The following is a 144,179-nucleotide window of genomic DNA, read 5'->3' as shown; positions in this document are numbered from 1 at the left end:
AACTATTGTAAGTCAAAGTACTAAAATTATTGTAGGCAACAAGAAAAAGAAAAGATTCTTCGATAAGTGTGCCTATCAACAATTATTGTAAATCAAAGTACAAAAAATTATCATTTTTAATTGAAACCACATTACAAGGTATGGTGCAAAACTATTCTCAACCTCAATGGCATGTACATCTAGTTAAAGCTTCAAATTATGAAAGAAAGAGGTTATGGGAGAAAATTGAGCTAAACTTGATAATTGTTGTACCTTAATAAATTATCCCCATCACTACCATCAACATCCCATTTTTTCTACATACTTGTGCGGTTAACTTTTTTTTGTTGAGAGAAAGCAATTACTTACTTTAAGAAGTGTGTCACATAACAATTATTATAATTCAAAGTGCTAAAAATTATTGTAGTAGGCAACAAGAAAAAGAAAAGATTCTAAGGTAGGTGTGTGGATCAACAATTATTGTAAATCAAAGTACTAAAAATTATCGTTTTTAATTGAAACCACATTACAAGGTATGGTGCGAAAGTATTCTCAACCTCAATGGCATGTACATTTAGTTAAAGCTAGAAAGAGGTTATGGGAGAAGATGTTAACAAAAATTGAGCTAAACTTAATAATTGTTATACCTTAACAAACTATCCCCATCACCAAGAAGTATGTGACCACCTTGTTTTGATGATAGTAAAGATTCAATTACATCAGAAGACCATACTTATTAGAAACCATATGAAAATCCATGCTTAACTAGCACCATATTAGCCCATTGCAACTTGTTTAAAATCAAGAAAGACTCAAAGTGTGTCTAGGGATATGAGCATAAGCTATCTTTTGTGTAAGAGACAAAATCTCCATGTGAAGAATGGTAATTTTATATGTGTGTGCACATTGGAATGATATATATGCTGAATAACACTCAAAAGTAGGTTTAAGTCTAGCATCAAATAAAGGAGTTACAACTCCGAGACCAAATTTGTATAAGGTGGGACTTTATCTTCATATGCAAGTGCTAATTATTGGGAAAGCGAAGAAGAAAGCCATTCTTAGTAAAATATGGTACCCCCTTGTGTAACTTACACACCAAGGGTGGTAACCCCTTGTGGTGCAAGTGGTGTGCATGGTGTTGGGGTTTTGGACACCATCACTGTGTCATTTAGTTCAAATCGACAAACTTGAAACATGCAAGATGCCAATTAATAGATCCCCATATGGTGTTATAAGGTGGGACTTTATCTTCATGTGCAAGTGCTAATTGTTGGGAAAGCAAAGAAGAAAGCACACCAAGGGTGGCGTGGTATGCATGGGGGTAGGAGGAAACGCCTTAGATTGGACTTAAAGTCGCCCACTTTTGGACACGAGCATCATGTGATACAGTTCATATGTTTGAAAAATGTCAGAAAGGGTGAATCATATGTTTGAAAAATGTCACAAAGGGTGAATGGACAACTGGAAAGGTGCAAGATATTGATTAATAGATAGAAATATGTCCAAATGTGATGTTTGCAATCCAGTTGTCCCTTGCAACATAGATGCTGAGTTGAGCTCAAATGTTGGGCGGTTACTTTCATTCCACAAACCTCCTTGGTGGCGGGCATCATTTTGAAATGTGAAACGGAGCGAGGGTGCATTACACGAATAATAATAATAATGCGAAGAGGCCCTCCTTCCAATGCACAAAAAAAGGAAAAGTATTATTTGAGAGGGAGGTAGCGCGAGAGGGAGAGAGAGAATGCGCGATTTGTGTGAGAGAGAGAGGGCGGTCTCTGTCTCTGTCTGTGTGTGTGTGTGTGTGAGAGAGAGGGAGAGAGAGAGAGAGAGAGAGAGAGAGTGATTAAATCACCGGACGATAAGAAGCTTGCCATCCACGCATTTCTGCGGGCATCGATCTCGCCAAAAAGCGAAGCATGCACTACCTGCATGTGCTGATGAGGAGTGTCCTCATCCATTCTTATCCTCATAGGTTTCCGCTAGGGTTTTGTTTATATGGGCGCCTGCCTCTATTCCCACCTTACCGCTTCTCCGGCTCTCTTTCAGGTTAGCTCTTTGCTCTCACATACATTGTTTCCTTCAAATTTGTGTGTGTGCGTGCGCGCGCGCGCGCGTGCGTGTGTGTGTTTTTTCTCGGGGGGCTACCAACAAAAAAGCACCGGTCTTTTACCTTCTCATTTTCTCCTATGTTTTTGGATTGCCATCTCAAATTGTGTTTCTGTATAGCCTTCTGTTTTGCCTGTGTTATTCTAAAAATGTTTATTTTTAATTTAGGGTGCCTTTGGTTTTTGTTGTTTAGTTGATTTAAATGAATTTATGGTTACCTTTGTCTTTATCATGAATGTCTCTTTGTAATTTTTGTCGAAATTTTCTGTAGATGTGTTGAACTAAACATTTAATGTGTGTGGGATCATATTTTTGCACCTCCAATGGAAAGCTTTTTGGTGGCATCATCTTGTGTTAATTTAACTTTTCCTTGAGGCTTTTTTAAAAACTGATTGATGCTTCTTCTTTTTTTTTTTGAAACATAAACTCAAGAGAAATTTGACCACCTGAGTTATCCCATATGGTTTCCTTGGAGCATGATCTGAAGCTTACCTGAAGTGGTTCTCTACTTATTTTGCTTTGGCAGTATGGCCAAAGAAGAAGAGAGCCAAGATGCAGGGCGAGTCACCATTTATGTGATCTTATCCAGCATTGTGGCTGCGAGTGCCGGCCTTATGTTTGGTTACTGCATTGGCATTTCCGGTCAGTCCTTTCTCCCATGGACAGTAGCCTAGAGCTCTACCATTGGGCTATTGTTCCCACCCCTTCTCGCCCCTCATTACTGGCTCCAAGATGTTGATTTTGCAACATTTTAATGTTTTTTTACGATCTTATCAACCAGGTGGAGTAGCATCAATGGACAGTTTTCTCTTGTACTTCTTCCCAACTGTATATGAAAAGCAACAAGTGGCTATTGAGAGTAACTATTGCAAATTTAGTGATCCACTTCTGGAAAGTTTTACATCTTCCATGTACATAGCTGGATTGTTTGCAACATTTTTAGCATCCCGGACAACACAGAAGCTTGGGCGCCGGCCAACCATGCTTATTGCTGGTTGCTTGTATATGATGGGTGTTGCGCTTACGACCATTGCTCAGAATGTTGTCATGCTCATCCTGGGTCGCGTTGTAGTGGGATGCAGTGTGGGATTTGGCAACCAGGTATATTTTTGTTATCCCCTTGTTCATCTTTTATTTTTGTGTTGCTCTTTGATAGGTTCTTGTGAAGCATGCCTTACTTACAATATGAGACTTGTATTTTACTGACTTGATACAGTGTGCCAATCCTTGATGCCACCACGTTCTGGTAGAGGCACAATAATCTCTACTAGAAATGGCATAATGCACGCTTGACTCCAGGTTCAGCCAAGATAATGAACGTGAAAAAGTTCTCTAGCCACTGGAAATCCGACTTAACCCTAGAATGTGGTGGTGTACTTGGTAAGTAGCCTGGCATCCAAGGAAGGGACACAGTGATTACTTTTCTGAAGTGCCAGCTCATATTAACGTTGATGCCAGCTCCAATCCTTGGGCATGTGTACAGGCTATAAGGAGGCGGATGTGGCCTATGACATCAAAAAGTAGCACATGCATATGGAGTGCTGTAGCTTGTAGATGCCTGGAACGCACCCCCTCCCCCGCTCCCCCTCCCCCTCCCCCACACCCTCCCCCCCTGCCCCCCTGCACGGCTCCACATGCATCCACACATAGGAAATATATTGCAATGAATTTTTGTTCCATCTTCATATCTAGCCTTGTGGTTACTTGGATAGTATAACTGATATGATCCACCATTTCCAAACTAATAATGCTGCCGAATGTTTAATTCAAATGTGCATTGCTGGTGGGTCCTTCATTTTCCATGAAAGAAAACCTTCTTTCCTTTTTTTTGCAACGTAATCGGCTGTTTTTGTGCTTGAACTTTGTAGTTGGGACTCGGGAGAGCTTGGGAAATGTTTTGGTTGAAATTCTTCAAATTCCTCTTGCAGGCTGCACCTATCTATCTCTCCGAGATGGCACCAGCAAAGCTAAGAGGCGGCTTAAATATTATGTTCCAACTGTACATAACAGGGGGCGCTCTTGTGGCAAACCTTGTAAACTATGGGACACAAAACTTGGGTTCATGGGGATGGCGCCTTTCTTTCGGTATAGGTGCTATACCAGCTCTTCTCTCAACTATGGGTTGCTTAATGCTGTGTGAAACTCCTAATAGCCTTATTGAGCGTGGTCTCTTGGATCAAGGGAAAAACATTCTTATGAAGGTGAGGGGTACTAATAATGTTGATGCTGAGTTCCAAGATCTGGTGAAGGCAAGTGAGATCGCAGCAGAAGTGAAACATCCTTTCAGAAACATGTTGAAAAGGAACAATGTGCCGCCATTTGTAATGGCCATCATGTTTCAAGTTTTTCAACAAGTGGGTGGGATCAATGCCATCATGTTCTATTCCCCCGTACTGTTTCAGACTTTGGGGTTTGGGAGTAATGCTGCATTGTACTCAGCCGTGCTGACGGGAGCAATGAATTTCATCTCGACGATTGTGTCAATTTTTGTTGTGGACAGATTTGGACGGAAATTCATCTTACTTTCAGCAGGAGGGGTATTGTTTTTTGCCCAGGTATATGTGCAACCCACTTCTCAAAGCTTACTTGGTGCATCATGCGGTGACCTGACAATGATTTCTATTGCAGACAATGATTGGAACTCTTCTTGGAGTAGGTCTCAAAGACACTGGAAGTCTCCCTCACACCGAAGCAATCATCACTGTGCTTATGATTTGCTTGTTTGTTCTGGCCTTTGCATGGTCATGGGGTCCCATGGGTTGGTTAGTACCTAGTGAAATATTTCCTCTTGAGATTCGATCAGCCGGCCAAAGTATAGTTGTGTGCACCAACTTGCTGTTTTCCTTTCTCATGGCACAAGCTTTTCTTTCACTACTATGTGCACTCAAGTATGGGATTTTCCTTGTGTTTGGCATGCTATACATTGTTATGTCGGCCTTTGTCTACTACCTAGTCCCTGAAACCAAGGGCATTCCAATCGATGCCACGGCCCATCTGTGGAGGGAACATTGGTTTTGGAAGAAAGTTGTTTGTGAAGATGCAGACCACAATCAAGAAACTTCAACTCCTCTTCTAGCAAGTGATGCATGAGGGGGGTGTGCCACTAGCAAAACAGTTTTGCCATGCACAATAAATTTGGTTCGAGTGGAGCCTTGTCCATTATGTAGCATTGCCTCAAAATTTTATCAATTATGATTTACTTATTTTGATTTTTGGGATTACTTTGTATTCTAAAAGGTAAATGATCCAATTCATCTCATAAGTTTCAATAGCAGTCTATGTCTGGTTCTTTTTACCCATAGACATTAAGGTGGGTTGATTAAGAACGAAAATAATGTGAACTTATCAAAACATGTATACATATTACAAATAGTTAATGTAATAATATATTGAAAGATTGATGTCATATTGTGTTTATGATTAATATAATCATTATTATGATAATTATTATAATAATATTTAAAGAATCATTTATTCTCTCTCTCTCTCTCTCTCTCTCTCTCTCTCTCTCTCTCTAATAGAAGATATATTACGAAAAAATACTTTATCGGCTACAATGTGATGTAGTTTTTCCTTATTACTAATAACTCCGAACCATAGATGTAGCACGGAGTACTCTCATCCAATATATAGCTTCTCTACCAAATGAGCTAATTCAAGGAAGATACTTGCCCTAATAGTCTTTTTATACGACCTATGTGAGTTGTAATATCCACTTTTGCATTAAATATGAAGGCATTCTTAGTTAATCAGATATGCCACAAACTTGTCCACTTGAAAAAATGACAAAAAGTTGAATGTTTTGGGCTATTTGGCTTATTCGAAATTTTGTTAAAAATCTAGTTTTTAATCTTTACGGACCTATATGTCAACAAAATCTATACGTGAGAGAAAATACATCTTTTTTACCATCGGACATGAAATGAAAAGATGCAAGCATGTTTTCAAGCATGCAGTACAAAACACAATTACAAGAAGCATGGTATCCGTCACTTTTGTAATTGGTCTCCCAATGGTAGGCCTCCATCTATTATACACCATAGGAACACTTTATTCTCTCTCTCTCTCTCTCTCTCTCTCTCTCTCTTACACACACACCTCTCTCCCATTCTTGCTACTTTTTTTGCATCATTCATAGATGTCATATGGACAACACATAATTCGTAATGGGGTTCCAATGTTCATCTTTACACTACCTAAATATCACCAACATTACACTCCGAATGGAATGATGTTATTAAGCAACATAACCACTTGATTTATGGTAACTAAAATGCTATAGTGTCCTAGACTCAAAGAAGCAATTCCTATTAGCTTTTCACATTTTTGGAGAAAGTTGCTTGGTGGTATACCCCGCTTAAAGAGATCTGCTTGGTGGTATACCATATCCCATTTATTAGGGTTGTTTATCTAATCTATCCCATTTATTAGGGTTGTTTATCAAGATTAGATAAACAACCCTCATAAATGACAATGGAAGACCATGTATTCTTGTATGTCTAACCATGTATCTGTTTAAACTTGTATACTGACTTATTTTGTATTAGGATAAAGGGGCCAATAAGGAGGCCGGTTACAAAACCCCTTTCATTCCTGTCCCAGTAGAAGAGCACTTTTTTGAGTTCATATTCCCCATGTGTCAAAATTTGATTTTTTTGATAATGGGTATAATAAGTTTAAGCGTTTTGGCTCACTCCAACCCTTAGTCTTAAAAATCACTTCAAATACTTATAAAGTGTGTGATTATTTACTTTAAAAATGACTTCATAATACTTATCAACCGTTAAAAAGTTTCTCATAACTAGAGCCATCTTCTGATAAAACATAAGTAGGCTTCACAAAGGTCTTTTTGAAACGATGGTCAATTCGGACGATTAATTTAAGTAAGGTTATCGCAAGCCTAGCTTAGCACACGTACGCCTCGTTCTCTCCTCCTCCTGCACATCTTGCCATCGATGTGTGTGTGTGTTAGAGAGAGAGAGAGAGAGAGAGAGGAGTAAATACAAAAGCTAAATCATTTAATGATTATATGTTTTTAAATTAAACTATATGACAATTATACAAGATTAATCTGTATGCATGATGCTACTTGAAATTGATTTAAAAAAAAAGATTATTCGATATGCATGCATCTGGTCGAATTTTGGCACCTGTGGAGCTATATATATACATACATACATACACATGTATGCATGTGGATGATTGACGAGAATGATTGCATGATTGACGAGAACCATTAGCTATTTTTAAGTGTATTTTGTATAGAGTAAGCCCTTTTTTTTAGCCATGACCCCAAATAGATCCCAACTCCTACATTTGTACAATCTTATTGTTTACACACACCCCTCTTGAATCCCTTAGGAATTTCTCCAAGTCCTTACAATGGAAGTTGGAAAAATGAACCCAACATTGCGCCACATCTTTGTGACATCAATATGTCGCTCACCTGTGTGTAAAATGTGTCCATGTGTGTCACATCTACTTGTCCCCTCTTGAGCCCCTTAGAAAAGTTTCCAAGTCTTTACAATGAAAATGGGGGGTAGATTCAAACCCAAGACCTCTTGGACCTCTTGGAGATTAGGTACCTTACACCTACTCTTATAGCCATCTAGTCATTGTAATTTCCCTTTTCATTGACCACATAAGTTTCTATGGCAACATGTGGTTGTGGTGCGCCCTCTTGCATGCCACTAAAGTGAGGTTTATCTTGATATAAAACATATGTTTTTACACAATCGCTTTTTGATAGGGAAGGTTGATGTGGTTTATATGTGACTAGGGTTTCTTAGAAGTCAACCCTAGGCTCTCATATATATCATTGACCTAGGATATATATCTACACACACATACATATAAATGTATGTTTGTGTGTGTGTGTGTGTGTGTGTGTGTGTGTGTTCATGTAGTGATCAAGAAAACTTTAAACTTGAATGTGTGGAACTTACTCATGTTTCATTTATGGTCTTGGGATATTATATGTTTCATTTATGGTCTTGGGATATTATATGTATGAAATCTCCTTTCCCCTCCTTATTTTACATTACTCGATGATCAAACATAAACATAACAAAGTATGAAATTTTAGATGACATTAGGATTGAATTTTAGATAATACCCATATTAACCATCTCATCATAAGCTTATTCCATCATTAAAATGGACATTATATGCCCAAAATCTCATTTTTCTTGTGATTAAACGTAATAAAATATGGAGTTTTAGGTGGGGTTAGCAAATATTATGAGCTATAGTTATGATGTTGAATCAATCAATGTTATTTTGACTGATTAAGTGGAATTAATTTGACTAATATTACCTTAGATCTATAAAGGTGTGCATAATAATTAGAAGCTTATGAAATGGCTATATCAACATGTGATTCATGAATGAAAATCTTATAAGTTTGTATAAACATGAGAGTTGAATACGAGTCACAAAAAGAGTCTTCAAGAATAGTGTTCGACAATGTCTTCTAAGATTCACAACTATAAATTTGATTCATGAATGAAAAATACTTATAGGTTTGTATAAACATGAGAGTCGAGTACGAGTCACAAAAAGAGTTTTCAAGAATAGTGTGTGCTAAGAATTAAAACTAAGAATTGGAGAGACAGATTGAGATTTATGAGAACGTTAAATGCGTCTTTTTTGGTCGTACAAAAGTAAATTTTTTTGGTTAATATTATCTATTTTTGGTATACTTTTAATGTCTTTTAATTTTCTTTTCTTGTTGTAGAAGCTTGTTTTGCTCTATTTCCTATTTGTTTTTGTTTTGATATGCTTGTAATAGTCTTATGAATTCCTTGTTGTGGCTCCCTTTAATGGTTAGCTCCACCTTATTAATTTTTATTAGATTTGATTGGTTAAACCAACTAATAATTAGTTTGCTAAATTTATTTCTTTTTATCTATAAAGTAGGGGTCACGAGATGAAGAAGTCCTCTAAGAGGCCCACCATTGAGGCTCTAGGATTTGATTAACCTCCTCAAATACAAGTTATAAAGACGAAAAGAAAGGAACGTTTTAAAAAAACTGCAAAGGAAGCCCAAGCTGCTACTTTACCCGACCGAGAGAAAAGATCCCTCTTCTAACAAGTGGAGGCTTCACAACAACATGAGCAGAGAGATAGTGTTGCACAACGCTGGATGCTACTATAAAGTAAGAAGTACAAACTCAAACCCGACTAGGTTTTGGGACCATTGCCACTTTTCCTCCCTGGGTACTGCGGGCAACAATTGAAGCCTTCAACCATAAGGGATTTATAGCTTCATCACCATCCTCTATTGATGAAGATGAAGAAGAGAATGCCTCTAATCAAAAGGAGGATGAACCTATGTCCGTTCTTGTGAGAGCTAGGATAGACTTCTTATTATGTACCCATAGGGATAACTTCTCACGGTTTTATAAATACGCCATCAGATAGACCTCAACTCTCGGCAAGTACATCAATTAAAACTCTTGCTTATCTTTAACATTAGTGGAGTCTTTTTGGATCAATGGTGGTCATTTTTCATCATTTTTAGGCATTCTGGCGGCGGCAAGGGAATCTTCTTATAGGTCAAAAGTCTTGTGGCAAAGTGTTAAAGGTGGATTATATAGGGAAAGAGAGAGATGATGTTGTTTCTTTTATTATTGATGATACGAATAATATTAAATAGTTTCTAGTGAGCCAAAACAATCTTCAAGTGGGTCTTTATTGTCCTGTGCAACTCACTTGTGCCTTGAAAAAATATGACAATCTGTTATAGTGAGCTTAGGACCTTTCTTGACTTCGAATAGTGTAGCCACTAATGTTGCTAGCCTAGAGGCCACCCTCCAAGAGGCTCCAAGGTCTTATGCTTATGACTCTCATGGGAAAGGAGGGCAACAGAGAGAAGTTAAAAGGACTTCTATGTCTACAAGCTCTCGAGGTGAGATGGCATCTTATAAAACACCAATTTGTCAAGTGAGGAGGATTCATATTCTCCAGATGACAATAAGGAGCCTGACATCATCACTCGTGGTGGTGAGCTTGGCATAGGTGCACTCCTAACTCAGCGAAATAAAATGAGGGAGATAATTAAACAACAGAAACTTGTGCTTACATATCTCAAAGAGTAGACTCCTAATCTATAATCTTTGACAAATTTTGCTTTGATTGCCAAAAATTAACCATCATCCCATTAAAAAAAGAGCTAACATGGCATTTCTTAGAGGGCCCTTTTTGAGTCCAAATTTTGTCTAATGGTGGGAGAATAAAGCTTTGAAAGGGTATCTCTAAAAGGTTAAATAAATCTAGTGGCTTGTCTAAAAGTCATGCGATGAGAAGGTGGATACATCAATTGAAGACCTTGTGGAAGACATAAAGCTTAATCCATGATGGCAAGAAGTTAAAGGAGTGAAAGGTCATACACACTACTAGTTTCTATCTTATCATGTATTATTTCAAAGGAGTTATCACTTGATGAAATTTATTTGGAGCTACAAAAATAAGTAAAGTCTTTAGTTGTATATTTTTTATCTTCTTGATGTAAATGTCAGCCACCCATAAAGTTTATATGAAGATACAAGAGGTCAAAAAAAAAAAAACTAAACTGCACCACTTGGGACGACGTACGTGCACAGTATCCCTAGTCTAGCTCTCATGAAACTTTGGAAAAAAATTTCTTGTCCTTTAGAGATTGGGTAATATTCTTTTGTTTTTGTATTAAAGATTTAAATGTGATGGTATATTAGTATTGGTGTTATGCTTTAAGAAACTAGCCACTCAATATTGTGTTCTTGTGTTTTAATTTTCTAACAACAGAATCCTCCAACTAAAAAAAGCAAAAAATCACTCTTTCAAGAGAAATCTGAGTGCCCACAAAACTTTCTTGTGCACCTTGAAAGAGATCAACAAGAGAAAGCAAGACGCCTTCTAAGAAATGATGCTCCAACTAAAGGAGATGAACTAGAGTAAGTTTTACTTCTTGGACAAGAAAGTAAGCAACATTCTATAAAGTGATTTATAGGGATGTTATCTAGTGAAGCAAGTAAGGAAATCTCTTTGTCAATTTCAATTAACTCAAGATAGTGAGCACATAATAACAAAACGTGTAGATCTCGAGCTCGAGCCTACTAGCTCGGTGACCTCTTGCAAAGACCAACACGCTAATCTTTGAGGAGTGACCATAGAAACATAACAAATAGATGCTTTTCCAACATCATCTTCCCTGTAGCACAAATTGCATCTATAAGAGAGTTTGCATGCAATTGAAGAATCATACAGATCTACGAATTAGATTATTCACACGTGCAATTGAAGAATCCTATCTGTGTATTGAATTATGTAGAGATGCAATTGGAGAATCTTGTCTGCATATTTAATTATTCACACATGTAATTGAAGAATCATGTGTATATCGAATTATTCACACTTCCAATCCAATATCTTTGTAATGCCTTCATCTATAAATGGCACTTCCGATATATGCATTTCTTACATGTTAATCATAGTGTGTCGCCGCAGTAATAACTTGCAACATTTTACTCTTCATTAACAAAACACATTACCACCAACAAAAGCTTAATCAAATGACCAAAATGTTTATGATCACAATTTGATAATATGCTCTTGATCAAATATTTGGTCATCTTAGATTTGGCCACCATCCCCCATCAACACAAAGGGATAGTTTTGCTTGGGCTCTAAGTGCTCAAATTGTTTTCTTACACATCCCTCCTAATAGCGTCAAGGCTAATTGGTTTGAAGATGAATCCCAAGGTTTGAAATCGGATTGTGTAAGATGCCAACACCAAGGGGGAGTACAATAGGCCCCCTTGTTCTTAAGGATTGAATGGTACATGTGCTCAAATTTGAGCATAATAGGAACAATTATGTACAAGCACTAGTAACCTTACACGTGTAGCACGTGTTTGTTTTTAGAACCTTCTCCAATTTGACATTGAAAGGGAGAATTGAAATTTGAAGAAAATAATAATGCCATATTATATGGTTGTTCATCTAGAGCTTAGAATTATTATGATTGTAAATGGATGAATAAAAAATTGAAGATTCTAAATGATGTCATAGATGAGGTGCAATAAATAAGGTCATGGTCCCCATGGTTAGCCACTCATGGTGTGACTATGATGGATAAGTTTTGGAGAAAATGAGTTTCAAGGAGGTAGATAAGACCTAGAGAGTTTCATTACATACTATAAAATGGTGTGCATGCCTCTTGTAATTATCCTTGTTTATGTTTATTATTTAGTAATTTCTAATTTCAATTAGTTATGCTATTATCTAACCTCATGAGTCCTGGATTTTTTTGTCTAGTTATGATTCTCCTTAGCTTCAAAATTAAGGTGTACTTGTCTCAATGGTAGAGAAATCTCATATTCAGCCCTTCCCCTATGTAACTTGGATAAGAATATGCTCACGGATACATGGTTCATGTGGGAGAAGAAAGATGAGAGAAAAATAGGTTAGGCTTGGGTCCCAGAGAAATAGCTTGGGTGAATATCTTGTGACATCTCATTTTTACTTCACTTCCATAAATTGCCACATTATTACTTCACTTCCACACATTACTTCACTTCCATAAATTGCCACATTATTACTTCCCTTCCACACATTACTTCACTTCCATAAATTGCCACATCACTTTGCTTCAATAAATTACCACTTGATTTATTTCCATTAACTACCATGTCACTCCACCTTCATTAACTGCCATATCATACCACTTATATAAAACTTTAATGTCACTTCACTTCTAAGTATCACATCACATCACATCACATCCCACTATCCATATGCCATATTCCACTACCCATATGCATATTCCACTTCCCACTTCTCATCCACCATTGCTTCTTCTTAATATTTACTTATGTTACTAGGCATGGATAAGCTTGACTAGCTCAGATCTTGGATTCACCCAAGGACATTGAGCACTTGAGCTAAAAGACTTTGAGAAAATAGATTAGCCATTTGTTAGAGTGGATAGGAGAAGAAGAAAGGAAAGAGAGCGTGAGTAGGAGAATAGGAGGAGGTAAACCATGACATGTGGTCACCACCCTTGTTAGTTTGGTACTAGGTATCTTAGGTTGTAAATATAAGAGGGGAGAACATGCACATCTAGTGGGTCACTTTTAACCTTGTTCATCCCCACGATAATAGTGTAGTTTCCCATGTGGCTAGTGACAACAAAACTCTGGCAAGGACATTTGTGCTCTCTTAACAATCGGTTTAACAAACTCTACATACATATGTTGCTACTTGTTTAACAAACTCTACATACATATGTTGCTACTTGTTTGTTAAACCAACATTTGTGCTCTCGTAACAATCGGTTTAACAAAATCTACCTATGTTGCTACATACATATGTTGTTTCTTGTTTGTTAAATCGACATTTGTGCTCTTGTAACAATCGGCTTAACAAAACCCTGGCAAGGACATTTGTGCTCTCGTAACAATCGGTTTAACAAACTCTACATACATATGTTGCTACTTGTATGGGTCTATTGTTATAGATTGTTTATCTTTGGAGATCATTCATGTGCTTTTTTTAAGTGATCGCAGAGCAAGTTTTGAAAGATCACTATAGGGCAGCAAGAACATGTGTACTTAGGAGTATCCCCCCCCCATTTGCGTAGACTTTAATAAGAGGTTTGTGCCCTTAAGAAAGGGTTCATGCGCTATAGTCTTTTGCTCATACGGTGAGCAAACGATCTCCGAATTGAGATCCGACTGAAGCATTTCGACCGCGACAGCGAGCCCTACAAGATGACGTCCAAGATGGCCCCATCTCGGAAATATCAGAATATTACCTCGAGAGGAGCACGCAACAACGAGATTAGGGAAGATGCTCCCGATGCGGCTCCAACCCTCCCTTTTCAAGCTCCTCAAGGAAATGGTGGCCAGGTTAGCTTGGTTATATTTTAAAGAAGAGTTTTTTTTTAGTGCTAGTAAATGTGTATCTTTTCCTTTTAAAATAATGATATAAAATTGTATGAAGTTACGAATTGTGTGATGCTGTATTCAATAAATTACATTGAAATTGTTATCTTAAAGAGTGTAAATTTTTCCTGGCTTCAACGCTAACTCCATTCCGTGCTTGTGTAGCCGGGCAGCGTCGTTAGCAAAGCCCAGGAATGGCCCAAGGTATCCCTCATACCATTGGGAGAATAAGGTTCGCCGATTGAGGCGAGAGGTTATGATGCTGCCTAGTTCTGAGGGCCCAGGCTAGTGCAGTAAATAAGCCCACCCTAGTGTGCAGACATCCCTCTAAGGGGCGGGAGGATCGAGCGATGGACCTTGAGAGGGAGACAGCCTGGCTTGAGTCCTCGCCAAGCGGCCGTGCGACGATGAGGTGTATGGTCCCGTAGGGTTTTGCCCAGCATGTAGAGGGTAGAAGACCGAATTCTAGATCATCGGTAGAATAAAGGAATGGCCCAAGGTATCCCTCATACCATTGGGAGAATAAGGTTCGCCGATTGAGGCGAGAGGTTATGATGCTGCCTAGTTCTGAGGGCCCAGGCTAGTGCAGTAAATAAGCCCACCCTAGTGTGCAGACATCCCTCTAAGGGGCGAGAGGATCGAGCGATGGACCTTGAGAGGGAGACAGCCTGGCTTGAGTCCTTGCCACCAGCGGCCGTGCGACGATGAGGTGTATGGTCCCGTAGGGTTTTGCCCAGCATGTAGAGGCTGGAAGACCGAATTCTAGATCATCGAAGGAAAAGAATAAGAGAGCCGTTTTGGCTTGTATGGAATTGATTCATGTATAAACTTTATATATATATATCTTGTCTTTGGCATGATTGTATTGTGTAAAAAGGCTGTTTTAACCAACCTTGTGAAAAGGGCCTTAATTAAGGAACATGTTTATTTATGTCAAACAATGTGGTAGGATTAATTAGAAAACAAGTTGACGCGTGAGTAGGGTGGAAAGTGGGAGGATGGAATGCCCCGATGGCACCATTCTACAGACGGGTGGACCCGATTAGTCGCGTAGCTTTCCAACAGGTTGTGTCTTGCATGGATGAGGAAAAAAGCGTTGCCCCTCTAGAAATCAAGTCTAGTAGTTGCCCAATTTATGATAAATTACCCTATGGGTGATTTGACTTTTAGAAGATTACGCTTCCCCTGCGGGATAGGACTAGGTCTTACCTATGAATCGTATCCTTGAATCTCTACATGGTCAAGGTGTCGATAAATAGGAAATTTTTTCCAAGTTAAGACTTAGTGGACTATCTTAAGTGTTTCTCCTATTTTAGAAGGGGGAAACCTTACAATCTTAAATCTCCAAATGTTTCTCTTCTCAACCCCTCTCAAGCTTGAGAAGTGTGGATTATTGTCTTCTTTTTCTTAAATCTCCAAATGTTTCTCTTCTCAACCCCTCTCAAGCTTGAGAAGCATTAATTTGAATGGCTTTTGAATACTATTGAGGTTCTTTAATGTATTGTAATGAAGAAACACATAAATTTCCATTTATGCTTAATTTATGATGGTTTTTAAGCATTTCTCTCTCTCCCCCAAAGAATGGTCATTCCTCTGACCTATTCTCAATTCAAATGAAGCTTCTCATGAAGCATTTCTCTAATCTAAAAGTAATTTCTATGCTTGTCTAATTGGAGGCCAAAATAATAGCTTTTTAATACTTTTATGCTATTAAATTTATAGTAAAATTAAGAATCAATCCATTGTTGGATAAGGATCCAATTAGTGGTTATTCTAATCACATGAATAATACTAAACTTTATTCTTTCAAATTTATTGAGAATTACCAGTAATAGCAGCGGAGCTATGGTAAAATTTTTATAAAATTAACACATAAATCATTTTCCTTCATAATATGAAAAGAGGACTTCCTACCATATTCTAGGATTAATCATCCTAGATTAATTGAATGATTCTCATTACAATCATGGAAAATTAATTTTTATGTTTATGCATAAATAGTTAATTACGAAAAAGAGGAATTTCTAGTAATCCATTTTTATGTTAAAAGAGTAATCCCCACCATGACAATGGAAATCCATGTACTCCAATGAAGCAAGAGAAAAATTGTGATGCTAAAATAATGCATATTTTATTTAAAAATTAAAGAAAGATTTTAGTTAAATTTATCTTTTTGCATAGATAAATTTTAAATGATGAAAGAGGAATTTCCACTATATTGGAATCCAAATATTTAAATGAGGAAAGTGTGATTCCTAATGTAAAGGAATTAATGGAGATTTTTATTTAAATTTTAAGAGAAAATTTAGTTAAATTTATCTTTTTGTATAGATAAGATTAAATGATGAAAGAGGAATTCCCACCATATTGGAATTCAAATGTTTAAATGAGAAAAGTGGAATTTTTAGCAATGGAATTAATGGATATTTTATGTAATTTTTAAGAAGAATTTTAAGTAGATTTAATTTATGGTAAAAGAGGAATTCCCATGATAATTGGATTGCACTCATTGAAATGAGAAAAAGAAGGATTTAAAGTTTATTCAAAAAAATAGGTATTGATATTTTAGTTAAAAGAAGAATTTTTATGATATTTAAGAAAAGATGGATTTGAATTAAATTTTAGTATCAAAAAATGAATTTCCACCATAATTCTACCTAATGAATTAAGGTTGAGAAATTATGTGATAGAAGGAAATTCTTTGGATATTTAATTAGTGAAATCACTAAATTGATATTTACCCAAAATCTAGATGTTTAGTTGAAGGGAATCATTGTAGAACTAAACCGAATGAATTTGGTTAGACTACGTGAGGGGTGGATAGTAAACCTAATTGTCCTTCTCTCAATCTGAATCAGACAAAAACTTCGTGACCAATTCCAGTTACTAAATCCAAAGAATAGACTACTGAAACTAATCTAGTTTTTCCTTGACCAAACTCACCAAGAATCTAGTCGGCGGACAAATGGACAAAATGATGGGTAGATTACCCTCATGAGAGAGGATCCTCATTATGAAACTGGGAATTATGGAAAAAGGGTTGTCGGAACCGATCTCAAACTGGAATTTTACTTGTATTGGAACCTCTGTTTTTTCATTCAAAGGATTGTTTTACGCCAGAATGCTAGAGGAAGCAATTGGCTTATGTTTTTCTAAGAGGAGGTTCGTTGGAACAGCTGGTAGGGAGTCCTCAAGGGACGTTGCTCACGACGACAAAGCCTGTTGAGGTCTTGACCAGTCTCGGTACGATTAAAATGGTATGCTTTTGGTACGATGGACGAGGACCGACGAAGCGGTCCCTGAGAGTGAAGTGCTAGGACACCTAAGGAGGATCCTAGAGGGTTCTAACTAGGCGATGCACGGGCTCGCGGTTGCTAGGACACCCATGTGTACGTCGAGGAAGATTTCGGTTGGACAAAAAGGAAAGATTTTTGGGAACCAAATTTTGATACTGGACCTCGTTGGTTGGCCAAGCTGGTCTTCAACGGAGAGTTCAGAGGATACATTTTTGTAATACAATGGACTCGGAATTTTGGATAATAATGATCAGAAATATTATGATTTCTACTGAACGATTGTTTTTAAAGCCAGTCAAATCTGTTATAAATGGCAAGTTTATATTGGGTGTGTACGTGGTATGCCTACCTTGATTTTTGCATGAATCGCTGGCTAGGGGGCCTGGGAACTCTTTTCCTCGGTACCCGGGCAAAAACCCAACCAAATTTTTATAAAGGAATCCCACCAATTCAATGGTCGGTGGTGGTTGGCTAACCCATGGGCCGGATGGGGTTAGGCTGGATCAGAGGATTCCTGAGAAACAACTAGATACGATTAGTTACGTTATTTAGTTTTAAATCCTGAGAAGACCTTGTTCTATGGGAGGGGATCATCGGCTGTGCCTCGTAAATGAGGAAAAAAGCGATGATTCCATGGACCAAGTGCAAGTCTCTTCTTGATCTGACCATGTGACTTCAGGTTTGGTCAGATCAGTTTATCTAGTTAAGACGACTCATTAGAGTAATTTCCCGTTAGAAGATTTTTCCCAATTAGCGAAATCGCCCGTGCCTTCCGGGCAAGGGGAGTCTTCTGGGCCTGGTCTCGGAGGGGTCGCCCGGGCTAGCCTCTCGTCTCGGACATCCACGAGCAAGGCCCCGAGTGTGTGGACTCCACCCCGCGTGGGAGGCCGATGCCGCTTCTGCCTGCCACAGCCCGGAGAGCGGGCGGGGGACCTCACACTCCAAGTCATGGACGGCATAATTTCTCTCATGTGTTCTGAGTTTTCTAGATTCATAGGCCACTGCATGACTTTCCTGCATAAGAGCACCGCCTAAGGCAAACCCACTGGCATCAGTAACTACCTCAAAGGGTTTGGTAAAATCTGGCAACTTAAGGATAGGGTTGGTTACTAAGGCTGTCTTCAATTTATCAAAGGCACTCTGACACATTGCAGTCCACTGAAAAAGTGTACTCTTCTTGAGAAGGTTAGTTAAAGGGGATGCTATCTGAGCATACCTAGGTATAAAGATCCTATACCGTCTGGTTAATCCTAGGAATCCTCTGACTTCCTTTACTGTCTTGGGTTTCGGCCATTCTAAGATGCTTGGATCTTTGCGGGGTCAAGAGAAATCGCATCCTTTGATACTATGAATCCCAAGTATTCCACCTGGTCAATAGAGAAAGAACACTTGCTCTTTTTTGCAAAGAGTTGGTGTTTCCTTAGGATTTCCAGGACCTTGCGCACATGATCTTCATGATCTGCAGCATTCTTTGAGTATACCAAGATATCATCAAAGAAGAAAAGAACAAAATCATCCAAGTATTCTCTGAGAATATCCTACATGAGACGATTAAATGTCACTGGGGCATTAGTCAATCCAAACGGCATGACTGTGAACTCATAATGCCCATAGCGAGTATTGAATGCTGTCTTCGAGATGTCTTGTTCCTTGATTCTGATCTGGTAGTACCCAGATTTGAGATCTATCTTTGTGAACATTTAGGTTCTACTTAACCGATCCAGAAGTTCATCAATCCTAGGAATAGGATACTTATTTTTAATTGTTAATTGATTCAGTCCTCTGTAGTCAATACAGAGTCTTAACATTCCATCTTTCTTCTTTTGAAAGAGAACGGGTGCACCCCAAGGTGAGACACTAGGTCTAACGAATCCTTGCTCTAACAGTTATCTTAATTGCTCCTTAAGTTCTATGGCTTCAGGGATTGGCATTTTGTATGCACACTGGGCCACTGGCTGAGCTCTGGTGGGGGTTAACTCGATCTCATGATCTACTTTGCGAGACCGAGGCATCTCAGTCAGCTCTTCGGGGAACACATCTGCATACTCACTTAACCACTCTGGTTCTTTAGCCTTGCATTTCATGTCTACCGGATTCATCTTAACGACATAAACAGCTTGCCTCTTTCTGAGCCCTTTTAATAATTTAGAAGTCTTGACTAATTGTAGCATTGGGGATCCGGAAATTCCAATTCCTTGAACTTTATTCCCGTGAAGGTCAAGGAAAGAGATGGTTCCTTTATGACAATGAATATCAGCTTGATTCTTATGGAGCCAATCCATTCCAAGGATTCCATAATAGACTCCCAAGGGTAGGACTCTGAGAACTGGCACACTGTTACATTCCCAATTAGACTAAACTGAATAAGGTCTATCTCAAGGTGTGTGAAAAGAATCTTTCCACTGGCCAATTCCACTTGCATATGTTTCCTTGATTTTTGATTCAGGACTAATTTACGCAGACATCCTGGGGAAATACAAGAATGAGTGTTGCCTGAATCAATCAAAAGCTTGAATTACTTAACCTGGTACTCTGCTGGAGTCTGGAGGATTGAAAATTGACGATTATTCCCCTGATGCTCTATTGCTGCATAGATCTGTCCTTTTTCTTCCTCCACTTCATTAGCTATAGTGACAGCTCTAGCTGGTGCAGTCTGAGGTGGAACTCTCTCTCTTTGGTTACCCCAATTTTGGGAGGGATTTCGGAGACAGCTTTGCATGGAGGCTGCAGAGGCTGAACTGGTGCTCTTCTGGGGTTACCCTGATTTTGGCGCGGGGGACGTGATTGGACTGATATGAAGGAGTTTGTCTCTAAATTCTGGGACCCTGGCTTCCTTGGCCCACGGAAGGAGATGGGCAATCCTTGAGCTGGTGCCCAACCCCTAACATCCGAAGCATCTGTTCTCGCTTCGAAGCTCTTCCCTTTGCCTTCTTAAGAGAGCCGGAGTTCCTGAGAAAGTACTTCGAGGAAAAGGTCTTCATTCCTGAAATTCCCCGACTCCAGATTCTGGTTGGGACGTTGGTGTCTCTTTGGAGGCGGAAAGTTGGAAGAACTTCTCGGTGTCTGAAATCTCTTGAAGGATGAGGAAGCTGGCTTTGGCGGGACTTTCACGATGAAGGCTTTGGCAAAGTCCTTCGCCATTCTAACAGCTTCTGCCATGGATACTAGCTTGGCATTCTTGACCAGTGTGTCTGAGGGTTCGTTCATTCCCCGAATGAACCTGGCCATAAGTTGCTCTTCGTCTAGAGGTGGTGAATACTTGAGTAGAAGAGCAAATGCCTGGTGATATTCTTCGATGGTTTTTCTCCCCTGGTTTAGCTCTAAAAATTTATTCATTTTGGTTTCTAAGAATCTGGGGAGACAAAATGTCTTCCTCAAATAGGTTTTAAGGTCATTCCAGGATTGGGTATTTCTGTCCAGATGGTTGGTGTCACAATGGTTTCTCCATGCCACCCTGGCTTTTTGCACAATTTTCAGCCTGGCAAGAGCCATTTTGCTCCGCTCATTGTAGCCTGTGACATCAAAATACTCTTCCATAGCTTCCACCCATTTGTCCACAGCCTCGCCCAGGTTCTCCCCTTCTCCTTTGAAGGGTCCTAGTGGCTGAGTTCTGTGAAGAGCCTTGTGAACGTCGGGGTCAAGCTCTTCTTCTTCTTCTTTAGAGAGACAGGGTGACGGCCACGGTTCCCTCGCCTCATGATTCTACCAAAAATGATATATTATTAAATTTTTATTTTGATATCGTCCACGAGATCCTCAGACTTAAGAGGTTCGAAAATAAATTTCTTAAACAAGATAAATGATCTTATTGGAGATCTATGACATATGTCCGGTAATAACAGATTTTTCTTTATCAGTTCGTCCATAAACAATCACTTATACAACAAGGATTTTTTCTCCACAACATTTCTTTATTTATATAAAAGTTACAATATGTACATAGAGCAGCTCGGCTCCAGAAGTCAAAATCTCCTCGGGAGACGCATAAGACGGCGATACTAGGGGCTATAGACATGCCCTGATACAAATGTTCCCTTACTGCCAAGGGAGCTACTATCTTCTCCTTTTTTAGGAATAAAGCGACTAAGGAGTCTGTAAATTTGGCAGGAAAGTCTGAAATTTTGAGGCCTTGAGTGATATAAAATAACACCATGTATCACTTTCAGCTTCATCAGAATCATGGTCAATGAGATATTATGCCTCAGCATCGCACGCTGGTCGCAAGAGGCATGAACATACTGCCCTCCAAACCACTTGTGCTGCCGTCTCTCCGTTGTTGGGTTAGAAAAATATAGTTCCTCGAAATGGCCTGCGAATCTGGTGGCTCGGCTCATTCGAGTTGTAGCGAAAGAGATGAGATGCTCAAAGGGCGAACGCAGTCATGTCTTGTGACTGAGTGAGGTCGGGAACACCAGATAAGTGTGGAACTTCCATCTATAAAATCAAATTCTTTGATTAAAAATCTTCATTAATGAAGGTTAAGGAATGAAAATACAATATTTAAATGCTCTTTCTGAGTTTTTTATTACAATTTTTTGATAAGAATCCATTTCTACTTATTAGCTTTCAACAAAGCTCTAATACTAGCTGTGAGACCCCCTGAGGGCGCTGGCGGGCAGAAGCAGCGTCAGCCTCCCACGCGGGGCGGGGATCGACACTTGGGGCCTCGCCCGCGGATGTCCAGACAAGATACTAGCCCGGCGGTTCCTCCGAAACCGAGCCCAAAAAAACTTCCCTTGCCCGGAAGGCACGAGCTATTCCGCCATGGGAAAATCTTCTAACGGGGGAATTAATCTAATGAGTCAAAGTCTTAACTAATTGAACTGATCCAACCGAACCTGAAGTCACATGGTCAGATCAAAGAAGAGACTTACACTTGGTCCATAGAATCATCGCTTTTTTCCTCCTTTAACGAGGCACATTTGATTCTCCCTCCCACACAACAAGGGTCTTCTCAGGACTTAATCTAACTAACGTAACTAATGGTATCTTAATTGTTTCGTAGGAATCCTTCGATCCAGCCTATGGGTTAGCCAACCATCCACTGACCCACCATTGTATTGGTGGGATTCCTTTATAAAAATTTGGTTGTGTTTTGCCCGAGTACCAAGGAAAAGAGTTCCCAAGCCCCCTAGCCAGCTTTCAAGCAAAATTTAAAGTAGGCATACCATGTACACACCTGATATGAAATTGCCATTTATAACAAATTTGACTGTCTTTAAAAGAATCCTTCAATGAAAATCATAATATTACTAATCATCATCCTCCAAAATTTTGAGTCCATTGTATTACAAAATGTGTCCTCTGGACTCACTGTTGAAGACCAGCTGGCCAACCAACGAGATCCAATATCAAAATTTGATTCACAAAAATCGTTCCTTTCAGTCCATTAAAATTTTTCTCGACGCACGCATGGGTGACCTAGCAACCGCGAGCCCGTGCATCACCTAGTCAGAACCCTCTAGGATCCTCCTTAGGTGTCCTAGCACTTCACTCAGGGACCGCTTCGTCGGTCCTCGCCCATTGTACCGGAAGCATACCATTTTAATTGTACTGAGGGTGGTCATCAAGACCTCGGCAGGCTTTGCCACGAGCGACGTCCCTCAACGACTCCCCACCAGCTATTGCAACGAACCTCCTCTTAGTAAAACACATGCCAAATGCTTCCTCCAGCATTCTGGTGTAAAACAGTCCTTTAAATAAAAACAGAGATCCTATGCAAGTAAAATTCCCAGTTTGAGATTGGTTCCACAAAACCCCTTTTTTCTTAATTCCCAATTTCATAATGAGAATCCTTGATCTCTCATCAAGGTAATCTACCCATCATTTGTCTAACTGTCCAACTAGATTCTTGGTGATTTCGGTCAAAGGAAAACTAGTTTAGTTCAATGGCAGTATATTCTTTGTATTTAGGACTGGAATTGGTCACAAAGTTTTTGCTTGATTCAGATCGAGACATGGACAAGTAGGTTTACTGTTCGTCCCTCTTGTAGTCTAATCATTCGGTTTAGTTCTAACAAGGATTTTCTTTAGATAAACATCTATTTTTGGGTAAATACCAATTTAGTGATTTAACCACATAAAATATCTAAAGATATTCTTTCTACCATTTAATTTCTCAACCTTAATTCCCTAGGTAGAATTATGGTGAAATTTCATCTTTTGACACCAAAAATTAATTCAAATCTTTCTTTTCTTAAATATCATAAAAAATTTCTTTTAACTAAATACCAATATCTATTTTTTTAATAAGCTTGAAATCCCTCTTTTTCTCATTTAATGAGTGCAATCCAAATGTCATGGGAATTCCTCTTTTATCATAGATTAAATATATCTAAAATTCCTCTTTCCATGTTTTCATCCTTCCAAAATTTGGTTCCAATTTTTTGGGGTACTACATCCATGGTTGCCAATAATTGCATCCAATTTTCACATTAGATCTCGAATAGACGCTATCTCATGGTTATGTTTATCAATCTATGTTATAATTTTGTTAAGATTAATGTCTAGGTCTCCATTTATAACATGTGCTTTTTCAACAAAATCTTCTTCTCTCGAGATGATTAATCGTTTCTTTAAAGGCACACAAATCATACACTAGTTACATTGGATTTCCTTAAATGAGAAGAAGCATTAGAATCAAGATCTATTAGAGATCTAGTGTAACTGGATAAGCACTGTGATTAGCCAAATTGACTTTGGTAAATTGCTCTTTCTTCCAAAGATATATGTTATCATAGTTAGTTGGTCTTGGAAAATCCATGATAACAAAAGTATACTCAAAAGTTATGCCACATGTTTCCATGCGCATTTGACTGACCTTGCCAAATGGTTGTTCAAGAGAACCATGAGCCATTTTAATTGACACACTACTGGGCTCAATTTTTGGCCTTCCCCACTTTTCCCAGCATGTTTTAGTGGCTATGCTCACCCTTGCTCCGCCATCAAGTATGGCTGGAATTTTGTATCCCTTATAAGCGATTAGAAGGGTAGCATTCATGTCTTCGCTTCCATAATATTGGTACTCTCCCAATTTATTAATAGGGACTTTAGGAAGACTTCCTTCTCAATCCAAATCTGAATTCTCATTTTCCTCATCTCCCGTCTATTTTATCCCTAAGGTGGCCACTTGGCCATTTTTTATCATCATTCCACATGGCAGGCTTACCTTGTAAGAGTTGGCCCAAAGGAATAGTGACTGTAGTAGACAAGATTGTCTGCAACAACAATTCTACATTCCTAGGATGATGATTTTATCTTTGGACAAAGTTGCCTTTAGGAAAATGTATAAACCTTGCAATAAAGAGGCCATTATTAGACTTCGCTTTGAAGATACTGAGGAAGAGTTACCAAAGATCCCACAAGATCCTAGAATTGCATCAATGATTACAAGTACCTTAGATCTTTGAGGAGATCTAGGAATTTTCTCTTTCCTAACCATCGCTTTGAAGATACTGAGGAAGAGTTACCAAAGATCCCACAAGATCCTAGAATTGCATCAATGATTACAAGTACCTTAGATCTTTGAGGAGATCTAGGAATTGTATATTGCCAAAGATCCTTGAGATCTTAATTAGGTTATTGCTCAAGGAAATCTGAAGGAAGGGATTCTCATTCCTCTTGAAGAGTTATTTTTTTAGGTTCACATGTAAGATTCCCTTGCACTTCTTTGTCCTTGGTTAGATGTTTATTAATCATCCTCTCCTCTTTCTCAGTCTTGATTGATCTAGATTCGGAGTCAGGCGCCATCAAGACTTTATCATCCAGCTCTGGTATTATTAAGAAGGGTGCATGAGGATAAGATTGGGGTGTCTTCACTCACCCATACACACTCTCTAACTCCAATTAAGTTTGTTTAACCAAATCAGTAGCTACTTTAAGGTGTTCCTTTCTTCCATTCGGTATTACTAATAAGAAGGGTGCAGGAGGACAAGATTGGGGTGTCTTCACTCGCCCATACACACTCTCTAACTCCAATTAAGTTTGTTTAACCAAATCTGTAGTTGCTTTAAGGGGTGCAGGAGGACAAGATTGGGGTGTCTTCACTCGCCCATACACACTAGTTATTACTAAGAAGGGTGCAGGAGGACAAGATTGGGGTGTCTTCGCTCGCCCATACACACTAGTTATTACTAAGAAGGGTGCAGGAGGACAAGATTGGGGTGTCTTCACTCGCCCATACACACTCTCTAACTCTAATTAAGCTTTTTTAACCAAATCTGTAGCTACTTTAAGGTGTTCATTTTCTTCCACTGAGTTGGGATATTGCACTAATGTTTTGGGCAGCTTTTGCAAATTTTGTTCCAAACTCCATCGATGGCTTTTTTGGTATAGTTTAAAGTTTCATCAAAGGAGATAATTTCGAAGAAGATGATTCAGATCCATCTTAGATTTCAACTTTATCCTTGTCATTACCAAAACCAAGATACTCTTCTTCTTCTTGTTGTGTTTTGTTCTCTTTTTTTCCTTTTTTATTGGCAGTTGTATCAATTTTCTTCCTCCTCTCTTGAGCTGGCTTAGCTTGAGATCTTGTCAGTACTACATTGACCGGAGTCAAGATTGGGCTTTCTTCCTTCCCCAAAGAACTCCTAGCATATTTAAAGCTATGGTTAGTCCAAGAGGACCACTACTAGAAGGTTGGTTTGGTATAGTAAGGGAAATCTTTGAGTAGATACTTTATACCACAACCACTACGCCATCTATCAAATGGAATAGGATTTGTTGCCCCACTAGGTATCCTTGTAGACTTTGTTTTGATACTCTGCTTTTATGTGAGGTCTGCCAAATGCATAACAAGAGATCAAGGATCATCTTGTCAAGGAATTTATGTCTCTTCCATGTGTTGATGCTACTATATTCATCAAATGTGACCATAGTAAAGCCTGGAGGGGTTACAAAATACTCAGGAGTCTCAATATTCTCCTGAGGTGTTTCAAAAGTAATTTCAGGCACTAAAGTCTCTAATGTAATTTCTTCTTCAGCTCCCACGGTGCATAGGAGTCACGCTTGGTGGAGCTAGTTGAAGAGGCAATATAGGTGGAGGCATTTCAGCAAGTCTAATAATATCACCCATGACTATTGTGCTATGGTTAACTACCTACTAGAGGTGCTAATAAAGTAGGTGACCTCTAAGGAGCAGGAAATACCAAGGCTCTAGTTGCCTAGTTACCTTTTGGTGTTGGATTAAATCTATAACATCGGTTAGTATCATGATTGCCCATACGAGCACAGTAGCCACACCATAGATTTGGCCTTGGTTTTAAGTGAGGAAATTCCATTTTCATATGATTAGATTTGTAATATACACACAAAACCATGTCTCTCTTAGGATAGAGGTGGGGATTGCCCACCTCTTTTGGAATGATCTTAAATTTATCTTTTAGCTGCTTGAACAGTTTTCCAATCAAATCAGGGTCCCCTGCTTGAACAGTTTTCCAATCAAATCAGGGTCCTCCTTTCTTTCATCATTTTTGCCTCCTCCTGATCTTTCACTTCCAGATCCCATTTTGAATGATGCTTTAGAGCCATGAATTTCTTTGGGTGGTCCCATAAAGTTACCATTGTAATCAATGGCATCCAATGCACAATCATTGAAGGTTCTATGCCTTCGTGCATACCTTCAAAGAAGAGTGAGATCAATCATGTCTGGCTATGTTTCTCTTCAAGTTACATCTATTATAAAGATATTTAGCTCTATTGATATATGCTCGAATATTCTCTTCTTGTTTTTGTTTAAGAGTGTTGAGCTAGTTCACCAAGCTCCACTTGGCACCAAGCTTGTATATAAGCAAAAAAAGGGCTTCCAATCTTCATAAGTTGCTTTTCCCTTTGGTTCCAAAGTTTTGAACCATTTGGTAGCCTCGTGCTCTAGGGTCGATCCAAATGCTCTGATCCTTGTGGAATTGTCATTAACATCCAGAGCTTCATAGACTTGCTCAAAGGTTTCTAAATGGCCGTGGCCATCTCCTATTCTATTGAATTTTTGCATAACCTTGGGGATACACTCAACTCTAGAGTTTCGTTTATCATGTTCTCTTTCTCAAGGTCCATGTGGCAAAGCTACCATAAGAGCTAGAGGTTCTATGGTCGCAACTGCTCTTGCAATAGCTTTTGAGATCCTCAATCGATATCATTATTATTTTGGTTGTGTAGGATAAATTGGAGGTTCTACTAGAGTTGGTCTATCCAAGGGTGGAGGAACATGAGTCTTTAGTGCCACACCACTCCCAACTGGCATTATGTGCACTCATGGTGGGGTGAGTGTAAGTGGGAACAAGATGGTGTAATCCTACCGTTAGATCTGGACCTATAGTTTCATGTATCAATCCGATTTAGGGAGTAGCCATAGTTAGAAACATGGGCATACCTCTTGCCAATGAATAAGCAAATGAGTGTTCACCTAAAGAAACAAGTGGAACCGTTGTATTGATATAGTCATAAGGCATAGGCCATGTAGAATCTACCCCATAAGTTCTTGCTAAAGAATACATAACTACAAAGTCATAAGGTAGTGGAGGAGCAATTGGCAGGATTCATTCATCATGGGTGCTATGGAAAATAAACTTGGGAATCCACTTAAATCCCTGATTTCCCAATCTCCTCTCAAGAGTACTTCATCTTCCCCAACCTTGGCATTTGTATCATTAGATGTTGTCAACACCTGATGGCCCATGGCTCATGAGATGAGGGATAAGATAAGGCTCCTTTTCCCCCTACCTAAGCTCTTTTCATCTCATCACATCTTTCCTCAATTTAACCTCATCAAATCTCATCCACTTGCATCTACCCATATCCACATCTCATCACATCACATTCACTGAGATCTCATCCATTCATACCACATCACATTCACTCACATCACATCTCATTCATTTTACCTCATGTCTCATTCATTCACATCTATCCCGATTAACATCCCATCACATCACATTCATTCATATCCATCACATTCACATTCATTCATATTCATCACATTCACATTCATTCATATCCATCACATTCACATCCACATATATTTATGACACATCACATCTCTTTCCATCATCACATCACATACTCATTCACATCCATTCTTTCACATACTCATTCACATCCATTCTTCACATACACATTCACATCCATTCTTCTCATACACATTCACTTCCATTCTTCACATACACATTCACATCCATTATCATCACATACCATCCACTCATATCCCGTATCATTCATTTACATCTTGATTCACATGACATCACATCTCATCTATTCATTCACATTTATCTGATTCACATCACATCTCATCACATCTATTCACCTCACATCTCATCACCTCTATTCACATTAGATCCATCCATTCATTCACATCTATCTGATTCACATCACATCTATTCACCTCACATCTCATCACCTCTATTCACATCACATCCATCCATCCATTCATTCCCATCTATGTGATCCACATCACATCTATTCACCTCACATCTCATCACCTCTATTCACATCACATCCATCCATCCATTCACATCTATCTGATTCACATCTATCTGATTCACATCCATCCATCCATTCACATCTATCTGATTCACATCACATCTCATCACATCTATTCACCTCCCATCTCATCACCTCTATTCACATCACATCCATCCATCCATTCACATCTATCTGATTCACATCACATCTCATCACATCTATTCAACTCCCATCTCATCACCTCTATTCACATCACATCCATCCATCCATTCACATCTATCTGATTCTCATCACATCTCATCACATCTATTCACCTCCCATCTCATCACCTCTATTCACATCACATCCATCAATCCATTCACATCTATCTGATTCTCATCACATCTCATCACATCTATTCACCTCCTATCTCGTCACCTCTATTCACATCACATCTCATCCATCCATTCACATCTATCTGATTCACATCACATCTCATCCATCCATTCACATCTATCTGATTCACATCACATCTATTCACCTTGCATCTCATCCATCCATTCACATCACATCTCATCCATCCATTCACATCTATTCACCTCATATCTCTATTCACATCGCATCTCATCATATCTATTCACCTCGCATCTCATCACCTCTATTCACATCACAACCACCCATCCATTCATTAACACTTATCTGATTCTCATCACATCTTGTTACATCTATTCATAGAATTTAAACATAGAATTTAAGAGAATTCTAATTTTTGATATAAAGATTCTTTATGCATCTATTTATGCATAAATTCATTTTCAGTGGGAATAACACTCTTATAAAAATCCTTTTATGCATCTATTTATGCATAGATTTAATTTTAAGAAAAATAACACTTTTGAAAGAAAAATAAATCCTTTGTGCATCTCTCTATGCATAAATCAATTTTAATGAGAATAACACTTTTGAAATAAAAATAAATCTTTTATGCATCTCTCTATGCATAAATCAATTTTAATGAGAATAACACTTTTGAAATAAAAATAAATCTTTTTTGCATCTCTCTATGCATAAATCAATTTTAATGAGAATAACACTTTTGAAATAAAAATAAATCTTTTATGCATAAAATCAATTTTAATGAGAATAACACTTTTGAAATAAAAATAAATCTTTTATGCATTTCTCTATGCATAAATCAATTTTAATGAGAATGACACTTTTGAAATAAAAATAAATCTTTTATGCATGTCTCTATGCATAAAATCAATTTTAATGAGAATAACCTTTTTGAAATAAAAATAAATCTTTTATGCATCTCTCTATGCATAAAATCAATTTTAATGAGAATGACACTTTTGAAATAAAAATAAATCTTTTATGCATCTTTCTATGCATAAATCAATTTTAATGAGAATGACACCTTTGAAATTAAAATAAATCCTTTATGCATCTTTCTATGCATAAAGCAATTTTAATGAGAATGACACTTTTGAAATAAAAATAAATCATTTATGCATCTTTCTATGCATAAAATCAATTTTAATGAGAATAATACTTTTGAAAAAAAATTTAGAATGCACAAACAGTGGGAATTACTCTTTTAGAATAACATAAAGATAAACTTTATTTTCCACAAATTTAAGAAAATTTTACCATAACCTCCTTTGTATGGCTAACCATTTCTCAATTATTACATTCTAATATCAATTTAAAATTAATCCCAATTTGAAGTAAAGTACTCTAATCTACTCAATTTTCACTTTCTATAGAGTAAACAATAAGAAAAGTTTAAATCAATTTATTTGTTACTCATTTTAGGATAAAGAAAGGCTGAATTCTTAAGGAAGAGAAGGGGGTGGCCTTTTCATCAAGGCATATTATCAAGATTCACTTTAATCAACTAAAAAAGCAAAGAAATCAGAAAACCATAGATTAGAAATTAAAAAGTAGAATTTTTAGCTTACATTGGAGTTTTGTGAGCTTTCCTTTGGCTTGATGGATTGAGGGTTCTACTCTTGTTTGGATCAAGAGTGGCCACCAATTACTTTGGAGAGGATTAAGCCAAAAATAATTGAATTATCAATAAAATTCAATGTAATTAAAAATGAGCCTCTAACCAAGCAAACTAATTCTAGAATTGAATTATCAATAAAATTCAATGTAATTGGCTCTCTTTGGATAGAAGTAGAGTAACAGTGCATAAACACTATTAACCTTTTACAAAGGGGGAGGCTTCTATTTATAGGAAAAAATGAGCCTCTAACCAAGCAAACTGATTCTAGAATTTTCCAAATCAGTTTGGTCAATTTTTGACCATTTTTGGGTCAGTTTAGCTCACTTTTTGGATCTAGTTGAAACAGGAGAGAGGAGAGATGAAAATATCTCATTATTTATGAGTTTAAAACTCCTCCACACATGTGAAATAGGCGCCTCCTTCATGAGGGGAGATCCCCACACTGAGGTCTCAAAAATGCATCATTTCCTCTAAATATCTCCTCTTTTTTAACTAATAAACCTTGTCCTTAGACAACTCTTCATCTTATGTGAGCATTTACTCATTTTTGGGGGATTTTCTTTTATTCTTCAATTTATCTCCTCCCTACATTTGGATTAATCTTATTGGTCCATAGGAACCTTAATTGGAGCATAATTTAATTTTTTTTGAAAATCTGGACCCTTAGGCTAAGGTCCTTTTTACCTATTTTCAGTTAATTCCAATAGCACATTGGAAAGTTCTTTTAGAATTTCTGTTTCAGGAGAAACCATTTTAGACACTAGGAGGATATCCAAAAATATCTCAATTTTGAATTACCTCTCTCTAGACTTTCTCTCTCTCTCTCTCTCTCTCTCTCTCTCTCTCTAGGCCAAAATAGGCTAAAATAGGATCTTTCTTTTATTTCAGAGAGGGAAATAATTATAAGATTAGAAGGGGAGGTACTTACACCTGCACACACCTCAAAAGCTCGAGGGAGGAATCTTACATCCTACCCCACTTAAAAAACGCGAGATGTCCTCATCTCGCAAAATTAGAGGAGAACTCTTTCCCTTGAGATCCAACTGATTCTAGGGTTCCTTATAGTCTGGTGAACCCAACAGAATCCTCGGATAAAGATTCCTTACATAGAACTCATCATCAAATAACAATTCACTTAGATTATATCATTCAAATTCTTATCACAAGAATGGTCCATTAGACCGAAATTTTCATCTGAACAGTCCTCCATGGGAATTTTCAATTTTATAGATTTTTAATTTGACATCCCTTAACTTGATCCGCTGGGTCAAGTGTTAATAGCAGCAATTTGTCAGCACAATCCACTAATCCCATAGTGATATGCTGAAGTCAAAAACGTCATTCCAGTTATGAATATCATCACAGGGTCCCATTTATCCTCATTGGGTTTTTGCTCAGCTTATTACATTTCAACCAAAATTCAGGAATCGTCATTTTTCAACCAGAATCCAAATCAACTCATCAGTTCTCAACTAGAATTTAAAAATCATATCAACCACATTCGAATTCATCATTTGGATAGCATTTATGCTTATAATTTCAAGTCTTAGACTTACTCATATATACTGCCAGTAAAGAGCTGTAGTTATACCCTCGGTATATATGTCGTCACGGTCCTTGGAACTATAAGGTAAATACCATCATGTCTAGGTCTCAAGCAAGTCAGGGATTCCATGCAATTGCAATACTTCCATCTAAAGACCTAATTACCAATTTATGAATTTCACTCTGAATAACAATTTGTATGAATTTTATCACACAATTACAACCTTTTACTACTTCTTCATAAACTTTTGACATTTTTGGCTTCTCGGTTGATCCACATTAGCCAATTTGCTCTGATACCAGATGTAAGATCCATGTCCCCACCAGGGGTGCTAGTAGCGGAAGTAGCACTTCTTGCGCGCGCAGGACAGGGTCCCACACTCGAGGCCTCCACGGATATCCGGACAAGAGACTAATCCATCGGTTCTTCCAAAACCGAATCTGGAAAAACTTCCCTTGCCCGGAAAGCACGGGCGATTCCTCCAAGATAATTTTTCTCTAACGTAGTCAAAAGCCTCAACTAACTGGACTGATCTGACCGAACCTTTAAGTCCCATAGTCAAATCAGGGAAAAAATTACACTTGGATCATAGATACCAATGCTTTTTTTCTCATTGAGAGGCACAGCCGTTGATTCTTTTCCATAGAACAATTTTTATCCGGGATTTACTTCATCTATCGTATCATAACAGAATTGAGTCTCAATTTAGGGATCCATTAGTCCAGCCTACTAACCCCATCCAGTCCCGTGGGTTAGCCAACCGCCCAACCACTGTAGTGATGGGATCCAATTAAGAATTTGGTTAGGTTTTGTCCCGGGTACTAGGGAAAAGAGTTCCCAGGCCCCCTAGCCAGATATTCATGCAAACTTAAAACTAGTCACACCACTTACACACCCAATATGAAATTGCCTTTTTCACATAATCAGCTATCTTTAAAAATAATCATTTAATGAAACCATTGTGTCACTGATCATAATCCTCAAAATCTCTGGTTGAATCCTTACTTCCAATCATTCCTTCATCGGTGTACCTATGGCATCATTGGCAACCAGAAGGCTCACCACCTGTCCACTCAGGGGCCTTTTCGATGGTTCCTAGCTCATAGTACTCGACAATATATTCACATATCAAAATGGAATCTCCGTTGAAGATCAGCGAGATCATCCAACAGATCTATATAAAAGAGCCCTGGACTCATCCGTTGAGGACCAGCAAGGTCAATCAACCAAATCCATGCCCGAATTTGGAAAACAACTCTTACTCCTTGTTCCAATATCTTCCTCGACACACGCGTGGATATCGTTGATGACCCAGAGCCCGAGCACCGTATGGTCAGCACCCTCTAGGATCCTTTCTCGCAGGTGACCTAGCACTTCACTCATAGGCCGCTTCCTTGGTCCCTCATCCACCATACCAGAAGCTCACATTTTAATCAAACCGAGGCTGGTCAAGACCTCGGCCGACCTTGCTATGCGAGACGTCCTCCATTGACTCTCCGTCTCAGCTGTTGCAACTTTATCAGATTATTAGGTCTCCACGACCTCATTTACAAGACGGTCAAAATGCTTCCCCAGCATTCTTGACATAAAACAATCATTTAAAAACAGGTCATAAATACAGTTTCTATAACGAATTCTCATCTTTTCACATTGTTCCATCATTAATCCACACTATTTAATTCCAAAACCATTTCATAAGTATTCCTATTCTCATCCAATCACATTATTTTCATCTCATCACATCTTTCCTCAATTTAACCTCATCAGATCTCATCCACTTGCATCTACCCATATCCACATCTCATCACATCATATTCATTCACATCTCATCCATTCAGACCACATCACATTCACTCACATCACATCTCATTCATTTTACCTTGCGTCTCATTCATTCACATCTATCCCGATTCACATTCATTTTACCTTATGTCTCATTCATTCACATCTATCCCGATTCACATCCCATCACATCACATTCATTCATATCCATCATATTCACATTCATTCATATTCATCACATTCACATTCATTCATATCCATCACATTCACATCCACATATATTTATGACACATCACATCTCTTTCCATCACATCACATTCTTTCACATACTCATTCTTCACATACACATTCACACCCATTCTTCTTATACACATTCACATCCATTCTTCACATACACATTCACATCCATTATCATCATATACCATCCACTCATATCCCGTATCATTCATTTACATCTTGATTCACATGACATCACATCTCATCTATTCATTCACATTTATCTGATTCACATCACATTTTATCACATCTATTTACCTCACATCTCATCACCTCTATTCACATCACATCCATCCATTCATTCACATCTATCTGATTCATATCACATCTATTCACCTCACATCTCATCACCTCTATTCACATCACATCTATTCGCCTCACATCTCATCACCTCTATTCACATCATATCCATCCATCTATTCACATCTATCTGATTCACATCACATCTCATCACATCTATTCACCTCACATCTCATCACCTCTATTCACATCACATCCATCCATCCATTCATTCCCATCTATCTGATCCACATCACGTCTATTCACCTCACATCTCATCACCTCTATTCACATCACATCCATCCATCCATTCACATCTATCTGATTCACATCACATCTCATCACATCTATTCACCTCCCATCTCATCACCTCTATTCACATCTATTCACCTCCCATCTCATCACCTCTATTCACATCACATCCATCTATGTTTTCACATCTATCTGATTCACATCACATCATCACATCTATTTACCTCCCATCTCATCACCTCTATTCACATCACATCCATCCATCCATTCACATCTATCTGATTCTCATCACATCTCATCACACCTATTCACCTCACCTCTATTCACATCACATCCATCCATCCATTCACATCTATCTGATTCTCATCACATCTCATCACAGCTCATCACATCTATTCACATCTCATCACATCTATTCACCTCTCATCTCATCACCTCTATTCACATCACATCCATCCATCCATTCACATCTATCTGATTCACATCACATCTCATCACATCTATTCACCTCGCATCTCATCACCTCTATTCACATCACAACCACCCATCCATTCATTTACACTTATCTGATTCTCATCACATCTCGTTACATCTATTCATAGAATTTAAATATAGAATTTAAGAGAATTCTAATTTTTGATATAAAGATTCTTTACGCATCTATTTATGCATGAATTCATTTCAGTGGGAATAACACTTTTATAAAAATCCTTTTATGCATCTATTTATGCATAAATAGATGCGTAAATCTTTATATAAAAAATAACACTTTTGAAAGAAAAATAAATCCTTTATGTATCTCTCTATGCATAAATCAATTTTAATGAGAACAACACTTTTGAAAGAAAAATAAACCCTTTATGCATCTCTCTATGCATAAATGAATTTTAATGAGAATAACACTTTTGAAATAAAAATAAATCCTTTATGCATCTCTCTATGCATAAATCAATTTTAATGAGAATGACACTTTTGAAATAAAAATAAATCCTTTATGCATCTCTCTATGCATAAATCAATTTTAATGAGAATGACACTTTTGAAATAAAAATAAATCTTTTATGCATCTCTCTATGCATAAAATCAATTTTAATGAGAATGACACACACTTTTGAAATAAAAATAAATCCTTTATGCATCTTTCTATGCATAAAATTAATTTTAATGAGAATGACACTTTTGAAATAAAAATAATTCTTTTAGAATGCACAAACGGTGGGAATTACTCTTTTAGAATAACATAAAGATAAACTTTATTTTTCACAAATTTAAGAACATTTTGCCATAACCTCTGTTGTATGGCTAACCATTTCTCAATTTTTACATTCTAATATCAATTTTTAATTAATCTTAAGGAAGAGAAGGGGGTGGCCTTTTCATCAAGGCATATTATCAAGATTCACTTTAATCAACTTAAAAAGCAAAGAAATCAGAAAACCATAGATTAGAAATTAAAAAGTAGAATTTTTAACCTACATTGGAGTTTCGTGAGCTTTCCTTTGGCTTGATGGATTGAGGGTTCTACTCTTGTTTGAATCAAGAGTGGCCACCAATTACTTTGGAGAGGATTAAGCCAAAAACAATTGAATTATCAATAAAATTCAATGTAATTGGCTCTCTCTGGATAGAAGTAGAGTAACAGTGCATAAACACTATTAACCTTTTACAAAGGGGGAGGCTTCTATTTATAGGGAAAAATGAGCCTCTAACCAAGCAAACTGATTCTAGAATTTTCCAGATCAGTTTGGTCAATTTTTGACCATTTTCGGGTTAGTTTAGCGCACTTTTTGGATCTAGTTGAAACAAGAGAGAGGAGAGATGAAAATATCTCATTATTTATGAGTTTAAAACTCCTCCACACATGTGAAATAGGTGCCTTCTTCATGAGGGGAGATCCCCACACTGAGGTCTCAAAAATGTATCATTTTCTCTAAATATCTCCTCTTTTTTAACTAATAAACCTTGTCCTTAGTCAACTCTTCATCTTATGTGAGCATTTACTCATTTTTGGCAGATTTTCTTTTATTCTTCAATTTATCTCCTCCCTACATTTGGATTAATCTTATTGGTCCATAGGAACCTTAATTGGAGCATAATTCAAATTTTTTTTAAAATCTGGATCATTAGGCTCTCCTTTTTACCTATTTTGCACATTGAAAAGTTCTTTTTGAATTTTTGTTTTAGGGGAAACCATTTTAGACACTAGGAGGATTTTTATATCAAAAAATATCTCAATTTTGAATTACCTCCCTCTAGACATTTTCTCTCTCTAGGATAAAACAGGGTAAAATAGGATCTTTCTTTTATTTCAGAGAGGGGAATAGTTATAAGATCAGAAGGGGAGGAATCTTACATGGCTCATCACAAGGAATATACTTATTACCCCATACATCCTTATAGAAGTAAAATCCCCAATCAAGTCTATTTATTCAAAATGCATTAGGGTTATTAGGACATGGACTAAAACTCATTCCCTCAATGGGAATGATATTGAAAAATGTATTTTTTGACTCCATGTATACATACTTTGCCATAGAAGATACAAAGAATCTTCTCAAATTTGAACTTGATAACCTTTCCCAATCTCCAAGAGATGGTTCACTTAGCGCTTGTCTAACAGACTCTTTACCTAAGGAGACCCTAAGAAAAGGATTAGTATGGCCGCTTGACATGGCTCTTTCCTTTCTATAGTAACCATAGTTTCTCCTTCAAGTGGAATTTCTTGAAACTAAGAGTCTTGGCTCTGAAATCGATGTGTGGTTTGACTCACTACTTGATTCTTCAGGCAGTCTTGTTCTCAACCCAACTTCGTTTTAGTTAAGTCTCTACCACTTCTCAAGTTCATTGAAATAGATGCCCAATTAAGTCTAAAACTCTGAGGGGCCAATTAGAAGACACACTAGCGTTTAGGAAAAGGAAATCTGAATATTACTCTTCTCTTACCTCATCTTCAATTCCCCCCTCAATTCGGTTTCTATCCGTTTTGTCAAACGAGAATGGTAGTTACCAGGCTTAAATTTAAGAATGGTCTAAAGTCTTAGAAATGAGTTGTTCTCAATTCCCCAAAATAATCTCTAGTATACCCTAGAATATCCAAAGATGGTGGTAGCAAATTCAACTCGTTCAAAGCAAACCCCAGTATGCAACACAATTGAATATGTAAACAATGTTTTCTTCCCAGACTTGATCCCAAGTAGTTTGGTAATAGTAATCTATGATAAAAGTAGTGCCTCTTAGCTTTATTGTGAATGATCCTAAAACATATTGCAGTATTGTGTATTGAATACTTTCATGCAAGTCACTAGATGCGTGCGAACAATGGATATGTGATTGCATCGTTCATTAGTTAAGGCTCAAGACTTTAATTTTTCAATGAAACAATCTTATAGGCTCACTTTCAAGCCAATGTGTTTCCCAATTTTCTAGTTTTAGCTTACTTTAGACTATACTAACTAAAAATAGTAGGTTTTTCAAAGTAGTCAAAATAAGCTTAAACTTGGTGTGTGAGTATTCCTTAAGGTTAGGAGCTGAGCCCTATGTTCAGTTCTCGAAACAGATTCCTAAGGAATTCCCAACAACCAATTTTAAAAAACTTACCTCACTTGATGGCTATTTTTACTAGGTCCACACAAGCTCTCTAAAGCTCTTCTTAAGATCCGAAGTTAATAGGCCCGAACTCCAATGGAGAGACTATCACCGTATCAGGCTATGTCTAAAACAGATAAACATACATAGAGGAATTATCTATAGAGACCTAATTGATGGAGTTTCAAGAGTAAATATCATCTCAAAGTAGACTACAATAACTATTTTTACACTATGCCGGCAAAACTAAAAAATATATCTATCCAACAAGCAAGTGACTAGTTTTCACACTAGGCAAGTAATGCATCCATCAAGCAAACAACATTTAATAGCATGCAAGCAAGCAAGAAGAGGGAAGAGAAAAGCTCACAAGTAAACTATTACAAGGGAAAGATTGTGTATTGCTTATTATCAAAAATAACTTACATATAAATAACTAGTTTTCACACTAGGCTAGCCAAACATAAAAATGATATGACCTCCATTATTAGTCTTAAGAAAGTATGTGAATGAAGGCCTTATACTTTCCTTATTGGACATTAAGCATAAGGTAAGGCTACTTTATATGTTTCAGTATTGTCTTACAAAAGATAAGTTCCCATTCGAGCAAATAAGATGGCAACATGCCTTATGGTAGGTTGCGGGGGCGAGTAAAACCATGTTAACCTACGGAGTGGTTAACAAACCCCCTCTTTCTAATGGTGACTACATCCTCTCGTCACCTAAGTCCCTCATGGGATGCAACCCAATTCAACATCCTGATGGAGGTGGGATACGCCATTGGAAATAGCTCACAATGAGATAATTGACATAAAGGCACGTCTGTTCCAAGATATAGCCTTGTCAAAATTTCTTTGCAATTCCCAAATTTGTTTCACAGAGTTGGGCAAATTTTGAGTTTTTTATCTCTTAAAGAAGCCAAAAATGGACTCTAACTAGTCCAAAACTAATCCAAACTGAGCCAAACTTGATAGGATGTATATTTATAGTACAAGGCCCGATATGGATACTTCAAATCTAGTTTTAATTGAATTCCTGCTAATTTTAGTATGAATTGCTAAAAACAGGCAGTAATCTTATCGTGTCGAAACATAACCAAATTTAATGTGGCTGCGTATATTCAGTTTTCCATGAACTCTAGTCAAGTAGGCGATTAGATCCAGGCATGGACAAGTAGGAAGAATCTTTCTTTGTTTACACCAACCTGTCGTCTTCACACAAAAGTGGTCAAAACATAATTCTATTTAGACAGGGTTGTAGACCTTGCAACAAGGACCACCTCTATGCACAGGCTCACTTGGAATATGTATACATATTGCTAATTATAGCCAGTCATGGACAAGTGGCTTGCTTAAGGTTTAGGGTCTACAGAATAGTTAAAAATAGCCAATATGCCACCTGTGGTCAAGTTTGGTGAAAGTACTAGTGGATTTCCTCACACCTACAAAGTTTCAAGATATCTAAACTCTTCATTTGGAAGTTAGGGCCAAGCATAGACAACTCATGCAATTCAGCTCGAAAATGCTTAATTTTCAGCCGTGTACCCTTGCTTATCTTCGTTTTTGGAGTGGTTCGCATATGGGTCTACTCTTGTTGAAATCAGACAAGATTCGCTATGCGGTATGTACAACTACTAATATTAAGTCTTAGCACTTTATGCGGTATGTACAACTACTAATATTAAGTCTTAGCACTTTAGGTCTACTTTTCCAAAGTCCACCTACTATTTTAGCTAGGTGTAAATGAGGTTGTGTCAATTTTAGGCAATTTCCAAATTTAGGAATTTGAGATCATACCTCACACAAGCCTAGAACAAGGTCTTTATAACATTAAAGCAAAAGTCAAAACTCAAAAGGAGTCTTTGAGAGATGAGAGAAAATGCTAGGTGTGGACAACTTCTCCAGATATGGTCAACTTGTACGGCTCATAACTTTTGACTTGTAAAAGGTTGATACATTTGCAAAGCCACCTAGACAAGGCTAATGCCTATCTAAATCAAATGGAGGACATTAACAGTGGGATAATTCTCGCTTGGTGATGCGGCTTCTCACACTCACTCCATACTTTCCTTGTGCTCCATGGCACCATATTTCTCAACACATTATAATATTAGACTTTGAAACATAGATGGCACATTGGTTAAACTAAATGGCATTAATTTATATGTAAATATTCTCCATTATGTAGCGAATGTTGTTTTGTGTCAGTCCTTTGGGTCTATGGATACTTGGTTATACCCAAAAAAATCCATCTAAAAAGCTATAGGCTTCTTCTCCTACCACTCTTTCAAGAACATGTTTATTGTATGGTAATGGGTAATGATCTCTTACAGTGGCTGCATTTACCTTTTTCAAGTTAACACACACATGGATCTTACCATTCTTCTTGGGCATGATGAGACGACTGGCGATACCTATTCTTATTGTGGCTACGTTTACCTTTTTCAATTTAACACACACGTGGATCTTACCATTCTTCTTGGGCATGATGACGACTGGCGATACCTATTCTATGTACTCAATCTTGTAAATGAATCTCATATTAATAAGCCTGTCGACTTTATCTTTGATCGCTTTGGCATAAGTTTCATTATATGTGTATGGTCTTTGTTTGACCAATCTAGTACCATCCACAAACTTTTGGAGGGGCTCCTTTCAAATCAATATAACTCCACACATGAACACATCTAAGCTTTGTCTCCTCCTTTTGAATTAAGTCTATAGCTATTCACACCAATTTGGGCTCCTCTCTAGGCAATGCTAAATCCACTTGTTTTACATTCTCTAATATGTCAGGACACTCGTGATTCCTTGGGTTTTTCCTTTTTTATTGGTAGGGCACACACCTTTTGGTTTTTAATTTTATAATTCTTGAATCGAAAAGAGACTTTTTAAAGTCCTCCTCTTGATCACTGGATGTTGGGTTTGAAGGCTCAGTCTCCTTCTTGATTCTCCCTTTCTTTATAGCCTTGTTTCGCCTTCTTCATCCAAACTTGGAAGTTTTTTTGGAGTGTCTATTGAAACCATATCATAGGGATAATTATGGGCTATCACTTCAATTATTTCAAGATCTATTTTCATGGCATTTGTGCTAGGTCTTTTCATTAGGTCCTTCCACAGCTAGAGTAGAACTCCTCTATTGCCTTCAAGGCTTCCATTCCAAGTATTGTTCTTCCCCCTTGAGGCTTGGTAGGTCTCTAGCTCTAATCTCGCTGATTTTCTGGCTCTCACACATGTCTTTGTGGTAGAAATGCTCACTTCTACTCCCCCATTAAGAATTTTAATGGTGTGGTCCTCCCAATTTTATTGGGATGGTGAGCTTGATCTATCTCCATAATTTTTCCAATTGGTTTGGGCTTTTCTTTCATCCATTAAGCTTCTGGCTTGCATGACAAGGTTATAGTGATTGGGGCTGAGAGAATTTCTCTCGAGGCTCCAATTTCTCCTTTCAATGTAAGCCTTAAAGATGGTATGTTTGCAACTATCACTGAATTCTTATCCATATCCGTGTAAGACGATGCAGTAGGTAATAAGCTATGTTTAGATTTGCATGGTACACCCATGCCCATTCTAAAGGAAATCTCTTTGTGTGTCTTCCATTAGGGATTCTCTGGGGCATATTTTCTTTTTTACTCGAGCCTCTCTCATATGATGTGCTCGTGGAGCAACCTTATATTCTCAGTTTCCTCAAGCTCTTGGAGCTCTTCTAATGTTTTTGTTTCATTTTTAAGCTCTTCATGAGTCTCTGGAATTTTTGTATGCAATTCTTGCTCATTACTTAATATACTCCCCTCATGTGGTTCCTCTCTAACCGACTTTAACAGTGTTGTGATAGGGGTTCTCTATGGGAACATAGAAATTGGTCCCAGTAGTCCTTCTATTTCTAGCTAGGTTTATTTACTACACCAACTCCTATGTGCCATTTAAACTTGAGATTTCCTCTCTTGGGTTAGGGTAAGCTTGTAACCTCATGGTTAGGGGTTCTTTTAATCCTTTGAAATAGTTGTTTATAGGCTAATGGTGATTTCCCACATGTGTACTACCCTCCATGGCTTTCTTGGCCATTTCAAGAAGCTCGTCCTTTTAGTCCATATTATGATTGATCCATCTTCACTTTCCTCGACCCATTCCTCCTCAAGAGTGATTTGAACTAGAAGTTTTGGGACAATTTCTACATAGCTCGGATTATCAATTGATTTTATTCCTATGATTATTCATCCCATGGTCACAAACTTCGTTGCGTGGGTATTCTTATTCAAAAAGGAACCTCTCAACTTCTTAGTTGAAGAATGCTTTAAATTGATAGAGTCCAAGAGTACATGATGAGAGTGCCGATGGATATGGCCATATACAAAGTAGATTTAAAATGGTTGAAGGGCATTAGAAGGAAATTGATGGCAAAAACTTACAAAAAGCTAGTAGATATGGCATGCCTGGCAGATGAACCTGCCATCTTTTTATTACTTTATCCCCATGTATACAGGTAGATTAAATTGCAAATAGAGGAGAATGTATGTTTCTTTGGAACGAAGCATGTGGCTTATCCCCAAACCATACCATAGGAAGAGCTAGGAGAAGTAGAAGATCTCCTTGAGCTTGAGTGTTTGGAAAAGTACAAAGGACCACAAGAGTCAGATATTTCCGAAGAGGGAGAAGAAGAAGATGACAAAGGCAACGATGGGGAAGATAAGCAAGGGTGGCGAAGAGCCTACAAAGGACAAAGACAAGGGAAGCTAAGGGTAAGACAAGAGTTAAAGACAAAGGAAGTCTCCCATAGCTAACCAGATAAGGAGAATCAGCCCAAAGGAAGCCAAGGCCACAAAACAAAAAGACATGGGTCAAGTGATCAAAGACAAGTGTTAGGGACAGGAAATCAAAGCCCAAGGCCAAGGGTCAAGTGATCAAAGACGAGTTAGGGACAAAGGAAGACTCCCAAATCTAGCCAAATAAGGATAATCAGCCCAAAGGAGGCCAAGGCCACAAAACAAAAAGCTCCACCACATGTTGCCCTTCTCATGGGAAACATTGGTGCTATTGGAGAGAGATGGCTGGTTCAAATTCTCCAAGATGTGTTAGTAGTAGTGATGTTAGTTGGGTTAGTTTTTGGAGAGGCCACTTGATCTTTCTTAGGCAAGTTTTTCAATCAGTGGTCTAGATTACATTGCAAGAGGGACTGACAAGGATATAAATGACCACAAGAACAACCCCAATAATGCACGATCTAATGGGGAAGAGCGACCTTACCTTCTCAAGGATAGGTGTTGGTGAAAGAGTACTGCTATGTTCCAAGGTATCTCAGGATCAGCCCTATTTATTTCCTAATGAGCAGTTGAATGACTACATGCTAGTATTCTTTGATGACATCCTAGTGTACTCTAAATATACTGCAGACCATGAGAAACATGTAACCCCATTCAAACCATGGACAACCACACAATTAATGGATTCAAACCATGGACAACTCACCCTTCCATCACTTTGCTTTCACTCTCACACACCTCTAAAAGACCTACATACACACTCCTCTGAAAATAGTTTTTTAAAACAAATATCACATTCTTGCATGCTTCAAAAACATAAATACAATATTTCAACATAAAACATCAGTCCATCATAAAGATCATAATCCAAGGCTATAAACCTGCAGTCAAGATAATCACTATAATAATCAAGATCTGGGGATTTATACTCATAATCAAGATAATCATCATAATTATATTCTGACATGGATCTCTATACCTGCAACAATAGCCCTGGGACTTATACCTAGTCCTCGATATGGAATCATCCACACACTTAGGAAACTCCCACAACCAACACTAGCTCTTGGTTAATGCTCCTAGTCTCGCTTGGAAGAACCATTCGGCCACAAAATCATCCCAAGTGACTGGATTTGCACCTGGCCTCTTGGGGTGTAGTATCCTAACTCAATGTGTGGGAGGAGTCGTCATATGGCAAGCCTTTACAACTTTCCGATCCTCGATAATTTGAGTCCCAATAAGCTCTCTTTCATATGTAAATTATCAACTTTGGGGACACTTGTCCAAAAGGATAAACATGAACTTGTGAGCCCATAGAAGAGGAGGAGGATCCATGTCACATTAGGTTCTCTCTCCTCCATAGAAGAGGAGGAGGATCCATGTCACATTAGGTTCTCTCTCCTCCATGTCACATTGGATGCTCTCCTTCCATACCCATGACCAAAGGACTTTCAGAAGTCCCCATGAAAAAGTTGGGACACCATTTCAAAAGGGGTAAAATGAATGATATGCTACCTATTATGTATAAAGTAAAGGATTCACCAAAATCTTAGATGAATCTTGGATGGTGGTGCTTGTGTCATCATAATCACCACATATTATCAAGAGACTTGGGGAACACAACTAAACCATTGGGTATCCTTCTACATGTAAAAATGAAGCCCTTTAGATTCCTACACTATGGATCGATTTCACAAGAGGGTGAATTAGAGGGGAAGCTCATGAATGAGAGGGAGATCCTATACCCATTCCTACCCAAACATGTACATCAATAGTGAATTGATCAGCAACTTTGATTTTGTGAAAAAATCTCTCATAGCTAGAATATGCAAAGTTGCCTTCATGACTCACAATGTGTCCCAAATACTCAGTCTTACACTCCATAAAAGAGCATTTATTCTCTAGAAAGGAATGAAGCACCTTATTCGTGTGACTACTTGAAATGTGACTAGTGCATTTTGACAAACTAAAGGGCATAACCATAAAATAGAAAAATATGTCTTAATCACATCCCCATCCTTCATCCTTATTTAGTGATACCTTGATTTGAGGTCTATCTTGGAAATGAACTTAACTCCCTTGATCTCATCAAGTAGATCATCTACTTCCAAATGCGATGATACAAGACAAGGATGCTACAAAGGGTGTAGGCAGTATTGGCCTCTACAATGAGATGGAAATAGGCCTCATCCATAGTGTGCCAAGCCGTGTGTGTGAATCCATTCTATGGCCATGCTAATGATGTTGGTGGAAGCAAGATACGTGCTGCATAACTCAATGGGAATAAAAAGTTCAATGGAGTCACCCTTATCCAGGCGATCAAAGAAGGTGAGAACTCTGCACCAGGACTAGAGGTTGAGGTAGAGGACATGGTGAGGGAAGCGAAAGACGGTGAAGGGATCGGTAAGGGAGATGGTGTTTTGGAAGAAGAGCATGGCAAGGGTGGTGTGGGAGGCATAAGGGATTTTGGAGAGGATGGTGGGAAAGGTTGTGGTGGGAACCTCCTCATCGATGAAAATGTTATGTCGGAGGAGGTTGAGCTAGAGGGTTTGGTGTTATAGCTTGAGGAGGCTAGAGGATAGTTGGGGAGGGATGAAGAGGTTAGGTAGGTCGGTAGCTATATCCATCAATCTATCCACCTTTCTTTCAGTTGTTGCAGAGGTGACTTGCTCTTGTTGGGGGGCCAGCTTTGAGCTTTGCTATGTGTTGTTTGAGTTGAGAAATGGTCATGTCCTTTACATCGATGGCCCTCCAAAAATCCTTGCAGCGTTTGAAAACCTGGTTGTGGACCTCTTCCACAAGCTGTTTGTCAGTTTTGTGCCATGGTCTCAGCTCCCTAGAGTGCAACGATAGCTAGGGTAAGTTCCTGTAGCACCTCCATCTCATGTTATAGACAAGTGGAGCTTCAAGGGCCTGGACCTATATAGCCAGTCATTTTGAGGGTGATAACGGCACTCCTTAGAGTCTCCAGCTAGGCGATGTTGGCATGCACCAAGAGGAGTGCTTGCTGTGCCGCATCCATCTGCTCCTTTTATCTAGTCTCATGAAGGAGATCATGTTCTCGGCAAGATTTTAAGCAATACCCAGAACTCCGAAAGGCGTCCCTGAGAGTGGAAGAGGGCCTGTGAGAAGCTTTTAACGGAGGAAGGTACCCTTCCTAGATCCACTGGTGGGGTTTAGTAATGTTTTGCGCCTCATAAGAACTAAAAAGGTGGCTGCTTTTGAAGTGGACCTCCCTCTTGGCACTTTCTGGTAATAGAGTGAGATGGACTAATCTATGGGAGGGGCACTAAACTAAGGTGGCTCATCACGATCCTAGAACTTGGGCCTCGGGTGACTGTCAGTCGTATTATCCATTAGGTTGTTTTCCAAAAAATCAGCAAAAGTTTTGTTGGCAGTGGCCTCTTGATCCAACCTATGCTTCTTGGGGTTAGGAGAGTCGACTCGGAAGGGAGCTATAGGGGTTAGGTACAAAGCAGGCCTACTTGGGGTGGCAGTGCTTTGGTAGCTATAAGGTTCGGGGAGCTCCTCCCACCCCACGGCATAGTAGAGGACCTTTGTGTGAGGAGGCAGCTCCATAATTACCATCCAGGTTCATGCAGATGTTGTGGAGTTCATGGTAGAAATGACCCACCCAGTTCATTAGCAGACCTTGCTTAAGGCAAGCGAGGAGGGAGAGGTTATATCTACTATATACGTGTCCATTGGAGATCGGTTAGCATGGTAAGGATTCATGCAGGGGTACACAGGTCTAGGGAAGAGATGTCCTCCCATTTGAATCCATCCTTGTTGATTGGCCCTTGATGATATCTCTGGCCATGCCTTGTGCTCCAGTCAACCTCTAGTACGGCTCTGTAGCTTGGGGTAGGTTTAAAGCCTCATGGTCCACATCGACCATTTTACCTGGGAATGTATGTACACAGTAGGTACATACGTTTGCAAACTATTCTTGGGAATGTGCGTACGCTTATGAATGGTGTGTGTATGTTCTCGACACTGACTGTACATGCTCAGATGTGGACATGCATATGGCATAATTGAAAACATGCGTATACAGAAGAGAACATGCATGCACACAAATTGGAAATGTGCATGTGCAGAAGAGAATGTGTGTGCATAGAAATTGGAAACATGCATGTGCAAAAATTGGAAACATGCATGTGCAAAAATTGAAAACGTGCATGCACAGTTGTGAACGTGCGTGCGTAGAAATTAAAAATGTGTGTGCATCTTGCATAAGTTTTTTTTTGTGATGGATTGCCCTAGTTAGTGGTATTCTAATCACTAGCAATCAAGGTGATGGGTTGTACCTAGAAGGCCAATGATTAAAGAACCATGTTAGATAGCTAGTGTTGGCCCTTTTGTTGACTCTCCTTCACTAGTCTCTATCCTTATGCTTTCTTTTGCTTCTGCTTTCTTCTTTGCCCCTACTCAATTGCTTTCTTTGACTCTTTTTCTACTTTCTTCAACATTTGTCATGAGTTTTTCTCATTAGTATCCCTCTTCATGTGGCATGGGTGAGGCACCTATTTTTGGCACACTTAGTGAGGCTTGAGAGGGAGGCTAGTTGGAGTAGGGAAGTGGGTGGTGCAAGGCCTTCAACTGTATCATAAGCTACTGAGCTCGAGGTGGAAGGAATATCATGTCCCAAGTGTGTTTGGATAGGGTCATGGGGCTTAATGAATTGGTCAATTTTTCCTTACACTTTGCTAGGGTTGCACCTAGGGTTTCCATGTTTTTGGTAGCCTTGGGTTACCACTGCCATCTCTTGTGGTGCAACCATAGGGACCTAAATGCTTATGTTACCTTCATAATACCCTTGGTGTTATGTGCATATACTAGGAGGCTTATGAGCATGGGAGCATGGGAACAAGCTCTAGTGGAGCATGGGTTAGGACTAACCTTAAGGGTTGAGGTTAGGGTCAAGCATCCAAGGGTTACACATGGGAAATAGAGAGTTAAGAGTCACTTAAGTGCCCTCCTATATAACAGGGGCATGGGGGCACACTCAAGGGAGGTTATGGAAACTAGGCTAGGTTATGTTATGTTCTCTTGTGTAGAGGATTGTATCTACTCACCTACCATTTCACTCTACACCTACCTGCTGTTGGATTGCAGTTATACCTCTTGGTGGTATGGGACATCAAGGTAACGGTATGAGGTACTTCATTGTAATTCATGTGTGCATCCCTTGGGCTCAGGGGTGGTTGGGTGTGGATGAGTTTATGCCTGGTTTATGCATGATAATTATGGATCTTAGGATTTTAACAGTGGTATCAGAGCAATCTCTAGTTAATTATTATTATTTTTTCTTTCTTATTCTAATTTTTAGTATTTTTAAAGAAAATTTTAATATTTACTAAATAAAAATATTATTTTGTTAATATGTTTTGATGATTATCACGTGGATCGTCGATATGGCGGTTGGAATGCGTGTTTCTTCTATTCAGTGGATGAATCGACGTTATGGGGGAATTCTGTGAGTTCAATGCTATGTTTTTTCTAATTTTTTTGGTATTAAATAAGCATTTATGGAATTTTTACCAAAATACCACACTTTTTATTGCGGATATTTATGGTAGAGTGAGTTCCTTGAATTTTTACAATTTTTTGGAAATTTTTTCTACTTATTTGGAAAATTTTAGAGCATTCTTATGGTAAAAATATATTTTTAATGCATTTTTGGTGAGTTTTCCACGGAGATGCTACCAATTTTCTGCACTGGAATGCAGTGTGGGGCAGCCAATTGATGCATTGAGATCTCTCCCATGTGCGTGGTATTCTTTTCTCCTCTCAAATCTGAATTTTTCTTCTATTTTCCTCTCTTGCGTGTGTGAACACCTCTTAAAAGGCATAATTTGATTAATATTAATCATAATTAAATTTTAATTATGATTTAAAAAATTTAATTAATGCTTAATACTCCTCTATGTTAACAGAGAAGGAGGAGGTGGAGAAGAAAGAAGAAGAAGATGATTGGGGAGAGGAGAGAGGAGCCCTCTTCCTCCTCTCACACAAAAAACGCAAGGCGCAGGGGGGGGCGTTGCTGTATGCTGGCGGGTAAAAAAATCCCCTTTATAATTCGTTTTTTTTAGCTTTCATGTCAAAGCTTAAAAAGCTTTAATTAAAGCTTTAATATTTATAAAAATAGAGAGTTTTTTTAATTTAAAGCTTTTCAAAGCTTGGAAAAAAAAGCTTTTAAAAAAAAGAGAAAATATAAGATTTGAGAAATAAATATTCTTTAAAATTTTCTATTTTTTTTTCTCTTGGAGCCTTTTGGCTTTCCGCATTCCCGGGAAACCTATTGACTTTCCGAATTCCGAGGATCTTTTAACCTTTCCGATTCCGGAAACTTTTGACCTTTCACATTCTGATTTTTTTTTTTGTCTTTTCATTTTTTCGAATTTGTTGACTTTCCATATTCTGAGAAGACCATTGGGATTCCAAATTTTTGACTGTTCGTATTCTTATGCGTTCGGGATAAATTAAAATTTAAAAAAAAACTTAAAAATTAGTAAAAAATTAGACAAAGGTTATTTTAAATTTCTAAAAAATGTGGGGCTAATGATTGGCATGTGGCGTGTCCATTCGGGCACCCGTGACCATTCAAATTCCTTTAAAAATATATTTTTTATCCAAAAAATTAGAAAATTTATTAAATTTAAAAAAATTTATTGGATTTGAGAATTGTCAAGCAGAATTGAAAATTTCATGAACAATGGGATTTTCAAGAGAAATTAAGAGTATTCTAGAAGTTATTTTTTAAAATCCTAAAAATTGATATTTTTTAAAATATCAATGGCATTTTGGCAAATCTAATTGCTAAAAAATTTCTAGAAAAATATAGGTTAGAATGCCATAAGATAGGTTTGATGAAATTCAAAATTGGCATATTTTGAGGCCCTAAAAAATTAGGAAAAGTAAAAAAAATCATAATAATTCTTTTTTCTTGAGAATTTAATATTTTTGAGAGTTATTTAGTATTGAAGTACGTTTTCATGTGCTGACATTAGATAGATGCGGGTTATTCGCGTATTATTAATACGATTGTACCTCCTATTAGTAGTTATTTCTGTTTGGATTAATTCTAAACGATGTTTTCATGATTTTTTACCATTGTTTAGCCATTCTTTTTGGACATGTTCCTTACTTGCTTCAATGATGCCTAGAATCTGCATTTAAAGTGTCTCGCCTTTGACACTTTTCCATGATAATTTATTTTGCACTTGTTTAAGTGTGGTCTATGCTTAATTTCTTAAGCTTAAGATAAATTCTATCATGGGTTAGTTGATCTGTTTGTTTTGGTGGATTTTATTGGATGTTTTCCAAGTTTTATTTGGACTCATCAAGTTCTGCCTATATCCCTTGTGTCTAGGGATTTTTATGAGTGCTACACACATGTGTTTCACTGTTTTATATGGAGATTTGTTTGAACAACACCACGTTCATATACTCCGGATTGATGAGTTGGCCACAAATTTTAATGCTGCTTTTGGCATGATTAATGACCATTAGATTGCATGCATTGATTTTTATGATCAACTATGGTTTTCATGGATTCGAGGAGCTTCTATGCTTTTATCCATGGTTTTATAAGGACCTTTTGAGTTTTTGGATAATATCATATGCTTTGAAGGTAGTATTTGCCTTCGTGTTTTGTACGTAATTTTGGAGTATATTCCTTGTACTCTTGTACATTTCCAACTTGGATACCTAGTTGCTTATGTATCTAGGTGAGTTATTTTTCTACCCCAGCTTTATTGTGTTTATTGGGTAGTTATTAGAAAGGCGCCAATAATTCAAATTCTTTTCTAATGATGTACTCGAAAAGAGTTATTCCTTGATGTGGTCTTAGGTATATAGAGATAGGTTTTAGTATGTGAAAGTCTGGGATAAGGCCATCTTATTCCTTTATGCAGGATTTTATTCATATTTCCTAGACGGCATACTAGGGAGTTATAAATTGGTAAGGAATGTATGGGTGGTACCATGGTGGTATGAGGCGCTAGTGATCCCTCACATATATTATCTTATCAGATAATTTGGGCTCAAGATTATTGCTTTGCGAACATTACTTGGCATGTTGACCCCAACATTCAAATACAATCTTATTTTTTTGATGACTTCACTTGAAGTTGTAGTATAGACATTCTCTAGATAAACTTCTTTTATCTATAGCCTGCATGTTTTGATGAGTGTAATCTTGTCGGCATATTCACTTGTTGAAATCTCTTTCTTTAGAGTTCAACGAGTTTATCTTGTTATGTTCAAATTAAGGAATTTTGGATTCTTCCTTTGTTGGGCAGCATTAGTTTCGTCCTTTAGGTGATTTATACAGTCCACCTGATGGTTTACAGATGTACATATGTGACTCATCGAGACGTTGATGACTCTCTATGTTCATATGGGTAACTTGGGACGTCGATAAATTCATGTGTATATTGTTAAAATTACAGCAATGTGATGAGCTATGGTGGATCAAATGCTAGAATCAACATCATTAACAAAGTGATTAGATGATAAATTAAGACGTGATTAGTGATTAAGTAGTAGCTTAATGTAGGCATGGATAATAAAAAACCAAAGCAAGTTCTCATTAGGCCAATGCCTCAATTTATAGAGTTTACATCCAAGCATCTAATCCCACTGATTTCTCCTTGATTCACTCCACCTCTTTTGCTTGATTCTCTCCACCTCTCCCAGAATATCTCCACACTTCCTAAATCTTCTCATGCTACCCTTTATTCTCTCCCAATAGATTCTTCTCACCTTTTCACAGGTTCTCTCACATTTACAGATTCTCTTTTACAGCCTCTAGCTAAGAGCTTGTTCCCACACACACCCTATTCACTTGTATATTTCAACATATATGTGGGTATGTCGGGTCGCCGATGGATCCCTGGTTCCTGTCGTTATAATGCCATGTCTTCTTACTTTATTCCGAATGATTTACAACAAGGAAACTACTTTGAGTATGCCATGTCTTCTTACTTTATTCCGAATGATTTACAACAAGGAAACTACTTTGAGTATGAGTTCCTCTGATCATCCGTAGTCTGATGGGCAAACAATGCGAGTGAATTAGATTGTAGAGGATATGCTTTGTGCATATGTCTTTGAAAATTCATCAAATTGAGAAAAATATCTTCCAATGATGGAATTCGCCTATAACAGTTCTAAACATACGGCTATTGGTTTTAGTCCGTTCATGCTTATATATGGGTATCAACCCAGGGCACCTATTGATGTTGGTAAGGACATTGAGCTTGATGCATCGAGGTAATTCTTGTGAGATATGCAGGAAATACTGACCCAAGCTCAAGATTCTATTAGGAGTGCTCATCACACAGGATGTGGCACGGTTTTATGCTGATAGAGGGCGCTCACCTCGATCTTTTGAACCAGGAGCATTAGTTTATTTAAAAGTTCTTAAAGACTCTCAGACTTTGTCAATAGGAAAATGCTCAAATTTATCTCCTAGATATTGTGGTCCATTTTGAGTTATACATCGGATTAGCATATCGGATTAGCATACGGTTGCGTATGAACTAAAACTACCTCCACATGGAGTTCATCCAGTCTTTCATTCAATAGATTTAAAGAGAAACTAGGAGGTGAGAATAACACAATTACTCCTCTCAAGAACTCGTTGAAGTCGAGGATTGATCCTATGTTCCACATGAACCTGAAAAGGTACTTGAATTTAGGGAAAGGAAACTTTGTAGTTGCCTAATCCCTGAGGTTAAAATTAGGTGGAAAGATAGGGAAATAGAGGATTCAACTTGGGAGTTGGTTGAGAATATTCAGCACAGATTTCCTTCTTTTCATCGCAAGAGTGCAATGTTTTGAGAGAGGGGAAGTATGTTATGTGCACATTATATGTGCATATACTAGGAGGCTAACCCACATTAGGCTTGTAAGCATGGGAGCATGGGAACAAGCTCCAGTGGAGCATGGGTTAGGACTAACCTTAAGAGTACTGTTAGTTTTGCAAGGTAGCAGTTTTTGAGTCCCAATCTATCGATTGTGCCCCATCCATCCTCATCCGAGAAGCACTTCTTCATCCATGGTACATGCACGCGTAACATAGAATGTCCATTCCAAGGGATTATTTCCAATGTAAAACATAGCAGTGTGAATGATCCGATGCATGAGGTCTTAAATGTGTCTACTCCTTCAACTCTCACATTTGTGGGTATCAACAACAGTTGTTGAAACCCAAGGGGTGTCTACTCCTTTGATTCTTGCATTTGTGAGTGTCAACAATAGTTTGTTGACAACACAAGGTTATGGCTTACACCTACGTCGACAAGTGCGAGCTTGTGTTCTAGGTAAGGGCTACCTTTTTGATAAGGCATCGTGCTCTATCTCGATTGAGGGGTCTCTCCTAGGGAAAACCATTAGCCAAATAATGGATTATCTATTTGGTCCGTTCTGGAACAACACATTTGAAGAGCAAGGCATCAAGTAGTTTATCCTCCACTTCAATCATAGCGGTTCTCCATTGGGGATGCACGACAAGTGATTAGCGTGTTTGCGAGCCTTCTGCATGATCATCATGAAATCAAACTCTAGAAGGTATTCCTTGTATGTTGTGCATAGAAGCCTTTGGAAAGTGTTTGGGGCATTAGATAGGCCGAGTGGCATGACTCTGTACGCATAAGTGTCCCACTCTGTGGGGGTAAATACAGTTATATTTTAATCATTTGAGTCTAGTTCCACTTGGTTATAGCCCGAGAACCCATTAAGGAAGTTGTAGGCCTAAGGGCCTACTACTTGTTCTAGCACATACTCAGTGATAACATGTAATGGTCCTCATCGTAGCTGCATTAACCTTTTTAAGGTTAACACAAATTGTAATCTTCCCATTTTTCTTAGGCACTATGACTATTGGGGATAGCCATTCTGTGTGCTCTATCTTGTAAATAAATCAAGCTTCAAAGAGTTTGTCAATTTTTCTTAGGCACTATGACTATTGGGGATAGCCATTCCATGTGCTCTATCTTGTAAATAAATCAAGCTTCAAAGAGTTTGTCAATTTCATCCTTAACCATTCTAGAGTATTTTGGATTCATTTGATAGACCCTATGCCTTGATGGTCATGCTCCTTCCACAATGGGAATAGTGTGATTAACCACCTCCTTTGGGGATACACCCTTCATGTCACTATACTTCCAAGCAAAGTAGTCTTGGAATTCTATGAGTAGATCAATGATGTCTTTTTTTCTTATTCGGTCAAGAGGTCCTTTCCAATGTATACAATTTTGGGATCCTTATTTGGTCCTACTAGTTGATCTCTTAACTTCGATTGGTCCATCTAGTTGACCTCTTAACTTCAATTGGTCCATCTTAAGATGTTCCAAGCTTCCCATTAGGTGTTCTCTTCGTCTTCTCAAAGTGTACAAAGTGGTCACCCACATTATACATTTTGAAATGCTCGAGCACCTATCTAAAAGCACATCAGCGCAAGCACTATCTTATAGGGCAGCTTGCTTCTTTTTTAGCCATTGCTAAAGATTTGTTATTTGCCCTTCTTGAAGAGCAAGAAAGTTTTTTAAAAGACTCATCCGATCTTGTAGGTTCATCTCTCTCTCTCTCTCTCTCTCTCTCTCTCTCTCTCTCTCTCTCTCTGGCATTAGCTTGACTGATACTTCACACAAAGATTCATCTCCTTTTGCCTACTAATGGTGGTAGAAATCTACATGGTCCCCGAGTGCCTTCGACGTATCAAAGCCAATGGTCTTTCCTCTCTCGAAACGATGAAGGTCATCCCTTTTGCATCTTTTTAGCCCCCAAGCTACAACTTCTTGGTTGCAAATATCACCTTCAAATTCCAACGTGCATTGCATTATTGTAGTCTTGCATTACTGCAATAGCACTCAACATAGTCGCCTTCAAATTCCAAAGTACGTTGCATTACTGCAGCAGTGCTCAACATATATATGGAAGCGATTTCCTTGCCAAATGTTGTGACATATCTTGTGCATGTTCTTTTTGGGAGGATGTCCATAGTTGCAAGAATGTGCATCCAATTTTTTGAGTCTTCTAGTTATAGAAGTGAGGCAAACTTTGAGCTCTCACATTCCTCGTCCACATGTTTTATGACAAGTTTAGCACATGTTCTTGGTGGTTATGAATTCTTTAAAAAAGGTCCACCACTTAATAGGATGAGTTTTCCATGTTTATAAGTTTACCTTGAGGGTTTCATTCCTTTTTTGAATGTAGATATGGTTTGTGTCCCCATTATGGACCATTCGGGTCTCTCTCATAAAGGGTCGAGGCCTAGGATGCAGTCATAGGAATGAGACTCCTGTGAGAAGTTCATCACCACAAAAGAGTGGAAGAAACTTAGGCCAAAAGTTTTAATTCTAAAATTTTGCAATAGCCCCATGGGTTTTGATGTGGCCTCTCAGCGAGCTTGACTATTAGGCTGGTAGTATCAAGTGATGGTTGATCCCACTTTTCCTAGCATTGCTTGTGGTAATGATGTTGACTTGGCTGTCCTTGTATTTCACAAGGAGGACGGAATCCATGTTGTCACTTTCAAAGCAGTGGCCTAGCTTATTCACTACCGGTACCTTTGGAAAGGCTTGGTAAACTGCCTCTTCCTTATTGGGTTTGTCATCCTCTAACTCATTCGAGGAGTCTCGAATCGGTTGTTCTTCCATTCCCGCTTTTAACTTTCTGTCCATCCAATCCTTTAAGTCCTTCCACATAGGCTTGGACTTCCTTGGAGTAGGGATTCAACAGAAATCTGCACTTGGGAGAAAAGGAAGGCAATGAGTCTAGCTATGTCTTTAAGTGTTTGTCCATTATCACTCACATAGTAATGGTGTATGAAAGTGTATAGGCCCCTTTAAGTGTGGTACTCTTCGGGTCATCACCCAAGAGTTTGGAGGCCATGGCCTCAAAGCTTTTGTCTTCATCCCCTAATCCATGTTTTAAGTTTTATTGGGTTGTGGAACGGATCCCTAGTCTTCTCTTGAGCAAGGTAAAATTGTTCTCTACATTGGCATCCTCTTCAATAGTGTGGACTACTGGAGGTTCAGCCTCCATAATTCCTAGGCTACTTTGAGCTTGCTTTTTTCCTCAATAGGATTGAGATAATCTTCTAGCTTCTTAGGTAGGTTTCTAGGGTCTACAACTAGTTCTTCTAGGTCTCTGATGGGATACGGATTCAATTCTTCCTCTAAAGAGGATGGAAACATGTTGGAAACTACTATGTCCTCACATGATCCCTCTTAAAACTACTATGTCCTCACATGATCCCTCTTAAAACTATCACTCGGTCTTTCCCTTGTCCTATCTTCTTCTTTGTTCTTCGTCTTTTAGTTTTAGGGGTAACCCTAGCATGTTCTGAAACTTCATCAGGCAGGACTCGGGTCTACTTTCGTGCCCTTTGAGTACCAAAATTTGAAGCGTGACCGACAACTCTCCTCTTATTCAACATTCATAGTCACGACATTGAGAGGAACCATTTGTAATAGCCCATCCCTGATGCTCAAGGATGGTTTATGCTCCCAGACCTAGACCTAGATTGGATGCTCTTAATGGGAAATCCTTGTACATGTCGTCGATATCTCACTCTGTTGATGTAGTCATTGATTGATTCTTTCTCTTATTGTTTGGCATGGTAAAGTTGATCAACTCTGGGTTCCATCAGTTCCCTGGCAAGAGTACCCAATTATGAAAGCATTCTTCAGGGTATCAAAGTTAGCCTTGTCTTTCGGTTTCAGAGGTCAGAACTACTAACCTATCTTTTCTTCCGTGTAGTAAGACCAAAGACAGTTAATCCTACAAGGTCATCGGGCTGACCACAAGTGTCGCAAATGTGATCCAAACACTTCCAAGTGCAGAATGGGGTCTCTGGACCCATTGAACTTAGGCATCAATTTTGCAATTTGCATGGGTTTGATAGTATTTTGGTATCTGCTCATTGCCCACTCTACACAACGAGTGGTGGTGTTGCTCTGCTAGCCCTTGTCCCTGAGGCAATTTGAGTACTATGGAGGATATTCATGCAAAGCTGGTTCATATTATGGCCATGAATGCTCCTCCTAGGGTCGGGTCTAGTTCGGAGCTCCCTGCTCCATTCCACAAGGTTCCCATAGTTGTGTATTCGACATCTTTGATTGACTCTTAAATCCTAGTGGCCTAAGTGATTGATGTGGCCTCTATAGTCATGTTAAACCTAAATCCCTCTACACTACTCATACCGTTCTGATGCAGCAAAGACAAAAGTAATAGTGAGTCTCCAAGCTATTCCAAATAAGTTTATGTTCTTAAATCTGGCCGAGCCAAAAGCCATAGATGTAACCATTGTCTCTATGACCATTCCAATTGTGTCTCGAAAGGATTAGTCCTCCTTTTTGCTTGGCTCTTGTGAGATCTCAGGGATTGTGAAGCGGCTAGAATTTCCTCTTAAGAAGGTGCTCTTGATTCAACATCGTTCAAGAAACTCTCATCAAGGGTGGGATTAAGTCCAAAAATCTTTCTTGATCTCATATACATGTAAGGGTAATCAACTTAGATCACTCCCCCTATGGAACGTGTGTGGCTAGGTTAAATCAATAAACGTGTGTACGTGTGTTCTATGCTATGAACGTGTGTGGCCAAGACTTATGAACATGTGTTTATAGTGTTAGGAACGTGCACGAAAAACTAGGAACATACATGGTCCGGTATTATTCATGAACACGCATTCCAAGATGTGAACATGCATGGCTGGATGCCTGCAGATTTGTGAATGTGCATTCGCCAGTGAGAACTTGTGTTTCCACTTTGACACATGCGTACGTAATTCTGACAAGTCAACCCACTTGTAGTGATGGAAGTCAAGACCACATGTTGGTTAGTTTTCAACTGTTTTTATCATTATGAGCATTTATGGAAAGAATATTTTTTGACCCTTCCCTAATGAAATTATTGTGCAGATCTTTCCTGTTAGACTTATGAATGTGCGTTTGGACTTACAAACATGCATACCTAGACCTAGTCGAGCATGTATGCAAGCTAACCAAAGAGAAGTTTTATTTATTTTGGTCTAAAAATCTAGATTTTGTCCTCTTTGATTTCTCCTTAATGATACACAATTTTTTTTTAAATTTGATAACATGCTTTAGCTTTCCCTATCCTATCTAATAATATGCACAATACAACCTAATAATTTTCTTACAAAGATTTAAGTCCTAAAATGAACAAAAACTTTAAAAAAATACAAATACAAGAAACTAAACAAAATTAAAAGAAATTAAATTAAATACTTACTTGTAACCATGTATCTTGAGCCCAAAGAGTCCATTGCATCAAGGTAAGAAAAATAAATCATAAAACAACAACAAACAAAAGTTAAGCTAGTGGATTTGTACTCCAACCAAGCTATGTCAATACTCCAAATAGAAATATAATAAGGGATTCCTAAATAAAGACACTTCCCCCACAACAAGATCAAACATGTTCACCAATTGTTGAGAACACTTGAGCCTTGCATGATAGAGAGAAGAAGAGGAGAATAGAAGAGTCTTCCTGATTTGCACCTCAAGCCACTCTTGGTAGAGTAACTCTCCCTTGTGGAGAGCTAGGATCCTCAACCTTTCCTCCTTTGTTGTTCAATCTCTACTTTGATGCCATGATGTTGAGTGAGGACATGAGAGAGTAAACAAGAAGAGAAGAGAGAAAGAAGAGAACATACACTAACACTATCACTATCACTCATCCACATAACCCCTAAGCATACATGCAACAAAGAAGAAAAGAAAGCATACAAGGAGCTTCAATTACAAGAACAAGAAGACTCAAACTTAATTGTGAGAATGATATGATGTGTTTTCTCATTAGTCAAAATATCTTATATACAAGACTCAATTTATACAATGCTCGACTGCTCAACTAATGTCGGAGAGTTCAATGAGTTAGTCTAGGCTACTTTCTAGTCTAAATGTACATGACTAGCATCACGCAAGTTATAAGTTCAATCTTTAACTCTCTTCCGACATTACACAAGTTATAAGCTTGAATATTTTCTATAATTGTTTTACATGAGCCACAAAAGCAACATAAGACTAATTTATAAATTTTAAATAAATAAAAAGACAAATCAATTTAGAATTCCATGAAACTTCTTCCGAATGTTTAGTTAACATGAACCTACCTACATTAAAGGTCTTGAAAAAAAAACATATATCTAGTAAACTTATAATTTTCAAAATTAGTAAAAATAACATAAAAATATTATAATAACCTTAAGATCTTCAAGGATATGTGGATAAAAAAGTATGTATTTAGTTGATGGAAGATACATGCAAATGAACTAGTACATAAAGAAGATTTTTTGTATTGTATTTATACTATACTTGAAATTTTATTTGAGTTTTTTTCAAAGTAAAATTGAATAATTAAATATATTTTTTATAAAAAGCACCTAAATGATGACCATAGAAGACTTTTTTTTAAAATGACAATTAATATTTGTTTCTAGCTATCTCTTACGTTGAGAGTGTTTCTCAAGTAAACATTTCTTTGAAACAATATACTTAAAAGAGAGATGATTTTTTTCCAAGTCTCTAAAAGCCATAAAAGTGGCTTTTTCTTTATAAGACTAGTGTTCAAGATCACCATTATATACCAACCCCAACCCACCATTATATACCAACCTAAGTGACTAGTGTTAAAAGACACCATTATATAACAGCCCCAAACCCACTTTAATTCAAACTAATGCACCACATTATACTTGCAAATGTCAACAAAGGTTTGAAATTTATTTTTGAATCCCTTTAATCACACTTCTCAACTTGTTTATTTTTGTTTGTGCGTACATATGCACATGAAAACGTACATGCATACACACATGCATGCATGCATGCATACAGACAGGCATGCATATACATACTATATACATGAATGGAAAAGAGGATGAGGGTTGACTATATACGGTTACATCCCAGATATTTGACATGTATAGCAGATGCAGATTTAGAAGTTTATTAAAGGGAAAAGAAAATTCTGGACACATCTAAATCAGTTTTTGGACGAATCCAACTCTTGAGGTACCATCCATCAAGGGTAAAGGTAACAAAAATGTAGCCATATGTAAAAGCTTGAATACATCAAAGACAATCCTTAGCAGCAGATCCGCCAGCAACAGCCTTGTAAACTGCTGAAAAGTCCAAATCCCCCAGCCCCAAGCTCCTTGCCTTCTTAAAAGCCTGGAAAGAAACAAAAGCTCCAAATTGCACACCAGGAACATGGATACAAAAAAGACCGGAAATATGAATAAAAGAAATTAACATTGACCTTGGCAAAATGCTAGTGGCCTAGTGAGTCAGTGTGATGATAAAACAGCACATGACCCCACTGGCAAGACGCTTATAAAGTTGTGTTTGCCGGTGGGGTCATGTGCTGTTTTATCATCACTCTGGACTCAGAAGCTAAAAGAATACATCAATAGTGCAGATTAATTATACAATGGCATAGAAAAGAAAGAAAAGTTTATTAACATTTGATTGCACGCTATCATAAGGAACTGTGAGAAACTGTGAGTCCATCACAACACATCTATGCTACACAATGGCATGTTACAAAAAACCAAAACTGACAGCTACACCATCGCTTGCATGTCTTGCATAGCTGACACACGTGAATGTAGATCCCCATAAACACTTGCTTCCCATCTCAAGCAATGTGAGTAGACCCTAATCTAACCATGGCAATTCTCACACCTATATCTACAAATGCATTGGTCTGTATGAAATCATCAACAAGGGGCACCAAGGTTGCATTGGAAGGCGATAACCTGCCCGTCCGGATGTCTCAAGAGAGAAACCATCCAATTGTCACCGAAGCATCAAAATACAGGTTGCTAGTATGCAAAAATGCAACACACCACCAAATATTTTTTTTTGAAAAAATGCTTTTTTTAATAAAGGCGAGCTCTCTAGCTCTAAGAACTTGTACTCAAGACTATAATTCAGAAGGAGGGGGGGCAAGGCTATTCCGACACTGATGTGGTGTCTTCTATCCTGCACCCCTCATGTGTGCACTAGCAAAGGTATCTCCTCCACACTTATCCTCTGGTTCTGAAGACGTCTCCTCCTTGAACTGTCATTCACTGTTCCCTAACAATACTTCGCGATGTGCTCGGTGGAGTCACAGTTGAAACATTGACCGGCCACACTGCTTCCCCTGCCGCTGCTTGACTTTCAATTGAGTCAAATACTTGGAACTCTCCTGCGTCTGAGGGTCATAGAAAGACGAACTGCGTCCAAGAGATCATGGGGCCCATGTGCATGAAAATCTACTTGCAGAGATGGTTTCAAACCATCCACAAAACGCTCAACTAGTTTCGACCATCAACCGACAGTCCTTGGGAGCATGAGCAACAACTTTCAAAAATCGTCCACAGGGGCAGTATAACAAGAGAATTTGAAATGAAGGACTTAGAGAGCTCAAGAACTTCTAGGCATTAAATTCTTGAGAACAACATATCAATCAAGGAAAATATATGTTGGATGTGCTAGAGCAGTTTGGGATGACTGGATGCAAACCAATCTAAACACCATTTCAGTCAAACCAGAAGCTACAAACAGTTAAGGGAGGCATTGTGTAAGGAGAAGAATGAGGAGTTCATAGAATGCGAGATGAAATATATCTGAGGAGTGTTGAGGATACAGGCCAGAGCATCCTTGCATTCTGGAGCTTGATCTCAAGCATCTAGTCATGATGGTTTGGTAGCATAGACCTACATTTGAATGTTGGTTTTGAGTAGAGGTTTAGAGAACAAGAACAATTCGGAGTACGAGCAGTTACTTGGAGGACATGGTTAAGGCATGTATTAGGATTAATGTTGGATCTGAAGTGATCGGGTGAACCAACAATGAGTCTAGATGAGGCTCAGTACACCAGGATGACAATGCCATGCATACATAGAGTGGCATTTCCCAATTAAAGTCAAATGGTATTTCAGCATCAAAACATAAAATATGGAATATTGCACTTGGTGGAGGATGATTTGTTGGAGTAAATCAGTTTGGATGGTCACAAGGCATAATCACATGTTAATGAGGATGCATACTCAAGGATTGCATACATACATGGCATGAAAATCATGTGTAGGTACATGTACTGAGCCTTGACCGCTGGCATGGCTAAACTGCCATAACATTCCATTTTTGGAGCTCCATAATCATAAGAATTTGACAGCACAAGGCAGGTTTGCAGAATTTTAGGGGTAATTAGAAAAGAGTCATGTACTTCATAATGTGAGAGTGGAAAGAGTTAAGCGTTCAATATACAACAGATTTTGAGCTTGCAATTTCTGCTACACACTGATCACTTTAATCTTGTGTTTAAACTTGTGTTAACCAGCTCTGTGAGTCTAATTAAGCGCACACACCATTTTACTTTTCAAGCTCCTCAAGAAGCTGGAAGTGATGTCACTAGCCATGTTTATTCCCCTTCCTTTCCTCTTTTGAACCTCTACCTCTGTAGAGGGTTAATTATCTTATTTTTACTTACTGAAGAATCTTTTCTTTTGGTTTTTCAAGGAGAGGAGGGGGGATGATTTTTGCATCCTTGCACATCATTTTACAATCCATCATTGATCCATTAGCCACTTGTATCATAAGGTCACTAACAAGTAAAAGAAGCTCCAATATATTCAAACTTTTGCAGATAATTTGGTTTTCCGTGCACTATTATGAGACTTATTTAGACTTCAAGAAGCATAAAAATTGAAAACAGACATTCTTCATTATAGTACCTCATTGGAAGCTGCTGCAATAGGCATGGAAACACAAACTTCATCACCCAAAGCCAAAGCCAGTCGCATGTCCTTCTGTTGATGTTTCAATGGAAAAGCTGGGTCAAATTTATCCTTTATCATAGAGGCACCTTTCATCTTAAACATGGGATTCGCAATGGCAGCAAGGTCCTGCATGTTTACGAAAAATTGCTTAGCAGTTCAATACAAATTCAGCCTCTATGAGGTTCTCAACATGTCTCTCTGTTGCATACCAAAACATCTAGGAGTGTTTGCTGGCTAAGACCGCTTTTGTCAGCTAGAACAAGTCCCTCTGAGAAGGCATTCATCATACTGTGAAAATATGACACAAATCACAGCAGCTTAGTGTACAAAAACTTTTCGGATATAAACATTGCAAAGTGTCACATGGCCTGCACTCTGAATGTGTGTGTGTGTGTGTGTGTGTTACTGCAAAACAATGGGCATGTGCTTACCTTCCCACATGCAAATAGGAGATGTAATCTTAGCATGCATTATCAGCCTCTTTGGAGAATGCTTATGGATCAGTTTGATGGATGGCATAATATGTCTTCAAACGTGATTGGTCATAGGGAAGATGATTGGCTACTACATAACAGTAGACCTGGTCTGGTCACTTCATTTCCACTGTCTCGTATTACAGCTGCGAAAGTATACAGACTGTTGCTTCCATCGCCATGGGTTCACAATCATGCAAATCGACCATGGAATATGAATAAGCCTTTGCAGTGATGGAAAGGTAATCTTAAACAAATATGGAAGAATAATCTATCATTGAAACAGAGTCTTTTTGTGGAGATGTTTGACTGGGGCTCTTCTGGTAGGGGAGATGTTAGCAAAAAGAAAGCTAGCCAGTGCTAAATGTATGACATGCACCTGCAATATGGAGACTCTTGTTCATTTTCTGTGGTCTTGTCCATCTACTAGACAATTCCTGCAGCGATTGTCAGATAAATTGAGGATCAAAGTCCCTACAGTACAATTTTCCAAAACCTTTTGGATGTTTGGACGTAGCACACAAAGGGTTCAGAATTACAAAGTTTTCCTTCCAATGGGTGAGATATTGAGTGCTTTAGATTATCTGGATGGCACGTAATAGCATGGCTTTTAATCAGCCACAGATGGACAAGTATGTTTACTTTCGTCTATCTCTACGTCAGTCCTTGCATGAGTTGGAGTTTACACCAGATTGACCAGCAACTACCAGCAATATGATGTGTTTTTCCACTGCTACTAGATGTACAATCTTAAGAGAAGCCTTGTACTAGGGTTACTCTCTGTAATATAAATATGAACAGTGTTTTCACCCAAAAAAAATGTGTGTGTGTGTGTGTGTGTGTTGCATGCGTGTGTTGAATAACCTAATTTCATATTCCAAATACAAACAATATATATTGATTTGAAACTGCATAAAAGTTGCTTAAATATTGAAAACAAAGTTGATAACCACCTTCCCATGATCATGTTGACCACCAATTTACACTTTGCTCCATTCCCCACTTCTCCAAGGAAAAAAGACTTTTTCCCCAGTACTTCAAAAGCAGGTAAAACCTCCTCATAGACAGACTGAGAACACCACATAAACTTCGTGTTACAAGACTTCAAGCACAAAGCTTTTGCCTAGAGCTCTCACTAGAATCCTCATAATGATACGCTCAACACCAAGTGCAAAGGAGACTGTTCCCCAAAAAAACCTTGCACTTTACTGAGATAACCTTCAAGTGCAAATTTGTCTTTTTTTCCCTTTTTTTTTATTTTCTTTCTTGCTTTTTAAGAAAAGGGGAGAGAGGGAAATGAAGGGGAAAAGGAGAGAGGGCGCCCGCCGGGGGGGTGGGGGGGGTGGGGGTGGTGTTGGGGGGGGGTTGGGATTGTTTGTGTGTGTGTGTGTGTGTATGCAGGGGCACAAAAAAATACTAATTGGATTGCAAGAAAAAGGGATATGGTCCACATGATGTACCTCATCCTCTGCAGGGTTGTGTGTGTGTGTGTGCGCGCGCACGCGCAAGGGGGTGCAAAAAAACACTAATTGGATTGCAAGAAAAAGGCATATGGTCCACATGATGTACCTCATCACCTGCAGCAAGAACGACGAGTGTACCATCCTCAGCGGGTTTCTTACTGCCTGAAACAGGCGCCTCAAGAAAACGCCCTCCCTTTTCAATGATAGCCTGGCATTCAAAAAACATAGAAAGTCACATGCTTTTGCCACAGAATGGTCCAGCCATTTGCATCAACATGCAAACGTCAGATTGGTCCAGCCATTTGCATTAACATGTAAACTTCAGATTGCACCTTCTTATAAAAACAAGCCCAAACAGATCCAGCCTACTTTTTCTACTCATAAAAAACAGCTTCGGCTATTGAGAAAACCCAGCAGATAGTGCGAAGGCTCTGAAGATCGGTTGACATTCTTACTCATAAAAAACATCTAAGCATATTGAGGAAACAGAGCAGATACTGTGCAGGGCATAAGCTCTGAAGATCTGTTGACATTATGCTGTCTTTGAGGCTCATCCTAGATGCCTTTCTGCTACTGCTCTGTAGGGGACCCCCAAACAGGGGTTTTCCCCTCTTTGGACCTTTTGGCCCCTTTCACATGCACCACCCCTGGCTGAGATTTTGATGCCTGGTCAGGGCTGATCTGAGGCTGCACAAGGGCTGCCCAAACCTGCACACCTTTGGCCCATGCTGAAATCTCCTATCTTTCAGATCCGCCAAGCTCAAAGCTTCTATTTCACTACTTTTTGAAATAAAAAGCACAGAAACATGTTCTAAATAAGGTGTAAGGTGACAAGGATGCCTTGCAGTTCAATATTTTGTATCGGTGAAGCACTAAGAACTAAAACTCACAACATCCTGCAGCTGTCTTCATAAGGGCAAGGGCTAAACCTTACTGATGGTACATGATGTCTTGGAGTCCACAGTGGACATGTCTACATATGCTTTGTTTGGCCCAATTGACTCTAAAACTCCATCCTTCTCAAAAGCTACCTATATCACATGACATAAACATCAGACAACCAACCATATGTGAGTTGTTCCATAGTGCTAGTGTAGTAAAACAAAACAACAGGAAATACTAATTGCAAAAGGCATGTCATCTTACAGCAAGAGCTACATCAGGATCAGCCAGCATCGCAATTGTGATTTTGCACTTCTTCACAACGTCTGCGGGAGTCTTTCCAAGTGTAGCACCGTCTTTTAACAAATCATTACACTGCATAAATCACAGAGACACGAGGCTATAGGTGGTAAGTTGTTCCATATCAAAAACAAGCACTTGCTACAACAAAAATCAACTACGCCTCGCTTGTGCTCAGGCACGAGTATTGTAACAGGGAGTGCGGATCTCAGAGCACTTAACTATTAACTCAATTAGATACACAATTAAGCACAATTGAAAATACCACAAAGCCAACACCAACATTGGACGACTCCCCCCCCGCCCCCCCCCCCTTCTTCCGCCCTTAGGTTATGTGGAGAAGGTGGCTTTTACATTTTAAGTGTTGACTTGAAAATTGTTCACGACACGGTAAAAGATCATCTGGGCATTGGGCTCTGTGTAAACAGCCGTTAAACACTATGGACAGCCATGCACAAAGCGGTCAAGGGGCTAGTTCACATGGCCAAGCAAGTAGTACTCATGCTTCTCAAGCTTTGGGCAATAAGCATATACATGCAGGTTATATAGAGGAGCGAATTGTTAGAATATTGTGCATCTCAATGTTTTGGGAATTGGGCCTTTTATTGGGGTTTATGTATTTTCTCTTGATTTATGCAAGTCATGGGCAGTTGGCCAACTATCACCATTGTAAGCCTCTTGCTATACAATAAAGTGATCTTGTCAACAATTGCTCTCTCTCTCTCTCATATATATATATATATATATATATATATATATATATATATATATATATTGCTCTCTCTCTCTCTCATATATATATATATATATATATTCCTCTCTCTCTCTCTCTCTCTCTCTCTCTCTCTCTCTCTCTCTCTCTCTGTGTGTGTGTAAAAAGTCATGACCAAGACCGGGTTTAAAGAGGAGCTCGTGAAGATGGAGGACAAGCTCGGCACAATTATCAAAGAAAACAAGAAGATGGTCGACTCTTCCATCACCGCAATCATAAACCGCCTCTCCAAACTTGAGAAGGGATTTGACAAAATCCAAGAGCTCGAAGAGAGATCTTCCAAGCAAGAGGCTGAGATTTCAGCTTTAAAGGAGGAACTAGTGGAGGCCAAATTGCATGCTAAGAGTCAAGCGGCTGAAATCTCAGCCCTCAAAAAAGAGTTGGCAGCCACTTCAAAAAGCAATCTTGACGATGGAAAATTTCAGCCCTCCTTTCTTGAAGAGCTGAATACCATCAAGGAGCAAATGATGATCATTCGAGAGGAAGAGGAGCAACATAAAGAGAAGACATCTTCATGGGTGGAGGTGATCACAAAGACACAAAAGAAGATGGACGAGGCGGAGAAATGGATCGAGGTCGCCAAGAAAGGGAAAGGTAAAGAATCGCCACCCATCCCCACTCCCACCATCATCAACATGACCCTTGAAGAGGAGCAAAGGAGGAAGACCCGGGCCTTACATGTACGAGTGTCCGGTCTAAAAGACCGTGATGATGCGGAAGGGGAAACCAAGGAGCTCTTCTCTATGATGGGCATTGAAGCCACGCACACAAAGGCATGGAGAGTGGGAAAGAAGAGAGAAGGTAGTGGTGGCGAATCTTCTAAGGAGAGAGCACTTATCATTCGTTTCCCCTCCATGGAAGCGAAGAAGGACTTCTTGAAGAGACGTCCTACACTCAAGAAGACGGGAATATTTCTTGGAGATGACCTCACACTCTCGCAACTTGCTCACATGAAGGAAGTTGCCAGAGATAAGGGCAGCCCGAGAGAAAGGGAAAGTGGCCTTCTATAGAGATGGTAGAGTGGTGATTATGGAGAGGCGCTCTTCATGACGGCGCGAGTCCTATGGGACTACACTCAAAGTTGCTACTTGGAATTGTAATGGATCTCTACGTCTTGATGTAGGGGCTTTTGAGGATAGTTTCACTGGGAGGGACATCATCTTCTACTGTGAGACGCATCAGGCTCCTGGACAGTCCATGCCACATGTTAGTGGATACCGATGGGAGATAGCTTGTAGACAGGAGACTCGTTCAGAGCATAGAGGACGGGGCTCAGGACGAGTGGCAGTATTGTTTAGAGAGGAGCTACAGCCACTGATACATATAGTCCGCAGAGATGAGCAGGCTAGGTACATGTGGGTTAGACTGAGGCCAGAGACGGGCAGATATCTCTACATTGCTATATGCTATTTTGCTCCTAGTACATCAGTGTATGCATCACCTAGCGGGCAGTCTCCCTTTTCTATTTTGGATGATGATATTTGGGAGTTCTCCAGGGATGGTGACATCATTCTCCTGGGGGACTTCAATGCCAAGACCGCCCATAACCAGACTTTGGGGAATCATGGCTTTATACAGGACAGTTGTGGGACAGGTACGTACTACTCAGGGTATATCTGAGATGGTTCACTCCACTATTGGAGTGAAACAGGGCTGCCCCCTTTCTCCCACCTTATTTGGGATGTACGTGGATGAGGTTTCAGACTATGTAGAGCGGGAGGGTGACAGAGGAGCACAGCTAGCAGGGACATGGATTCCGCTGTTATTGTATGCTGATGATATTGTGCTGATCTCAGATTCTCCAGAGGGGATGTAGCATCATTTGGATGCATTGCACACATTTGCACAGGACAGTGGATTGTCTGTTAACCTTGGTAAAACCAAGGTGATGGTGTTAAACACCACAGCACAGTGGGTTAGGAGGTCAGTACCCACCTTTACATATGGTCAGGAGACAGTGGAGTATACAGATGCATATACTTACCTTGGTGTGGTTTTTAGTGGCCCACTATTTTCCTTGAGGAGAGCAGCGGAGACCAGATTGACCAGAGCTTATGCAGCATTGGGGAGACTAGAGAGGATGTGTTCGCAGGTTCAGTTTCACGAACCTCGAACAAAGCTCTGGCTCTTTGACACTTTGGTCACTTCAACCATGCTGTATGGAGTGGAGATATGGGGACCCTCAGTGGATCACCACAGCCGAGCTGGTAGCACTGATGGATGGAGACATATGGAGAGGCCCTTGGTTTCTATGATTTCCCGGATGATTAGGGCCAAGGCCTCCGTACCACATGATATTATCCGTGCAGAGATGGCTGCCCCCCCATTGGTGGTAGAGGCACTCACTCGATCAGTCTCCTTTATACATAGCACTTGGGCTCTCCCTAGAGACAAATATGCTCGCTTAGCCCTGGAGTCTTCACGACAGTTGGCATCATAGGGAGACGGATCATGTTGGTATGCACAGATGACAGCTTGGTTCTAGTTGCATGGCTTTAGTATGGAAAGGCTACCTCCATTTCAGTACTCCCTGGATGCACCCTCCCTCTCTCTCACACGGGCAGAGATTACCAGACTTATCAGGCAGGACTTGATTCAGCTGGACACTAGGAGGACATGGATACAGCCGACACAGGAGCTTGGTACGAAGATGGCTTTCTATAGGGATCATCTTCTCCAGCTCACGCAGGATGGGTTTGTGATTAGACCCAGCTACAGTGCAAGTACAAGGTGGCTGCGGTTTGCTTTTCTAAGCACTTTCTGCAATGGTTGGTGTTGTGACTTGGTTGAACACATTGCTAATCAATACACTTAAATACACTAAGATTTAGTGGATGACATGCTCTATACAAGAAGTAATTTGCTGAATTGACAAGAGACGCACAGTGAGCCGGAACAGCCGGCCCCTCCCTCAAATAAAGTATATTAATCTTGGAAGGATCAAGTACATAGTGTCATGGGCATTTCTAACCAGATTTCCATACCAATGCATATGAATACAGTATTGCAAAACAATGTGTTGTCGGTGTAGACTCATGTTCTCTACCATCTCCTCTCTATTGTTCCACCAACACATGGTAACAACAATCTGCAAGAGAACACGTAGGACAAGAGAACACTACACAGGGTATGTGAACATGGAGTCTGGTTCCTCCCTCCTGTTACTTGCTTCCATAATTAAGCATTAAGGCTTACCAAATTGCTAGTAGAGTTGATGACAATGGAAGTCTTTGCGATGGAAGCGTTTGGAGTGTTGAAATCTTCAATTTGTCGCGATCCATCGCACCAAAAGTCTTCAAGAGGATGAAGGGAACCTTGGGAAAGCTTCCCCTTTGGTTCAACTTGAGAAAGGAGGACTGAAATTAGGGTTTTCAGCAAAAAGACCAGAAATTACAGCAAAAATAAGAGCTGTTTTGCTGAATTTCAGTCATTGGGAACATATGGAAGAGTGTCCACCTAGAAAAACTCTTGGAAGCTTGGAAAACACACTAGCCAGCTTGGATATGGAGTTGGGGAGGAGAAAGTGCAAAAAATACAGCCAAAGAGGCCTCATGAAGGGGGTGCCTACTTCTAGAGAAAGATAGAGAGTTGTCCACTCTAGGTGTCAGGTAGAGAGGACAAGTGGCTTGTGGTGCAAGCTAGAGCGAACACATGGCTGGTTGCTCCCTTTGTACAAAGGGGATAAGGTCTAGGCGGTGGACATTGTGTTTTGTCCACGTCGGGACATTAGTGTGTGCGAACACAGGGCTAGTCATAACTTATAAGTTTTGGTCACCCAAAACTTAATGAAGTGTGTACACACTCACTTATAAATTAGTGCTAATTAGTACACCCCTACCAAACCCAATGGAACACCAATCCTCCAGGCATTTCCGGGCATGTCCATACAGGCACAAGTCACAAGGACAAGGTGGATGGAACCAACTCTGCCCATTGAAACCTGAATATGCGGATCTGGTTCATTTATATGGGTTTGTGGGAGATTGTTCAGGACAATGAGAAGCATCCTCAAAACTCAAGGCATTGGGAAAACTGATTTCACTGTCTAGGTGGCGGAATTACAAGACTAGGAGGATCGTGATTCGAAGGCACACTAAGTGCTTGTGCGAACCATTATGAAGGAGGTCTCACCAGTCGTGCAAACTCTTGCCAATGCACATCAAGTTTGGTCCAAGTTGGAGAATCTCTATGCTCGAGATTCCTCGATGCGGGCAGTTACTTTGCAAGGGCAACTCTACAGTCTCGTATTTCCTGCTAGTAGTTCTACGCAGTCATTCCTTATGAAGGCCAAGGTTATCCATGACTAATTACTGGCAATGGGTGCTACCTTATTCTCTGTTCACTTGGCTGCACTTATCCTCACAAAGAAGCTTTGAGGTGCCAGGTCACAACAAGTCAACTGGATTTCGATGACCTCATCTTCCTTCTTTTGGAAGAAGAGTCCATCCTCGTTTCATTTGGGAAGATCAAGATGTCTCTTAATGGTACAGACCAGGCACTTACTACAATCCAGAAGAAAGGTCGGAGCCGGTGCTACTCTTGCACGAAGAAAGGACATTTGTCTAAAGACTCCTTGTCCAAGAAGAAGGACAGGGGCAAGGGCAATGGCAAGTCTTCATCCCAGAAGAATGGCAAAGACACGACATAGGACAGTGACACAGATACTTCTAGTGACTCATCTAGACCTCCCAAGGCGCTTCCGGCTCAATAGGACTAGGATGGTGTCCTTCTCTAGTTAGTGAGATGGTTTTTCCTCATGTGCTTCCAACCAAAGGAGGGAGAGGGGGCTATGAGCAACTCTGTAAAGCTTTTATAGCTTTATTAACATGATTACGACTTAATTAATGAACATAAGAGAAATACTGCAGGAAAGACTGAGTTGTTTGCATTGAGACAGGGACCTTTCTTAAATAGAGGCCGAAAGGGTACAAGTGAAAAGCCACATCCCTGGGAAGGGGTGTGGCTCTTGAATCAACGGTTATGTCCTTTGGACTTAGGGGTGTGTCTTTTAATGAATAAACATGTCCTTTGATAGTGACCCATGTGTAAGGGTGTGACCCTTCACAGGTGTCCTTTCAGTTAATAAGGGATTAAGGAGTAATTAAGGAGAGATTAAGAGAGTTAGTCATAATCGTGACATTCCCTCCCACTTAAAATAAGACTCCGGCTAAGAAGAGATGGTTGTCTTTGAAAGAATTTCCGAAGAAGTTCTAGATATTCCTGTAAGTCTTCATCACTTTGCCAAGTACAGTCGGAATCATCAAGATCTCTCCATTTAACCAAAAATTCTGTAGTGAGTTTATGTCGTGTTTCTTTCTGTCTTGACATCAAGAATTGTCCCTGGAATTAAGAGTATGTGTTCATCTTCGATTTCTGGAACATAATCCAAAATATCTAAAACTGAAAAATCACCATCCACAAACTTCTTGAGCCAAGAAATATGGAAAGTTGGATGAATTCTACCCCAAGAAGGTGGTAACTCCAACTTATAACTGAGAGATGAGTTCTTTAATACGAAAGGGTCCATAATATCCTGGGCGAAGCTTTGGGAAAACTGATTTCACTGTCTTGTATCGATGAGGGGCAATATATAATAATACCAAGTCTCCTTCTTGAAATTCAATGTGACGAGACGACGCTTATTAGCTGTGCGTTAATATTGCTCTTGGACGCTGACCATCTTATCCTTAATCTGTAATAGAATATCTTGCATTTCCTGAATGAGGTAGTCTGATAAAGCCACTTTATGTTGAAGAACAAAGTTGGCAGGAATAAGGGGAGTATGGCCATAAGCTACTTGAAAAGGTGTCATTCCAATAGCTGAATGATAAGAATTATTATAAGCAAATTCTACCAAGGGTAAATATTCTTCCCATGAAGCTAATCGAGACTGAACATAATGACACAGCATTTCTTTCAGAATCTGATTCACTCGTTCCGTTTGTCCATCTGTCTGTGGATGATAAGCAAAGCTAAAGAGTAAATTTGTACCAAGAGACTTGAATATCGAAGTCCAAAAATGTCCTGTAAACTTTGGATCTCGATCAGAAACTATAGATTTTGGTAATCCATGAAGTTTGAAGATATACTGTATGAACAGTACTGTAATATCTGAAGCTTGGGCTGCTTTCTTGCACGGAATGAAATGTGCCATTTTAGAAAATCTGTCAACCACCACAAGAATCTGTGTATTGCCGTTAGAAGAACGTGGCAATGAAGTGATAAAATCCGAACTAATACTTTCCCAGCGTTCATTGGGAACTGGAAGTGATTGAAGAAGACCAGCTGGAGCTTGTCTGCTAGCTTTTATACGTTGGGACGAGAGACATGCTGTAACAAACTTAATAACATCTTGCTTCATTTGAGGCCAATAGTATGTAGCTGTCAAAAGACGATATGTCTTGTTAATGCCTGGATGTGCAGCATAAGTGACCTCGTGATGTTCTTTCACTGAGTATCATGAGTTACACAAATACGGTCCTGATAATATAATAAACCATTCACTATTGTATATGCTCCATAAATCTTCAAGTTGGAAGAAGTTGCATTATGAGTATTGAGAATTCGAAATGCATTTCCAAAATCACGATCTTTTGAATAACGATCCTTGAAACTTTGAGGTATATCCATTTCAACTGTAGAAATAGCCAAGACCGAAGCTGGCGGCATACGACTGAGGGCATCCGCAACCACATTGATAAGACCAAGAACATACTCAATTGTCATATGAAAATTGGCTAAGAATTTGACCCAACGTGCTTGCCTAGCATTCATAACTGGCTGCGTGAAGATATATTTCAAAGAATGATGATCTGTTTTCACCACTGAATCTGCACCAAGGAGATAACGTTTCCATGCACGATAGGCATGAACAATAGCCAAAAATTCCTTGTCATATACCGGATATCTTCCTTGAATTGCAGAGTGCTTATGACTGTCAAACGCAATAGCACGTCCTTGTTTCATTAAGACGGCACCAGTGGCAATATCAGAAGCATCCGTGTATACATCAAAGGGGAGAGTAGGGTCTGGAATAGCCATGACAGGAGTCTGTCAAAGCTGTTTTTAAATTTCCAAAAAATTGTGTTGTGGCTTTAGTCCATTTGAATGCAAGAGCGGACTTTAGAAGTTCTGTGAGAGGAGCAGCTGTTTCGAAAAATCGATGAACCTTTGTGTGATAGAAGTTGGCAAGTCCCAAAAAAGAACGAACATCATATATGTTTGTGAGAGTTGGCCAATTAACAATAACCTGGAGTTGGCCAATTAACAATAACCTGTATTTTCTTTGGATCCACGGAAATACCGTCTGCTGAAACAACATGTCCAAGGTATTCCAAGGATGTCTTGAAGAATTCACTTTTGCCTGGATTAATATAAAGAGCATTGTCACGAAGCACCTGGAAAACGATCTTAAGATGTGCCTTGTGTTCTTCCATATTACGACTGAACACCAGGATGTCGTCAAGATAAATAATGACGAACTTGTCCAAAAAAGGACGAAAAAGATCATTCATCAGACTCATAAATGTTGTAGGGGCATTGGTTAATCCGAATGGCATGACCAGGTACTCGTAATGACCATATTTTGTGTGAAAAGCTGTCTTATATTCATCACCTTTGCGAATGCGAATTTGATGATATCCAGACTTAAGATCAATTTTGGAGAAGACCTTTGCATGGAGCAATTGATCAAACAATTCATCAATGTGCAGAAGAGGATACTTATTCTTGATAGTCAACTTATTAAGGGCACAATAATCGATGCAAAGGCGCATAGACTTATTCTTCTTTTTCAACGAAAGTACTGGAGCTCCAAAAGAGCTTTTGCTTGGTTGAATATGTCCTTTCTCCAAAAGTTCAGTAAGTTGTCGCTGTATCTCTTGAGATTCCGTAAAAGAAACTCGATATGGAGCACGAGTAGGTGGAGCACTGCCAAGAAGGATATCAATAGCATGGTCGACTGGTCGCCGAGGTGGGAGAACCGCAGGAAGCTCCTGAGGAAAAAGATCCAAGTATAGAGCAAAGAAAGGTTGCCTGAGATACATCGCCTTTGTATCTATGTCCTCGGGAGGGTCGTTGGCTAAATAGACCATTAAAAGTGCTGAGGAACAACCACTCTTGCAGACCCACCGTTTCACTTGAAGAGCTGAAAGGGTTGGTGTAGAAGGTTAGTCTCTGATTCCTTCGAGTGCCACAAGCATATCATTTTGAGCAAATTGTATAGAATGGTTCCGGAAACTGACCAAGGGATCATATTGATACAACCATTCTTGACCAAGGATCATATCATAATGTGCCAAATTCATGACTTGGAAATCCAATTTGTCACGATAGTGCTGAATTCGAAAGGAGAGGTGTTTGGCAACGGTGTTACACAAGGATGTGGAACCATCGGCAAGCTCTACTTCATAAACAACAGTACTTGGATAAGTCCGAATCTTCAATCTCTGAGTCAAGGTGGTTCCCACAAAGTTATGAGAACACCCACTGTCAATGAGTACCTGAATAGGGTGACTGGAAATAGAGCCTTGAAGAACCAAAACCTGAGTAGACCGCTGGGGCAACAGTGAAGAGGCAGCTTGTGCTGTAGCAGTAGCGGTAATCACTAAAGCATGTGCAATAGCATGGTGATTAACTGCACACTTTCCTTTGTCAGCAACTAGGGGTTTCTCCTCAGAAGTGGAGGGTTCAGCATTAGATATTCTGTCAAGAGGTTGGTCTTTTGGGGCACTCAAACCAACAATGAGGTCCATTACAAATTGTGCACAAGGCACCTCCAGAGCGTACCCCCCCGTCCCAAATGATATTGTATCCCCTCACTGTACTCCACTCACCTCCATAGCGTACCCCCCCCCCCTCACTATATTCACACCCTATAAGGGTTTCTGTTTACCTTCCAGTTCCAGTTTCATTTTCTAGGTGCCAGTAGTATCATCTTTATTTTTCATTTTCTGGTTTTTTATCCAGACAGTGTATCAGATCCACCATGATGTAACTTTTTGGTCTCATAGGTCATTATGGCCTTTCGAAGACGTTAATATAACATTTCATTTCATCTCTCATCTCTCTCTCTCTCTCTCTCTCTCTCTCTCTCTCTCTCTCTCTCTCTCTCTCTATGTGTGTGTGTGTGTGTGTGTGTGTGCACGCCCCTGCCCCCCTCCCCCTCGCTGCCTGCGCTCCCTCTCCCCGCCTGCCCTCCCCCTCCACCTCTCCGCCAGCACACGCCCCCTCTCCGCCTTCGCGTCCCCCCCCACGCTCCTTCCTCCCATTTTGCCTACGCCTTTCCTCAGCTCTCTCCCCTTTTTTTTATATAATTAATAATCTTATCTTTTCTTCTTTCTTCTTTCTTTCCTTCTTCTTCTTCCTCTTTTCCTTTTCTTTTCTTTTCTTTTTCTTTTTCTTTTTCTTTTTCTTTTTTTCTCTTTCTTTCTTTCTTTCTTTTCTTTTTCTTTTTCTTTTTCCTTTTTTCTTTCTTTCCTTCTTCTCCTTCTTCTTCTTCTTCTTCTTCCTCTTTTGATTTTTCTTTTTCTTTTTTTCTTTTTTCTTTCTTTTCTTTTTCTTTTTTCTTTTTCCTTTTTCTTTTTTCTTTTTCTTTTTTCTTTCCTTTTTTATTTTCTTTTCCTTTCTGCGCCCTCCGCCTCTCTTTCCTCTCTTCTCCACCATCTCTAGCCCGTCCTTGCTCCTCCGGCAACACCCTCAGGGTGCGGGTATTTCTTCACTGTCTCGGCAAGTTTCCGCCTCTTCTGGTCTTCGCCCCCAGGAGGACTCCATGGCAGCCGCTCCGTCTCCCCCAACCGAGGCCACCATTACCTGCCTTTCCTTTTTCGAAGCGGACCTGCAGCTTCTCACTACGACTATCGCATCCCTAGAGGCCTCCAATTTGGTATGCAAGATTGTTAGTAGCCACCCCACGCGTGGCCAACTCAAAGATCTTCTGTCACCATTTGGTTCATCTCCATTCCTGGAGCCACTTCTATGGGACTGTCACTCCATAGAGCGGCCAGATTTGTGCCATGTTCACATGAGACCTGGCTAGTGTCTCATGTGAAAGGGCCAGTCTTATGGTGTCACATGGACGAGAACCAGATCAGTGCCACCCGTGTGTGACCAGTGCTGCGTCACATGGACGGGAACTAGTTTCGTGCCACCCGTGTGTGACTTGTTTCGTGTTGTATGGACGGGAGCCTGTTGGTGCCACCCGTGCATGGCCAGGATGGTGTCTTACCTATGGGATTGTCACTCCATAGGAAGACCACGACATATTTATTTATATCTGTCGCACCAGTTTTGAGCCCGACACGGACCTCTTGTACAAGTTTCATGAAAGGAAGATTTCGTCCATTATTTGTGCACATGCATTTATGCCTGCATGCATAAATTTGTTTTTGCATGACTAGTTTGCGTGTGTCTGCCTGTTATGCCGTGCCAGTACACTAGACAGGGACACCCCTAGTGTACCGTAGAGTGTTGTTTGCTGACTCGCTAGTGTGGCGTGTGAACAGGTGGTAAGTATTTTTCATTTTGGCCTTTTAAAATGGTAAAATCCATAAACTAGAGTGAACCTTAATATTTATAAGGTATTGTGTTCACACCCATTTTAAATAGGGGGGGGACATTTGCTTATGAGGGGAGGCCCAAAGAAATAAGTTGAATTCAGGTTTTAATAACCTTTCAATAAAATCCTTGCATGGAAATTCCCACATGTGGGTTGGTGGTAAAACTTGCCATCTTTACGGCTCCTACCCGCCGCCTTCTCCACGCCTGCTGTACCTGCCCCTTCACGCCTCCTCCACGCCTGTTTTTGTACTCACCTATCTGCTGCCGGCTGAACCGGCTGCTGTACCCGCCTACAGTACTGGCTGCACACCTGCTGTCCCTACTGCACCTATGTTGTACCTGTCTGCACCAGATTGCTGCAGTCCACGTGTACCTGTTGTACCTACAGATTGCTGGCTGCCCACGTGTACCTGGTGTACCTGCAGATTGATACAAAGGGAAATGGTCTTCATTGCGGAGATATGAATTAAAATCCATGCCAGGTATTTATTTCAATATTTTATCTCAAATTCAGATAACAATTCAAGTTAAATGCTGTTATTTCAAGCTTTGTGTAGGCAAGTTTCTTCTCCAGTTGCATACACTTTAGAAGATCTTTGGGAAGTGGTTTCTCCCATGATTACCCTGACCGTGCCCTCACCTCTAGAGGAGCCAGTGAAGGTCAAGAGGATATGAGGAAAAACCAGGTACAAAGCTTTATTGGGAGAACCGAGATACGTTCCCTCCGCGGTGTAACACTGTTGCCTACGTTAGTACGGGCGTGCCCGTTTGTGCACGGTCCCGAAAGACGAGTGAAAGGCAAGTGTGCACCTAGTGAAGGTGGGAATGAGCCTGTGATTTGAGGCTACTCCGACCAACATTTTCTTCATCGACTCGAACTAGATCTATTTGGTTGTTTTCACTTCTAGTGGAGAAATCTGGTCTTCTCAGGCCCGTGACACTTGCACAAATATAAATACTCCAAGAAATACAATAAGTATTGAGGAGGAGGGGGGGGGGGGGGGGGGGGGGCGACCCTTTTTGGCCCCAGTGCTGGTGTCATTTGTATTTTTCAGTATTTCTAGTGTTTGTGCTGCTGATGTTGTTTCCATTGATTAATATTAATTAGATTAAGTGTTCTAAATATGTGTACATTGTCTTCCGATTTGTAGGTCTCCTGTAGGGAGCAGTCACATTGGTATCAGAGCCCGGTCGTCTCACTTTCTCAAGAGAAGACACAGAGTTTTGAGATCGGAAGCAAGTACGAACACTTGACTCAATGGACAGCTAGGGCAACCCATTGGAAGTGCCGAATTCGAGGGGCCAAACAAGTGCTTCACGATGGCACAGGAGAAAACAAATTCATGCATGCCAGGGTTAGTTCCGTACGTCGTACGACTGAAATCGTGCGTACCTGCTGTACGGTACGGTACCGTACGGATTCGTACGATACCGTAAGAGTTTTTTTATTTTTTATTTTTTTTGCGGTGGTGGTGTTGTTGTTGTTGTTGTTGCGTGGAGCAATTTCAGTCTTCTAGAGAGCCATTCATCGCCCTTTGCAGCCTATAGGAAGCTGTTTGTCAGGAGCGTGTGCACTTGCCATTGCCATATTAGGCAAGCCATCATATTGCCTGATGAGGAGGAGGAGGCAATCTTCATGGAGCTCTATAGTGAGCTTCCATTGCCCCCTCATGATGATACCCCACTGCCTAGAGAGCCCTTGTTTGATGATGATGGCAACCTACTTAGCGAGAATGATCCCCAGAGTGTCTCGTCCACCTTCGAAGAGTCCTCTTCAGAGAACTCTCTTGATGGACACTCTAGTAGTGATCATGTTGATGATCATGCAATCATGCAGATGTTGGTGATGATGTAGACTTTTGATATGATATAGCTCTCTAGGCCTTGGGCATCTATCTCCTTCTAGCCCATCGATGATGTATTGTAGTATGTAGTATACTGTATCATGTATGTACGCATGTTGGCGGTCAATTGTAACTTCTTGTCTACAATTTTTAAGTTTAGGAAGTATTTTTTTTAAAAAAAAGGTACTAATATCGTACCGTACCTCAAAAAATTTTAAGGTACCAATTAGTACCGTATTTTATCGTACCGTACCGTATCGTACCTTTCGTACTAACTAACCATGATGCATGCTGAAGGCCATTTGGATTCCAAGTATGTACATCATGGGGACAGTGGTCGGCATGCAAGCCGAAAGACTTTGCCCATTGAGTTGTCTCATTTTGAGACATTGCATCATTTTGGGGAGGTCACATGCATCGGGGCCACATATTCATAATGCACATGCCACCGTGCCTTTTGAAACATCTTTGGTTACCCATGAAGCCCATGCAGAGAGGGCTGCCCCGTTGGATAAGGGGAAAAGAAAAAGAGAAGAACATGTACCACATCCCAAGAGGCTCAAGGAGTTCAAGGCAGGGGACAAGTTCGTGAAATTTGATGCCTTTCATGGAGAGTATGATGCCTCTAAGGTGCTAGTTTTTTGTGGCACAGTTTGACATTGCTTTTAGTGATAAGGACTTCACTGAGAAGTCCAAAATTCGTCATGCAAGCATGTTCTTGAAGCAGACAATTGCCCATTGGTGGATCTCTCAAAAGACCACCAAAGATCCCATTTGCACTTGGAAAGAGTTTAAGGACAGATTTTATGCCCAATTCTTGCCTCCTAATGCGGAGCAAACTCTCACCCAAAAGTGGGATAGACTTGAGCAAAAAGATAATGAAGTGTGTAGCAGTATGTCAATAAGTTTTGGAAAGTGTTGCTTGAGGTAACTCCCTTTATGCAACTCTCCGAGGATGAAAGAAAAGGGAAAGTTTTCACTTCGGATTGCAACCAGTCTATCGTTCGGGCATTGAATTACACCCGAAATATACTCTATAGCAGCTTATAGCCTCTGCTCTTGCTATACGGAGCAATTGGTGCTCAAAATCAAGCAAGATCAAGGTGGTTCTAAGGGCACAGAGAAGGCTGTCCCCAAACCTGCAAAAAGGTGGACAACCACCTAAAAAGAGCTTTCGGGATGTCCAGAAGGGAGGTAAAGCTGAAAATACCTCATCCAAGGATCATGGGCCAAAGAAGAACAAATTTGGCTTGACTCCCGAGCAAAGGGAGCAATATGCAAAGGAGGGGAAATGCTTTTCTTGTGGCAGTAAAGAGCATATGTTTAGACAATGCCCCAACCGCAAACAAAAGCATGAGGACAAGCAACCCAAGGCAAATGTGCATGCAATTCCCGATGTGCAACAAAGCACGCAGCATGATGGAAAAGAGAGAATGGTATGCAAAGCATGGAGGTCAAATCAAGGATCAGCCCGCTCTATTTATGTTTGATGATTGTGCAACAGATAATTTCAGCTCTACCCAGATGGCAGCCGCCTTGGGCATTGAGGTTGAGGACATGGAGCCTCAAATTGAAGCAGAAACTGCCTTTGTTGGTAAAGAGGTGCAGGTTACCCCACTTATTGGGGACGTTGCCCATACATATTCAGGGTTATCTTGATCATCAGCATTTCTTGGTTGCCCCACTTAATGGATGTGATGTATTGCTTGGCAAGCCATGGCATCATAGGCTTGAGCCCCGCAAAGAGTACAAGACAAATAGAATCTCCTTTATGCACAAAGGCCGCATACATGTTATTGATGCTGGCAAGGAAGGGAAGTCTATCCCAATTGTATCTCACATCCAAATTAATAAAGCAATGAAAAAGAGTCTTTCTCCGTTGGTTTTTGTTCGTGATAACATTGAACCGAGTCATGAAAATGTGGATGTTTTGACTCAGGATAGGCTGAATTTTCTTCCTGCATACAAGGATTGTTTTGCTGATGCATTGCCAGGTGAACTACCTCCTCAAAGATCCGACGATCATCGCATAGATCTTGTGCCAGGTAGTTCTCCACCTAACAAACCCACATATCGTGTGTGTGCCACACAGTAAAAAGAGATTATAAAGCAGATTAATGAGCTTTTGGAGAAAGGTTTGGTCCTCACCCTTTTGCTGTCCTGTGCTTCTTGTTCAAAAGAAAGATGGGTCATTCCGCAAGTGTGTGGATTATAGAGCTCTAAATAAGCTCACCATCAAGAATATATTTCCAACCCCGCGCATTGATGACATTCTGGATAAGCTTGATGGCTCGGCTTGTTTCAGCCGTATTCATTTGAAGAGTAGTTATCACCACATATACGAGTGGTGCCAGAGGATGTCCACAAAACTGCTTTCAGGACAGCTTTTGGATCGTATGAGTTTTTGGTGATGCCTTTTGGTCTCACCATTGTCCCAGCCACATTCAATCGTATGATGGATAGGATATTCCGATCCCATTGAAAATTCACAAGTGTATTCTTTAAAGACATCTTGGTTTTCTCCAAGAATGAGTAGGAGCATAGAACTCATTTGGCCACAGTGTTTGAAGAGTTGCGGAAGCATAAACTCTTCATTAATGCCAAGAAAACTGAGTTCTTTCTTTGAGAGATACACTATTTGGGCCACATTGAAACCCATTCGGAATTGGCCAGAATTGCAAAATGTACATCAAGTACGTAGTTTTCTAGGGTTATGTTCATATTACAGGCGCTTCATAAAGCATTTTGCTATGATTGCCACGCCTCTACATGATCTCACGAAGAAGAAAGCCACTTTTAAATGGATCCCTAAGGAGCAGGATGCCTTTTTGCAACTCAAGAATGCTATCATATGTGGACCCATCTTGATTGTTCCCGACTTGCAAAACCCATTCATGGTGGAATGTGATGCATGTGGGAATTGTATAGGGGCTGTCCTAAATCAAGAAGGGCATGCAGTAACCAGTCGCATATGAGAGCCGTCAATTGCATGATGCCGAGCTTCATATGGATATCTATGAGAAAGAGCTTTTGGCTCTAATTCATGCCTTAAAGATATGGAAGCATTATCTTCTTGGGGCTGAATTTGTAGTCAAGACAGATCATCAAAGCTTGAGATATTTTCTATCTCAAACAAAGCTTTCGGAGAAGCAAATGAGAATGGCAAACTATCTTTCCATGTTTCATTTTCAGATTTTACATACTCCGGGAAAGAAAAATGTAGTGGAGATGCATTATCCAGCAGGCCTTATGTGGCTGTAGTTTCAGTGGCCTCTCATGGGGATTTATCTGCCATGCGAGATTCGTATCATTTGGATGCTGATTTTTGTCATATATGGACTGATTTGATGGCTGATCACTCACATGCCTCTTATGTGGTCAAAGAGAGTTATCTTATGAAGGATAACTTGCTTATGTGTGGTGAAGGATATGCGTCCAAAGGTTATGGAGGAATGTCACGCTCCACCTTATGCTGGTCATCGAGGTATCATGCCTACTGCACGCATGATTGAGAGATATTTCTTTTGGCCAAGCATGCGTAAAGACATTAAGGCATATGTATGTGCATGTCTTATTTTCGAAAAGGTGAAATTTGATAGGCAAAAGCCTCCAGGTTTGCCTCAGCCATTGCCTATTCCCTCGCAGCCATGGGAAAGCATTACTATGGGCTTTATTATGGACTTGCCTAGATCCCAGCATGGGAATGATGCTATTTGGACCATTGTGGACAGGTTTAGCAAGCAAGCTCACTTCTTGTCCATCAAGAAAACCATTAAAGTTGATCATATGGTGAAGCTTATCCTTGCAAACATCTTCAAGCATCATGATATGCCTAAGTCCATTGTTGGGGATAGAGATCCCAGGACTACGAGCCTCTTCTGGAGGGCTTTATTTGATAACATGGGCACTAAAGTTGAGTTTTCATCAACTTATCACACCCAAATGGATGGCCAAAGTGAAGCTACGAATTCAACCGTGTTGGATTTGTTAAAGTCTTATGTGGCAGATCAAAAGACTGCGTGGGAGAAGTATCTTCCACTTGTAGAGTTTGCCTACAACAACAACAGTTTATGCCTCCATGGGAAAGACCCCATTTGAGATTATTTATGGCAGAGTGGTCTTGCCACCCATCCTTCGTACAAAGGATGAGATTTTTGCAGCTGATAAGTATATGCGTGACTTGGATGTAGCCTTTGCTCAGGTGCGGACAGCCATTGCAAGGTCACAAGATAAGCATAAAAGGGCTGCTGACAAGCATAGAAGAAACATGCAAGTCAAGGAAGGTGATTGGGTATTACTGAAATTTAAGAAAACTAGGCTTCGGAAGAGGCCAGGATGAGAGGGATCATATCCAAAGCTTTCTACTCAATATTATGGACCCTTCAAAGTGATTGACAAGATCAATGAAGTGTCCTTCATGCTTGCTTTACCCAGCCATTGGAAGATTCACAATGCTTTTCTGGATAAGCTTTAAGGCTCGGCTTGTTTCAGCCGTATTGATTTGAAGAGTAGTTATCACCAGATACGAGTGGTGCCAGAGGATGACCACAAAACTGCTTTCAGGACAGCTTTTGGATTATATGAGTTTTTGGTGATGCCTTTTGGTCTCACCAATGCCCTAGCTACCTTCAATCGTATGATGGATAGGATATTCTGACCCGATCGAAAATTCACAGGTGCATTTCTTTGACGACATCTTGGTTTTCTCCAAGAATGAGCAAGAGCATAGAACTCATTTGGCTACAGTGTTTGAAGCGTTGCGGAAGCATAAACTCTTCATTAATACCAAGAAAAGTGAGTTCTTTCTTTCAGAGATACACTATTTGGGCCACATTGTATCCAAGGATGGTGTAAGAATGAATCCTGCCAAGATTGAAACCATTCGGAATTAGCTAGAATTGCAAAATGTACATCAAGTACGTAGTTTTACGGGGTTATGTTCATATTACAAGCGCTTCATAAAGCATTTTGCTATGATTGCCACGCCTCTACATGATCTCACGATGTGATATGCAGCGGAAGTCTTTGTATTGGAAGATCCTCTCACACAAATGCTCACACCGTCTTCTGTATCCTGAGTTTCGTGAGTTTAGCAATCCACTTTAATACTTCAAACTTTAAAGAGATGAGAGAGAGATATATGACAACTGTACACCTGATTGGGTCCCGAATTACCCACTGAAAGGCCCCCTATCCCGATAACGAGATAGTATCTGCTTTATTTCTTTAGAGAGAATGACTGTGGACTGTAGATAAGCCAAACACAAGATCTCGGAGGATCGGAAGCCTGGCTGAACTGTACACGGCTGTAGAAACACCTCAATGAATTGATCTCGAGCCTATGCACTCTTCCCAAGGGCATGAGGAAGGGTTGCACACCTGAGGCTGAGAAAGGAAGGCGGTGGACTGTTCTAAACTATGTTAGAATGCTGTAAATGCTTATGAATGCTATGTTACCTTTACCAGATGGCTCGGGCAGATGGGGATGATGATTGGGGCTGAGAACTGCTGTAGACTGAAACGCAGACTATATGGATGAGGCTGGACTGAAACGCAAGGTAGGACTGCTGTGGGACTGTAAACGCAGGGCTGTGCTGATGCTAGACAGAAAACGCAGGTCTGTACTGATGCTGGAGACTGAGGAGGACTATACGGCTGCGCCTGTATGCTGTCCTACTGAATTGTGAGTTAGGACTGCTGACTGGCTACATTAGTACTGCTGAATTGCTGCGCTTATGGCTGTAGGGACTGCTGAACTGCATGCGTTGGAGAACCAGGGCTGGCTGAAGCAAACTCAAGCCCTCCAAGGGCTGGATGAGACTAGTCTAGTGCTGAAGGCAAGGGAACTCCTAGGGCTGCGGAGGAAAGCTCTTAGCACACTGAAGACTGAATGAGAAACTAAGCCCTATGCAAGCCTATTTATACTAACTAGAGGCTGGTCAAGTTGGCTGGTCATTTATTTAATAAAGTTTATATTTATAAATGACAATAAATGCTAAATAAATACCAAAAAAATATGAAAAAATACCAAATAAATCCTAGTAAATTCCCTAAGGCTTCTGGGATGTTCTAAATGATGCACAGGCATATGAATGCATATTATGCAAGATGCAGAGTGCTTTCTGATGCAAACCCTAAGGATTCTACTGACTCTACATGCATGAATGATTCTCTCCAAGTGGGTTAAGGGACTTGACTAACTGACTGACCCGCTATGGCTGAGGAATAACCTACGTAGCTCGTGCCTGACTTATCCTCGACTGAGGATGTACATCATCCTACTGGGTTCTAATACTGTACAACTGTTGCACTACTGATGATGAGCCAGTTTGTCACCATGCACTGAGTGCAGAGTGCATGTGGACATTCCCTCCTGCTTAGCTTGGTGGCAGGTTCATGGCTTCCAAGTAGTCCGCCAACAACTGGGGGTACTCCTGGAAGAACTCCTCGTCTAGCCATACGGCTTCATGGGTGCCTCGATCTCAGAATTTCGTATAGAACTGAGGTATCCGTCGATCGGAACCATGCTTCCATCGATGAAGAAGGATCTGCTCGGGCTCAATAACTTATGCTTCGTCTACCACGTGTGGCTGCTGTTCATCTGAAACATCAAACACTTCTGGACCAACATATGGTTTTAGCCAAGAAACATGGAAAACATCATGCATTGTCCAACTGGTAGGCAACTTTAACTTCATGGAGACATCACTTAACTTCTTAACTATTGGAAAAGGACCAAAACTACGGAATGAAAGCTTGGTACAACGTTTGCCCACTTGTTTCAATCTCTGTTTCATGATACGCAAATAGACCCAATCCCCTTCCTTGAAGTGGACATCTCGCCTAGACTTATTTGCCTGTCTGCTATATGCTTCCTGAGCTTTGGTCAAGCGGTCCTTGAATGACTCAATGATCTCGGATAATGCTTCCGTGGTTTTATTAGCCTCTAAAGATGGAGACACCATTCTCGTCAAATGAGAAGAAAAACGGCGACCAAAGGCTGCTTCATATGGAGTCCCGTCCGACACTGGATGAATGAGTGTCGTTCAAGATAGCTTGGACCAATGGAAGATAATGTTCCCATTTGGACTGTTGGTCATGACAGTATGACTTGAGAACATCAAAGGCCAACTGGTTATAAATTTCTATTTGGCCATCTGTCTGCGGATGGAATGCACTAGACAACTGCAACTTAGTTCCGAAGTTTTCAAATAATGCCCTCCAAAAATGCGAGGTAAACTTGGAATCTCTATCTGATGTTATGGTGCTAGGCAAACCACAAACTGGATACCAATGCTTGAGAAACAGACGGGCTACGTCCTCGGCTGTGGCTGTATGCTTGCATGGGATGAGCATGCAGAATTTACTAAAGCGATCCACAATGGTAAAACACTGAGTGTTACGGGATCTTGTGGATGCTGGTAGAGGCCCTACAAAGTCCATAGATATGTCGATGAAAGGTCCGTCGGGGATAGGCAAAGGTTGAAGTAAACATGTCTTCTTTGTATGGGGGAACCTTGACTTTTTGACAAATCTTACAGGCTTGTACATGTGCATAGACATCACGCCTCATCTTCCGTTCTAATTTCTCGAGGGTACTGTTGATACCCCTATGTCCTCCAACTAGGGAGTCATGGGCATCGTGGAGAAGAGCGGAATGCTTTTCTCGAGTAACACACAGAGACGGTTCTTGTAGAACAACCAACTGTTCTGTACTGAAGTGGCCAGGCTCAGAATTGAGGGCAAAAACTGTACTGAGTACCAAACTCAGGGGAGTCGACATATTGGTCTTTCATACTATCTAAGTCCTTCCCCGTGATTTCGAGAATGGGTAGATTCGTGGACTGCCTGGATGCTGGATTTTCGACTAAGAGCATCTGCTATCTACTGGGTTATGCTTACCAGGGATGTATTCAATCATACCTCCAAACTGTTGGAAGATTTGACTCCACCTGGCATGTCGATCACTCCACTGGGCATAGTCTGAAGCCACTTAAGTGCTTGGTGGTCTGTCTTCACTGTGAAAGCCTGTCCATAAAGAAAAGGCTTCCAATGCTTGAGCGTTGTGATCACACCCAAAAGCTCTTTGTCATATACCGAATAATTCTTTTCGGCAATATCCAACTTTCTCCTGTAATATGCCACGGGTCTATTGTCCTGCTGGAGAACTGCACCTATGGCTACATTGCTGGCATCGGTGATGACCTCGAAAGGTTCGTCCCATGATGCTAACATTAATACAGGTGCTTCTGAGGCAGCTTTCTGGAGTGCACGAAATGCATCAAGCGCCTTGCCTGTAACTGAGACTTTCTGCTTGCGAGTCTTCACCCCCTGGAGCAAGTCGGTAAGAGGTGCGGCAAGGTTGGAAAACTAATGGACATGAGTACTATAGGCCTGACAAAAACCTACGAATGAGCGGATTTCTTGGGCGGTCTTAGGAATGTCCCAATCTAAGATCTCCTGAACCTTTGATGGATCCAGTCTAATCCCATCGGAACCGATGATGTAGCCCAAATACTGAACTTTCTTAACACCAAAGACAGACTTTTTGGCGTTTATGTAGAGCTGATTATCTCACAAAAGTTGCAAGACTTTCTCCACATCTTTCTCATGCTGCTCCGCAGTGGCTGAGAAGACTAGTATGTCATCAAGGAATATGAAAACACACTTCCCAATGTGGACTGCAAAAATCCTAGACATCATCTTATTGAAGGTTGCGGGTGCATTTGTAAGCCCAAAAGGCATGACTAAGAACTCGTAGTGACCATGCTGTGTCCGAAAAGCTGTTTTTGGAATGTCAGCTTCAAAAATGCGGACCTAATGGTAACCACACTTGAGGTCGATCTTAGTGAAAAACTTAGAACCGTCTAAACGCTCCAAAATGTACTCTATCCTTGTAGGAAACTTATTCTTGATAGTGAGTTTGTTTCATGCCCTGTAGTCTACACAAAGGCGTGCAGACTTGTCCTTCTTTTGGACAAATAGGATAGGTGCAACAAATGGGGAGGAAGAAGGCCGAATGAATCCGGCTCGGAGAAGATCAGATAACTGCTTTTCTAACTCGCCCTCTAAAGTCTTGGAAAGACGATAGGGAAACCTGCTAGGAGGATCTGATCCAGGGACCAAATCAATGTGATGGTCCTCAGGGCGAGAGGGTGGGAGACTGGGCGGGAGATCGTCCCTAAGCATAATGCCCTGGTGTCTGGATAGGAGGTCTGCTAATTGAGGGACTGAAGATGTAACGGATGCTACTAATGAGGGAGGGGCTGTTTGAGCACGAACATAAAGGAGTGCTCCTTCTGCTCCCTTGCGGATAGCTCGTCTGGCCTGGAGATGCGAAATCAATGGGATGCCAAGAATGCTTCTATTCCCACAAATCATGACAGGCTCAGGAAAACCTTTACAAATAGTAAAAGTGTCCTGCCCCCAAACGGGAATATGCTCATACTGACGGAACCACTGAATTCCTGATCATGTCACACCCCAACAAAGGTGAGACAATGAAATCTCATTGAAATGAGGCCTTCTGAACTTCAAAGGCAAATTGTTGTGCCTTCTGGGAACGAAGACCAGGTGTAAACCCGTCCACATCCAGATGATATGGGACTAATGTGCAGTTCAATTTATTAGCCAACTGGGAGAGATGGCATCTTCGAACTACCCATATCGAAAAGGACTACAAACTGTCGGCCCTGGGCAGAGCCATAAGCTCGGATGAGGCTCTTATGAGCAGCATCGCTCTCACCCTCCTGCTTAGCATCAAATACCACGGATGGCATAGGATGTATAGAAGGTAAAAGTTGAACTGCATTTGAGGTAGTAGGCGGGGCTAGAAGTGTTGGGGAGGCTGTGGCAACTATGGCAGAAGGAGCTTTGGCGGCTTGTGTGACAGAAAAAACATCTATTTTCTGACTGATACTTCCTTTGCTCCTCTAGAGGAAGATAACCTCCAGGAAGGCCTGCTTTAGCCTTTTCATCAAGGGTTTTCTTAGGTTCTTTATCTTTCTTACTCCCTGAACTGGAGCTATTACTGCCGTCCTTCTTAGCATCTTTAGAAGAAGCGTTACCTTTCCCTCTGTCTGTGCAGCTGATTGCTGCTGCTGGGGTTTGGTACTGGACTGAGATGACTGCTTGGGCTTGCCCCCGTTGAGCTTCATTTCTTCATTCTGAGCGAGAGTCAGAGCCCGGTCATATGTACTTGGTTCAAAGTTACGAACTGTGAACCGAATGTTAGTGTCCAAACCACGAATGAATTGCTCCATCTTAGCCTGCTCAGATAACCCTAATCGCTATGCTAAAGTAATAACCTTACCGAAAAACTGAAGCACTGGGGATCCGTTCTGTCAGAGTCCATAGAACTCGTCTTTCAAACCGGTCATGTACTGGGGTGGGAGAAATCTGGTCTTCAGGTCATGGACAAAGATGTCCCAGTCAAAGGCTGTGACACCTGTGACTTGGTCTGTATGAATACTAGACCAATGCTGCCACCAAGTGACTACCTCACTAGTGAGATGAGGAGCCGCTAAGTGGACTTTATCTTGTGGGTCTTTGATCCTAGCTAATGGAAAATGAGCATTAAACTGATGAATAAATTGATTAACTGATGAATGATCACACTTACCATCATACTACTGAAGTTTGGTTGACTGGCGAATGACGGTGGTTGATGCTGCTGCGGACTGCTGGCTGGTGATACCTATGACTAGGGAGACTGAGGAGAGCTGTTGACACCTCAAGTGTATGGCCTTCTTTTCCCGTTGGTGCTCGAGTAACATACGTTCTCGATCAAGCTCACGTTGGTGTTCCCAAGCGGCGAGTTCAGCCTGACGCCGGTCTTCGTCAATCCTGTGTTGGGCTTCCTCATAGTCCCGTCTTTCTGCTTTTTCTCTTTTCCTTCAGGCCTCATCCTCTCTCCTTTGTTGTTCCATCTGAAAGAACAGGGAGATGTAGTCGGGTGCTGCTGGAGGTGGAGAAGGACGTGCTGCTGCTGCCTCCAAGAGTTGGAGACGCTTCATAAGCAGCTGGTTTTGAGCTCTAAGAAGAGCTATGGTGTCTGCTGTAGGCGGAAGAACATGGTCTCCTACGGGGGAGACGTCTTCCGGCTGATGAGTACTCTCTTCAGTAGACATGATGCTGAAGTCGATGGTCATGCCGGAACGCAATCTAACCATCCAAGGATGCCCCCACGCTAGGATACGGTGTGTGTGGACAATCTGAATCTGTAACCAATGTGATATGCAGCGGAAGTCTTTGTATTGGAAGATCCTGTCACACAAATGCTCACACCGTCTTCCGCTCCACCTTATGCTGGTCATAGAGGTATCATGTCTACTACACACATGATTGAGAGAGATTTCTTTTGGCCAAGCATGCGTAAAGACATTGAGGCATATGTACGTGCATGTCTTACTTGCCAAAAGGTGAAATTTGATAGGCAAAAGCCTCCAAGTTTGCTTCAGCCATTGCCTATTCCCTCGCAGCCATGGGAAAGCATTACTATGGACTTCATTATGGATTTGCCTAGATCCCAACATGGGAATGATGCTATTTGGACCATTGTGGACAGGTTTAGCAAGCAAGCTCACTTCTAGCCCGTCAAGAAAACCATTAAAGTTGATCATATGGTGAAACTTTTTCTTGCTAACATCTTCAAGCATCATGGTATGCGTAAGTCCATTGTTGGGGATAGAGATCCCAGGACTACGAGCCTCTTTTGGAGGGCTTTATTTGATAACATGGGCACTAAACTTGAGTTTTCATCAGCTTATCACCCCCAAACGGATGGCCAAAGTGAAGCTGCAAATTCAGCCGTGTTGGATCTGTTGAAGTGTTATGTGGCAAATCAAAAGACTACATGGGAGAAGTATCTTCCACTTGTAGAGTTTGCCTACAACAACACATCCCATGCCTCCACGGGAAAGGCCCCGTTTGAGATTATTTATGACACAGTGGTCTTGCCACCCATCCTTCGTACAGAGGATGAGATTTTTACAGCTGATAAGTATGTGCGTGACTTGGATGCAGCCTTTGCTTAGGTGCGGACAGCCATTGCAAGGTCACAAGATAAGCATAAAAGGGCTGCTGACAAGCATAGAAGGGACATGCAAGTCAAGGAAGGTGATTGGCTATTGCTGAAATTTGAGAAAGCTAGGCTTCGGAAGAGGCCAGGACGAGAGGGATCATATCCAAAGCTTTCTACACTCCATATTATGGACCCTTCAAAGTGATTGACAAGATCAATGAAGTGTCCTTCAGGCTTGCTTTACCCAGCCATTGGAAGATTCACAATGCTTTTCATGTGAGTCTTTTGCGGAAGTATGTGGGGCTAGATCCAGAGGAGCTTGTCACAAAAGATCCGCCAGAAGTTGATGAGCTTGAGGAGATTCTTCAACTAGAGCAGATTGTATTTCACAAGGAGAGAAAGTTATCACATGGGAAGCTTTCCAGGAGATACCTTGTGAAATTTAAAAATTATTTGCCAATTGATGCAAAGAGGGGTAGATGAGGATTATTTTGCTGACTACCCTCAGCTTTTGCAGGTATATCTTGAGGCTTTTCAGTTGAGGTCAACTGTTTAGAAGCCTGGGGGGATGTCACCATTTGGTCCATCTTCATTCCTGGACCACTTCTATGGGACTGTCACTCCATACAACGGCCAGATTTGTGCCGTGTTCACATGGGGCCTGGCCAGTGTCTTATGTGAAAGGGCCAGTCTTATGGTGTCATGTGGACGAGAACGAGATCAGTGCCACCCGTGTGTGACCAGTGCTGCGTCACATGGACAAGAACCAGTTTCGTGCCAACCATGTGTGACTTGTTTCATGCTGTATGGATGGGAGCCTGTTGGTGCCACCAGTGTATGGCCAGGATGGTGTCTTACCTATGGGAGTGTCACTCTATAGGAAGACCACGACATATTTATTTATATCTGTTGCGCCAGTTTTGTGCCCGACAGGGACCTCTTGTACAAGTTTCATGAAAGAGAGATTTCGTCCATTATTTGTACACATGCATTTATGCCTGCATGCATAAATTTGTTTTTGCATGACTAGTTTGCCTGTGTCTGCCTATTACGCCATGCCAGTACACTGGACGGGGACGCCCCCAGTGTACCGTGGAATGCTGTTTGCTGACTTGGTGGTGTGGCGTGTGAACAGATGGTAAGTACTTTTCATTTTGGCCTTTTAAAATGGTAAAATCCATAAACTAGAGTGAACCTTAATGTTTATAAGGTATTGTGTTCACACCCATTTTACATAGGGGGTGGACATTTGCTTATGAGGGGGGGCCAAAGAAATAAGTTGAATTAAGGTTTTAATAACCTTTAAATAAAATCCTTGCATGGAAATTCCCACATGTGGGTTGGTGGTAAAACTTGCCATCTTCACGGCTGCTGCCTCCTCCACGCCTGCTGTACCACCTGTTGTCCCTGTTGTACCTGTCTGCTCCACGCTTGATGTACTTGCTGCCCAGCTGTACCTGCAGATTGCTGCTGCCCACGTGTACCTGGTGTACCTGCAGATTGCTGGCTGCCCACGTGTACTTGCTGTACCTGCCCTGTGTACCAGTTGGTTGCTCTGTTTACAGCAGCTGAATGCTTCCATTTGGAGTATGATACAAAAGGAAAATGGTCTTCATTGCTGAGATATGAATTAAAATCCATGCCAGGGATTTATTTCAATATTTTATCTCAAATTCAAATAACAATTAAAGTTAAATGCTGTTATTTCAAGCTTTGTGTAGGCAAGTTTCTTCTCCAGTTGCATACACATTAGAAGATCTTTGGGAAGTGGTTTCTCCCATGATTGCCCTGACCACGCCCTCACCTATAGAGGAGCCAGTGAAGGTCAAGAGGGTATGAGGAAAAACCAAGTACAAAGCTTTATTGGGAGAACCGGGATACGTTCCCTCCGCGGTGTAACACTGTTGCCTGCGTTAGTACGGGCGTGCCCGTTTGTGCACGGTCCCGGAAGACCAGTGAGAGGCACGTGTGCACCCAGTGAAGGTGGGAATGAGCCTGTGATTTGAGGCTACTCCGACCAACATTTTCTTCATCGACGCAAACCAGATTTGTTTGGTTGTTTTCACTCCCTAGTGGAGAAATCTGGCCTTCTCAGGCCTGTGACACTTGTACAAATATAAATACTCCAAGAAATACAATAAGTACTGAGGGGAGCGCCGGCCCTTTCTGGCCCAAGTGCTGGTGTCATTTGTATTTTTCAGTATTTCCAGTGTTTGTGCTGCTGATGTTGTTTCCATTGATTAATATTAATTAGATTAAGTGTTATAAATGTGTACATTGTCTTCCGATCTGTAGGTCTCCTGTAGGGAGCGGTCACATCTTCTTCAGGCTAGCCTCCTAGGTGCGCTAACAAAGATCACACATATTCATCCTTTGGGGCACGGCTACTACAAGGTTGAGTTCGACTCACCAGCGGCTTCTAATCTTGTCATGCAGCTGAGCCCCATTGCACTCCGTACGGCCCAGGCCTCCTTTGCATGGTGGCAGCACGGCTTCGACCCGGCATCTGATCCATTAGCTAGAGTTTTAGGCTTTCCCATGACAATTTGCTTTCGAGGCCTCAGGAAGGAATACCTTCCTCTTCTCCCAGTGATTGGTGGTGCCATCGGGAGAGTGATGGAATCTCCCCCCACCACTGCCTTGGCCCTCGCACAAGCATCGGGGATTCATCTCTCCGCATTTGTATCGTCTCGTCAGATTTTGTGCCTCACATGATATCTATTCCCAATCTTCAGGGTGATCCCATTATGCAGCCAGTGGAGTATTCCGGCCTTCCAAGCCAATGCTTTATTTGCAGACAGATGGGTCATCTAGCCAGAGTTTGCCCTCGGCGTCAAACTAGGCAACCGCCCCCGGTGCCCCCCCCCCCCCCCCCCCCCCCCCCCCTCCTACTTCCCACTCAGATCCTCATCAGGGGACCAAGGAAGGAGTAGGTTCCCAGGCCGCGGAGCACCAGGGTCCGACCATGGATGACCCATCAGCCGAAGAGTGGCAGACGGTTGGCCCCCGCCAGCCAAGCACTAGAGCTGAGCGTCGCCGCCGTGCGCACCAGGCTAGCAACACGCAGGAGGATTCGGTTCTGTCAGAGAACCGTTTCGAGCACCTATCACAGCACCCACCGCCGCAGACGGCAGGCCCCCTCCAGTCACGGAGAGGGTCCCCCCGCCCCCCTGAGGTGGCGGCCAATTCCTCGTCGCGACTTCTCCTCTGGCCTTCAGTGCCCAGTCGGGCAGGTTGACCCCACCCTCGCTTCGTCGAGCATTCCCCAGTAGCCTTCCTCTCCGATGGATACCTCTCAGCACCATTCAGCTCCAGCCTCTTCGCCTTCCCACTCCCCTGCCGCCTCCCCCCCCCCCCCCCCCTTCTTCCGCCTCTCCAGAGCATTCCCGTTGGCCCCCTGCAGCCCCTGACCCGGAGAGGAGACAGCCAGCGAGTACCATTCGCCGCTTGATTCGTCGTATCTTAGAGCCAATGGAGATGACCATTGCGGCCTCACCAGTGAGGACTCTCCCACCTAAGTCTCCAGCGGGCCCCCAAGATCTTGGGGCAGCCTATGGATTATAGTTTCTTCCGATGTCTTCCGACGAAAGGGACAAACAAGTTCGAGGAGACCGTAGCCCCTATTCGAGTATGTGTGGTCTTCCACCACTCCAGACCCTATACGCCAGAGAATGGCGCGATGATCTTCTCTTTCCCCTTGAGCGCAACCCCCGAGACAGAGTGGGATCTAGAGTCGGTGGCCGCTACCATACAGGATCAGGCAGTTGAGCTATTGCATCATCTGTAGGATCTCCGGATCACCAATGTTCTTACTCATCTATGGCCTTTGGCCAGGATGGAGCTTGGTGAATCAGCACACAGACACCAGGGAGCCTAGAGGTGCTACTTTTTGTGTTCATGCATACCTCTCTCGCAGTACCTCTCCCCCCTTCTTACAGATACCTCCATTGTGATCGATGGAGCACAGAGTATACATACTCTTGCACTTAGGCAGAGTGGCAGTACATGGAGGGCAGGATCCACGCCCACTTGGCGCGACTCTGCACAAGGACAGATTGTGACTATTCCCCGTCTAAGCCCACGCCCAAGACTTCTTCAAGTGGAGGGCAGTTCCGGTAGTTCCGCCTCACACCGAGATTGATATGAGGATTGTTTCATGGAACATTCAAGGCTTAGGGGGGCCTCAGTGCTTTCAAAGACGAGGCATCCTTAGAGGAGAGGTGCATCGAGCTATGGTGGGGGGATCTATCAACATTCTTTTCCTTCAGGAGCACCATCTTGCTGAGGGGCGTACCCACCGTTGCAGGAAGATTCTAGCAAGCAAGAGTCATTCTTTTTGGTCTCCATCCTTCGGCCCTTCAGGGATGCAGGGAGGAGTGTGTCTCTCTGTCAGTGATGAGCAGCTTCTGCCATCTGTGACAGGATCAAGAGTCATAGTTCCAGGACGTGCTCAATGGGTTACCATTCTGGTTGGAGAGAATAGCGTTGGCTTCCTCAACATTTATGCCCCGAATGCGGCTGCAGGTAGAGCTATCTTTTGGAGTACTTTCCGAAGGGCCCTTCCCCAAGCTGATTTTTGGTGCATGGGCGGTGACTTCAACATGATAGAGGCACCATAGGACAGACTTGGAGGTGGCACGACCACTATCTCAGGGGTGGAGTACTCTGCATGGGAGGAGATACCATGCCAGGGCCTCATTCTGGACTCAGGCCGGTGACAGAGTTACTAGAGACTTCTTTGAGATAGCCGGCCTAAGCAGAGATGGTATTCGCAGGCTACGTGGCTAGGATGGAGTTATTGTTTCCGATCCCCCGCAGGTGAGAACCATCGCCACGGATTTCTTCCGATCTCTTCTCACTGGTGCCCATTATCCCCCCAAGTGATGGATGCGCACGAGAGAGTCTGGAGACACACGAGAGAGGTGGTTCCCCCCTCTCTTCGGTCTTTCTTATTGACTCCTTTCACTGCAGAGGAGCTCGCGAAGGCGGTGAAGGCATTACCTAGGGGCAAATGCCCGGGGGCGGATGGGCTTCCTACTTCTTTCTTTCTTCGCCATTGGGACCTCATGGAAGGTGGCCTTCACGCTGTCTTCAACAAGATTATGCTCACAGGTGCCATGCCAGAGAGGCTCACAGAGGGCTTGATACATTTGATTCCCAAGGAGGGTGGTGATAGATTGGAGATCCGGCAGTGGAGACCCATCACCCTTCTAGGGACGGCCTACAAGATTTTGGCCAAGGCCATCAGCAGGCGACTTCAGCCTTCCCTCCCAAACTTGATCCATGACATTCAGACTGGTTTTGTTCAGGATCAGAGTATTCTGGACAACATCTTTAACTTTTGGGAGGCGACAGCTTCGGCCAAGATGGAACAGCAGGACCTCATTATGCTTCTCCTTGACTTTGAGAAAGCTTATGATAGGGTGGATTGGAGCTTTCTAGAGGGCACAATGAGCCGGATGGGATTCCCCATGGAGTGGATTCGCGGAGTCTCAAGACAGGACTTTATTCAGCATCTCACAGCCAGGTTCTCATTCAGGGAGCCCCAGGCGACAACAGATTCCCCCTTTCCCGCTCGGTTTGATAGGGCTGTCCTCTGGCACCATACCTCTTTCTATTTGTCGCCGAGGCCATGAGTAGTTTTCTCTTTGCAGATGACACAGCAGCCTACCTTGCTGGAGATGTTGGGAATCTCCAGAGATTCGCGGAGGCGATAGAGATTTTCTGCCATGCATCAGGAGCACAGATCAACTGGCACAAGTCGTGTGGTTTTTGGGTAGGCTCAGCACCCACCACGACTTGGCGACCAGTTGAGGCTTTCTAGTGGATCTCGAGGGGCACTCCGGTCCGATACCTTGGCTGCCAGGTTGGCATTGATATCTCTTCCGAGCAGCAGCTCACTCCGCTTCTTCTAAGTATTCGGAAGAAGCTTCTATACAAGAGCTCGGCAAGGTTATCCCTAGCACGCAGAGTGGTGGCGGCGAACCAGGTACTACTTGCCACCATGTGGTACATCACCTCGTGCTAGACCTTTTCTCGGCCTTGTATTGGCCAGGTACAACGTTTGATCCGAAACTTCTTATGGGCCGGAAGTGATGGGAGGCCAGCCAGGGCCAAGGTGGCATGGAGAGTGATCATTCAATCACGTAGCAGAGGGGGCTAGGTCTCATTGATCCAGCTATTCAGAGCCGTGCCCTGTTGGGCAAGTTGATTGTCAGAGGACTCCAACCCGGTGGTGAGCCTTGGAAGGATTTTCTCTTGGCCTGGATTTCCGCCTGCACTCCGAGCCTTGGAGGCCCGTGGTCGCAGTGTACTAGATGGATCTTCACAGAGATGCGAGCCCGTGGTTTTAGTCCTATCTTTGAGGACAGATTCGCAGCAGTCTACTTCGTGCTTGGGATCATCTCAGGCCAGCTCTCAGACAGATTGTTCCAGTGGCCTCAGAGGAGCATCTTCGACAGGCTTTGATCTGGAACCCCCTTATCTGTTTACCCAGTGGCCACATGATAGGGGCTCGACGGCACATATCCTAGGGCGGCTTGAGCATGGGACCAGCCACGTCTCTTGGAGATTGGGTTGCACACAGGCAGTTACCTCAGGAGGAGCAAGAGAGAGGCCTGACAGGGATCCGGGGAGACAGGCTCAACATCGACATTGACTCAGTTATTCCTCCGGAGTGGCTAACTCCTATTCTAGACCCGACCCCCCAATGTGGCTAGGTGTGTTCACCAGACACGATATTCTCGTGGCGGTCTATGGAGCAGATGAGGACAGTTGTCTGCTCACTTTTTCTATTGGATTACATGGCAAGTTAGAGAGATCAGAGCACCCCTTGGAGGATTTCAGAGGCTGCACCTTGTAGAGAGTGAGGGTGATTGGTTTTTTGGAACAAAGATCCAGCACCGGCCAAGGTGGCCAGGGAGAGATTTTGGCGGTTATGGATTTGGGAGTGCCGACCTCTCACGCGGTTGCAATGGGACCCGGGAGAGTGGACGTGGCATGATCCCACAGACCGGGTTGAGACTCTAGATGCCCCTTTCTTTGCATATACAATGAGGCTCGGCCGTAGGATCTAGATGTCGGAGATAGATGGCACACCGGCAACAGCAGCACAGTGGCAGTCTCAGGGCCTATCACAGCGCTTCCTCTCATATTTCTGGAAGAGGCTTTGGGACAGCTTTTGGCCGAGGAAGATCACTCTCTTCCTCTGATTGACGGCACACAGGAGTCTGGTAGTGGGTGCTTGGCTGGCAGTCGGAGGGTGACCAACAGCTTGCCCGAGGTGCGGCCACCCCCAAGAGTCTCGACGACATTGCCTTTGGGATTGCCAAAAGGCTTAGCAGATTTGGCAGCGGATTCTCCGCATCTTTGCTATGGACAGGGCATCGACCTAGATTATCACTTGGGGTACTGCCCCTTGGGCCTCCGTGGGGAAGGCCATGCCCTTCAAGTCTCCCACCATCGTATTGCAGTAGTTCCAATCACAGCCCCACCTACAGGTGTTTGACGACCAGGCTTATGCCAGCGCTGGGAGTTTTGCAATAGCATAGCAGCCTGGCACATCTGGCGTGCTAGATGTAGCGAGGCCATCAAGGGTTACCACACTCCGACAGCTAAGACCATCAGGAGCATATGGCTCAACATCATTCACACCCTCCATAGTCAGTGGGGGAAGCTACAGGGAGGTTCTGACCGCATGCGGAAGCGGTAGGAAGCCTTCTTGAGACTTTGGAGGCCTGGTCCTTTCCTCACAGATAGAGCCGGTGATCCCATGTGGCACTACAGACCACCTGTGTGGTTGTTTCCCCCCCCTCCCCCTGTATGAGTTAGCCTTCTCCTCATAGAGTGGCCAGCCAGAGGAGAAGCATCTCTCCCCCTTATGATCACTTGTTTCCCGCCCTTATATGAGGCGAGTTTGTATTTAGCCCTTCGTGGTTGTACTTAGCCCTTTGTGGCTGTTTTTCTCATTAACTAATTGAAGGATCTTTTCCTCAGGAAAAAAAAAAAGAAATTGACAACCTTGAGAGCACACAGCATGGATCGTCTACCCGCACTCCCGGAGGATCAATTTCTCTCACTAGAAGTTGTTTCTCCAAACTCTGATCTGGACCACAAAAGGAATGGGACTTCTTACTCAATGGAGAGCCCCGTTCAAGATCTTACTTTGGGAGACAATCAACCCATGTACACCACCTATCCTCACCACCTTTGCCATCACAATCACCCTGTCTGACTTTATCAAATTTTGTTTCCAGAGGGAGATACGTTCCTTCTGCCAATGTGTCAGTGTGGGACCTTGGCATTCATCATCTTCACTCATGATCCCCTTTTTGGATTGAGAGGGGGTGTGTGAAAACAACATTTTCCCCCAACCCTAAAAAAGGGGAGTTTTTTGGGTATTTTTGGTCTTTTTTGGGGTTTTTTTGTCTTGGCTAGCCTACAGCCTTTAGGCTGACCGACCAGCACTCCCCGCTGGTATATATAGCCTTGCCTCATCACTTCACCTGTGTACCACTCCATTGATCATATCCAGTACCACACCATCTGCTGCTGTTGCTGCCTCTGCCAGGCTCTACATCACATAGCTTCATCACCCTTGCCTGTCAGGACAGCACATCAACGTTTTCTGGTCTGGCCACACATCGGGACAGCAACCCACCCTCTACTACAGGCCTCACCATGGGACAGTAGCCCTCCCTGCTATATCCCATACATCAGCGTTTTACTTCAGCATTCTTCAGCATTTTACATCAGCCTTGCATCAGGCTTGATGCGAGCCTTCGACACCGACCACTTCTCGGAGTGCCTTGCCTCACATCGACGCGAGCCCTCATCACCGACGTGCTTCAGCTCCGACATCCTCTTTGCTTCTGCACTGGTCTTTCTTTATTTTTTCGAGAAAAGATCCTTTCATTAGTTATATAAAAACGCCCGAAGGGCTACAAAAAGGCTCTCTCCTGCTCATAAGAAAACAGAGCAGAGATCAAAGCAAGGCAGCCAGGGAGACTCTCCCTAGGTGCTAAAAAGTACAAGTATCAGTACAAAGAACTGAGGGGCTATATCATACAATAGGAGGGGGAAAAAGCCAAACAGGTGGCCTGTAGTGCCAGCGGGGGGACCCCGTGTGAAGGGTATAGAAGGGGCCGCTGCGCCAAGTGGTGTGAAAGGCCTGGCGCCGCAAGATCGCCTCATCCGAGTCGCCTCGGATGCGGTCATACTGTCCTCGCAGGGTGTGGATCAACTCCTGCCAAATCCCCCGAACAGTCTCTGCTGGTGGCTCCAGTCTCCCCTCTAAAAACCTGGAGCGACTGCTCTGCTCGCTAAAGATTGGCCTCATGGCCATGCAAAAATAAACCTGTGTCATCAGCAAACTCAGCATCGAGCAGGTCCTCCCCCCGAACTGGGAGCTGGAGTCCTCTCAAACCAACCTCCTCTGCCGTCAGATACATGCTCATAGCCTCATCAAAGAAGAGAAAAAGAAACGGGGCGAGAGGACACCCCTGACAGACTGATCTGGTCAACTCAAAACTCGGCCCCCGTCCTCCTGCAACGTCCTCTTGCAATCAGCACCTGGCTACGAGCTGTGGAGTATAGAGCCGCCACCCCTCGAATCCAAACTGGCTCAAAGCCCAGGCGAAGCATAGTGCCCTCTAAGAAACCCCAATCGACTCTAACGTATGCCTTCTCAAAATCGAGAAGCATCACGACTAAGTCCTCACCAAGAAATCTAGCTCGGGCCGTCACCTCCCAGAATGTGAAAATGTTGTCAAGGATACTACGCTCCTTGACGAATCCTGTCTGGGTAGCATGAATCAACTCCCCCAAGAAGGGCTGGATCCTCAAACTCAAGGCCTTTGCTAAGACCTTGTAGACAGTGTTGAGGATCGTAATAGGTCTCCAATGCCGAATATCATCTGATACTCCCTCCCCCTTGGGGATAAGAAAGATCAAGCCCTCTGAAAAGCTCTGTGGCATCACCCCAGTGTCCAAAACATACTAAAAGCCCCTGCGGAGGCCTAGCCCCAAAAGGTCCCAATAGCGCATAAAAAAGGCAGGCGTCAGTCCGTCCTCCCCTGGGCAACTATGGCGCGGAAGGACCCTCAAGGCCTCAGCAAGCTCTACCTCTGAAAGAGGCTCACCCAGAACTGTACGCATACGATCTGTGACCCTCCTCTGCACATGGGCCCACACAGTCTGTCTGCAAGCATCCCGAGCCTTAGTGGCTGGCTCCTCTGAAAGCAGGTCCCTGTAGAACTCAGTGGCAATGGCTCTGATCTCCCCGGGCTCAGTGGCTACCGATCCGTCCGGCCTTCCAAGCTGACGGACTCCTGCTCGAGCATGGCGGGGTCCAGTAATCTCAAAAAACTCCCCAGTCACTCTATCACCAAGCTCCGTCCACTGAGAGGCCTGGCGACGATAGTAAAACTCATGTCTCTGCTCCTCTGCCTCTCTAACCTCCTAGCGTGCCTGGCTCAGCTGGGACGCCACCCACTCACATGTAGGCTGCTGCTCCTGAAGGCGCTGAAGCGAAGCAAGGCTGCGTCTCAGCCGCCGCTCCCGCTCGCGAGTCTCTCCCAGCCGTGTCAAGGCTGCAACGTGCAAAAAAGAGCTGAGCTCGATGAGTCCCTTGGCACACTGGCCTGCTGCATCCTGGTCAGAGCTCTGACTGTCATGCCAAATCCTCTCAATGTCCTCAGCGAGACTAGGATCTGTAAGTACCCTCTCTGGGATCCTCAACTGCAAGCCGGTCTCCCGTGTCCTCTCCTCAAGTGTCAAAATAACTGGCGCGTGGTCTGAAAAAGAGGTGCCAGCGAGAATGCCAACGGAGCCCCCTCACTCCCCTAACCTGTCGCCCACATAGAAGCGATCGATCCGAGATAGATTAGTCCCTCCCTGCCGGCGATCCGACCGAGAGAAACTAAGACTGTCCTAAGAGCGGGAGAAGGCCTCATGCTACCATGCATCAGTGATCCTCAGTGACATGCAAAATCGCTCCCAAGCTGCAAGCTCCGTGCCGTGCACTATAACATGACTGCCTCCCACTCTATCGGCCGGGTCCTCAAGCATGTTGAAGTCTCCCCGGACGCACTCCTACCTGCCCACCCAAGGGGCCAAACCCTGCAAACCAAAAAGTGTCCCATCTACCGGGCATCACCGAACCATATCTCCGGATCCTGCTCTCACCCAAATGGTGCTCCTGCAACATCAAAATATCAATACTGCCCCCAACCAGGCATCTCTGAAGCTCCTGCCTCAAGCAGCCATGATACCGTATATAATGTGCGCCGCCAAGGCCCTGTACATTCCATGAGATGATCCTCATGGATGACTTGCTGAGGTGGATGCTGTCTCAGCCGTGCGGCGGGCCTTCGCAAGTGGCTTGGATGGAGAATAGTCCCCATCCGAGCGGCTACGAGTCTGCCCACCCGGTGTGCTGCAAGAATCTCGGATCAGGCGCCAGTGGCTGTGTCCCATGGCGACTGCCTCCCGCTCAGACATAGCGGCCTCGTGTATGCATACATATCCAGGGTCGCGTGCTAAGTCTGCCACTATACGAATGGCCAAATGTCGAATCCCTGAGGCATCCACACTCCCTGGATCAAAGAAAAAATGAGCCAACTCCCATAGTCGGCCTATCACATCTATCACCTCCAGATCGCTCACATGATGAGAAAACTCAACTACCTAAGTCTTCAAAGTGCTAAGAGCAAGATCCATGGTCCACTCCCGATCGCAAGGGCCACAGAGAGGGAATGAGAAGGCCACCGCTGAGTCAAGTGCCTCCTCCCCGCGCGGGCCGGAGGTATCACTACATGCATTCTGATGGGTGCTGGCTCATGGGGGCCCTCTACTCCAAAAAGGCGTGTGAAGGAGTAATCAAAAGCCTCTGAGCGCTGTCTAGTGTCAAGACGACTCAGTCGACTGCGTATAGAGGATAGCCGTGAAGCCCGAATCGGCATGGTGAGTCTCCTCTGCCGTGCTCGAGCAAGGTCGGTGCTCAATGTCCTTCGGACTGCAGGTGAACGCCAGGGGACTGCCAGGGCCTCCCGAGGAATTGAGGCGAGGGGGGGGGGGCAGAAGGGGGTGGAGAAGGAGCCGCTGCCGAAACCGGAGCGGGGACGGGAGGGGGCGAAGGTGGAAGCGAGGCGGGAGGGGGGGAGGGGGCGAAGGAGGGGGTGCTGGCATCTCCTGGTCCTCAGTCGGCCGCGCTGGGGTCTCCTCCTGGAGGGGGGCAAAGCTGTTCCTCACGGGAACCCAGTGATGCTGAGACTGAGGCTGCTGCTGCATCGGTCTCTGGGCGTGCTGCTGTGGCTCTCCCTCGACAGCGTCCCTGTCCAGGCTGCCACTCCGAGGTCTCTGTGGGCTGGGCAGGTGTCCCGGAGGCTGCCTGCTCTGCTGAGCCGCATCTGTGGGCGGGCCACCAGGGGCCTCCTGCTGCGGTGAGGGTCTGGGTCTCCTGTGCGGGCAAGCCTTGGCCAGGTGGCCGACCTGCCTGCAAATAAAGCACTGGTTCGGGAGCCCCGAGAACTCCACTCTCTGATCAATCCATCCCCCCCTATCCTGGTTCGGGAGCCCCGAGAACTCCACTCTCTGATCAATCCATCCCCCCCCTATCCTGGGTAGCTGAATGACCTTCAGAAGGGAGGAGATGTCAGGAACCAAAACTCTGATCCAAGCCTCGAAAGGAGCGGAAGGTACTCGCGGCGGAGTCCAGGGAAGCAAACTGTAACATGGAAAAGGCGCTCTCCCTGCTCGGCCGCTGCTGGGTCAAAGCCATGCTGCCAAGGTCTGAAGAATGCCCGAGCACCCCTGATGTCAAGGGGACTCATGGCAAGGACCTTGGCCACGCTCTGGGCAGTCTCGAACTCGATCTGGTAGTGTCCACGGCCCAATAGCTGAACGTCCAGGATCTTGCCCACATCTGCAAGAAGGCGGGCCTGGAGAAGATCCCGGATCTCCCCTCTGCTGGGGCGAGTGCCGACTATACGGCAGATGATGGAATGTGCCTGGAGGCGTTCCACCTCTGCGACGAGGCTCGCTTCCTCTTTTGGCGAAAGAGAAAGCCTGATGGGGGTATCCTCAGGGGCGGGCGAGGGGGCTGCAGAAGAGTCCCTTTGAGGTGGGGTGGGAGGAGCCTCCATCAGAGTTTGAAGCTATGGCGAAGGCGGAGCGAATGTGGAAAGGCCTGCAAGAACCGAGCTACACACAAAGACGGTAAAAAAAAAAGGAAAGAAACCCCCAGGGGTCGGAAAAAACCAGAAAGAAGAGGAGGGGGGGGGTAGGTCGGCGAAGAAAGAACCCTAGGGGGGGGGGCGGAAGCAGCGCGACAGGGGGGGTGGGGGAAAAGAGAGGGCTGGCGGAGGGGGGGGAGTCGGGGCGCTGAAGAGGGGAGGGGGGCGCGAAGGCGAGGAGATGGGGCAGCGGGCGCTTCAGCGCAGGAATACCAGGCGGAGGGGGGGGTGCACAAGCGAGGGCAAGCGGGGGGGGGGGGGGGGGGAGGATGCGTGGGCGGGAAGGGGGACTGGGCGTGCGGCCGCAGCGCGAGCAGGGGGGAAGGGCGGGGGCTTCAGCGAGCAACAGTTTCGTCACTTCTTCTCCAAAACCTCTTTCTTGCACTGCACTAGTCTTTCTACTAAGAGTCACCTCACATTAGAGGGCTCTTGTACATATTTGCACTCACCATTATATATACACTCACTCACATATTTCATGCTGTGTTGTTTTGCTTTGATCTTTCGTACATTTGGTCCTCTCGTCCTTTTGCCCTCACACGCTGACCAGGATCAATACAATCAATACAAAACAAACAGATATCCCGATGTAGGATATCCAAGTCGATGTCGATGTCTAGACACGAGATCCCTGATGCCGAGCACACCACGGGGATGACCCACAAGTATCTCTCACCGAGCTAGCACCAAATCCAACATCCATATCCAATGAACCCAAGTCCAAGTTCCAAGTCCAAATCAAATCCAAAACCAAGTCCAGATCAAGTCTAGGTCCAACATCCAAGTCCAGATCCAGATCCATGTCCAAGCTATATATCCAAGTTCTCCATGTTCATGTCCGAATTCCATGCCAAGCTCTATGTTCCATGTCTAAGCTCTATGCCCAAGTTCCCCATGTCTATGCTCCATGTCCAAGCTCTATGTCCAAGTTCCATATTCAAGTTCCATGTTCAAGCTCCATGCCCATGGTCTATATCCAAGCTCCATGCCCACGTTCCATGTTCAAGCTCCGTGTTCAAGTTCTCAATGTCCAAGCTCGCATACGAGGAACACACGTGAGGTACGTGTGACCGCTCCCTACAAGAGGCCTATAGATCGGAAGACAATATACACATATTTAGAACACTTAATCTAATTAATATTAATCAATGGAAACAACATCAGCAACACAAGCACTTGAAATACTAAAAAATACAAATGACACCAGCACAGCACTGGGGCCGGAAAGGGCCGTCCCCCCCTCAATACTTATTGTATTTCTTGGAGTATTTATATTTGTACAAGTGTCAAGGGCCTGAGAAGGCCAGATTCCTCCACTAGGGAGTGCAAAAACAAATTTATGCATGCAGGCATAAATACATGTATGATGTGCACAAATAATGGACGAAATCTCCCTTTCATGAAACTTGTACAAGAGGTTCCTGTCAAGCACAAAACTGGCGCGACTGATATAAATAAAAATGTCCTGGTCAAAAAGCTTCACCATATGATCAACTTTAATGGTTTTCTTGACGGGCAAGAAATGAGCTTGCTTGCTAAACCTGTCCACAATGGTCCAAATAGCATCATTCCCATGCTGGGATTTAGACAAGTCCATAATAAAGTCCATAGTAATGCTTTCCCATGGCTGCGAGGGAATAGGCAATGGCTGAAGTGAACCTGGAGGCTTTTGCCTACCAAATTTTACCTTTTGGCAAATAAGACATGCACGTACATATGCCTCAATGTCTTTACGCATGCTTGGCCCAAAAGAAATATCTCTCAATCATGCGTGTAGTAGGCATGATACCTCAATGACCAGCATAAGGTGGAGCGTGACATTCCTCCATAACCTTTGGACGCATATCCTTCACCACACATAAGCAGTTATCTTTCATAAGATAACCCTCTTTGACCACATAAGAGGCATGTGAGTGACCAACCATCAAATCAGTCCATATATGGCAAAAATCAGCATCCGATAAATCCCCATGAGAGGCCACTGAAACTGCAGCCACATAAGGCCTGCTGGATAATGCATCTGCCACTACATTTTTCTTTCCGGGAGTATGTAAAATCTGAAAATGAAACATGGAAAGAAAGTTTCCCATTCTCATTTGCTTCTCCGAAAGCTTTGTTTGAGATAGAAAATATCTCAAGCTTTGATGATCTGTCTTTACTACAAATTCAGTCCCAAGAAGATAATGCTTCCATATCTTTAAGGCATGAATTACAGCCACAAGCTGTTTCTCATAGATATCCATATGAAGCTCGACATCATGCAATCGACGGCTCTCATATGCAACTATGTGCCCTTCTTGATTTAGGACAGTCCCTATACAATTCCCACATGCATCACATTCCACCATGAATGGGTTTTGCAAGTCGGGAACAATCAAGACGGGTCCACATATGATAGCATTCTTGAGTTGCAAAAAGGCATCCTGCTCCTTAGGGGTCCATTTAAAAGTGGCTTTCTTCTTCGTGAGATCATGTAGAGGCATGGCAATCATAGCAAAATGCTTTATGAAACGCCTATAATATGAGCATAACCCCAGAAAACTACGTGCTTGATGTACATTTTGCAATTCTGGCTAATCCCGAATGGTTTCAATCTTGGAAGGATCCATTCTTACACCATCCTTGGATACAATGTGTATCTCTCAAAGAAAGAACTCACTTTTCTTGGCATTAATGAAGAGTTTATGCTTCCGCAACTCTTCAAACACTATGGCCAACTGAGTTCTATGCTCTTGCTCATTCTTGGAGAAAACCAAGATGTCATCAAAAAATACACCTGTGAATTTTCAATGGGGTCGGAATATCCTATCCATCATACGATTGAATGTGGCTGGGGCATTGGTGAGACCAAAAGGCATCACCAAAAACTCATACAATCCAAAAGCTGTCCTGAAAGCAGTTTTGTGGACATCCTCTGGCACCACTCGTATCTGGTGATAACCACTCTTCAAATCAATACGGCTGAAACAAGCCAAGCCATCAAGCTTATCCAGAATGTCATCTATGCGCAGGATTGGAAATCTATTCTTGATGGTGAGCTTATTTAGAGCTCTATAATCCACACACATGCGGAATGACCCATCTTTCTATTGAACAAGAAGCACAGGAGAGCAATAAGGTGAGGAACTTGGCTGAACCAAACCTTTCTCCAAAAGCTCATTAACGTGCTTCATGATCTCTTCTTCTTGTGCAGCACTCACACAATATGCGGGTTTGTTAGGTGGAGAACTACCTGGCACAAGATCAATGGGATGATCCTCGGACCTTTGAGGAGATAGTTCACCTGGTAATGCATCAGCAAAACAATCTTTGTATGCATGAAGAAAATTCAACCTATCCTAAGTCAAAACGTCCACATTTTCATGACTCGGTTCAATGTGATCATCACGAACAAAAACCAAGTACGCAGAAAGACTCTTTTTCATTGCTTTATTAATCTGGATGTGAGATACAACTGGGATAGAATCCACTTCCTTCAATAACATGCATGCGGCCTCTATGCATAAAGGAAATCATGTTTGTCTTGTACACTTTGCGGGGCTCAAGCCTATGATGCCATGGCTTGCCAAGCAATACATCACATCCATTAAGTGGGGCAACCAAGAAATGCTCATGATCAAGATAACCTTGAATATGTATGCGCAACTTCCCAATAAGTGGGGTGACCTGCAGCTCTTTACCAACAAAGGCAGCTTCTGCTTCAATTTGAGGCTCCATGTCCTCAACCTCAATGCCCAAGGCGGCTGCCATTTGGGTAGAGATGAAATTATCTGTTCCACAATCATCAAACAGGTTGATCCTTGATTTAACCCCATGCTTTGCATACCATCCTCTCTTTTCCATCATGCTGCGTGCTTCATTGCACATCGGGAACTGCATGCACATTTGCCTTGGGTTGCTTGTCCTCATGCTTTTGTTTGCGGTTAGGGCATTGTCTAAACATATGCTCTTTACTGCCACAAGAAAAGCATTTTCCCTCCTTTGCATATTGCTCCCTTTGCTCGGGAGTCAATCCAAATTTGTTCTTCTTTGGCCCATGATCCTTGGATGAGGTATTTTCAGCTTTACTTCATGTCTGGACATCCCGAAAGCTCTTTTTAGGTGGCTATCCACCTTTTTGCAGGTTTGGGATAGCCTTCTCTTTGCCCTAAGAACCACCTTGATCTTGCTTGATTTTGAGCACCAATTGCTCCGTAGCAAGAGTAGAGGCTATAAGCTGCTGTAGAGTGTGTTTCGGGTGCAATTCAATGCCCGAACGATACGCTGGTTGCAACCCGGAGCGAAACTTCCTCTTTCTTTCATCCTCGGAGAGTTGCATAAAGAGAGCTACCTCAAGCAACACTTTCCAAAACTTATTGACATACTGCTGCACACTTTCATTATCTTTTTGCTCAAGTCTATCCCACTTTTGGGTGAGAGTTTACTCCGCATTAGGAGGCAAGAATTGGACATAAAATCTGTCCTTAAACTCTTTCCAAGTGCAAATGGGATCTTTGGTGGTCTTTTCAATGATCCACCAATGGGCAGCTAGCCCCTTCAAGAACATGCTTGCATGACGAATTTTGGACTTCTCAATGAAGTCCTCATCACTAAAAGCAATGTCAAACTGTGCCACAAAAGCTAGCACGTTAGAGACATCATACTCTCCATGACAGGCATCAATTTTCACGGACTTGTCCCCTGCCTCTAACTCCTTGAGCTTCTTGGGATGTGGTACATGTTCTTCTCTTTTTCTCTTCCCCTTATCCAACGGGGCAGCCCTCTCTGCATGGGCTTCATGGGCAACCAAAGATGTTTCAAAAGGCACGGTGGCATGTGCATTATGAATCTGTGGCCCCGATGCATGTGACCTGCCCAAATGATGCAATGTCTCACCACGAGACAACTCAATGGGCAAGGTCTTTCAACTTGCATGCCAACCACTCTCTCCATGCACAAGGCTATCATGTCGCCCACTAGCTCCAACATGCATATACTTGTTGCCTCCTGTCCCATGAGGAGTAGATGCATGGCGAGAAGTTACTGATACCTCTTCCTTGTGTATAAAAGACCTCAACCGTTGAGATGTTGGGTCTCCCTACTAAAAACGAGGTGGATTCTTGAATACTAGCTCTCCATCCTCTCCTTCCTTGAGATCACCCTTGCGGATGAGATAGGAGAGTGCAAACTCCCTTGGCTTCTTGCCCACTTCACGAGCCATGGACTCAAAGGTCATATCCACCATAGCATCAGCTTTCCTTGCTTCAATGACACTTTGTACACAGGCGTCTTCATGCAAAAATTTCAGCTCTTGCTCCTTTGCCTGCAAAAGCTTCTTCATGTGCTCCAATTCAGCTCTCAATGCATTGGGCTCTTCCTCATGCATGGGTTCTTTACCCCGTGATGGCGGTCGCATGTATACACTGTCATAGACTCTCTCAAGAGGCTTATGCCTTCCATGCAATGCATCGGAATCCCGTGAAGCACTTGATTGGCCCCTCAAATTCGGCACTTCCAATGGGTTGCCCTGGCTGTCCATTGAATTAAGTGTTCATGCTTGCTTCCGATCTCCAAAACTCCGTGTCTCCTCTTGAGAAAGAGAGACGACCGGGCTCTGATACCGATGTGACCGCTCCCTACAGGAAGCCTATAGATCGGAAGACAATATACACATATTTAGAACACTTTATCTAATTAATATTAATCAATGGAAACAACATCAGCAACACAAACACTAGAAATACTAAAAAATACAAATGACACCAGCACTGGGGCCGGAAAGGGCCGGGCCCCCCCTCAATACTTATTGTATTTCTTGGAGTATTTATATTTGTAGAAGTGTCACGGGCCTGAGAAGGCCAGATTTCTCCACTAGGGAGTGAAAACAACCAAACAGATCTGGTTCGAGTCGATGAAGAAAATGTTGGTCGAAGTAGCCTCAAATCACAGGTTCATTCCCACCTTCAGGTGTACACTTGTCTTTCACTGGTCTTCCAGGACCGTGCACAAACGGGCACGCCCATACTAACGCAAGTAACAGTGTTACACCGCGGAGGGAACGTATCCCGGTTCTCCCAATTAAGTTTTGTACTTGGTTTGTCCTCATACCCTCTTGACCTTCACTAGCTCCTCTATAGGTGAGGGCACAGTCAGGGCAATCATGGGAGAAACCACTATCCAATGATCTTCTAAAGTGTATGCAACTGGAGAAGAAACTTGCCTACACAAAGCTTGAAATAACAGCATTTAACTTTAATTGTTATCTGAATTTGAGATAAAATATTGAAGTAAATACCGAGCATGGATATTAATTCATATCTCAGCAATGAAAACCATTTCCCTTTGTATTATACTCCAAATGGAAGCATTCAACTGCTGTAAACAGAGCAACCAGCCGGTACACGGGGCAGGTACAGCAGGTACACGTGGGCAGCCAGCAATCTGCAAGTATAGCAGGTACATGTGGGCAGCCCAGTTGCAGGTACAACAGTTCCTTGACAGGTACAGTCAAGTGCAGTAGGGATAGCAGGTACAGCCAGTTCTGTAGGCCAGTACAGTTGGGCAGCAGGTATAGCCAGGCATGGAGAAGACAGGTACAGCCAGGCGTGGCTGGGCAGCAGGTACACCAAGCGTGGAGAAGATAGGTGCAGCCAGGCATGGAGAAAAACGGGTGGAGCCAGGCGTGGAGAGGTGGGTACAGCAGGTGATGAAGATGGCAAGTCAATCCACCAACCCCACACGTGAGTATTCCATGCAAGGCTTTAATTTTTTTTTAAGGTTTAAAACCTTAATTTAAATTATTACTTTGGACCCCCCCTCATAAGCAAATGTCTAGCCCCTTTTAAATTGAGTGTGAACACAATACCTTATAAATATTAAGGTTCACTCTAGTTTATGGATTTTACCATTTAAAAAGGCCAAAATCAAAATACTTACCACCTGTTCACACGCCACACCATCAAGTCAGCAAACAGCATTCCACGGTACACTAGGGGCATCCCCGTCCAGTGTACTGGCACGGCATAACAAGCAGACACGCAAACAAGTCATGCAAAAACAAATTTATGCATGTAGGCATAAATGCATGTGCACAAATAATGGACGAAATCTCCCTTTCATGAAACTTGTACAAGAGGTTCCTGTCAGGCACAAAACTGGCGTGACAGATATAAATAAATATGTCCTGGTCTTCCTATGGAGTGACAATCCCATAGGTAAGACACCATCCTGGCCATACACGGGTGGCACCAACATGCTCCCGTCCATACACCACAAAGCAAGTCACACACAAGTGGCACGAAACTGGTTCCCGTCCATGTGACGCAACACTGGTCACACACACGGGTGGCGCTAATCTGGCTCCCGTCCATGTGACACCATAAGACTGGCCCTTTCACATGGGACATTGGCCTGGCCCCATGTGAACATGGCACAAATCTGGCCGCTCTATGGAGTGATAGTCCCATAGAAGTGGCTCCAGAAATGGAGATGGACGAAACGGTGACAGTACGTATAAATAACAAACTTATAGATGCCCAAAACAGCTTTGTAGGAGGCGGCGGTGTTGCACGAGGCAGCAGGCAGCGCCAAGGTTGCTGTCGTACGTACATACGGACCCGTACAGTACAGTACAACCGTACGGTACCGTACTGTACGGATCCGTACGCAATCATTTAAAAAAATAAAAAATATGAAGCGTGTGTGGCGAGGCGCGTGTGTGGCGAGGCCCAAATTCAGGCGATTGTAGATAAGCGACCACGTTGCACTTTATTTTGGGAATTTTGTGTGTACTTGCAAAATCGAGTGTCCCGTGTGTACCTACAAAGTTTTGCAGAGCAAATTTCAAGTCTGCGCACTCCTCTGGAGACCTCCCACGAGTCCTTTCCTCGCTCTCTCTCCCGCCCAGACTTCATCATGCCGCGCAAGACTAACCCCCGAATTGGGCAATCCACACCAATGTCTTGAGGGTTGTTAACACCGCTTCTCAGCAAGGGTCAAGTACTCGGCTATGGACGTGCAAGTATTGCGGGGAGCAGTACACTAGCACCATAACTCGCGTCATCAAGCACATGACAGGTATCGAGTGCACCAATCAATGTGGTCCATGTGATAAAATACCACAAGCTTTGAGGGACCAATTGATTGCGGAGAATTGTCCTGCAACGGGTGGTGCAAGCAGTGTTAGAGGTGGTGAAAGTACGCAAGATGCTCTCCATGATGCTTTTATTGGAGATGTTACAAGTTCAGGTACACTAGATGAGGGTGAAAGCCTTTTGGCTTCAGCCCAATCCACCACAGGCAGGAAGAGGGCACGTATTGCCGATGATGAGAACCTCCTGCCACAAGATGCGAGAGGTACAGGGGAGGCATCAAAGCAATCCACTCTGCGTTCTTGTATCTCATCACAAGCTTGGGTAAAGGAGCGGCAAAGGGTGGCAGAAATGGAGATTTGTCGTACTCTTATCGAGTGTCATATATCCTTCAATGTGTTAAGGACAGACCAATGGAAAAGAATGGTGAAAGCAATTGCGCAGGTAGGGCCTACTGAGACGTGGACAGGTCTTGAGTATACAAAGATGCGTACATCCATGTTGGATGAGCAGAAGGCCTTGATAGACAAGGCGCTCACTCCTGTGAAAGCAGGTTGGCAGGAGTTTGGATGCACTATTATTTCAGATGGGTGGGCAGACATTCGCAAGAGGCACATAATCAATATCCTTGTGTCATCTTGCTTGGGCACCTATTTCTTGCGTGCCGTGGATGCAGGGAGGGCAGGCGACAGGATCACAGGGGAGTTCATTTATGGCCACATTCGACAGGCTATCCTTGAGGTTGGGGAGGACAATGTTGTGCAGGTGTCATCTTGCTTGGGCACCTATTTCTTGCGTGCCGTGGATGCAAGGAGAGCAGGCGACAGGATCACAGGGGAGTTCATTTATGGCCACATTCGACAGGCTATCCTTGAGGTTGGGGAGGACAATGTTGTGCAGGTGGTGACCGACAACGCCTCTAACTGCAAGGCAATGGGTCAAATGGTCGAGGCAGAGTTTCCACATATAGTGTGGACTCCATGTGCTGCCCATTGTCTTGATTAACTTATGGAAGATATTGGGAAGCTTGTTTGGGTGCAGCCCATTGTTGCAGATGCTGTAAAGATCACCACCTTCTTCCGCAAGAAGCATCAGGCTCTTGCCATCTTTCGGAGCCATAGCCCTTTGGATATGGTGAGAACCTCCAAGACCAGGTTTGCCTACATATTCTTGGTCTTGGATAGGCTCTACAAGATAAGAGATTCACTATCATCAACAGTTGTGGATCCAAGGTGCCGACAGATGCATCATTCAGAGGATGAGCGTACAAAATACTTGCAGAGGCGGATCCTGGATGATGATTTTTCGCGGCAAGTTCATAGCCTTTCAATTGCACTTATGTAATATGCGGAAGCTTCGGAGAAGGATCCGTACTTCAAAACTCAGAAATCAGCACTCTTTTCGCGACGGAATTAACGCACAAACTGAAAGGAGATGTGCAGAAAATAGAGAGAGAAGGGGGAGATGGAGAGGACACAGTATTGGGTCCCAATTACCCTCTGTAGGGCCCCCACCACGGATGGTGTATTTGCTTTATTAGAATGATGTAAATCTGAAAACAAATACAGAAAACTTGACCTTTTCTTGGCTGGAAAATCCTGCCCTTGACCTTCAGTCCTTCACCCCTTTGCGTTAGCAACTTCTTGGCTGTCCTGGCCCTTGTTTGCTTGAGCACTTGGTGAATTATGAGATGCTTTCATTGATTCTTGGCTGGAGTATTTATACTCCCCTTATCATCCAGTCGGCCAGCTTTATAAAGCCTCACAACTAGGTCTTTAACAATAAAGTGCTTTCACACTATGCAAGCTGCTGGCCACTCTACGCATGCCAGCTGGGACAGTACCAGGCTGCTGGGCACTCTACGCATGGGTGTGGGACTGCCCCCTACACCTGGCCGACCTGCTGGGTAGGGTTTTTAGCCCTGTCGGCTGCCTGTCCAGAAGCACTAGGGTTGGCCGACAGCCCTTCCAGCCCATGCCATAGCTGGTGGGCACAGCCTGGGCCCTCCTGGCCCCTTGGGGGTGGTTCTACATCTCCCCCATGCCCACACTAAGGGTGCAAATCTTCGCACTGGGGTAGCCCTATGGGCTGGCCCCATCTCTACATGCAAACCTACATGCCCACAGAGGTCTGGCATCCAGTTGCAAACTAGATACACAGAACATCTGACATCATTCCAGAGGGAGACTCACAGCGCGGACTGGCACTGTTTCATGTGCAGGACAGTGCACACCTAACCTTGGACTCATGTGCAGGACAATGCACACCTGACCTCGAACGACTGAGATGGATCCCTGGCTGACTCGTCCCGGACTGGGCTCACATGGGACCAGTTCACCATCCCAGGTCCTGCACCTTCTGTACAGAAATGTCTACGTGGCATCCAAGTGCGGGATGCACGTGACATCCCCTTCTGCTTAACTTGACGGAAGCTGCATAGCCTCCAAATAATCCGTCAATAATGCCGGATAGTCTTCGAAAAATTCTTTGTCGAGCCATACCGCTTCATGAGTTCCTCGGTCCTGAAACTTCGTGAGGAACTGTCATAGTCTTCGGCCTGAGCCATGCTTGAAACGGTGCAGAAGGATCTGTTCTGGAACCATTACTTCTGCTTCATCAATAATGTCTGGTTCCGCTTCGTCTTTGACCTCTGAAGGGGGTGGACCTGCATATGGCTTTAACCAACTGACATGAAATACATCGTGCATAGTCCAACTCGGAGGTAGCTTTAACTGCATAGACACCTCATTAATCTTTTTCCGGATGGGAAATGGTCCGAAGCTCCTGAAAGACAACTTTGGGCATCGCTTGCCCACCTGCTTCAATCTTTGCTTCATAATCCGAAGATACACCCAGTCCCCTTCCGAAAACTTCATGCCCCTTCGGTCTTTATTGGCCTGTCGAGTGTAGGCCTCTTGCGCTTTAGCCAATCTGTCTTTAACGGACTCTAGGATCTCCTGGTAAGACTTCGTCACTCTGTTCGCCTCCGGTACTGAAGACGAAGTCTTGGTTAACAACGACTGGAAAAGCCTTCCAAACGCTGCCTCATATGGAGTCCTGCCAATAGCTGAAGAAAAAGAGTCATTCAAAACAGCTTGAACTAAAGGCAAAAACGATTCCCACTTACCTTGCTGATCGTGGACATAACACTTCAGCACATCAAAGGCCAACTGGTTGTATATCTCTGTCTGGCCATCTGTCTGTGGGTGGAATGCACTGGAAAAATTCAACTTAGTACCAAAATTATCAAACAATGCCCTCCAAAAATGACTGGTAAACTTGGCATCTCGGTCTGACACTATGGTTCTAGGAATCCCGCCAATCGGGTACCAATGCCGAATGAATAGCTGGGCAACATCCTCGGCGGTCACATTGACCCTGCAAGGAATAAGCATAACAAATTTGCTGAACCTATCAACAATAGTTAAACACTGCGTATTACGCTTACTCGGACTGGGAGGCAAATTTGTGACAGTCCATCGAAATGTCCTGGAGAGGACCCTCAGGAATTGGCAAAGGCTGTAACAACCCTATCTTCTTTCCACGAAGAGCTTTCACCTTTTGACAAATGTCACAGCGTTGTACATATGTAAACACATCACGCCTCATCTTTGGCCAATAGTATTGCCGTTCTAATTTCTCCAGAGTCGAATTCATGCCCCTATGACCACCTGTAATGGCATCATGGGCATCATGGAGAAGAGCTGCCCGGAATGATTTCATGACACATAGTCGGCCTTTGTAGAAAAGCCAACCATCGCGTATCAGAAAATGGCATGGTCCTGTGGCATCCAATGCCTGTTCCCACTGAGTACCGAATTCCTCGAATAAGCGTACGTGTGCTTCATGTCTTCTAGTCCTGTACCAACAAGGTCAAGTCTAGTGGTCTGAATCGCAGATACTTGTCCCTTCCTGCTCAAAGCATCGGCCACTCGATTGGCCTTTCCTGGAAGGTACTCAATCATGCCATCGAACTGTTGGAATATCTGACTCCAACGGTGTTGTCGATCACTCCACTGTGTACTTGGCATCGTCTGAATCCAGCGCAATGCCTGATGGTCAGTGCGAACCTCGAAGTCACAGCCATACAAGAAATGTTTCCAATGTTTCAAGGCCTGAATAACTGCTAGGAGTTCACGATCATAGACTGAGTAGTTCTTTTCGGCGGGCAGTAACTTACGAGACATGTAAGCTATTGGATGACCATTCTGTTGCAATACACCTCCAATTGCAATGTTACTCGCATCGGTGATCACTTGAAATGGTTCGTCCCACGAGGCAAGGGCTAAACAAGGCGCTTCTGACAAAGCCACCTTGAGGTTCTGGAATGCCTCCAACGCTCGTGGAGTCATTCGAATCTTTTGCCTTCTTGTTTTCACTCCCTTTAGCAGATCGGTGAGATCTGCCGAGAGATCAGAAAACTTGTCAATGTGGGTGGAATATGCCTGGCATATACCCACAAATGATCTAATGTCATAAGCGGTCTGAGGTACTTCCCAGTAAACAATCTCGGCCACTTTGGCCGGATCAAGTCGAATGCCTTCGGCACTAATTATATATCCCAAGTAGTGTACCTGGAACAGATAAAATTCTGACTTCTTTTCATTGACATAGAGCTCGTTGCTTTCCAGCAACTTAAGGACTTTCTCCACATCAATGTCATGCTGCTCAACTGTAGCTGAAAATATGAGTATGTCGTCCAGAAATATGAACACACACTCTCCAATCAACTCCCGGAAAATACGCATCATCATGCGGTTAAATGTAGCTGGGGCGTTCGTCAATCCAAATGGCATAACCACAAATTCATAGTGGGCCCGTTCTGTACGGAAGGCTGTCTTGGGGATGTCTCCCTCAACAATCCGTACCTGGTGGTACCCACTCTTTAAATCCAATTTTGAGAACACCTTTGCTCCATTCAGCCTCTCGAGAATATAGTCAATTCGAGGCATCGGGAATCTGCTCTTGATAGTCAGCTTGTTGAGTGCACGATAATCGACACACAACCGGGAAGACCCATCTTTCTTCTTGACAAACAAGATCGGTGCTGCAAACGGCGACACGCTGGGGCGGATGAAGCCAGCTTGCAACAATTCTTGGAGTTGGCGGTCCAACTCCGATTCCATTGCCTTAGAAAGGTGATACGGAAACTTGCTCGGGGGTTCCGAGCCTGGGAGGAGGTCAATCCTGTGATCCTCCGGTCTGGACGGGGGAAGCTGGGGAGGGAGACTGTCCCGAAGAAAAATCTTCTGGAACTTTTCATGGAGAACCGAGTACTTCTCGGAAGCACTGGCCACCGTCTGGGCTGTCTGGATGTAAATCATCGCACACTGTGCGCCTTTCCTGACTGCTCGCTTAGCCTGTAAGTGGCTTATGAGCGGAAAGTTTGGAATACCTGGCTCACACTTAATGGTCACCGGGGTGTTTGACACATTCCAATCGATCTGGAACGTGTGCTTGTCCCACTTGACATCAGGAAGAAACTTGTGAAACCACTGGATACCCAAAATTATGTCTGCTCCTACAAGAGGGGCAACCATAAAGTCACGCACAAACTCTATGCCCTGAATCACTAACTTAGCACCTAGAGCTTCATACTTGACGCTCGTTGTCATACCTGTGCTAAAACCCTCAACTTGTTTGTCCACCGGAGTCAGCTCGAAACGGGCACGCCTAGCGGCCTGTTCCGTGATCACATCCTCCGTGCTGCCGCTGTCAAACAAGACAACGACTCTCTGGCCACCTATGTAGCCAAAGGACTCGAGCAATTCGTTGCGCTCATACTCCTGGTCATGGGCGCCCTTCTGCTTATCTTCGAGCTCCCGGCTAATAATTGCTCCAACTGAAGCACCGGGGGTTGAACCGCTGGGGTCTGTGTGGGAGCTGTGCTCACCACGGAAGCTGTGGAGGCGGCGGCGGCCTTTGGAGGCTTCTTCGGACAATCCCGAGAAGTATGTCCTTTTGTGTGACAAAAGAAACATCTACCCTCCTTCTTGTACTGAGAAAGCTCCTCAGCACTCAACTTGCCACCTGTCTTGCCTGCCTCCGCTTTCTGGTCTGGAGTAAGCTTAGATGCATTGTTCGAGTTCTTGGAGCCAGAGGCTCCCGGGCTCTGTCCTGGGGAAGACCCCGTCTGGTTCTGGCTTTTGCCCCCCGAGGCGTTAGCCTTGGGAGAAGCCGGCTGGGAAGTCTTGGGCTTGCCACCATTGTGTTTCATTTCTGCACTCTGCGCAAGCCAGAGTGCGTCCTCAAAGGTGGCTGGCCTAAACATACGCACCTCCCATTGGATTTGCGTGTCCAGGCCATACAAAAACTGCCCTTTCTTGTCCATATCAGATAAGCCTAATTGCAGACACAAGGTCGAAATTTTATTGGCAAACTGAAGGACTGGTTGCGCGTTCTGACGCGCTCCCCTGAACTCGTCTTCGAGTCGCTCAAGGTAGTGGGGCGGTAGAAACCGCTGCTTAAGGTCGCGGACGACCTCGTCCCACACATAAGCTGCCATACCTGCTCTAGTGTGGGCATGAGCCCACTGAGTCCACCAAGGAATGGCCTCACCTTCCAAGTACCAACTAGCTAAGATCACTTTGTCAATATCTGTTTTCCTAACTGCGGCAAAGTAAGCTTCAAATTGATGTAACCATGAATAAAGGGTAGTGGGATCGAGTTTACCATTATACTTACTGATTCGAGGGCGCCGCCAGTGTCAATCTGGCGTCCAAAGCTCTGAGGTAACGCTCGTGTTCCACTCGTCGCATGGCGTCGTCTTCTCGTTGTCGAATCTCCAATGCACGCATCTGCATCTCAAGCAAGGAGCTTGGCTGCGGCTGTGACCCCGCGAGAGGGTCCCTGTGACGAGGATCTGGTATCTGGGATACGGAAGGAGAGGGAGGAGGAGATGGAAAACGCGACGCTGGAGAGCGAGAACGCTCCTCCAGAGCAAAAATCCGCGCCTTCTGCTCATCCAACTTGGTTGTCTGGTCTGCGATTGCTCGCATCATCTGCTGGAACATGTCTGTGACACTCAAGCCGGGTGCCCTAGCTGGGCTGCCTGGTGCACTCTGGTCCCATGGTTCTGGTTCTCTCTCGTCGCCGAAACTCGCCATAGCGGGAAGATGCAATTCCTTTCCGGAACGCAATCTGACCATCCACTATCTGTGTGGGAGACTTCCGGAGGCTTCCGGAGGCTAAAAACCAACCGTCCTTCGAGGGACAAGAGTCACTCCGAAAGGGGTAGTCCACCGGCGTCTAAAAACCAACCACACAAGCGAAAAAATTTTCTGGTTTTCTTTGCTGAATCTTTGTCCTTGAAGTAGGCTCTGATACCACTGTAATATGCGGAAGCTTCGGAGAAGGATCGGTACTTCAAAACTCAGAAATCAGCACTCTTTTCGCGACGGAATTAACGCACAAACTGAAAGGAGATGTGCAGAAAATAGAGAGAGAAGGGGGAGATGGAGAGGACACAGTATTGGGTCCCAATTACCCTCTGTAGGGCCCCCACCACGGATGGTGTATTTGCTTTATTAGAATGATGTAAATCTGAAAACAAATACAAAAAACTTGACCTTTTCTTGGCTGGAAAATCCTGCCCTTGACCTTCAGTCCTTCACCCCTTTGCGTTAGCAACTTCTTGGCTGTCCTGGCCCTTGTTTGCTTGAGCACTTGGTGAATTATGAGATGCTTTCATTGATTCTTGGCTGGAGTATTTATACTCCCTTATCATCCAATCGGCCAGCTTTATAAAGCCTCACGACTAGGTCTTTAACAATAAAGTGCTTTCACACTATGCAAGCTGCTGGCCACTCTGCGCATGCCTGCTGGGACAGTACCAAGCTGCTGGGCACTCTGCGCATGGGTGTGGGACTGCCCCCTACACCTGGCCGACCTGCTGGGTAGGGTTTTTAGCCCTGTCGGCTGCCTGTCCAGAAGCACTAGGGCTGGCCGACAGCCCTTCCAGCCCATGCCATAGCTGGTGGGCACAGCCTGGGCCCTCCTGGCCCCTTGGGGGTGGTTCTACATCTCCCCCATGCCCACACTAAGGGTGCAAATCTTCGCACTGGGGTAGCCCTATGGGCTGGCCCCATCTCTACATGCAAACCTACATGCCCACAGAGGTCTGGCATCCGGTTGCAAACTAGATACGCAGAACATCTGACATCATTCCAGAGGGAGACTCACAGCGCGGACTGGCACTGTTTCATGTGCAGGACAGTGCACACCTGACCTTGGACTCATGTGCAGGACAATGCACACCTGACCTCGGACGACTGAGATGGATCTCTAGCTGACTCGTCCCGGATTGGGCTCACATGGGACCAGTTCACCATCCCAGGTCCTGCACCTTCTGTACAGAAATGTCTACGTGGCATCCAAGTGCGGGATGCACGTGACAACTTAAGCCCGTGTATGTCCTTCTCCGACTTACAGACATGGAGGGCTCAACTTTGGGGCTGGTCTTTCATTTGTTTATGCAAATGAAAGACCATGTTGCTCAGTGCTCCATGATGACTGCTCAACGGTAACCAATAGTTCTAATTTCTTCCTCTTTCTTTGATTTTTATGACTTCTCGATTCTCGATTCTCGATTCTCATGACATGTCAGGACTGACATGTGTAACCTAAGACATGTATTTTCAATCTCTCATTTTCAGCCGAGGTGAGATCTTGGACATTGTAGACAAACAGTGGACATTCATGAGCCGTCCCATCCATGCGATGGCTGCCATGCTCCATCCTCTCTACAGGTCGCCAGAGCTATGGAATAATACTGCTTTGAGCATGAAGCAGTCAGAGTATGTTGGAAGGATGTTCTAAGAGGAGAAGCAACTTCAGATCGATAGAGAGTTCACCACGTACATGAATGGTATTGGTGCTTCATTTGCGAGACCTGTGTCATTGAGGAAGGAAGCCATGAAATTTCCTTTGACATGGTGGCACTCTTATGGAAGGGTTGGTCTTCCAAACCTTTCACGCTTTGCTCTTCGTGTTCTCTCTCAGGTAACTTGTAATTAATCTCTAAAGTATAGTCTTCGGAAGTGAAGCCTGATGTTTTAGCATTAAAAGATTTACAAATTTGCTCGCATTGCACTCATTTTTGCACAGGATTGCTCAGGTGGAGCATGTGAGCGGAACTGGAGCTCATACTCTCTTATACACACCAAGATTCGGAATCGCCTTAGTACTTCTCAATTAGAGAAGTTGGTGTACTGCAGAGCTAACATGAGGCTCGTGCGAAGCTACCATGCTTTGGGGTCACCGAAGCAGGTATAAATTGGACTCAAGAAGAACTTAGAAGTAGAAAATTATTTCTAGTTCAATGAATATCCAATATGCAATTTGTGGCATGTTTAAACAGGTTGATCCAACACTACTCAAATTGGTAGATGAACCCAGCCCGAAGCTTGTGGATCGACAGATTAGAGATGAGCAAGATGAGATTTTGAGAGCTTTACATAGAGAGCTTCAGAGTGTGAATCGTTGTGTGACCCGCTCACGTGCACGATCTCTCAGCATTCCTCTACGCCAGGCAGCTCCAGATCCAGGCTCTGCGAGACGAGAGAGCATTCGCAGGGGAAAGCTTCCAGTTCGTTGCACCCAGCAGAGGCGTGCAAATGAGGCTGTCCAACTCATTCACACTCAGATTCCCAAGGCACATGACGAGGATGCACTGGAGCTTGTTGTTGCTGAGCCAGAGCTCGATGAAGAGGGCAATGGTATCAATGATGGAGGCATGCTCTCTTCAGAAGACTCATCATCTTCATCTAATGATGAGATTTGAGACTCTTGCGTCTAGAATCTAGACAACTGTAGTGTTTCATTGTTTTGCTTTTTGCACTTGTGGACCAGAACATGTGCTGTAGACATGATATTTGTACTCTCTAATATCATCTATGACTTTCATGGTTCTTGCTTATATCACTATGACATGAGGTATTGTGTAATGGGCTTGGTAACTGATTTAAACTTTAAGTAATGAGGTTCACTCTTTTTTTTAAGTATTTTGGTTGCTATGTCTACAAAATATTCAGGTTTCTAGGACTGTTTACAAATGGTACGTTCTGTTTACGTACCTTAAAATTTGTTCCGTACAGAAGTACGTTCCGTACGTACTGATAGCGTGCCGTACACTACGTACCTTTCCACCTTGGGCAGCGCTACAAAAGGGGCAACGGAGCTATAAGAGGCAGCAGGCGGATTTTCTGAGCGGGCGGCGGCACCTTTGGTGGTTCAACCAGCAACAATGGATCCAAAAGGCAGAGGCGGCACTACACAGGGGCGGCAGCGAGACGGAACTGGCGGCACTGCACAAGAGCAAGGGCGGTGGTAGCAGCGGATCCAAGCAACGACAGCTCAGCCAACAACGGTGGCGGCGGATCAACCAGCAGAAGTGGCTCTGGGATGGCGGCTCTGAAGCAGTAGCGGCTCTGCAGGCAAGGCGAAGGCGGCTCTGAAGCAGCAACGGCTCTGCAGGCAAGGCGAAGGCGGAGGCGGAGGGTGGAGAGGAAGATGATGATGATGATGATGAAGCTCTTGCTCTTCATAAGGTGAGTCTCTCAAGGTGGCTCTCCCCAAATTCTTCTCCACGAGGTTGATCCATAAAGAGTTGTTCTTCAAAAAGTTGTTCTCTATCATCAAGAGGAATACAAGCTTCTTATATACTTGAAAGGGGTCCCTACTTTTTGCCATGCCTTGTTTTTGCCTTTTTGCCTTGCTTTTTGCTTTTCCTTTTTTTAATATTTTATTATTAGTCAAATATAGCCAAAGTTCTTGATTTACGCTTTTGTGGCTTCAGGGCCTTGCTTTTTGGCCCTAGAGCTGCTTTTTGGGAAAGCCGCAAGCAGCTTTTAGCTTTTGATCCAGTTCAATGTCCTCTTTCCAATGATGCCCTCAGCTCTTGGTCAACATAGTTGACTTTTTGCTTTTTCTTGCTTTTTGACCAAGATTGGTGCTTTTTCTTGTGCTAGTTTTAAGAACCCTGTTCCCGTGTGTCCACCAACCTGTCTATGTGTCCGGGCAAGAGTTCCATCATGTGAAAAAGAACTCGGAGGGCCAAATAGTTACAAAGAATGATCACTTGCTGAACTAAAGGGAAGAGTATTGAGTCTTGCTGCTGATTTGCAGCTCTTTGCTGCACTTCTAGGCTTCTCACAAAGGTGGAGGGGCTGGAGAGGCATGATCTGTAGCACAATGCAAAAGAATGAGGAGAAGGGAGTGGGGAACGCTTCCTGCTCATGACGTGCTTTCACTCATAGATTAATAATTTTTGTGTATACCAATGTTGAGAGCTAATGCTTTTCCAGCTTTGTTCACTCATGCTGACTGGCCTGCATTCCAACAGGTGTCTTGCAGCCTGCCCATGCCTCCGTACGGCCTGCCCGTCCCCTGTGTTGTCCTGTTCCCCAATGCTTGGTTTTGAATGCTTCCATATTTGAGGCACCTGTGTCCCGGGGCAGCCCATCTTGGGTGGAGGCAGATTAAAGCCATGCAACGTTTTCTTACTGAGCTACAAAAGTGTTCAACCCTAGCCAAGCTGGTCTGCACATGCTTAGGCTGGCCAAAACTGATCTAAAACTACCCCAAACCAGTCCATTCTGCTCCATGCTGATTTACTACTGATTTTTCCCCAACGCAACTGTCCTACAATTTCCAACACCGGTCTTCATTGCTCTTTGGTTCCTAACTTGATCATTTGCATAGGGCTGTGCCTCCAGGCACTGCCTAACCCCTCATTGGCATGCACCTAGTCTATCCGATTCCCTAACCTTATCTCTGACAGACACTCAACAACCCTGTCCGCAATCAAGGGCTCGCAAAGGTCTGCTACCCCTAATTGCCCTGTACATGCCCTCATGAAGCCATGGTACATGCATCAGAGGACTGATGCATGTGACATAGTAGCACCAATCACAATTAATACAAAATCCAGATAAAACAGATCATTCCACCACGTTTTATTGCAACAGGTCAGCAAACTAGAGGGAACTACAAGAGGTTTCTTGCTCTGTTCGCAGCCATGCAATTTGAGCTATGTAAGCACTCTACAGATTCACAACATCCAAACCCCAGGCTCAAGACTGTATCAAACTTGAGCAGTAAAATCCTTTTTAAGTCTCTCCCTCCTTTTGTAATGCATCATGTGCTCCTCTTAGAAACTAGAACTAAAGGGGACTTATGTCTGCACATGTGATGCAGCTTTGCAAGCAACTATAAATCATGCATCGATGGAGGTAGACTTGAAGCTCACATTGCGCAAAGGTGGCCAAGACATTGTACTGGAGGCTTCTCCACATTCGCATACACCTTTCAAACACCAAACATCAGCTAAGATGTCACTGTTTACAGCCTAGGGAGTCATTGGAGGGCAGGGATGCAAGTACATACTTACACATTGGAGGTACCAAAGACTATGCATTGACGATACTTCAGGCAAAACTTGTATGGTTTCTATGGTGCAAATTTGACTGGTTATCTAGATGCCAAAAATTGGTTGATGGGGTACTACTACACTAACCTTCAAGCTTCAAATTCTAGCTAGCCAGCATTAGGTTGGTTCATTAGAACCAGCAGGCTGGCAGTCTGATCAGCTTGCAGATCAGATAAGTAGCTGGTATCAGCCTTCAAAATGTATTCCTTTAGGATAAGTGAAAGCATTAAGTGAATTAAATTCAGTAAAACATTCTCCCACACAAAAAAGTGTGTAACAATATAAAATTCATAATTAACTTATGCATTCATTTATATATTTATTTGATTAATAATTTATATATAGAGTAAACGCACTCATCATTATAAGTAATTGTAAGTTAAGCATTTAGTGCATTAAACTTAGTAAAGCATTTTTCCACACAACAATATAGAGGCTTATACTTTAAAAGTGAATATATCAATTTATAATTTGATAATTTCTGTATACAGAAACCACCCTTACTTTAATATTGCTAAACAAAATTTAAATATTATGTGATGTACTAATCTAGTCTGGTTTAAATTTAATTAAAAGGTTTCTATTGCAGGGATGAAAGTTTAGTTCACATACTCGCATGTTATTTTCACAGGAGATTATACAAAATGGCATGCAGTAATGGAAAAAATAGCTTAGAAGATTAGCTTAAATTGAGTGATTTAGTATGATAAAAACAAATGATCAAGGTGATTAGGGCTTTCCTACCTTGGAAGCCGTCCTATTCCAGACGGTCACTTTGAAGCCGTTCTTGAGCAGGTTTCGGGCCATGCCCACGCCCATGATGCCTAGGCCCAGGAATCCGATCTCCATGGACGGGCGATGGTGTGCTCTGGGTGTTATGTTTATGCAGAAGGGCTACTGTTTTAAAACTTCGGTAATAATTGTGCCTGAAAAAAAGTGCCCATCCGTGGCCTCACCGGTCAAAGTTGAAAGAAGCTCAGCATATAAGTTAAAAGTACTATTTTTAATAACATTTTTAGCATCATTTTTTGGTATGTATATTAACAAATTCTGTAAGTGTGTATATACAGACCTTAGCTAAAGGTTGAAGTAAGTGGAGCCCACATGAATAAACTTATACACAACAGCATATATTTTCATTACAAAGAAAACGGAGATAGCATATGACGACATATCTATATGGGACCCACAGACAGAGAATGCCACAGTGCACGGGTTTTCATAGCAAAACAGACGGAAAAGATCTATCGGTTTGTATAGACCACATTGATTTATTTATTTACAACATGCTGTGGCAAAGGAGCGTGCACTAGACAAAGGCCTCGTCGTCGCTGAGATCATGTCGTAGGGGGGACAGGTATGAAGTCATCGCCCTCACTGACAACTCTAAGGAACTCAACGGCCCTCTCTTCACAGGAGTTTATGTACGGATCATTGGGATCGACATCCGGTGGGCTTTCTTCGACAAAGATAGGATTGGCCAAACCACCAGGTTGGCCGTTTGAGAGATCATTGGGTTGCTCCTCCAATTGTCCATCACCTTGGTCTGGTTGGTCGTCTTTCTCTTGATTCTCAACTAGAAAGTACCTAGCAGCTTCCCCCTCTATGTAATGATCCAAAAATAAGACCTTTTTGATGTCCAAGATATCATCGAACTCTAGAGTTTTCAGGCATTTCCAAACAGCTCCAGCTCTAGCAGAATCCATGATGTTGCCAGCTTTAGGGATTATTCATTGTCACTAGGGAAGTATTTTCCACTTCTCATCATTTTCAAAAGCATGACGCCAAGTGTGAAAGACCACTTATTGAGAATGTAGTTTTCCATGTACACTAAAGCTCGTTTGAACACATTGAGACCGGTGTCAGGCACACCTGGCTCTTGAGGTCGCCCTAACCAAATTGTGCATACAATGTCCTCCCTCTGGATATCTCATTTGCAGAGACATTATGAGCATGGAAACAGAAATGAGGTTTGTTCAGATCCTTAAGACAGTAACCCACCATTCCCTTGAACAAGTGCATTTTAATTTGGCGAAGCACACGGCACATGACAATCGCTCCGGCGAGAGCTTGTTCACATTCCACATGAGGTGCTGCTTCACAAACTTGGCAACAGCAATGATAGAAGTAGATATAATGCAAGCCACCATTTGAAAGTGCAAATGGTGAAGCGTTCCACCTCTTTCGAGGGAGAAAAGAGCTTGTGTACGCTACTGGCAGGCAAACTCGACGAGATTATCCCACAAAGAAGTGTTGACATCGTTGTTGCCGAATGTCGATGGTCACAGACACCTCCAACATCTTCAGATTGCCCACGAGTCGGAAACTTTAGACATGGAGCCAGCGCGAACGAGCAGCACACGAAACAGATAACTCCTCCACCTTCTTCCTCTTCGTGGTGGCACATGACGTGTCGGAGCTACCTACGACACGTAGACATACGCATACATGGGAAGATTCTATAGAGGATATACAAGAGATTATACATGCAGCAGAAAACCACTAGAGAACAACATCACCTGCAGAATGGACTCTCCGTTTGACAGCCTTGAGATTCTACAAACTAATCGAGCCTTCAGGCAGTGTGAGGATGTGAGGATAAATATTTTCCTTGTTAAACTCACATAACGTAGCTTTACAAGGAACAACGATGACACTCGCAGGCATGGAGGCCGCAAAAGCGAGAGCAGGCATAAAAGGTGACGGTACCAAAGACGAGATGATACACGCAAGAGCAAAGTTGGCTTTTTTACGCACTGCTTGGATGGAGCCATAGGAGCACAACACTTGGATATCACGCAAACGCCATGAAAGCCAATGGTGATAAGATATTGTGCTATCTTATCATACCATGCTCTCAGTGCCTATTTCAAGCTATATAAGGCTTTATGCAACTTGCATACAAAATCAGGGTGACCCACATCTTCATACCATGCTCTCAGTGCCTGTTTCAAGCTATATAAGGCTTTATGCAACTTGCATACAAAATCAGGGTGACCCACATCTTCATAGCCTGGTGGGCTGATCCATATACACTTCTTCTTGAAAATCACCATGCAAGAACACATTCTTAACATGTAAAAGCCATCCTTTTGATGCAGCCACCGCAATAACAACCCTCACAGTTGCTATCTTTGCAACGGGGCTGAACATCTCCTCATAATCAATGCCCCGTTCCTTTTTAAAGTGTGTGTGTGTTTGTCTATGTGTGCGTGCACGTGCGCCTGACATGTTAATGTGTGTGTGCACGATGCACATGTGAGAGGAAAGAGGTGTATGTATGTATGTGTATTTGATATTATATATAATGTAAAAGATTTTAATAATTAATTAAAACAAGTCATGAAGTCTTCAATATATACTTGTTTTAAGAAAAGCCATAAGTTATTATCATGCAAAAGTTGATGATTATGTCACAGCACCACTCCCAAAGGAGAACATAAATCCACTAGTAGATCTCCTATCTATGATACTACCAGCCCAGTCTACATCGATGTATCCAAACAATTGCAACTCCGTACCAGCCTCATAAAAGAGACCAAAGTCTAATGTAGACTTCACATAGCACAACAATGTGCGTCTCACACCATCCAAATGTGGCTTTCGATAAACTGACCCTCTGATCTAACTGTATAGTTCAAATATGGCCTGGTTATTGTCATGTAGATCAAATATAGTTCAAATATGGCCTGGTTATTGTCATGTAGATCAAGCTACCTACTATCTTCCTGAACATCGTGGGGTTCTCCAAAATCTCACCTGCAACTACACTCAACTTGCCATTTGAATCTAATGGCCTAGAAATTGGCTTACAACCAGCCATACCATAGCATGTCCAATGCGTACTACCTCTGTGAGACAGCCATATTCCCTTGGCCATCCTAATAACCTCAATGCAAAGGAAGTATCTCAGCTCACCCAAATCTATCATGTCAAATTTTTGCTTGAGGAGACATTTGACACTCTCAACGTCCTCTCCAGTGTCACTCCCAACAATCAAGTCATCCACATAGATTGTGAATGACCACAAGGCCCTTATCACTCTTCCGCACATACAGTGAATAATCAACATCATCTGCTACATGAAAGCCAATGGTGATAAGATATTGTGCTATCTTATCATGCCATGCTCTCGGTGCCTATTTCAAGCTATATAAGGCTTTATGCAACTTGCATATACAAAATCAGGGTGACCCACATCTTCATAACCTGGTGGTTGATCCATATACACTTCTTCTTGCAAATCACCATGCAAAAATGCATTCTTAACATCAATTTGTTGTAAAAGCCATCCTTTTGATGAAGCCACCACAATAACAACTCTCACGGTTGCCATCTTGGCAACGAGACTGAACGTCCCCACAAAATCAGGGTGACCCACATCTTCATAACCTGGTGGCTGATCCATATACACTTCTTCTTGTGCAAATCACCATGCAAAAATGCATTCTTAACATCAATTTGTTGTAAAAGCCATCCTTTTGATGAAGCCACCACAATAACAACTCTCACGGTTGCCATCTTGGCAACGGGGCTGAACGTCCCCTCATAATCAATGCCATGTTCCTTTTGAAAGTGTCTGTCTATGTGTGCACATGCACGTGACATGCCAATGCATGTGCACGTGTGCGCGATGCACATGAGAGGAAAAAGGTACGTGTATGTATGTGTATGTGATATTATATATAACGTAAAATATTTTAATAATTAATTAAAACAAGTCATGAATTCTTCAATATATACTTGTTTTAAGAAAAGCCATAAGTTATTATCATGCAAAAGTTGATGATTTTATAAAATTTATTATTTAACAAAATATTTAAACAGCCCATCAGTATGTCTAACCAAACTATTCTCGTTAACAAGTGTACTTTAATGGTCATATGTTCATGCTAAATTTGTAAGAGATGTTTGTATTGCATTGAATTAACATCTTTGCAATGTTCACATTACTTGCAAGAGATGCCTTTATTACATTAAATTAGCATCTTTGCAATGTTCACATGTCTTGCACATCACACGTGTTCTGTGGAACAGAAGCTTTCAATAATCCTTTCCTTGGTAAAAAGCCCTTGGACCATAACACCTAAAATAAAAACTAAACAATCAATGAATATCTTTTTGGAAACCTTTGAAACTGGTTACCAGTTCTTTAGAGGATCATTACCAAGTTAATTTTTATATGCCCTCAAGGCAATAGTCTCAGTGTGTCTTATTGGTATTCTCCATAAATTATGTTTGAGAACACTAGCTACATCAAAACCTTTTACCATTAAATGCTATAAAAGATCATGCATATTAGTAAATCCCATCCTCTTCCTAACCAATTCTCATAAAAGAAACAATATTATAAAGATCCAATAGCATCCAAGTCCAGGATTTGGAAAAGATGTCTACACATAGTGGACTGATCCCTCAAGTGACTCTTGACCCTAGAAACAATATTATAAAGATCCAATAGCATCCAAGTCCAGGATTTGGAAAAGATGTCTACACATAGTGGACTGATCCCTCAAGTGACTCTTGACCCTATAAACACTTTGGCTTCACGCGTAGTCTTATTTTTTTGCCCCATATTCATGAGTAAATTACATCAAGATAGTTACCATTACTGAATTGGTTTATCATGTTCAACTCGATTATTGTGTTTTTATCTCTAACCAATCGAACAACCTAATTCTTTGCATGATGAGAGAAAGGGAAGAATGCAAGGGTTGATACAAAGGCTTCCCTCTAGCTCTCAAGACGGTAACCCCTCACTTGTATCACCATTGGTGTCACACCAATGATGCATTGCAAGAATGGGTGGGAAGAGAGCTCTAGAAGAGAAGACCTCTATCTCTACTCCAATGTCATTGTGTGCTCACAAGATGGGGAGATGGAGAAGAATGAAAAGATGCAGGGAGGAAGGGAGCTTGAGCTCTTGCAAACACACACTCCCACAAACCCTAGAAGAGAACACACCAGATGAGAGGTTGAAAATTTGTTCTTCTTCTTCTTCTCAACAAAAGAGTTCTACCAAAAAGATAAGGGGAATACAACATAAGTACTAAAGTACTGTGTACATGCCGTCCATAATGTGAACACCCTTAGTGAGTGAGCTGGTAAGATAAGTATGCCATAACTCAGTGGTGAACTAGTAGGTGGTGTAGTCCAGTTGTAGAATCATTGGCGAAGATCTATCATGTTAACATCCTACCAAACACACCAGTGATGTAAGTGGCATAAACGGTCACCCAGGCATATCATAAGTGTTAGCTCATGTTAAGCTTGACATCTCAACAGTCCCCCTCAAGCTCAACTCCACCTCTACGACTCTAAGCATAGTCTAGAATTTGTGAAGCTTCTTTGCTCTCAGGGCTTTTGTGAAAATGTCAGCTAGTTGCTCCTTTGTGTTAACATACATGAGATCAATGTCTCCTGGTAGGACCCTCTCTCTGATGAAGTGATAGTGGACCTCTATATGTTTGGTCTGCATATGAAAAATGGGGTTCCTCGCCAACTGTGTATACTACTAAGGCTGTCACAATAGATGATAACCTATCTATCAACCTACAGTCCCAAAATCACCAAGTAGCTTACATAACCAAGCTACCTCACATGCTGCCATTGCAGCACCTCTATACTCTATCTCCATACTCAACAAGGCAACTGTGGCTGCTTCTTGCTGCTTCCAATCACAACACCACTCCCAAAGGAGAACATAAATCCACTAGTAGATCTCCTATCTGCGATACTACCAGCCAATCTGCATCAATGTATCCAAACAATTGCACCTTTGTACTAGCCTCATAAAAGAGACCAAAGTCTAATGTAGACTTCACATAGCGCAATGTGTGTCTCACACCATCCAAATGTGGCTTCCGAGGAATCTTCATAAACTGACTCTCTGATCCAACTTTATAGTTCAAATATAGCGTGGTGATCGTCATGTAGATCAAGCTACCTACTATCTTCTTGAACATAGTGGGGTTCTCCAAAATCTCACCTACTACAACTACACTCAACTTGCCATTTGAATATAATGGCCTATAAATTGCTTACAACCAACCATACCATATTTGGCTAGCATGTCCAATGCATACTGCCTCTGTGATGACAGCCATATTTCCTTGGCCGTCCTAATAACCTCAATGCAAAGAAAGTATCTCAGCTCGCTCAAATTCCTTCTTGAGGAGACATTTCACACTCTCAATGTCCTCTCCAGTGTCACCCCCAACAATCAAGTCATCCACATAGATTGTGATGACCACAAGGCCCCTATCACTCTTCTACACATACAGTGAATGATCAGCATCATCTACATGAAAGCCAATGGTGATAAGATATTGTGCTATCTTATCATGCCATGCTCTCGGTGCCTATTTCAAGCTATATAAGGCTTTATGCATTTTGCATACAATCAGTTCTTAACATCCATCAATGCCATAAGTTTGAGCATAACATTTAGCAACGAATCTCCCTTTCTGCCAGCTAATACTGCCATTTGAGTTGTGCTTTATTTTGTACACCCAATTGCATCCAATAGCCTTCTTATTCTCAAGCAATGGCACCAAGTCTCAAGTCTCATTTACATCCAATGTAGCCATTTCTTCATCCATGGCTTTCTCCCAATCCACATTTTCAATAGGCTCTTCAAGACATGTGGGTTTAACATCTTGCACAACTTTAGCCATATATGCATAATGATGAGCCACATAACCATCATTTTTCAACATGTGAATAGGCTTTCTAAATCTCCCTGACCTATGTTGTCCATAATCACTACCTGGCATTTTCGCAGCTACTCTTGCCTTTCTTACACCATGTGTTCTAATAGCTAGAATCCCAAGCTCATTATCAAAGCTCTGCTCCAAGCCACTAGACTTCCCATCAATATAAGAATGCCTTGCAGAAATGTTGAGCATACCAAGAGGCTCACAAACCTTTTCTTTGCCTTTTATGATGTACCAACTACATTTTTAGGACTAGTATTTTGACGCAGTTTACCACTCCATGGTCTATCAATAGATCTAATACAAGAGGACTCTCCAGGTCCACTCAATTGACTGTGATTACTGACTTGCATTCTGTGTAATCACATTTCCAGTTACATCAATCCCAACGACATCTTTTTCAGCAGCAGCATACCAGCTACTCATTTCATTAAACACATCTTTGCTTGCCTTCAACTCACGTGTAGTAGGATTATAGCATCTATATCCCTTTTGCTCAAGGGAATATCCAATAAACACACATTTTTCTACCTTTGGATCCAACTTCATACGCAACTCATCTAGCACAATGCACATAGGCAATGCATCAAAAAACTTTTAAGTGATATAAATCAAGTTTCTTGTTACTAAATTTCTCCTCTGGCATTACATCATGTATGGCTGCAGTAGGGGTCCTGTTCATGATATAAATTGATGTAAATACAGCTTCAACCTAATAGCTATGCAGCATATTCTTCTTTGTCATCAATTCTCGTGCAATCTCTGCAATGTGCCTGTTTTTTGCTCAGCAACTCCATTTTACTGGGGAGTGTATCTACATATTACATGTCTCTGAATGCCAGTCTTTCACAAAAAATCAGAGAACTCATTGGAGAAGTACTCTCCCCTTCCATTTGACCTTAAGCACTTCACACACTTTCCTGTTTGCTTTTTAGCTATCACTCTGAAATTTTGAAAATGAGTGAAAAGTTCACTCTTCTTCCTCATGAAATACACCCACGATTTCCTTGTGTGATCATCAATGAATGTTAATACCTGTAAAGGTAGCCACCCATAGACGTAGTACATCTGAATGCACAACATCTAGTACATTCTTGCTCACATTTCTATCATGTGGAAATACATGCTTTGTCTGCTTTTCAAATTGACAGTCTTCACATACTTTTTGCATACCATCAACCTTAAACTTAGGCAGCTATGTCACAATTTCTTTAGTTTACATGGACTTCATTCTTTGCATATTTACATGCCCAATTCTCTTATGCCAAATGTCTGTATCTACAACAACTCCTAAACCCTGTGCAAACATTACAACTTTCACTTCATGCATATTTACATCTACTGTAAACATTCTGCCCACTCTATTGCCTTTTGCAACCAACCTGCACTTGCCTTTAAAGTCTTCAACATAACAACCATCCGGGTTAAAGTGCACCTGCAAACCCTGTTCAATCATCATCTGGCCAATAGAAACCAGATTCTTTCTAATATTTGGAATGTGAAGTACACCTATAAGATACTTCACCTTACCATCTTACATAGATAATCGTACATTTCCAACATCTTACATAGATAATCGTACATTTCCAACATTTATAAGATACTTCACCTTACCATCTTACATAGATAATCGTACATTTCCAACATGGGCAATTAGATAAGTAGTATCATCCCTGTTTCAACAAAAACTTGGCTTTTCATGATTTTTTATATCCTTGAACCGGTTGCCATACTGGTCATGTGGTTTAAAGCACTTGAATCCACATACCATACATCATCATTGCAATGTGGATACATCATTTTTCGATACAGCATTAAGCATATGCTACATAACAAACAACCTTTCATTGTCCTTATTACTTTGGCTAGAGGACGCACAATTATTTTGTTGCACTTTTTCACTTCTCATGTCATTTTGCTTCTTATAACAATCTGCATGCACATGCCTAGGTTTGTCATACTAAAATCAGCCTCGTGTATCATTTTGATGCCTTTGCCAATTTCCACGACCTCTTTGACCCCCCCTGTCTCTGAACTGGCCTCTTCCACCTGTGTGTTGTTGTTGTGATTCATGGGACTGTTGTTGCTGACCATAATTTTGATTACGTGTTTGGCCACCACCTTGGCCATAGCCTCGATCTCTACCTCATCTTCTACATGCACTTGTGTAGAAGGATTATTACTTTGAACTACCTTTATTTTGTAAAGACTGGTCTTCATGGCAAACTCTTTTCTTTAATGATCAGCATTGACACCAAATCTGTAAAGTTGGGAATGTTCTCTCGAGTCTAAATAGACGTCTTGAATGCCTTGTATTGTGGCCCGAGACCACGTAGACATACTTCCACCTTATCATCATCATCAATAGAAAATTCAATGGATGCAAGGGATTCTACAATGCCCTTGATCTTCAAGGTATAATCATTCACAAACATGTTTTTCTTCTCCACAGTATGAAGCTCGTTCTTTAACAAAATCTTTCGTGCCTTGGTGCTAGTTTCATACAACTTCACCAAGGTGTTCCATGCCTCCTTGGGTGTCCTTTATGCTAATAGAATAATACATGACTTTCCTTGCTCCTTGTATTCTTTTACATCTACAACAATTGGATTAATCTCAGGTATCTCTGGTGCCTCCTTATGTTCACCTTCAATGTAGTAGCCTTTTCTCATCATGAAATTTATTAATCTAAACCTCCAAGCATGGAAGTTGTTCTTGCAAGCTTCCCTATAACAATTTGGTTAATTCCATCATTTGACATCTTGTCTGCAACACAAACTCACCAAAAATAGCACTCTTGTTTGACTTGCACAAAGTGTTGTATTCTTCGTAGCGGTACTATACTGTACCCAAACTGTTACAACCAGTGACCTCAACTTGCATATATACACCCAATAACACCTGTAAGACCTCTTTGCAGTACACACAACCAAATGCCCTTCCTAGAGTTCCAAAAATAGAATTTTGTAGAGGATCAAAACTTATCCACAGTGCACGTGAATCTGAGTTGGAAAACCGAGGTCAAGATGTGCCTGAAATGCTTTTTCAACCCCAAAAATTATGTTCAAAGGACGATATAGCTACCCTGCAACTCCACTCCTGCGAATACAGCTCCTTAATTGGAGTTTGTTTGTTGATGCCTCCCAAAGAGCTTCCACGACAAGGGTGTAGTAGCCAACACAAAGGGGGAAGAGTAGGTGAAGTTCTTACCCTCGTACCGCTTCATGAGCTTCTCTTACTTGCACTCAACTTCTTAGCATGAACTAGGCTCTGATACCATGAAAAGATACAAGGAGGAAGAGAGCTTGAGCTCTTGCAAGTACACACACTCACACAAAGCAACACACAAGATGAGAAGCTAAAAATTTGTTGTTGTTATCTCAATAAAAGAGTTCTACCATAACGATAAGGGAAATACATCATAAGTACTAAAGTACTATGTACATGATGCGATCCACAATGTGAACACGCTCAATTGAGTGAGTTGGAAAGATAAGTATGCCATAGCTCAATGGTGGACTAGTAGCTGGTGTAGTCTAGCTGTAGAATCACTGGCAAAGATCTATCATGTTAGCATCCCACCAAACATGCCAGTGATGTAAGTGGCGAAAACAGTCACCCAGGCATATCACCCAGGCGTATCATAAGTGTCAACTTATGTTGAGCTTGACATCTCAACAAAGAAGGTAACTACAAAGGGGAGAGAGAAAGAGATAGAGATAAAGATGGAGAGAACAATCAACAAGCAAACACACCACAATCCACTTACATGCATGAGAGAGAGGGAAAACATACAAGCTACCACCATAAGAGGTCATTGTAAATCTCAATTGTGATAATGGGATTGCTCCCTTTCTCATCAATAAAAATGACACATACACATGGCCTCATATTTAGAATGTCCAACCACTCATGGAATGTCCAAGGGGCCGTCAAGAGTCATGTTAACCATGTGGTTAACATAGCCCCTCCCTAATCTATATTCCATCCTCGAAATCGGTGACTTAGAATCAATGAGGGCAGTCAGAAGTAGACAATGGTGTAGTGGGTGATGAAGTTGAATTAGGAGTTTGAGTACTAGGTCATTTGATATGAAGTGATTTGTAAGACATTCACAAGGTTGTCTCAAACATGGTAATATTAGAGAATCTGACAAGGGTGGGTCCCTTATTGATGTCAAATGCCAACCTTTAGAGTTGATGCACATGTGGTTCCCAATCCAGAAACTAGACGAAGAGCATAATGATAAGCTTAAAATTAGATGGTGACTATGATGATAGGTACTCATACACTGTGGAGAAATCCCTCGTAGTCTTCACACAACACCTACAATTGAGGGGACTCAAACAATGGGAAGTTGAATTGCAGCTTTAAGCTAACCTTTTTCTCTTCTTAAAACAAGTTCCAGACGTTGCTAGGTCTTGCATGTAGTCATACTCTGTGGAGAAATCCCTCGTGTTCTTCAACACATATTGTAACAAAGCTATTTCCACTAGCACATGTATACATGGGGGTTTAGGCACATAAATCTTGGGCATGGGCTAGTGTGGACACATCTTTAGAGTAAGTGACCATATAAGTCACTTATTCGACAGCTTTTGTACCTTTTATGACCTTTTTGACATATTATACATTGTTACTTTTCTTGGAGCTTATGGCCCAAGCTTTCATGGGGCTGATTCATGGTAGACTTAGCATGTTTAGGTGGCTACTCTCTATGATGAGTAGACATGTGTGTACTCCATGTACAACGAATGGAGTTTCCTAATCTCCACTAGCACATGTACACATGGGGGTTTAGGCACATAGATCTTGGGCATGGGCTAGTGTGGACACATCTTTAGAGTAAGTGACTATATAAGTCACTTATATGATCTTTCGAAATATTATACATTGTTACCTTTTTGGAGATTATGGCCCAAACTTTCATGACTAATTCATGGTAGACTTTTCATGTTGAGGTGGCTACTCTCTATGATGAGTAGACATTTGTGTACTTCATGTATAATAAGTGCAGTTTCCTAATCTCTCACTACATCCCTTTCTTATCAAATCTTTGCTAGATCTTTGCTTAAGGAGTAATTAGTACTTAATCATTTTTGGATTAAGTTTTACATAGTTTTTTAGATTTTCATTGATCTTGTTGAGAGTGGGTTAGCAATATGATTAAAGTTAATCATTTTTTAGTATATAGTAATCACAATTTTAAAAAACCCTAATCTATAATGTTTCTTGATTAGAGTTCTTTTTACCATAATATTTGATTAAACCTTAATTTTGTCCCTTTATAAACCCTAATTTCTACATAGTATTATAGCAAACCCTAGAACTGACATTTTCTTAAAAATCTTGAGGGATTTCTTATTGTTAAATATCTTTGGTCTTGTGTAAATTTTGATGGAGAAATTAAGAAAACTAGTTGTTATGCAAGTCTTTGGAAGATCTTGGAGTGCTAATGTAAATCTTGATGAAGAAATCGTGTAGAGTTGAAATCAAATGCAAATCAAGTTTTCAACAAAGATTTAGAGTGTAATACATTGAGTAAGTGCTCAATCTATCGACCTTTTCAGTTCTTGGTTGATTTTATTGCAAAGATCATTAATGTGCAAAGAAAGGTGAAAAGGGATAAAATAAGTGGACAGCAAGCACATTTGTTGAATTATATAAAGATTAAATAAGTTTGAGGCTTAATCAAGGTGATTAGTGAAAAATATGACATAACTTGGTGATTAAGAGTAGTTGATAGTTTCTTGATCAAGAAAGGAGATAGGTAGCATGAGATTAATGCTAATCATGTTAAGATCTACTCAAATCACCATTACGCTAGAGTGTCATTCATTAAATCTTGATGCATAAGAGCCTGCTGATAAGAAATTATCAAAGAAGAAGCTAAAGAGAGAGAAGTGTCAAAACTAGATGCGATTTTGGTTGACCTTGACCTCAATCAAATAGGATTCGTTTAGGCTCTTAGATCACTGATGATCCCATTTTTCTAATGATCGCACAATTCCAATGATTTGATGATCCATTTGAGCTCTTAGATTACCGATCGATAATCCCAGCTTTCCAACAATCTAACGATCCTAGTATTCCAAATGATACATGTTATGGCTCACCCTAACCCTCTTTGAAACACATCTAAAAAGAGATTACCTGGTGAACCGCAACTGTCATGAGGATCTTTCCAATGGCCGAGCTCGTAACCCTTGAAGTCTCCAAGCTCTACAACTCCTTGAGAAGCAATTCCACCGCGTCTCCCGTGAGCGTTGTCACACCGCCACGTTGCACTATGGGTCCTCGTCCCTCCTTTCACCTCACTTCACTCACACACACTCACTAGCATGCATTAGGGAGAGAGATTTGCAAGAGGATTAGCAAGAGCAAGACTACAATGGGAGAGTGTGATGTATTATGAGAGAAATTCACTTATATACATGGCCATAAGTGTTCACACTCACTTAAACTCTGGTGGTGGCCGGCCAGATACTTTAGGCTCATAAGAGGTCTAATGCTATTACAATGGCTACTCTCATAATATACCCATGAAGTACATCACTTAGGACTTCATCCTAACTTGCTACCACATGCTCTTGAAGCACGAATCGCCATAACTACTCCTTCACACCATTACGAGCACCCGTCCAAGTTGTAGCTTTGGATACTATTGCTTCATATCTTGAATATATGACCCTTTGGTGTATCTATCGTGACTTCTTGATGCAAGATAATGGCGGTCGCTCTTGTTAATCCTAGAATTGGATTAACATCCCCCCCTTCTTGAATGGGGCGATCGTGTCCTCGTGATCGCGTTGAAGACCTTTATGTGGGGAGAATGAACATACTTTGTCGATGGCATTGATGTTGAGTGACATTCAATGGTCTTTGTCCCTCCGGAAGAAATAAGAAAATCTAGTTAATGAATAAAGAGGTTAGTGGTGTATTGGGAATTCCTAATGAGGTGGAGGGTGGGGTTTTTTGCGAATGATTGCATTTTTATATTTGTTTGAGCCCCTTTTTTGGGCTCAATTTGTTTTTGGCAATCATGGGCAAGGTTACATGTGATTTTTGTGAGTGGGGACACTAAGAGATGTTAATAATGGGAGAAAAGAGAGGGAAGGATCCGGAGGAACATAAACTTAATCATCAAAACGAGATGGTGATTCTCAGTTCCTCATTTGATTCATTGAAGCGCCATTCATCATTTGAAGAATTTGGCCTTTGATGATGTCTCTTTGTGTGGTAGGATTCTTGTCAAATAATGTTGAGTAAGTTGCCTTATGAAGCAAATTTACATAAAGTACAAGAATTGAGTCATATAGACTTTTATTGAACTGCTCTGTGTTGAAGTAGCCAGTTGTTGAAGAGGATTGAAAGAATTACGTCGACTTTCTAGGCTAATATAGATATCTTCACTAAGGATTGAAGATCATTGATTTGTGAAGATGGTGGTATCGGTTGGAGAGGTTTATAATTTGAAAGAAAATTCCAGGCGATGGGTTGTACCATCGACCAGGCTTTCACCCACCATGGCCCCCCCATCCAGGGATGTACTTAGAAGTTGTCGATGGTGAGGTTTTGGTGCAAATGTTCTCTAGTGCATGAGTATGGATATGTACTCATGGAGCATCCTGCTACATTAATTTAGCCAAAAGAATAGTAAGCAATAAGCTTAACAAATATATAATGGCTATTGCATGATACGTCTTAATTTGTGATGAGGCTTAAATTGTGAAAGTGCAGGTTCTTAAGCCGTGAGACTACAAGTCTTGACCCCGTGAAGCTGCAGGTTTTTACCTCGATGGGTTTTTTAAAATTATTTTTTTATATTTTTAATTTTATATTGATTTTATGGGACAACTAGGTCCTGATTTGCGATCATCACAACAGGTTCTTGTGCACTCATTTCTCACTTCCAGATGGTGACAAGAGCATTGTTATTTTGTTCTTGATGCGCTCATAAGTCTCTATTGTAGACGTGGGTATTGATTCTTGAATTTTTTGCTCAAATGTTGTTGAGGCAGTAGGGAAGACTGTTGATTGTTTGCTTGAACAGACAAGCTCTTGTGTTGATGCTGAATGCACGAGAGTGGTTGAGTGATTTGCTTGCTGTTGTTTGGGCCTCCATTCTTGTCGAACTTTAGGTAAAGTTGTTGGGGTTGAAGTTGGTGGTGAGGCTTTCTTCACATTGTTCAATTTTGGTAGCCATGTGATGGAATTACCATCATAGTATCCTTGTTGTCGAAGCACATGCATAGGCACCCATCGTTGATGAACATTGTAAACTGGTGCCGATGTGCTTGGTGCTGAGGCTTTCTTCTTTGTGCAAGATTAGGGGACTTTGTGATGCGCTTGGGGATCCAAGATTTGGTATTTCTTTGGTAGTACCCTTGTGCATGCAGCAGTGCTTTTGTATCCACACTCGATGACTTGGTGGAGTTTTTTGAGAAACTTGCATAGGCTTTTGTGGACTATGTTATGGAGTACTTTTCTTTTTCCTTGGCCTCCAAGTGCTGCGTTGTTGAGGAAGAGGCTTTGACTGTCGAGGCACCCAAATTTGATTGGCACCTTCATAGTAGCCTTGAGCTACAAGTAGCTGCTTCTCCACCCACATCTTGATATTATTAAGATATCGTGATTATGGTTGCCTTGGTGGAGTTTTCTTTTGGGTTGATGTGGAAGGTTTGGGGCCCTTCTTGATATTGGTTATTAGCGTTGAGGCTGCAGGTTTGAGACTCATGGGTATTATTGACGATGATGAGGCTAGAGTCTCTTGTGGAGTGGCTATCGATGATGAGGTCTTTGAGCATGTGGTTGTCTCCTTTGGTGAGGTTTGTCGGTGAAGATGCATAGGCTCCGGGGTCTTTCCTTTGAGTTCCTTGCTAGAGATAGATGGTTTGGCTGTGGAAACTTCTTCAGGAATAGCTGTTGATTGTGAGGTTTTGGCATCAAACTTCGTAGGTGAGGATGGGGTTGAAGAAGTAGTTGCTTTATCAAAGTCGGTCGTTGATGCAGATGGTAGGTCATTGTGTAGAGGGGCTTTTGTGGAAGAGGCTTGTATCCTTTTGTGTTTAGCATCATAGATATCCATTAAAGTTGGATCCTCTTCCTTGCAGTATGGTATTGTCAACTTTTTATCTTTGACCATCATGATGACTCTATCGCTAGCAAAGCACAGTGGTGCTTGGGCAGCAATAGTCCATTTATGCCCCATGCTCAAATCTGCTTCTAATACATACTTAACCACAAAAAACTTGCAAGTAAGGGGGGTTAGTTTTGTTAAATTTGCAGCAATGTGATGAGCTATGGTGGATCAAATGCTAGAATCAACATCATTAACAAAGAGATTAGACGATGATTAAGACATGATTAGTGAGCAATTAATTGATAGCTTAATGTAGGCATGGATAATAAAAAACCAACAAATTCTCATTAGGCCAATGCCTCAATTTATAGAGTTTACATCGAAGCATCTAATCCCACTGATCTCTCCTTGATTCACTCCACCTCTTTTGCTTGATTCTCTCCACCTCTTCCCAGAATATCTCCACACATCCTAAATCTTCTCATGCTACCCTTTATTCTCTCCCAATAGATACTTCTCACCTTTTCATAGCTTCTCTCCCATTTACAGATTCTCTTTTATAGCCTCTTGCTAAGGGCTTGTTCCCGCACACACCTTATTCACTTGTATATTTCAACACCTCCCCTCAAGTGAATACTCCTAGCACACCTGGACCCTATACCAAGTTTCCCTCTTACTTGGTAGTCCGCGACCATTGCCTCAAGTCCCTAAACTCATAGTCCTTTACACACTCTCTCTCTCTATGTGTCCAAGGCTTACTACTACAAGTGCCCGCCGTGACCTTGGCTAAAGTGCTCACACATACATCTACCACATGGCCTACATCATCGGTGGCTCAGAGGTGGTTTTACTATGTTGGAGCAGGTTATATTGGGTTGTGGGGTTTCTCTCTCTCTCTCTCTCTCTCTCTGAAAAGATGATCTGACTCCACTTCCTTATAGGAGCCTCCATGAAGTTTGCTGATGTTGTTCCTTCTCCACTGGGTTTGCTTTTAGCAGTCTCTTGCCATGTGTCCTGGCTTCCCACAATTGTGGCAAGTGAAGGTCCTTCCTCCTGCTCTGCCTCTTCCTCGTCCTCGAGAGAATCCTCCTCAGGTGAAGAATGCTTTTTCTTCTCCAGCTGTAGAGTCTAGCCATTTCTCCTCTTTGACCTTGGTCTCTTGCTCTAGTAGAGCTCCTTCTATCTCATGCAGCTTCAATTCAAGTACATTCTTTAATGTTGCTATAATGTTTTCATATTCACCTTTGTCCACACTCTTCAGAAGCACTACTAGTGCCTCATCATCTTCTACCTTCTTGCGAATGGCTACCAGTTGTTGCTTAATGCTTTTATATTTGTTCAAGTGTGTGATTAAAGGTTCACTTTCCTTCATATCCAGTTTGTAGAAATGCATTAACAGATTTATCTTTGAATTTTTTGCTTGAGTGCCAAATAATTTATTGAGTTCATCCCATGCATCTTTTGCCCATTGTATCCCTGTAATGTGATGAATGATTTCATCATTTAAACTGAGTGCGATAAGTCCTAATGCTTTCTCATTCTTGCTCTTCCACTCATTTTTCCCACTCACCTCTGGACATTCATCTCTTCCCTCAACTAGCCCCCACAGATTTTTCCTCATGAGCAAATACACGGTTTTTGTTTGCCATGTATAAAACTGCTCCCCATTAAATTTGGCTATCTCTTGTGCCATGCTCAGGATGATGTGAAGGGGGTCTTACCTCTTGATCCAATTTCAAGATTCAAGGACAGTGTCTGCCCTTTTATGACTCAATCTGGTGTTTAGGTGACGATTACAACAGATTTATCAGCATAAATTCACCAAAAATTACATAAAACCAAGGGTAACAAATCTGTATAGTGAATAGTTGGAGTACCAAACCATCTCCAAATTGCAATCTGAAGTTATAGGGATCTGTATCAGATACCCAATGGTTAATTTGAACCCTCAATTGTACCAAAATATAGTGATTAGTATTGATTAATCACTGATTAGCAAAATAATCCTCTGTTTTGTGTGTAGAAAACAGAGTACGCGGGGAGTCCAGATCTGGGGCCTTAGAGTTCAAATAAGCTCAACCCCTTTTAAAACCATGAATAGCAGTTATTCTAGTAGAGGATTAAGCCAAGAAACACAAGATTTGACCAAACATTGAATGCTTAATCTTTGTTTTACCAAAGTCACCCACAGATTTGATGGAGAGCTTGGATCTCACTGTAGACTTGATGAAATAAAAAATTATCTTCACCAGCTTGTAGAGCACCCTTGAAAACCCATAGGGCCAAGAGGAATTAGACCC

General features: G+C 42.2%; 3 protein-coding genes across 4 annotated transcripts; 2 read left to right on the top strand and 1 right to left on the bottom strand.

The window, feature by feature from the left end:
* The first annotated feature begins 1,670 nt into the window (after window positions 1-1,670).
* Window positions 1,671-5,300, top strand: LOC147604670 (sugar transport protein 13-like). 2 transcript variants are annotated; one of them, XM_086794979.1, is made up of 5 exons: window positions 1,671-2,031; window positions 2,524-2,733; window positions 2,873-3,192; window positions 4,020-4,646; window positions 4,720-5,300. In XM_086794979.1, the coding sequence occupies exons 2-5, from the start codon at window positions 2,619-2,621 to the stop codon at window positions 5,179-5,181; spliced, it is 1,524 nt and encodes a 507-aa protein (XP_086651105.1). In that variant the 5' UTR covers window positions 1,671-2,031; window positions 2,524-2,618; the 3' UTR covers window positions 5,182-5,300. The 2 variants fall into 2 exon arrangements, with proteins under 2 accessions (XP_086651105.1, XP_086651106.1); XM_086794980.1 differs by having other exon boundaries at window positions 1,677-2,031; window positions 2,618-2,733.
* A 54,679-nt stretch (window positions 5,301-59,979) lies between these two features.
* GLYR1 (glyoxylate reductase 1) lies at window positions 59,980-126,031 on the bottom strand. The gene is made up of 8 exons (XM_086794977.1): window positions 125,827-126,031; window positions 66,124-66,234; window positions 65,907-66,008; window positions 65,084-65,185; window positions 64,468-64,583; window positions 63,251-63,329; window positions 62,997-63,167; window positions 59,980-60,444 (listed from the first exon to the last, which is right to left on the bottom strand). Exons 1-8 carry the CDS (start codon window positions 125,929-125,931, stop codon window positions 60,346-60,348), a joined length of 885 nt encoding a protein of 294 aa, XP_086651103.1. The 5' UTR covers window positions 125,932-126,031; the 3' UTR covers window positions 59,980-60,345.
* Window positions 121,723-122,551, top strand: LOC147604669 (uncharacterized). Its single transcript, XM_086794978.1, has 2 exons — window positions 121,723-121,922; window positions 122,014-122,551. Exons 1-2 carry the CDS (start codon window positions 121,878-121,880, stop codon window positions 122,434-122,436), a joined length of 468 nt encoding a protein of 155 aa, XP_086651104.1. The 5' UTR covers window positions 121,723-121,877; the 3' UTR covers window positions 122,437-122,551.
* Window positions 126,032-144,179: the final 18,148 nt, after the last annotated feature.

Source organism: Cibotium barometz, chromosome 61 (assembly GCF_041138505.1).
Source record: "Cibotium barometz isolate CiBa-2024 chromosome 61, ASM4113850v1, whole genome shotgun sequence".
NCBI classification, from domain to species: Eukaryota; Viridiplantae; Streptophyta; class Polypodiopsida; order Cyatheales; family Cibotiaceae; genus Cibotium; species Cibotium barometz.
The sequence above is the reverse complement of the archived record's forward strand: the minus strand, read 5'-3'. Positions and strand labels throughout refer to the sequence as shown.

Excerpts from the sequence above, each read along its gene's own strand:
- LOC147604670 (XM_086794979.1), top strand. The coding sequence starts at position 2,619 with ATGGCCAAAGAAGAAGAGAGCCAAGATGCAGGGCGAGTCACCATTTAT. Across the intron at positions 2,734-2,872 it reads TTACTGCATTGGCATTTCCG|GTGGAGTAGCATCAATGGAC; the intron begins GTCAGTCCTTTC and ends CTTATCAACCAG. Across the intron at positions 4,647-4,719 it reads GGGTATTGTTTTTTGCCCAG|ACAATGATTGGAACTCTTCT; the intron begins GTATATGTGCAA and ends TTTCTATTGCAG.
- LOC147604669 (XM_086794978.1), top strand. The coding sequence starts at position 121,878 with ATGAGGCTCGTGCGAAGCTACCATGCTTTGGGGTCACCGAAGCAG. Across the intron at positions 121,923-122,013 it reads CTTTGGGGTCACCGAAGCAG|GTTGATCCAACACTACTCAA; the intron begins GTATAAATTGGA and ends ATGTTTAAACAG.
- GLYR1 (XM_086794977.1), bottom strand. The coding sequence starts at position 125,931 with ATGGAGATCGGATTCCTGGGCCTAGGCATCATGGGCGTGGGCATGGCC. Across the intron at positions 66,009-66,123 it reads ATCCTGATGTAGCTCTTGCT|GTAGCTTTTGAGAAGGATGG; the intron begins GTAAGATGACAT and ends CATGTGATATAG. Across the intron at positions 64,584-65,083 it reads TTCTTGCTGCAGGTGATGAG|TCTGTCTATGAGGAGGTTTT; the intron begins GTACATCATGTG and ends TGGTGTTCTCAG.